Here is a 144,179-nt window from a genome sequence, read left to right as displayed (position 1 = left end):
AATTGTAAAAGCCTATCATACTAAGTGGTAGAAAGAATGAGGAACAACTGAAGTCTCATACATTGTTATGGCAGGATAAATTCTTTAAACACTTTGAAAAATTGATAATATCTACAGAAATCACACATCTGCATAGCCTATGATACCAAACTTTCACTTATAGGTATATACCCAACAGGAATAGATAAATCTGTGCATCAGAAATTATGTATTGGTATGTTTATAGTAGCATTTTTCCTAATACATAAAACTGGAAACGAGTCACATTTCCATCGACATAGATGAATACAGTACTAAAAAGGAATTACATGTAAACTTTAAACATAATTTACTATTACTCTCATTATCACCAATATACTATTGAATAAAAGAAGCCAGACACAAAAGAAAGTATACAGCATGAATTCAATTATAAAGTTCAAGAAAAGTCAAAACTAATATATGTCATTAGAAGTAAAGATAGAGGTTACTTTTGAATGGGAAAGAGGATGAAGACTAAACTACAGGAGGAGGACTTTGAGGGCTAAAAGTGGAAAATGCTACTTCTCATAGCAAGAAAAATACAACATACTTAGAATTAATGCTAACAGAAGTTGTATCAATTCTTGAAGGAAAAAAATAAAAACTCTTGGAGATACGAAAGCACACCTAAGTAATATAAGAGACATACCATGTTATAGGACAAGAAGACTGGATGTTATGAAAATGTAAATTTTCCCCATATTTACTTTTAACTTCAATGAAATTCCAAATCAGGTATCTACAGACTTGCTTATGGAACTGACAATGGGATTCTAAAATTTATATGAAAACACAAGAGATAAAAGAAAAGGAAGGTACTTCTAAATGAGAATAAAATAGGGTGAATTGCCCCAACAAATACTAAGACTTATACACATAGTAATTAAAATTCATTCTCTTATGCAAATGTAATTTACAACTAAGCTGGCCCTTCAGATAAGTGGAGAAAAGACAGACTAACGAATTGTGCTTAAGTAATTGGTTACCCATGCAAAATAATTAATTTATATCTCTCCTGTACAATGTACAAAAATAATTTGAGTGGATCAAAAGTTAAATGTAGAAACCAGCACGATAAAATTTTTGGGAAACAAGAGGCAAGTGTTTTTATGACCACATGATAAAAAAGAATTTCTGAAGCACTATGCAAAAAGTATGAACATTACTAGAAAATATCACAGATTTATGAAGTTCTGTTATCATATAGTGAGTAAATAGCAAGTTTTACATTGGGAAAGAAAATTGCATATCATAAAATAAACAAATTATTAAACTCTTATATTAAATAGACCCTCTCAAAGCAATACAAAGAAAGCTCACCCTTCCCCCAGAAATATGGAGAAAAGGTAGAAGAGAAAGAAGATAAGAATGATCCATAAACCTGTGAAAATATTTGGTACCTCCCTGTCAATGAGAAATACTTAAATAAAAAACACAGTACCTAGTTAAAAAAAAAAAAAATGGGTACTATCGCATAACCATCTGACTGGCAAACGTTAAAATGTCAAACAGATGTTGGAGAAAATGTGAAGCAAAACAAATCCATGCACTTACTACTGTGCAATCACACATCGGCATCACTGCTTTGGAAAACAGTACAACATTCCTGAGTGGGGATGATCACCCAGCCATTTCATTTCTAAGTAGACACACCAGAGAAACCCTTGGCTACTTGCAGCGTGAGACATGTACAGGAACAGTCACATCACCATTTTGCATAAGGGCAAAAACTGGAAAAATCCAAATGTCTATCAATCATAAAATATGAAAACTAAATTCTAGTATATTTTTACAGCAGTAAAAACGTGAACTACACAGTGACTTGTAATCACATGGGTGAATAATTGGAGGATAATAGTGCTGCAAACAGACAAACCAAAGAAGTGTCCCTACCATATTGTTGAAGTATGCATGAATAGCTGAGAGACTCTCTTTAATAAAAGCCTGAGACTGATGAACACAGAATCCAGAATAGCGCTTACCTGGGAAAGGGAGTGGTATGCAACCAATGAGGGCCACTGTGATGAGGTCTTTTAGTCTGCTGATACTCCTTTTAATAAATGAGGTTTTGACAACCTGGGTAATTATCATATTATTTTTGGAACTTTACATATGTGTGTTATAAACTTTCTATATGTGTGATATATTTCATTTTAAAAAGTTTAAATTATTAAAAAAAATAAAACACTAAGTTTTTTGAGCTGTTTTAAGATTTGAATGAAAGAAATTTCCAATCTCCTAGAAGTGAAGGAAAAACATTAAAGAAGAATATGTTTTTGGTGTTGTTTTTTTTTGCCATCTAACTACCTAACAAATATATATATTTATTTGTACCATATATATATATATATATATATGGTACATGAACAGCTTAAAATATCAATAATATTTAAGAAAGACCAGTACTTGAGTTTCTCCCTTTTTGTGTCTCCATAGTTCTCCCCAAATGGGATTTTGAAGGACTCAGGACGAGAAAACTTGCTAGTGACGAGGTTGTGCCTTCATGACAGCCACTGCCTCTCTTTTCACTATTTTCGCTTTTGTCCAGCTGTGTCAGTTGTCAGGTCCCTTCCTGTACCACTGCTAAATCCCTCCAAACCACGCATCTTGCCATCACACACTCCTGGCTATCTTGCTGCCTATTGCCTCTTTCAATTTGATGACATATTTAGCTAGAGGCACACATCCACAGACCCCCGTACCCCCTGTAGCACCTTGTGGGAGGAACATCTGCTTTCTAATGTGTTGCTATCTTGGGCATCTTGCCAGTTTCAGGCAGAAATTTTCTGCTCGGTAACTGTACACTTTTTCTCATTTGGGGATCTTTTAAAGGAGGGTTACAGAGCAGAATGAAACTGTCCTTGGTCTTTCTATCATAACCTTCTCATTTCAAAGATACAAATTCTGGGAGTAGTGGGGCCAACGGATGAGAGTTTTAGGGACAAGAAGAGACCAGACATATCTCTACATTTTATCTGGCTTTTCTGCATCGTTGAGACCTCATGTCACGTTTGCACTATTTGGACGCATTTCCTCCCCCTGCCCAGTGATGTTGTCTCTAGGCCACCTTTGTCCCCTCCTTGCACATTGACTTGTCTTGTCCCCTGCCAACACACACCCTTCTCATTTTTATCAGACATTTTTGCATGTATCTATGACAAAATGATTAAGGCATGAAAAAAATGAAAGACAGCAATAGAATAAAAGATTTGAATAAAAGAACTTTCAAATCTCCCAGAAGTTAAGATATTATTAACAGATAATATACCTCCCAAAATATTAACAGATAATATACCCCCAAACATTAGATTTCATTAGTAATGCTGTAAATTCAAATTATAGCAAATGAGATAATGTTGTGTATGCATTAACATGTGAAGATAAAGATAATGTAATTATCTAATGCAATCACAATTAGAGATATTTGATAAGCTCACTGTGATATTCTTTAAAATTAGTACTTTGGGAAAGCAAAATGGCATAATATAAAGAAACCATAGAGATATTTGTAAAAGGAAACTGTGTAACATATGTAGTCTGTTTACACAGTTTTGGGGCAGTGGCATTTTACTACAACCTATTAAAACAAAATTCAATCCACCACCACTATCAACAACAACAAAAACCAACAAACCAAAATTAAGAAAGCAAACCATGTTCAGTATTGAAATATTTTAATAAATTACGGCATATCAACAAATAAACTATAACTGAGACGTTCCTGTATTTAGGAGCAAACATATATATATAATATAAAATATGACATATCAGAAATTGATGATTATGATATAATTATAAATCTATAAATGCACATTCTACTTGTTGATTCAAATGTGCACATTAAGAAATGGATACTTGATTATGGAGTGTACTTGGATGACCAATTTTAAGCTATTTACTTGAACAATATAAAATTGCCAAATGTCAACTGCTTTTAACCTAATAAAAATGAAATGCCATATGGTTAAGTCTATTAATAATGTTACCATGGGGGGGGGGAGCATACTGTTTTGCTTTAAAGGAATGGCAGTCAACAGTATTTATAAAGGTAGAGAGTGATAGTTTCCAAAAATCTCTTAAGCCTCTTCAGTTTAATTATAAGCCGCTTGATGTTTTAAGATGTATTTTAAAAGTTCTTTGCACCCATATATTTGTTTGTTTGCTACAGGATTCTAAATGTTTTCTGGTCTTTCCCTCACTTAAAACTCCACAGCATATGACAGGGATGAACGCAGAGTGCCTGATGGCACGCAAGCCCACATTTCTCATAAAATTCTAATGTGCCCCCAGCATAGTGCTTCAAGCCCAACCTGCTGTCTTTCAGCCTCTCCTGCCTATGCAAACCCATTTGGCTGAAACACCCCGAGAAAACTAAAATTATTTGCAGAATCATTGCAAAGGAGTTCAAGCATGGAAGAATCATTATTCATAATTTGCTGCCTATGGTAAAAATCAGTACCAGTCTGTTCCTTTTCACTTACTTATTCACTTAATAAATCATCACGTAGACATGATTTTCAACCTCCCCCAAGAAAAACGAAATTCTTTCAGAAAATAATCACTCAATGATTTAAGCTGAAAATATAATGTAGTGCACAGAGTACAGGGAAGTCTCCACCAGCCGTATAAATCTTATACAAGTCCTCCTTCTCTACCATGGCATGACAATGCTGAGAGATGAAAGAATGTTTATAAGCAGAATTTTTCAAAATGCTGAATGTCAAAAGTTTCTCATGGACATTTTCGGAATCAAATAAGCTGATATAAACCCCACTTGAGATGAGTCAATTTGGGAAAATTGACTGGATAAAACCAGATTTCTGGCAGTCTTTTTAAAAAGAGGGAGGTTGAAAAGGTTAAGCAAACAAACACAAGCAGAAAATCACAAATTGAAAGGAGGAATAAAATAGGGAGGAGAAAAGGACACGGGAATATATATATACACGTATATATGTGTATATATATAGGTGTGTGTGTATATATATATGTATACATGTGTATACATATAGGTATGTATATATGTGTGTATATATACACAAATTATGATAAAAGACCCAGACTTGAGTAATGAAAGAGAGGAAATATGTGTGGGAATGACTACTGTTGAATCCGTCGTAGCCATTATATGCTAGGCTATGATGTTTTAACAAAGAACTCCCAATTTCAGTGGCGTATGAAGACGAACGTTTCTTTCTTACCTTCACTGGCTGAGATCCACGCTGAAGTGGCAGCTTACCTGTGTCGTGGACATGTGTTCTCATGGCACAGGGAAAGAAGCAATAGTGGAATCATGGGATGGTTCTTTATATGTCACTTCAGATGTGGCCTAGTTCACGTCTGTTGACATTCCGTTGGCCAAAGCAAGTCAGAAGGTCAAGCTTGACATCAGTGGGAGGTAGTATATATCCCTCCCACAGGGAGGAACCCTGCAATGATGAATGTGATAGACAATAGCAGCAGACAGTTGGGAATAGCAATACAATATACTACAATATTAGCAATCCATACCAGAAGGAAATTCCTAAATAAACTTAACTTCTGTCAAAGGTAAGTTGTCTCAGTGGGAGCTCAGTGTAGAGACTGATTGCATTGGAATTACTTACAACTATAGTAAAGGAATCTGAATTTTTTAATCATGTAATAGGCACCCCTAATTTTCTTATGTTTATACCTGAGATAGGCATTAGAATATGGATTAAAATTGATTGCCACCTTTTTTGATGTCTAACTATTTTTCTCATCTCATAACCTATTGCAGAAGCTGTAAGGGGATGGTTAGCACCACCCCTTTCTTTGCTCCCTTAGACTGGAACCAATTGTACAACATCCAAGACAGAAAAATGTAGATGAAAATATTAGCTGCATATGATAAAAAAAACCACATATGTACAATGTAACTTTATTTCTGCCAATAAAAGAGCTTGCTAACACTCACTGCCCGTTTATTAAACAGACTTACTCATCCTTTCCTAACAAAGCTGGACAAATTCCAGCTTCCAGTATAGGGAAAAGTGCCTCTCCACATGGATTATTACAAACCCAATTTTACTCTCTCTACAAGTAGACAAACCTGAAAGAAGAGAGAGAACAAGTGTGCTTTAGCAGAGCAAGCTCAAGTATTTCCTCCAAAGTCAAAAGCAAACAATTCAGACAAACAAACAAACAAAAACTCACAGACACAGACAACAGTTTAGTGGTTACCAGAGGGTAAGGGAGAGGGGAGTGGTAGGTGAGGGTAAAGGGGGTAAAATATATGGTGACAGGAGGAGAACTGATTCTGGGCGGTGAATACACACCACCAATATATAGACGATATATATTGGATTGTATACTTGAAACCTATATAATTTGACCAGCCAATGTCACCCCAATAAATTTAATAAAAATTGAAAGAAAAAAAAATTTAGTCCTCCTTCAAGGCCGGGAATTTGAGTGTAGATAAAAGGAAAGCATAAAGAGTGTACATTAAACATCCCCTCTAATGTCCAACTTTCGACTGCCCTAGGCTGTTGATCTTAAACATTATGTGTGTGGTTTAACAGAGGTGGAACTATTCCCTACTTCCATCTTCATGAGGAAGCTCCCACAAAACCAAGTGTCCTATTTCTATTTCTTGGCATAACTGGTGAGGAGTTTAGATTTTTCCCAGAATGGTTTGAAATGAGTTAGGACAATACATTAATTGATTCTATGGCCTCTCTGGGCCTAAAGAAAATAACTACTTCCTGTTATATTTCCCACTCCCATTATGTCAGCATTCAAGTGGAACCCAGGATATCTTTCATTGGAAAGATTATTGCTTTTCCATGATCACGTAAGTTGCATTGTTTCAAAAACACCAAGTCCCTTACATGAAAGAACAATTTAAAAAAAAAAAAAAAAAATCAGTTTGTCACAGCACATGTAGTAAACAAGCCAATCCTAACTCTAGAAAATTCATCCAAAGCCAAATTTTGTCCTTAGTATTCAGTACTCAGTAGTGTAAACAGTCCCTTACCTGAATGATAAAAGCAATGTATCATCTATAGCAGGAAGATCCAAAAGAAGAGGAAATAATGGGCTGAGCTGAACACGCTGGATTCATTCTCCCAAATTCATCAGTCAGATAACATAAGCCACCTTTTGTGTGTGTGTGTGCTGGGGCGGGGGGGGGGGGGGGGGCGCGAGGGGGTTGAAAAGAAAAGCTAGAGATATGAGTCTAGCTGAAACTATTTCACGTTGATATGAGAAGTTGGGGAATAAATATTCCTTCCTTAACACACAGACATAATTGCACTGACAAGATCCGCTCTTTACAAAAGCAAAACAGAGATGGTTTTCTATTTCCACATCTTCCTGAGGTCCAAAGAATTCTTAGGTATCTGACCCAAAGATCTTTTATAAGATACTTCCTTTCTAACCATATATCTATAGATCACAGATGATGCAAAGCAGTCTATAATTAAGACCTAGCAATCACGGAGCTATTCTCCCCGGGTTCAGTAAAGGCTACTAAGTTAGCAAGAGAACTCCACAAGCTGGAATCAGAGTAAATTAACTATATAGCATATTTATAAATGCCATCTTATTTAATAGATCATCTTAAATGAATTATATTAGAAATGTAAGGTAGACCATTGGCTTATCTGTCATGGTCTAAAATGACCTTTATTAACTAACAAATTCTTAGAGAGAAAATGTAAAAGGAGCTATGAAAAAATACTGCAAAAGAGGAATTAAATTCCAAATTCTGGTTACTTTATTTAATATGATTAACTCCCTTTATAGGCCATATTTTAAGCATCTGGATTAATTATCACAGAATCTCTCAAAAGATATCATAGAACATCCATTTTAAAGGCTATTTATTCCAGTCCATAAGTGTTTAAATTTTCTTTGTTATATCCCCCATTAAAGAGTTATCCAGACCTTTCTATTCCGTCATGAGTAAAAGAGGGTCCACTGAATCTTACCTAAAATGCTGAGTAAATATTTGTGTATCTAAACCCCACTTATGCTTCAACATCCACTGTATATCTCATCTATTTCAAGAAACTTTCCTAAAGTCTCAAAATTTCATGACTAGATATTTATACAAAGAAATTATATGACAAAATATCATTATAAATGCATATATCTTGTCACATAAACAGGTGTGAGCAATGTATGAACATAATATATAATATGGGTATTTTCAATATGGTTTGAGGTTATTTATAATAAAATAACATTTAAAATAGAATATCTAAAAATAAGTATTCTAGAAAATATTTTGAAAGTCAATAGCCATCAAGCCAAGATCAATTCAATATCCTATTCTGAACTGTAGATGTCTGTGTGCCTTTGACCAATAAGATGACCAGATGGCAAAGTTAACATTCAGCTATGCAAATATGAGTCAGACTTCTTTTCCTGGATAATTATGAGGGCATCCTACCACCACATACTCACACAAAGACATTTCTTTTTTCAAAGTTGTTCTTGTTCAATTATATAACTTGTCCATGTATCTAACTCTTAGTACTTCATCATAGGGTAGGGATGGGCAACAGGGTCTGGAGATTATATATATATATATATATATATACACACACACACACACTTTTTTAAAGCAAGTTAACTGTCTGCCATCTCAGAATCACTTTTGTAGAATACATAAGTTTTGACTGTTTCTTTTTTTTTCCAGAATGAGTCACTGTCAAAAAAATTCCTTAGTAGATATTTGATGGAATTCAATGTTTGCTCAATTTAATGCTGGGGGATGGTAGACAAAAACGAATTTTATAATTTTGACCTAGCTGCTGTTAAAAACATTCTGTCATTCTATTTTTTTCTTTATAGTAATAACTAGCAGAATAATATAAGTTTTGCAATATATGCCTGTTACATTCAATAAACTAATCTATCAACAAGATATTTTTGCTATTTGTACAGCCTCTATGCAAGGACTTGGGCCTACAATAGAATGAACAAGACCCAAAAGTCTAATAAGGGAGAAAAACATGAAAATATCGAATCATAATATAATATGTTAAATGCATAAATAATGGTATGTACACTTATAAATGGTCCATTGAGTTCTTTGTTATGACAGATGACTATGTTTGCAATTCATCTAACAACTGAGTCATATTACATAAGGATATGTTAATATGCTAGGGATTTGAGGCAAAATCTCCACCATATTGCTTTATAACTGTATATACACAATCAGTGTGCTGTTTCTTTTCTGTTTGGTTCTGGGAGTTATATAAACATTCAATCTTTAAAGCCCATGTTATTCACTTTTTCTTAAATCCCACTTCAAATTAGATACTCTTTTAATAATTAAGATGTAAAAATACATATCATATCTAGAAAATATACGATCTATGTTATATACAGCAAATATTATTTATTGGAAGACCTTTGTATAGTATTTGGATATTTACTGTAGTTTCTAATACTTCGTATGTTTTCAGTTCACCTTCAAGTACATACAGGGAACATTGTGACAATCAAAAGCTCATTAAACGATTGAATATGGATTATGTAAGTTACAAGGCAGATTATTAACCAGATGGGTATTTTTTAACAGATACTCATTTTAAAAAAATTGAATCACTTAGAAGCTTCTCCAGGATGTCTATTAACTTTCAGAATGTCCTTCTAGAACAATAAAAAGACTTAGAATTTAAATAATGTACAAAGAGCTACACCATTCTTCTTTGCTTGTTCCAAAGATTTATTCTTCTTAAAATTAACTATTAGGCTAGCCCCATCCAAACCGCAACCAACAGATTATTAAGAAAGTATTTATCGATTAAATTCCCCAAAGTCTTGGATTGTGTAGATGCCTGATCACTGCATTGTATACCTGAAGCTGAAGCTGAATAATATCGAATGTCAACTATAATTATATATATATATATATATATAGTCACTGGATGTGAAGTACAGCATAGGGAATAGAGTCAATGGAATTGTAATAGATATATACGATGTCAGAGGAGGAGTAGATTGGGGTGGGGGGTTATCACTTTGTGAGGGGTGTAAATGTCTAACTATTGCATTGTTTTGTACACCTGAAACTAATAAAAAAAGAACAAAGAAAGCATTTATCAACTAAAACAAGGGCATTATTATCCCCAAGCCATTCCCAGACTTCCTTCTATATCACTATGAAAAGTATGACATCACTGAACAGAAAAGCCCAGACCCACACCCTGGCATTACTATTATGCTTGAGCTTCTGGGTAAGCGTCTGATGTATGCCTGGCCCTATGCTAGCGAAGGAAGTGGGTTACAGATGACATGGTGCTCATTTTGATGGAGACTATATTCTCCATTCCTTTGCCCCGCTCCACCTCTAACATTAAAGCAATCATCACAGTTCATTGAATGGTGGCCTAAAACCTCCTTGCATAAAGGAATTCTATCATTCAAACTTTTGTTTCTCACAGCATTATTCACATGAAATATATTTAATCAAAATTATTGAAAAGTTGTACATGTGAAAAAGTGAATGATTGAATTCAGCCCCAGCCCATTCCCTTCAATATCTCAAGTCAAATTGTAGGTGCCTCCTCGCTTGAAAGCTATAGCCTTCCAGACATATGATTTACTTGAGTACATGAATGATTTTAAAAGAAGAGTAAATGGTTCATTAATTTACCAAGTTAATATTAGCCTATGCAGGTCTTCAGCCAGAAAATATTTACCAGTGGTTGATTATAAAGTAATTTTTCTTATGTCCAAATGACATGTATACTCTATTAAGAGCTTAGAGCTGTTCCGGTGTGCTAGTAAACAATACTAACCATTACCCACAAGATCTGAGATGTGATAAACGATAATGAGCTACAGCTCTGCTCCATCCTCACATTCAATTTGGGGATCTTCTGGATAAAAAGGCAATTATGCCCAGAGATGTCATTGCCATCACAACCATCAATAGAAAAGTCATTTATTTTTAAGGAGCTTTACTTCCCATGTTAACCTTTCCAGGCTCAAATTCTAAATTCTCCAGGATCAATTAGAATCAATCCAAAGCACAATATTAGATGATGCTTCCCTTTTATTTATTTATTTCTGATTTTCCTGCCAGAAACAGACAGGCTTGCCAAGTTCACTGTTGAACAGCCCTCTATAAAGAAAAACATTTTCTGCCTATGATCATTACAGAATGCAAATATTTTCCCTGGGAATCTTATAATCCATCATGCTAAATAAGGAAAGGATATGGCCGTAGTGCAGTCAACTGTAAGTTCCAGGAGGAAATCTTGCCGGTTTCTTGATGAGTTAGGACCAGTCATAAGGGTAGGAATGGCCCCCTCCATTCCCTTCTGATGTGGCTTCTTTCCACTGGGGATTAATTGACTTGAACTGAATTAGCAGATACTCTGTGTAATTGCCTGATGAGTTGATGATGATCTCAGTTCAACCACCGATTAACTTGTTGGAATGCCCAAGTGAAGTGATAATTGTCTTAGAAATCTGAATTTAAAATTTAGAACTAAATTTCTTCTGACAACATGGAAGAAAAAGACCTTCATCAAGAAAAACCTGTGCTTCTTATTTGCTGCAGTTAGCAAGGAAGCTCGAAAGACTGATTCTCCTTTTGATGCATCCACTTTAAATACCAATGGCATTTCTGTCATCAATGTTTTACTCTCAGACAGGGATGGTTAAAAAAAAAAGTATTATGTAAAGAATGCATAGCAGATTTTTGAATCAACAACTGTGAAGAAACAATGTGAATAACCAAATTAAAGATGTGACAGTTCAGAAATTGGAAACAAGTTATTATGGAGCATGTGTACACTCAAGGTTGGTAAAAGGTTCTTAAAATAGAATTAATCCTTACAAGTCACTAATGTTTCTGTATTAGATTAATGTTACTATTCACAGAGGCTGATCATCCCCAAGGAAGTTCACAGTACATCAAACTAACACTGTTCACTAAAGGGCAATTATATTTGGTAGAAATAATCCCCTTGAAAGTAGAAAAGGAAAAGAAAATCAATCACTTAATGATTTAATGGACTACCCAACAGCAATGCTAACCATTACCAAATATTAACTACTCTGGTAACAATTAGACCCTACTTTATTATGGAAAAAAAAAAAATTCACATTTTGGACCACTTTAAATGAAAAAAAAATCATTAAAATTTAATATTGTCTACACAATAAAAATCAGAGATTTTGAAAATCCATCACAAATTCTAGATATCCATTAATGATATGATTATTCAATCACTTAAGAAATATTTATTTGCTTTAATATGCTAGACACTTAGTCTCTTTTATACATTTAAAATTGTTTTTAAATATAGATGCAATTTCTTCTGATCAATATCTGTCTCGATAATGGCAGTTAAATCTTATGTAAACAAACCCAGGATATGTTGAATGGAATGGAGGACTTGTATCACACAGCTTGCTTTAATATATATTAGGACCCTAGACTTATCCTTCACCTTCCTTTTTATGCACCCTATTCCCCCAAGTCTTTACCAAATATATCCTATGCTGAAGCATGGTCCTCACTCATTGCTTTCCACCTTTGTTGATGCTGCCCCTTTGCCTATAAAAGTCATCATTTCCATCTCTACCTGTCAGAGTCTATTCTCCTATCCAAGCCCTAATGTCAAGTTCAAGTAAAATTAGTAGATATTCTCAGTCACAACCTCTCCTTTTTGGGACCTCTTATGTCATTGTATGCATATCTCTATTACAGCCCTTTTTACCGTCTTCATAGATGGGAACTTACAAATCTTTCTTACCCCAGACCTGCAGATTCTTGATAGAAGAGAATATATGAGTATCTTTGTTTTGCCCAGAGAGAGTAACCTATGTAAAAAAAATTGAATTACTATAGAAATTACTACAGAAATTCACAAATCCATCTGGAAAGGACGCCATCATTCCTCACTGATGATTTAAATTCGTTGCATTTTCACAAGTCATATTCTATTTCCATGAAGGTTGTTGCAGTATAATTCGTGCTTACTCAATGTCATTCACAGATGTGCGGCTCAAGATCCAGGGATGCCACTTAACCACACGAGTGACTGTAATGGAGTTCTTTAAACTCCTTAAGACTCAGGTTCTTCATGGGAAAGTGGTGATGAACAAATACCTATTTTATAAGACTTTTGTAAGAATTAAATGAGTGAAGTATATAAAGAGCAAATTATTTAAGTGGTATAGAAAAAAATATACTGTTACTAAACTGGAACTCATGAGTGTCCATGAACAGAATGACTACGGAACTCATGAGCAGCCTGCAGAACATTTGAGAGTAGACATTTTAGTGGGGCTTGAGGCTGTCACCAAAGAAGTCTTTAAGACTCATCTATGTTACCTAAGGCATCTACAAAATTCTACTTGTCCTTCTGTTTTATAGGAGAAGCATCTAAAAACTAAGGCCCAGTCGGAGATCAAGCGTTCCCTGTCAGGTTTTCTCCCTACTATTGACTAACTTCATTTCTATCTCAAGTAAGGATGTTCCAACCTTTTTAGCTATAGTTGCAACCTTTTTAGCTATAGTTGCTAAATCGAAGGCATTGCTCTGTTCACAGTTCTAGACAACACACTTATGGCATCTCACGATAACTGAAACTCACACCCAGGTCCCCAGGCATGGGCAGATTTTGACTGACTCTTCATAACTAGATGTCCCAGCTTCTTTCTACAATAAGGTGAAGTTTTAGTCAAGAAGATGTATATTCACTATTCATAACTATCACTATAAAGAAAGCAATTTTTATTTATTTATTTTTATTTCCAACATAATTCCTAGATCTGTTATCGATGTGCATAAACTGTAAGGACACCTCAGTAACATGGTGAAGAAAGCCCAATTAATTCCAGTATGAGATACAAAATACACTATGCTTCCATGTATAAGTAAATCCCTCTCCTTCAAAATTTAACCTTATTTCAACATTTCCATAGTTACAAAATTCTTGAGTGTTCTCAGAAAGAATGCTATGCACAGAGAGGTTTGTTTAAGTGTTGATTCTTTTAAACTGGGGTCATTTGTCTAGATCTAGCAACACACAACTCCCTTCAGCATTAAGAACCTTGATTTATGCCTGTGCAGAAGTCCCCTCCCTCATTTTCTTAATGAGGAAAGCCTGGTAGGATATAGAACACATTTTGATTAATAGTGCTTTGATAGTTATCACTTCTTTGTATATGAGAAAGCCTGCCTCTAAGTTGCAAATTAGAAAATGATTCTTCAGTCATCCCGTCCTAAGGTCTCTGAGGCAATTCAGTTCTAGTTAATTAGCATTAACAAATGTCTACTCGTTTCTTGGCACAGTATTGAGTCAGGATAAACAGGAAAGATCATGGTGCCTGCCGTCAAAGAGCTTACAGTAAGGTCAGGGAGCCCTGCATATGGACACACAAGCAAAATAGTGTTATTGCAGCATTGTTTCTACACCCCGAACAGACGACAGGAAAAAGATGAGGCACAACAACGGAAATGGGAATGTGTAAAAGGTACAACTTCCATACCCAGCAGCTGGTGGATATAAATGTGGCCTTATTAACATATGTATGGATCACCCTGACCTGCCGATGTAATGGTGCCCCATGAAGTCTCCTCAGGTGTTTCTGGGAGTCCCCAGGTCTGCTGTGTTCCTAATGTGTTTCTCTTGTGTTCCATCTGGTCCTGCTTTCCTGCTGCTCTTCCCCGTTCATAAACTCCTTGAGGGATTTCTTCTGCACAGACATGGAGAGAGGTGCTCTCCCTGGGGCCTTCTGCTTTCCTGCCCAACATGCCACATCTGCAGGACCCTGAAGTGTCATACAGCTGCCACTCTCTTTGGGCCTCATCCTCGGGGACAGACGTTGTGTTTTGTGTCCTTTTCCAATCTCCTTATTGCATTTTCCCAGCTGCTGCTGAAGCACTATTGTTTGTATGTGACTTGCACAATGTCCCCCACGATTTTGTTTCCCTTTATCCTTTACCTGCATCCCGTCCCTCTAGTGATTTCAATTGTAGACACTAGCGGCGGCACACATTGATTTCTAGACATCTTAACACCACTTTTTTCCCTGTGAGTCTTGTCTGCAACCCTCCTACCCCGTGATTGTGAATGCCTGTACCTAGGTGTCACATGGGAAACACTAGCTCACTAGCTCATGAGAAACAGCTTCTTAGGCTTAATTCCGGCTATAACTTCTAGAAGAAATGAAGCCCGAATCTGAACATCATACTAGACAGGAAAGGTGGAAAAATCTTTCCAGGCAGAGGGACCCACATGGACACAGCACAGAATGTGAGTCAGTCCAGTTTAGTTCAGTAAGAGTCTAGTGTGGCTGGAGAGAGAGTAGGACGAGATCAGAGAGAACCTGAGGGCTCTGATTGGAAACAATGACCCACTGAGTTGACATTAGGAAGCCGTTAACCTGTTTGACCTGAAAGAAATAAAACAGTCTTAACTGTACACAGTGAGCACTGTGATTTACAAAAATATGGAGGAAGAAATGGAGACTGAAAATCCTAACGAGAGGGATAGCATTTGGGAGACAGCTGTGATAATTTATGGTAGAATGAATACTAAAAGGCAACACTGGCTCTGGAGTAGATGTAAAATATATTAAAAGAATACAGGCAATTAGGAGAGATTAACACCATTGCTCGAGTTTGTTGTATAACTTAGAAGCAGTTGGTTTCATTAACCAAAACAGGAAATTGAGCTAGAAAAGCAGGTTCAAGGCTAAAATCCGAGAGTGGGGAGAATAATAAGCATCTTGCAGGTATTTTGAGCTTAATAAGCCTGTGGTCCATTGTAAAGAGAGGGCCTGAATTTGGATGTCCTAAGATGGATCCCAGATGCAGTTGAGTTGAAGATTTAGATTCCAGTCATCAACATGTAGATGGTAATTTAAATCAGATTAGTGGGTGATATTGCAAAACTATGCAAAGCTTGAATAAGAAGCAGCAGCAAAGTTAGAACTATAGATAACCAAAAATTTATAACACATATTTGCTAGATTAGTGTATGATGCAAAAAATAATGTGTCCTGAGTTCTCTTATTCCCATTATTCACTATCAGACATAATGGCTCTCATTCTGTGACATTTTTTTTTTTTTAAATATTTTCTATTTTTTGCCATTATTATTATTATTTTTATTTTTCACAAAGAGGCTTGGTATGTATTGTGCTGTTATTTGTTCTGAAGATGAATGGTCTGTTCAGAAATGAAGCAAAAACATTGTCCACAGACTGATTTTCTTGCAAATATCTAGATCATGGTACCCTAATGCCTGGTGCCTTTTTTATATATAATGCCAGTGCTATAGGGGTAAATTTCAGCAGGTCTGGCATTGGCCCAAGTTGTTTGACTGATGTAAGAAATGTACCTTCAGGCCACTCAGCCTAGGTCAAGGCGTGAAATGTACTGATTGATAGAGTCACTTGGCAACAGTGGGTCAGTAGATGTGTGTATCAACTTGATGGCACAGTTTATTACTAACAGCAAGATTTGAGGATTTAAGAAGCCCTTGACAAAAGTCCAACTTGGTTTCCCTAGTTCTAAGGTGTTCCTTGTACGCTATTAGTGGTTCCTGATCCAAGAAAGGAAGTGTATCCAGCATTGCCTGGAGAAGCAAGAGTAACTGGTACTCATGCCTGGTCTCTCCAGACATTTTTCTGTGGGGCAACCTTCAACTGCAATGCAGCCTTATTTCAATGCTGTTTATAAAGTGTATCCTTTTCCTGTAATAAACTATAGATTTGTAAGCACTGTCTCTTTGGGTCCTAAGAGTCTTTAGAAATTGAATACTGCCTGTCTGCTATCATTAGTGCAGAGCCTCTAAACCAAATTAATTAAGTACTTAAATTTGAATAACTTAATAATCACTTATTAACAACTTAGTAGCCATTTAAAATTTGTATACATACATTGAGAGAATAAATAAAATTTTCATTTCATTTATAAACAACTATACTTAGTCACTAATTGTATGTCCTGAGTACACTGTACAATTTCTCAAACCATAGAATCAGATTGGGCACAGTCGCCCTCATTTCATGTTTCACGATGATTACACATCATATTTTCTTTTTACCTTAGCAACCTCCTGAAGCCCAGATATGTAGAGGTATGACATCATCTAAACCAAAGTAGCTCAATCTAATATTGAAACTGTGAACTGCTTTGAGGTAGCCATTTGGGCAATGTCTGACAAATGTTGCATTTCACTCAAACATGTAAACTATCCCACTATGCCCATTTGAACTTGCTGCAGCACTCTGGGGCACTACAGCACACATTTTGGGAGCCACGGATACAAAAGAATGATACTAAACAAATCCCTTGTTCACAGAGAGTCTTGATATACTCAACAATTATGGTTTGGAGGTGGGGAGGTGATAAAGGTGGGAGTGGAAAGACATTGTTTATTTTTTTAAAAGTCCCAATATTTATTTCCTAGAGATAAAGAAAAAAAGGTGGCTGAAATAAAAATTTAGATATTCCTGAAAAAGCACTTTTCTCATCAACCAGCAATCTTGCTACCTAAATAAAACAATGTTATTTCCTTGAACGTTTTGTTCTGGAAAGCCTGTGGATAGTCTCTTCACAATGCCTTCATGGGATAAAGAAGCCAGATTTATCAGGAACATGTGTTTTCAGCAGGAGAGAGGCATAGGTCAACAGACAGGGGTTTCTCTTTGTGAAAATTTACCTTTGAAGATGGAGAAGGTAATTTTAGGTCTATAGATTCCTCATCTTTGAAAAGTCAATAGCGAAACTTTCTGAATGAGATTCTTTATTACATATCACATGCCGAGTTCTTGCACTTTGCAGCTCCTAAGGACCGCTATAAACTTTTTCTATTCATTCATTCATTCATTCATTCATTCATTCATTCAGTCACTCATTCAGCCATCATTCATTAACTATCAACTCTGTGCCAGGTGTCCTATTCTAGACACTATAGAAAACTAAAGAATGGAACATTGAAATGCAATGCCCTAGGAAATTAGAAACTGAGTCATCTTCCACTTTCTAAAATATGACCTTTGATTCTATAAGCCAGAAGGCATTGCAGAGACTAGTTGTCTCCAACAGATGAGAAAATGAATAGATCAGTTCAAGTGTTCTTTGTCCACTGAGGTGTTTATGGACATAAATTTTCATATGCTGGACTTCTAGTGCAGTTATTTTTCTTCCATGGTCTTAAAAAGGAGTTTCAGCCTTCTGTTCTAAGGGTATCCTGGAGGTGTTATAGCAGAAGGAGAGGTAGTAGCCAACTGTGGACTTTCATCCCACTTTATCTATGGCAGCATCATTTTTATCTGCTTTCTATGCTGGACCTAAAATTAGTCTTCAAACAAAGTGATTCTTTTGACAAAGAAAAAAAATTAAAACTAGCTCCCTCTATCTGCTACCTCCCCTTCATCCAAAAAAAAAAGTTTTTAATAGGGAAATTCCAAGTAAATTGCATGTGTCATGGCTTCCACAGTCTTGTCCATGTTTATTAGAAGTTATGGTTAGGTTATTACGTTATTTACCATCTTGCACACCTTAGTCAAAGTACTTTTCTTTCTAGTTCTATAGAAGGAATTAACATGAGCTTAGTAACTGAAGCAAAAGAGGATACAGTGAGATCATTCTCATCTCATAAAGGATATTCAGAAGTGTCAATCAACGAGAGATAGAGGAATACATCGTCTATATATCACATTGCGTGTTCACCACCCAGAGTCAGTTCTCCTTCCATCACCACATATTTGATCCCTTTTACCCTATAGATGGTATATTGCGAATTGTATACCTGAAACCTATGTAACTTTACAACAATTGTCACTCCGATAAATTTTAATTAAATTAAAAAAAATGAGATAGAGGAAAAATTCAGTCACAGTTGTTGGAGTTGAAGGGGCCTATTCATTTGCACCCTTGCCTCTCTATCCCAGTTTTGACTTGCTAGTATTACATCCTTGAATTTAAATTACCCACCCCACATGATTGCAAGCACTAGGAAGCCACAGGTTTCAGCTGCAGCTCAGCACAGCACATGCCCAAGGGTACAGCAAAGCTTAAATTCTCTCTTCATACAGGCATATCCCAAAGAGAAAAAGGGGAGCATCTGTGTTTCAGGTCTTTAGTTCCTTCTTCCAGAGGTATTAATCAGAATGCACTTCTTTTGTCCTGGAAAGGAGTGAGGTAGGGAATTAATGGGGCAAGAAGCTTGGAGTGTATAGAGAAAACCACTCCTGGGGCAAACTGGAGAAGTGGGAATAAGCAAACCACACTGACATGACACAACGTTGCCTGCAAATGAGGAGTCAGCACAAAGCGTTCCCTGTTTGTAGAGGAGTGTGCGCGTGTGTGTGTGTGTGTGTGCGCGTGCGGCGGGGGAAGGGATGTAAATTCACATAGATGGCTAGTACTATAATATTACAACTACAACACTGAATACCCCGGCTTGTACTCTAACACCTACAAGTAACTGGATCAGGCCACTGGATCATTCTTTAGAAGCATGATCATGAGTTCATTTGCAACAGAATTCTTGATACTAGGAAAGCAGAGGTGACTGGTTAGTAACAGGATTAATGCATTCTAATGGTACCCAGCAGTATCTCCTGAATACATTGAATTAAAAAGCATCCTGGGTACATACAGATGATTAAAATAAAAAGAATAAGTGAGGCTGGTGTGAAATGTGAAAGCAAACTCTAGGGAAGGGTGAGGGGGAGGAAGAGATTGGAAGGCAAGAATGATAATAGGAAAAGCCCATTACAGCTTATTCCTTCCCCACATCCTTGATAAAACTCAGGAACTTACTTCCTCATTTCTCATTTACAAAGCACTCTCTTTTGAGAAGTGAGGAGATATATATATATATATATTTAAATCATCATTTTATCATCCTCACCACCCTTTCCCTAAGTATAATCATTCTATTAATCTAAGTAAGGGATGGTCTATAAAGAAATCTGAGCCAAATTTACATTTCCCCTAATACTCACTGGGATTTGTTTCCAGTCTATAGAATAATGGCTTCCAAATTCATATCCAAAGCTTTTTAAAAATCCATAGTCTGCTTTCCAACGTGAGTCCAAAGGCTGTCCAGATTCTGAAGGCAGGTGCAGAGGCACATCTGTATGTCTCTGGAGTCCCTACATGGTGACGCATAGTACCGAGCCCTCCTGTGTATTACAGAATAACATGAACTTGGACTTGGCCCACAGCCCTGATGGTCAGGAAACCCTAAGGAGAAATAAATATATCTTGCTGCTCTTGGTCTTCCATACCCAGTTATTGTTTGGCTTGATGTATTAAATAAGCAATTGCTAAGAAATTTGAAACTGACAAGCCAAGGGTCATGGAGCAAAGAACCCATATGTCAAACACAAGAATTAGTTCAGAGCTCTTCCAGTGATTGAATCCATCTTTAATTTGGTTCTACTTATATTTTTCACTGGGAGCAATTTCTATGAAATCAGAATAAATGCATAGGTTCTCTACTAGCAGTCACTTAAATGATCAAAAGTTTGCCTTTTTTTTTTTTTTTAATTTGTAAAAGGATTCTAATATCCAACACCCCGTTTACCTCATATCATTTCTGTAGGGATCAATATTATAATGAAATGATGTACACAAAAGTATTTTGTAAATAGAACATTTTCAACATAAAGAGGTGTTAGCCTAGCTATCACTCCCTCCATCCATACCCATCATAACACGAGGTAAGTAAACTACAGAATGACAGTTTTTATTTCAAGTAGAGCAAAAGTTACAGAGACAAGGTGATGAAGTAAAATGCCAAAAGGTAAATATTTATGACAGAGTTAAAATAATGCATAAAGCTAACATCCATTTAATTATATAAATAAATGAATAAGAAAATTAGAACATGTCTTTTGGTCCAAAATACATAAGGTAATGTGGTTTCTACAAACACAGTTTACCCTGTGAATCATCTGTTGAACAAGATCTCACAGTGATCCATTCTGCTTCATTCTGGCTTTCAAAGCCTATGAGCAGAGTTCACCATCTATGGCTCCTGCCAATGACCAACAATCCCCAGGGTGTGCTCCCTCACATTTACCTTTCTGAGCAGTCTGGAACATTACGGCCTCATTCATTTAGCTATCAACTATTCAACTTTTTTCTTAAGTTAATTGAGCACAGGATAAGTACCTTAGGCAGAGGTTTAAAAATAGAGGACGTAGCCAAGAACAAGACAGACATGGCTTTTGTCCTCACTAGAGTCAGTATCTTCCATTTTAGATACATACTGAAAAAACTCATCAAGATGTTCCTGATACTATCGTATGTCAAATCCTTCAATTTCATGTTGCTTAAGGAACAAATGCAAATACCCTTCTATGGCATACAAACTCCTCTTTTTATATTTTCAGCTTCATTTCTCATCACTCCTCTACAAACCTACCTTACTATCAGCTCCATCCAATTACGTGCTTTTCCTCAAACCCATAATATATATTTATTGCTCTAGTTCTTTGCGTAAGGTGGTCACTCTATCTGGAATGCCAGTCACTTCTCTTTGAGGCAAATGATGATGTATTATTCAAAATTTCTAAATGAATGGGAAAAGAAGTGAAAGATGGAAAAGAAAAAGGGAAAGTGAAAGAAAAGGAAATTTATGTTCTCTTTTCAGTATTTGATCCTTCTCAGTTCTGGTTGTCATCTAGACTGTGTGTTCTTTCCTATTATTCATTTGCACATTAATTAAATAAATATTTATTAGAAATTAAACAATGAAATTGTCTTCAAAGATGGCCACCAATAAGTCTTTCCATCCTGGAACTAGTTTGTCACTCCTCCCTTCCAGAGGTGGACTCCATTTCACTTCCACTTGTATCTGAACTGGCTTTGTGACTTTCTTTGACTAACAAAATGCAGCAGATATGGCACTCTGCCAGGTCTGGGCACAACTTTTAAGAAGCCTGGCAACTTGCTCTTCGTTCTCTTGGAATCCAGTCATCAAACACTAGGAAAATTGGTCTAGACTAATGGCAGCAGAGAGACCATGTTGCCCAGCCAACAGCCAGCACTTCCTGACAAACATGCTTATGCGGCCATTTTCTTGGACTTCCCAACACCAGCTCAGTTTCCAACTGAATGCAGAAGACTACACATCAACTCACAAAGTAGTCAGAAAAAAAGAATCTGCTGTTATTTTAAGCTACTAAGTTTTGGGGTATTTTGTTATGCAGCAATAGATAATTGAAACATTATGCAACTGATGCTATGCCAGTCACTAAAGATAAAAGTTAAAAGTATACATTCTAGAATAACTCAGTGATGGGTAGAAGAGATGAATATATAAATATTTAATGACATATTACAAAAACATGTATAAGTGTGATGGAAACTGTCTTATCACTAACCTATTTTTTGGTGCAAAACATTAGAATACATCTTCCTTTTCAGTGGTAAAATTTAAAAACAAACAAGTAGTGAGATGGTCCATAGGCCAGTAGAGACATTTCTTGGAAGAAGCCCAGAGATTTTTAGATATATTCTTTCCTTAATTATTAAATAATCATGAAACATGGGTTTGAAAATTCCTTGCTGATTTCCATTTGGCACTGTGAGAAAGCAAAAAGAATTGTGAGAGAATTTCTAATTTCCGTCTCTCCGTTTTTCCAGAGTCCTCCAAATTAGTTTTTCATTAAAAGACTATTAATAATTTCCAATCAACTTGTCTGGTGCCAGAAGGAGGTTTCTTGTTTGAGTCAATACATATGTGAAAATCTAGACTATGCAGAGTAGAAAAACAATCATTTCTTAGCTGGCATTTTCATCCTCAGAGAATGTGCTGTCCTCAAAGCTAGTCCGTTATATTAAGCACCATCTTTATGTTCAGCATTGTGCTGGTTATGAAGATTGAAAAAGAGGCAAGATACATATGCTAGAAATACACATATGCAAACATATTAACAAACTTATCTACCAGAAATGGCTTTACTCTGTCCCTAGAGCAGGCCAAGGATGGTACTAAAAGGCAGGGGATGCGGAGGGGGAGGAGGGGATTTCAAAGCATATTATGCACAACTTGGATCCTCCATGAAATCATTCTCCATTGGAGAAAACAACTCTTGTATAAAACAATAGTTCCACGTGCTGCTGGTAGTACTATCGTTACCACTACTACTAACAATAATTTGGTGATCATATTCCACAATAAGAATAATTCCATATAAACATGCTTTACATTAAAAAAAATAGACATAGCAGTAAATTCTGTAGGACATAATATTTACACCAAGGCATACATTTTTGAAGCTGTCCCCAATTTCAGGGAACAGGTTTCTGAATTAATGAAATGCCATACTGACTCGGTGGTGAACACACAAATGTGGTATATAGATGATGTATTACAGAATTGTACACTTGACACCTGTATAATTTTACTAACCATTGTCACCCTAATAAATTTTAATTTAAAAAAATCAACATACCTAACTACCTATCAATGTGACAGTTCAATCTAGCAGGACACACTTTAAGACTGCCTTGTTTAGTATTTTAGTTGCCACCAGCCACGTGTAGCAACTGACCACTTGAAGTGTGGAAAACAACACTGACAGACTAAAATATTAATTATAATTAATTTCAATTTAAGTAAAAAATGGAAGCAGTGTAAAATGTTTTCCCATTAAATATAATTTTATCATTAAAAAAAAAAAAAAAGAAATGCCACAGATGCTGACATGTTTTCTAAAATGAATCTCAAGGACATTTTTTTCAGTAGCAAACACACAGCAAGTGAGACACGGTATTCAATTCAGCCCTGTTCGATGGGTTTTAATACCCTTTTAAAACACTGTTATCTATGAGCGTCATGCCGTAGCCTCACTGAGGCTGGCCTGCCTAAAAGAGGACCATGCAATTCTTCCGCCCTCCACACACTTCCAGGACCTTCAGGAAGAGACTGATTTGACTTTTCAAGGGCAATGAAGAATTGAGCTGTTTAAGTTGGTGCCAGAAGGGCAGTGTCTTCTGAGAGCTCACTGTTAGAATTTTAACACATGTCTAGTGTCTGTGTTTATAGCATGTTCATTTTGCTGCTCTTTTGACACCACCAGGGACTTATTGTTCCTGCATGTCAATGTTATTTTGTGGATTTATTTTTAATTGTTACCAGGCTTAAATGGCCTGTTATTACTTAAAAAAATAAAATAAAATAAAAAACCCAAACAAGCAGGCTCTCAAAGACATATTTAAATTGGGAAGCATCAGCGTGATGCTTCCCTACATACCCCATGCTTTTATTTTTCTTTTCATAATACTCCATAACAGCAATATGGAGAAACTACTGCATACCTCTATTTGAAAGGTCTCTTTACTATTGAAAATGCATCAAAATTTAAAATTATAACTCAGAAAGAATTAAAATTTGTTTCTACTACACATACACACAAAAAAAATTATGTAGAAAGTTTGAAAGTTTCTCACATCTTGCTAAAGTGTTTAATAGATTTAGTAAAACTAGGATTTTATACATGTTGAACTTCCTTTAAAAATAAAAGACCAAAAAGACAATACGACTTTTTAAACATATATTGATAAAAATAAATAGTGAAAACCTGCCACAGGAAATATTGGTCCTCCATGGTTGTATCAGTGAGTTTTGCTGCATAACAAACTACCCCCCACACTTAGTGGCTTAAAATAGCTATTCTTTAATAGTTGCCAATTATTTGGATCAGCAGCTTGGGCTGGGCTCAGCTGGGTGGCCTTCCTACTATACTTTCCTGAACTTATTTACCCACTTGTAATTAAATGATTGGTCAACTGAGGGCTAGTTGGTTTTGGATTGCCTCACTTACATTTCTGGCATTTGGGAAGCTGTTGATAAGAGTGTAGTGTTTCTATCACATGTCTGATGGTTGGCTTGATGTCATCTGGGGTGATACTTATTATGTCTTTCATCACCCATTAATTCATTCACATGATAGTGAAAAACAACACTTTTCAAACCTCTGCTTGCATTATGTTTGCTAGTTGCCCTCTGGTCAAAGAAATCCATATGGCTATGCTCATATTCAAGGGGTGGGAAAATGAAGAGCTCCTTTTAATGGGAAGAACTTCAACAAATCTGTGGTCATTTTCTATATTTGAACAAAATAATTATAACCTTCCTTAATATTTTCTTGTCTGATTATAAAATACAATTACATAACATCTGTTTTGCATCAAGTAATCTTCTTTTTATGTGCTAAACAATTTTATGTGAATTACCCTTGTCATCTTCACAATGACATGAGGTAGATAATATTATTCATTGCTATTTATAAATGATGAAACTACATAACCAAAAGAAAGCGGTCTCATAAAACAGCTTGTGTGTGGTGGAGTCAGGATTCTGACCTGTGAAGTCCAAATTCAGAGTTCGTGTTCTTAACCAAGACTCTATATTCAGAGGTTGAATTATTTCTTGTTTCCGTGAAAGTTTAAGACTAGTCATTTCACTAGAGAATTGAAGGTAATCATATTTAATTAATGCTAAGATGCATAATTTTCACATTTGAGCATGTCTAAAATTAAATTCATCTTGCATTTGCTGCATATCATCATATAGTTACCCGTCATATTTTTTCTTTCTTAATTGTACATAAAATAATGGTGCATCTCACTATCTAAGGTATCTTACATTTAGTAAACATGATAGTGTTATCGTATGCCACTTAGTTAATTATAGCATCAGTATATTCAGCAAAAAAAGCAGGTTAGACAAGGGAGCTCAGTCCAAGCACAGTGGCGTAGACCCTGCTTAGTTTATACTAACTGATGAATGAAAGTTATCATATGCCCAGGTATTTTCATTTCCTGACATTTTACTCTAAATGACATCATTTTTGAATGGGAATATTAGTTTTTATGCTACGCCTAACCACAAATCCAAGAAAGGCTCTGGGAAAACCATTTTTTTTATCATATCAGAGGTTGTCTCTGTTATATCATCAGTAGATCATCCATTAACCACTACACTTGTTTGAAATATTCTTTGAAAACTCAATATATAAAACTGCTGAACTCAGAACTATACTATTTAATTGGGTCTTAGAGGGTCCCAGAGAGGTGAGTGGAAAACACAGTACCTGTAATTCAGAGAAGGTACGGTTAGGTGTGGAGTTTGTAATCTTACCTTGGATAAGTCACTTTTATTCTTATGCTACAATCTCTTCATATGTAATGTTGGAGGCTCTTAGTACTTGCATATTAGGCAGCATGTCTGGTAAGTAGTCAATAAATAGTATGAAGTATTTACTGACTTTATTATTAATTATTATTATTATTATTGTCATATCTCCTTCCATATGAGAACTCCTGAGGCGGTGGGGTGTCCTATGAAGGCAGAGTTTGTAAGCTATAGAGTGACACCTTTTAACATTAAGGTCTTTGAACCATAAGACCATAACCAAGCAAACAATATAGGGCAGATTTATTAAGCGGATGCTGCATAGTTACTAAGCAGATCATGGCTCTTTTCTATGCTAAGGAAAAACAAGAAGTAGGACATAAACTTTGCCCCTTCAAAAGACTTACAGTAACTTGAATTGTAGGCTTAGTGTCTTGGAAGAAATGGATTGATGTCCATATGGCCAGACTCACAAATCCTAAAGGAGTAGATGGGGGAAATTGCATGGTAGTGACCGTGATAAGGGTGTCAGAATCAGCAGATTTGATGTCATTGTCCTTTTGCTATTAATTCTCTCCAAATTTCTTTGACGTACATACATGCAGTTGTGCCTACTTTACAGATAGAAAAATAGGGCCCCTCCTAGATCACACAATCTCCCTAAATGAAGTGCAAAGAAGTGTGAACCAAGGTCGTCAACTCCCAAATGCAGTTTTGGCTCTTTCCATATATAATGCTTCTTGGTTAGGGCAAAAAAAAAAGAGTCACATCATCGACTTCTTTCTGCTAAACCTTTCAATCTGAGAGTCAAACAGAGGTTCAGAAAGAAAAAATCTGTGACAGTTTTATACAATATAATCATCAAAAAGGTCTTGGCCATCAATTAGCAGGGGAGAAGATCAGGACTTCGGGGTTGATCCCAGGAACGGTCTCTCATAAAATGTTACTTTGTACTTAGTTAAGAACAATTAACTTTGCCAAGCACTTGAATGAAAGAGCAAGCAAGGTCAGTTTGCAGTTGGTGCTTTCTCCTCCATTAAATGACACATGGTGCCTATATTTTTAAATTATGCATAGAAGGTAGCAGACTCCTGAATTCATTCCAAAATATATCACAGGCCAGGTGTTAAAGCACATTGCTATTAAGCTCAAAATATGAGCTGCAATTCATAGTACATAAAAGTTGGAGAATTTTCTACAGATGTGTAATACATAGTGAAATTTTTTTTCTAATATTACACAGACTGAAAGAACCATCTTTCTGAAGCAGTCTGTTAGTGATAGCTGAAAATAGCAAATAAAAGTAAAACAACTTCCCTAGCCATAGGGGGTGCGAAGCCCATAAAGTCAGCATGAAAGACTTGAAGGAAAACCTTTGAGGAGGAAGAAAAAGGCTGAAAAAGCACCTCTTCTTGGTTAATCTATGTCCATTGTGCTTCCATCTATTAGAGTACTGTTTGCAAAGGAGGACTGTGAACTAGGTCACCAGAACCACCTAAAAAGGGTTTTGTGTTTTCAATACAGACTTGTGGACCCTACCTTGGGAGATTCTGTTTCAATACACAGGGGTGGGGTTAGGGGCAAGAAATCTGGGTTTATATCAAATATCTTGCATGAATCTAATTCAGAGATAGGTTTACTATAGTCACATTTTATTATACTTGGCCAATCAATATAGTCACATTTCATTTTATGTGGCCAATAATTTCTCTATATCCATCCCTGGGCTGAGTCCTCAACGTCAGGACCTAAGTGTCCCTTACTTTTGAGACTGTCACAGTACCTAACACAGAATAGGCAGTTATTGGCTATCAGCTGAGTGAACGAAGCTCTATGTAAGTGCAGTCAGTTCTCTTTTCCCTTATTTTCTCCAAAGGATTATTCTCTCCATCCTGGTTCTATGCCCCCTGAAAGTTCTGGGTTAAGAATTAAATATTGGGGGTGAGCCAGACACAGTCAGAGGGAATGGCAGATCAAGTACAATCGGGAGGAAGTAGCCACCAGGTAGAACATGGGAAGGATGTGGCTGAAGATAAACTCTATGAGAACTTATCGCCCATCACCCTCGACTTCACACTTCATCTGGGGTGAGTTTCCCTGGTCCCCCAAAAGGACATGCAGTAGTCGAAATTTGGGGATAGTTTCCTGTCTTGGCAGCTATGCGAGTACACCCTCTGAGTGGCAGGATCGCTGCTTCTGCAGGTGCCCCTTCTTGTACTGATTGCATCATGGTGGCACCATGGAAACATGGGGAATGGGGAATGGAAAGGAAAGGGAACAGTTGAGAAACACAGATAAATGCAGTGGGCATTAAAATCCCCTCACCAAGTGGACTGGCGTTTGTCCAGTACTTGTCTCAGGACTCCATAAAACTTGTAAATTATTTGGCTGCACTGTGTTTTAAAAAGTGTCTCTGGGTCTTTTTAAGGTATAGTTTACTTTCCCTTTAGAACTTGTGTGTGTGTGTGTGTGTGTGTGTGTGTGTGTGTGTGTGTGTGTGTAAGTATGGATACATAGAAAAATCAAATGAAATCCTTAAAATGTAGCTCCTAAATTTTGTACATAATTCCCAATGTTTGTCACTGATGATGTTTCTCATATCGGGAGCCTCAGAGTCACGCTTCTGAGCACTGGGACCACAAGAAGTGGAGGACCCACGCCCCTTTCCTTATTACGTGGCTACAGTTCTGGCGGCACTGCCTGATTTCGATAGTACCTACCAGATTGTCAGCCCCCTATGCTCCACCTCTCAGGTGTTTTAGAAGCCTCTGACAATGAAACATTACCCACATTCCAGTGCTTTTATCCTGATTCTTATATTCTTAATTCATATGTATGGCCTCCTGCCTTAAGATTGCATTCCAAGACAGAACACTATGTCTTCCTCAAGCCACTGACTTCAAAATTTTCTTTGTATCTTTCCCAACCTCCAGAGGGGAACATGCCTTTTAGGAAAGCAAATATGAGAGGAATAATTAGTATTTGAGTTCCTATTTTATCCTTGGCTACATGCTGAATTTATGTAATTTAACATAAAAAAAAAAAAACAAAAAAAACCACTGATTGATAGTGGTACATAACTATTAGCTCTTCATTACCTAATAAACTATGACCTACAGGTGTTCAGGGTATTAGGAATCCATAGCTGGAGATTCTGGTTTTCCGCATGAGCTCATCTTCAGTGCAGGTTAAATATATGCTCAGGGATTAGTGTGTAACCTGGGCAAATAGGAACATGGGTCTGCAGGCTAGGGACTGTGCTGGGTAGAAATGTCTGCACATAGTCACCTTCACTCTTACCTTATTGAAACCCCATGTCATGCAGTGTGGCGTGCGGGGTCTCAGTTTCCACTCCCCACATAAGAATGCAGGACATGGTGAGGCCAAAAAGGAACACCAATGGATCCATAGGGGAGTCGTACCACTATAGACTCACTGGTGGCTGGGTTGGAGACATAGGTAGCAGGAGCCACACTATCTGCAACCTGCTATCCACTTCTCTGCAAGTCACAACTCACACTCCACCGTGCAATCTGCGCTTGCCAGCCACCATCTTCTTGCTAGCCCCTATTTTCTGCTAGCGTACCCACAGCAGTTATATTAGTGGCCAATGGCTCACTGGTTACAGCTGACAGCCAACTAGCCACAGTTGATGGCCATCCAATCACAGTTGATGGCCATTTACTACCCGAGTGAACACCTTTCCGCGTGAGGGTGAGAGCCTGGAAACTGCACTCCTGGCTCTGTCCCCACACCCCATCTCCAGAAAAATAAAGATTTCTAGAAAATACATACTTCTCACATTTATGTTACTGCCCTACCTTGCAATTTCAGAGACAGCTTTTTTAAATATGACCTTTCCCCACTGTAACCCCTCCAAGTTAATTTATCTCAAGTTAAACATATCACCCTTCCACTACTATTTCAGTGCCTGGCACAGAGGCAGTGCTTAATAATTATTAAAGGAATAAGCAAAGAAGAAGTATGAGAAATGAATCATTCAGTCCTCAAATACTTACTAAGTACTTATTATGTCCAAAAAGTTCTCTGACTTAATGGGATGGATGTAGAGCCTTGGGAAAAGGCAGATAAAGTGGTAGACAAATACATAGGCAAGTAAATGAGGTAAATTCCTAGTTATACATTAAAGGAAGAAAATTAATTTTGATGCTGTTATGGAGAGCAAATGGGAAACTACTTTATAAAGGATGGTCAAAGAAGTCCTCTCTTAACCCTGAGATGATCTGAGAAAGAATATTCTAAGCAAAGGATCAGAATTTAGGAAGACTTCCAGGGATAAAAGAGCCTAATGTTGTGTACATAAAAGTGGAAAGACAATGTTTGTACCCTCCTTGAGGTATGGGCCCCTTCTGAGCTTTCCCCCATGTGAATTAACTGCATTTCCTTTTGTACGTGGCTGGAGCAAGCATTTCTTGCTTTGCTACTAGGCTTCCCCAATTTCTGATCCATTCTTACAAAACATTCAGAAAAATCATTTTCACATGAAGAACAGTCTGATTTCCTGGGTCCTTTGCAGTGGGGAAAGAGCTTAGCGAATGACATTTCTGATGGTAGTTCAGGGTGGAGAGCCATTGTGCACGACGTTTCAATGCAGCTTATTTTTTCTTGTTCCTAAGAACAAGTCTGAAAACATCAATCTGGACTTGCTATTACCAAAGTTAAATATAAATGATGGGGTGTTCTTTTGTTCATTGATGTGCTCATTCATTCATTCATTCATTGACACTTTATCAGGTGTGTCTCAATCATAATTCTAGGCACCGGGAATACAGAGCAAAGTAGAATGTAGCCCTCACCTTGCAGAGGTGCATAGACAAGTCCAAGAGCAGACTGGTAGGTCCAGATCACAGTAATGTGATAGATGCTCTGAGAGACTTCCAAGGGCTGATGTGGACATATAGGACGATAAGTCCTTAATTCAGCCTGAGGAGTTTAAGGCAGCTTCCTGAAGATGATGATGCTTGGCTTGACTCTTGAAGGCTGAACATGAGTTTGTCAGATGGACATTCTCTGTAAAGAGAATGATGTTCAGGCATGCAAGCATGGACAAGCATAGCGTGTGAGTTCAGGCAACTAGAAGCCTGTCCACAAGATATGAGAAAACTTAATTAGGAGGAGGACATTGCATGAAATGTCAGTTTTCTGGAGCCATCAGTTTTTCACCAATTTGCTCTAACAGCTTTTTTTTTTTTTCTTTTTTTTTTCAAGACAGTCAGTTCATTTATGCTCCAGTCTTGTGTGTGTGGCACAGAGCGTCTTTTTCTTTGGGTGCTCATCAACAATCTGAGCTCTGCTCTGATCCTCGAGAAGACAGAGAGGTGCCTACAATGTGCCAGAGAACATGGGAGGTGCTTAACAACCACCATCTCGTATTCTGACTGTGTAAGGTGGTTACCATTCTTAGAACAGAGATGAGAAAACTGAGACTCAAGGGTTGAACCACCTTGCCGAAGGTCACACAATTAGGAAATGGCACCGTTGTGATTCAACTCCAAACCTGGTGCTCGTCCTATTATGCTGGAGTAAAGCTGGTTGTAAATCAGGCTGGCAGTCTGTTGAACCTGTGATTTTGGCTGGTGTGAAGATGCGGAAGGGAGGTTTGTATTAAGATGCTCTGCGATTTTTGGCACAAGAGATGTGGAAGCATATGGGCCCCTGGAGAGGTTAGCAATATGAGCAAAAAATAGCAGGATGAGATTCAACTGGAAAAATGCTAACGGATACATCTGGAGACAAACAAGCAGAAACACACATGGTTAATGGGAAGCAGAGCAGCAGGGACCATGAGGGTTTAGAGAAAGTGGACACTTCATCATAAAGACATTGCCAAGAGGAGATGGAAGCAGACATGCAGGAAGCACTTGGGCCGTGGACAAAAATGCCTCATCTAGCCAAGGCGAAAGAAGCAAAAGCCTCTGCGTGTCCGATGTTTGGTATCTGTAATATTATTTTCACTTTTGGGTCTCTGTATTTTAAACAGAGGTCAACCAATGCTCGGGAATTCAGACAGAATCATACACATAATACCAGAGGGGAGGAACAATCAAACAAGAAAATAAGATCTTATGGTTCTACAATGCTGAAAAAGGCAAATGTAAAAATGGCTGAAATGAGAATGTGCAAACATGGAGAGGTGGCGGTTAACATGGCTCATATCAGTACCTCACAGGACACTGGGTACCCTCAATTATTGGATCTTCTGCCAAAGATAACTGGGGAAACTGTCTCCTAAAACATGGAGGTTCCACGCTTGAAATTCAGTACCGACACTGTGGAAGCTCATCTCATGCTTTTGAGACGACAGAGGCTCGGGGCCTCAGAGGCAGCCTACTTTATTTCCTATAACCTGTTAGTCTTATTTAATGATCACTCACAAATGATGCTTATAGATGTCTTGTGGTGTCTTTTCTGGACATAATGCAAAAGACCTCAATTCCTGAGCTAAGCCCATGTGGCAGGGAAATTGTACCACTTCCCAGTTTTCACTCCACTTTCTTTTCCTTCTGTCATAGAACATTGGGTGAATTGGAAACGACCTGGGTGTGCTGTCTTAGTAATTCCTCAAACCAAATGTTGTTTTCCAATAACCATCTATCTTGGAAACTGTCTCTCCCATTATCTTTATCCTAACTGCTTGAGACAGATGGTACTTTATGCCTTAAATTCATGTCCAAGTCATTTCAACCACCACTGCCCTGTGATTTGGGACTCCAGACCAGAGAATGAAAAGTACCTTCGCATTATAAAGTGTGAAAGAAATGCCTTTGAGTTGGTAGGGGAGAAGGTTCTAGTGATTTGGGTGTGCTGTGCTATGTGCCTCTAAGTAAAAAAGGGTCATGCTCTTGGTAAATTACCTGAGTAAACCCTGTAAGTATTGTGCTAAAATGTGAGATTTCCAAATAGAATGCTGGCATACGCTGATGTACCCTGTAGGTGACATGAAAAGCATTAAATCGCCACCCCACTATGAACATTCAGTGTCTTCTCATTCATTTACAGTTCTGAAAGTCAAGATTCTCTTTTAGAACATAAGAAATGCTTTCCAAATGTTTGCTGAATGAATGTATGGGTGGTCTAAATGGTAAATCTCAGCCATTGCTTTGCTCGTTTGGTGCAGTGGGAAGACCCAAGTAGGACACAGTGCATGCAAACCTTGCCCTCACCACCTAAAATCTGTGAGATTTCAGAATAGTAACCTCAACTCTATGCCCTTGATTTCACTGGGCTTATCTCCCCCAAAGGGAGCTTTACCTAACACCTGGGGCTCTGATAGGGATAACATGAGGAAAAAAAAAAAAAAGAATGTCAGATGACAAGCACAACTCCTGGAATATGGAAGTTCAGCAAAAAAATTTATTTTGTTCCTTTTGCTCCTGCTTTGGGATCACACCCATGACATTTTCTCCTGACCAAGGTCTCATTTACTCACTCCCCATCCAAGGCCCTAAGCTTCAAGAGAATGTTCTCTCTTTTTTTTTTTTTTTTTTCCCAATTTTTCTTTATTTGTTTTTATTTTAACTTTTTAAATTATTTTTTAATTATAGTTGACATTTAATATTATTTTATATTAATTTCAGGTGTATAGCATAGTGGTTAGACATTTATATAATTTAAGAAGTGACGAGTCTAGCACCCACCTGGCACTATACTTAGTTATTACCATATCATTGACTATATTCCCTATACTCTGCTTTACAACTTTCTTGACATTGCTTTCCTGGATGCTTCTCTCCGCTCTCTGAGCTCTTTCACAATGGGTGTCTGCACAGCCCATTAGGACACCGTGCATATTGAGCTGCCCACATCATATTACTTATTTAATTGGTATTTCACAGATAGTGTGTGTCAGTTATGTGTGTCCCAAAGTTGAAAACCTGAGAGCTGGGTTGCAACAGGCTTCATCCCAGCACAATGCCAACTGCATGGGAGATACATTTAGATAAGCATTCACTGCACATAGTATGTCACTCTAATCAGGGGTGTCCAAACTTTTTTCAACGTTTTTCACCAAGTGCCATATGCGGTAAAATACACAAACAGCCGGGCCACTCACTCGAGGTGAAGTACATATTGTCTCACCTGGTTTATTTAAGTAAACTAAATATATTTTTGGAATTTGCTGCGGGCCAATTAAAATGGATTGCGGGCCGCAGTTGGCCCGCGGGCCGCAGTTTGGACACCCCTGCTCTAAATCCTTTTGAACTATAAATCCTTCATTTGTAAATAAAGATATAATATGTGTGCTACCTATTTTGTAGGTTGGTTATAAGGATCAATGAGATAATGTATGTGAAAAAATTTATAATTATTAAAGCTTTTATAAATGTATATAATTGTCTTATGATTATTCTACCCTATTTGTTCTTTACAATCTCAAGTACGAAAAGATGGTTTCAGACTTGATTTTGAAGCACCGAGCGCAGAAAGTTTAGTTCGGTAGGCAGCATCAGATCCGCTGCTAATATCTAGTTCCCCCATGTAAGCATCTTCTTCCTACCATCCATGATTATAGCAACCACGTTATTTGAGTAAAAAACCAGGGTATGGGATTTTTTTTAAAGACTGTGTCAGCACGAAGGGGAGATACATATTGCATGTTCCTTCCTTCTCTACAACACCCAACACATATATCTATTAATGGACATATATTTTATTGAAAAGATCCGTGAAGGTCTCTCAGCTGTGGCCCTGATGTAACATTTATGAAAACACACACATAAACATTACCAAGTTGAAACAGTACTAGAAACTTGTAATTTCTGAACGCTCAGCCAAAGCCCTGGGGGCGTATTTCTACTAACTACAGCACAGATAAGGTATTGAGGAAATAAAAATGCCTAGATGAAAGGGGTAGATGTGAAGATCTGGGAAACTGATGAACTTTCTGAACTATAGTTGTTGTTTTTTTGAACTGTAGTTGTTGTTTTTTTGTTTTGTTTTGTTTTGTTTTTTAAATTTCTGATTTTGGCAAGAGACTATCTATAGAATGCATCTACTTATTCAAAATAGACATCTCTCTGTACCATCAGTTGATAATACAGTGGAAGCATGATATCATTTTAAATAAAGCCCAGATATGGAAGTAAAATAGACCTGGGTTTTCTTGCCAAACCTGCTACTTAGTAGTGGTGGGGATTTGATAAAATTTCTTAATATTTCTAAAATTCTTTTTTCTTTTTTTCTGCCCTGTAACATGAGGATAATATTGGTGACTCCTTTATATATTTCCTATGGGAATATATGTAAGTCTCTATCATGGTAATTAGAACAAGGTGAAGTTCAGTACATGTTAATTTTATTGTTTATATTGTTATTGTATGCTAGAGATTGTCAGTTGGTATTCAGCCCCTTCAAAAAAAAAAAAAAAAGTACACACACACACACACACAACACACACATCTAAGTTTCATAAGGTATGAAAAGTGCCTTTCTCAGATTCACAGATTCTCACTTAGGTTATATCAAAGAAAGTCACCTACACAATATCGGGAAGACCGGACAGGGAGAGAAGCCATTATTCTCATGCGCCAGTGGCAGGCAGATGAGAGGGAAGCAGGCAATAGCGGGTTTACACTTTCTGGTCTGCTCCTATGAGTCACCACTCACTGTGGAAATCGCGGCAATGCCTGCATTTCCCAGTTCCCACAAAACCAGCTGCCTGAATTGACTTTGATTCTTGGTGCCCCCAGCTTTTCCCAAAATTTTATAAGTAGCTCTTTTTCTACTATATTAAACCCTTTTTGCTTGAAATACCTAGAGTGATTTCTGTACTCCTGACCACATGTTGCATAATGCATATCATTCTCTCTATAATCACAATCATTTGATTCAGCAGAGTCCACTAGGAAATTAATGGGCAGCTATTGACAGTTTGCCTGTGGGCTGTGCACTTGAACCAGCCTCCATCTCAATCTCGGAGCGAGAAAGCCTCACTCCTAACAGAGGCTCATTTCTCCCCAGACCTAGAACAGCAAGACTGTAAAGATCTCTCCTCATTAAGGGAGGAGTAAAGGGGTAACAAAAACCACCCCAACACTAGCGATAAATGTGGCCTATAAAAGGTACAATAACTTTGTAATCACAATGCCCATGAAAAGAATAATTTTTTGGAGTTTTACAAGATGTTCTCCACCAAACAGCGATTACCTGTGCAAATAAAAGATCACATATTTCAAAATTAAATAACACCTCAGGAAAAATAAGAGTGAGAAATTTAGCTAGTAAGTTTTGTACTTCTCAAAAGCTCTGAGCAACTTGAGGAGAAAACAAAAATCCTGTGTAATTGATATTGGTATCCCAAGTATCTAACATAGATTCTGGCACACACACATTTGTTAAACTGATCGGAAGTGGAAAATCAGGATTAGCTTGGTACCTTCAGGCAGAGAGACCAGTGTGATCCGGTTAGTTCCACACCAGCTCCAGAGTCAGTGTTATTTCCCTCATGCCTTCCCTTGCGTCCCCCTGCCCTCCTTCCCTAGAGTTCACCCCTTACAGATGGAGCCCCGTCTCAGTGTGGAAGCAGCACCAGCCCCAGATTTCCTCTCCAGGCCTGCCCTGTGGAGCTGCCTTTCCTGCCCCAACCCCCCCTCACCTGAGCAAGCAGGTTTTAATAAACAGCTTTTTCCAGATTGGCACACATAGTTCTGATTCAGTACTTTTGACATTCTGGATTAGCTAAAATGAAAAAAATAAATAAATAAATAAAAATGTTCAGAAGCTTCATTATGTGAAAGATATGCTTTCATTTAACTAGAAGGTTACAATAACATTTCTTTCCCATTATAACTGACAAAACAACTAAAAGTTGTGAGGAATGTTACAGTGTTTCTGATGAGATAAATCATTATTCTCAGAGACATAATTAACTTCTTTGAGAAGGCATACTAAGTCTAAATTCAAGGACATTTACTTTAAAACTTCTGAAAGTTTGAGATTCTACCTTGCAAATTCAGGCACTGAATTTTACCTTCTGTTAGAATATTTTAATTCTCTCCCCTCCTATCCATGAATTTTTGGTTTAAATGGTTACCAGATCTATCTTTAAGAAACTACAGATTCTTTGAAACTGACCTTCTTCGGGCTACGTGAGCCCAGGCGACCAACTCCCCATTGGTTCTCTGTGCTTATGTCTCTGGGAAATGGGTGAGGTAATCAGGTTATCAGCAAGGATCTCTGCATCCAGGTGACTCACTGATGCCCTGATCCAGGTCTATTTAGTAAGCTTCCTGTATACCTGGGGGGGAAGCTGGTATCTGTGCATTCATCTGCTTTTCTGAATATTTATTTTTGTGACACAGAAGCCCAGACACCACGCTTTGGCTCTCATTAAAGAGGGCACAGCTCACAGTGGCCGTTGTGGGAAACAAACCTGCAACTTTGGTGTTATTAGCACCACACTCTAACCAACTGAGCTAACTGTCCACCCCTCGACTCTCATTTCTAATGAACAGCTCCACATTTGCAAGGTCCCTTTGCCATAGAGGGTGACAGGGCAGCTACTGCCACAAGATTGGTTTCTACAATTTAAGAAAAAACATGATCTTGTAGCTGAGTATTTACATAAAAGGAGAAGCATGAGGCTAACAGTTTCAAGATGATGAATCATCCAATAATTATGGCAGCCAAAGCTTCTAATGACCCCCAACAAGCCTGTCGATGGACTATTGGTTTTATGTAACTGCACAAAACAGAGTTATCCTAGTAAAACAGAAGGTTAATGTGGCATTCTTCTGTCTCAGTGACAAAAGGATTGACGCCATCAGTCAAGAAAGAAATGTAAGCTATATAATAGATATAGCCCAACCGCAGCTGTAGATGTCAGAGTTGCTGAAACAAGGCTTTTCTTCATGCAGATGTAAGTCCACTGTAAACATACGCATTAACACTATGGATTCAGGTGGAAGCTGGAATTTTGCACATAATAAATCTGGAATTTTACCATAATCCATCACTGCTTGCTGCATGATCCTCCAGACCTCTCATATATGAAGTATACCGATTACAACTAATAATTTTGATATCCACAGCTTCAGAATGCTTTATAATTTCTTAAGATGAGAACCAGTCCAATCTTAAGCAGGCAACTATAAATTAAACTGTATATCTTTTAGAAAGGTATATGTTTTCTTTGTCTCTCAATATACTACTGACTCTCCAAGGCAGGCATAGAGGACAATGATACCCGTGGCTCAAGAAGTTAAAAATCCATGTAACATGTTTTCTGGATTAGAGACCCCTCATCATCTCAGATGAACCCACTTAAATTCAGAGTTCTCGTCAAGAAAATTGGGAAATTCCCTAATCTTTTCTAGTTCCGCCTGTTTTCCTTATAGACATCTCTGCTGGAATCGTCATACATTCTGCATCCACTAATCCCTGAGGAGGCTACAATGATAGCCTAGAACCTGAAAGGATACTAAGCTTGGCCTTTCCATCTTGGTATCCTGAAGCCTGGTCCATGACCTGAGTCCATCAGGGGATTCTGTGAGCTCTGAATTCTTGCCCCATCACTGAAACTAGTCTTGTAAGCCCTGATGCCCATGTGGAAACTGATCCTGTTTGCCCGCGAATTTTAGCAGAGAGGAGATAGGCATAAAAACCTGGCAATTGCTAGGTCAGCTTGAAACAGCTTTGTGCACACCAGAGTGTGTTGCCACTGATTCTGTATTGCAATAAAAATGACAATACATTTTACACTGTAACGTACCCTCTATCAGAAGGCATTTGCTCTTGGTGAGAGCTGCATAGATCATTCAACTTCAAACTGTTTATATTACTTCAAACTGACAATTTCATTTTCTTTAGGCATCAAAAAAAAAAATTCCTCCACTTCCCAATAAAAATGCAATTTTTACTTACAGCACCATTCATACCACCTCTGAAAATATGGTCAAATCTGATACTAGTCATTGGACCTATCACTTCCTATATTTGAAGTTATTGTTGCTGAACTCAGCGGCTCCATCTCCCCTTATTACAGGTATAAGGCATAAACTAACTGCAATGTGCTGTGTTCTGGTTTGGCATTAGGCACCCAACTGGCAGAAATAGTTGTTAAGAAGAAAAAGATTATCATAAAATCTTCCAAATAGCAATCCTTCCATCCTTGGTGTCTGGAAATAACCATAAGGTAGAGGCAGAAAGAAGTGAGGATCTCAAACATTTAAAACCACATTGAATTTCAAGGCCATATGAGCTCCCTGGTGGGGAGGGCTAAGAGACATAAGAGGAGGTGCGTGACTGTGGTCACAGGTGTTTCCTGGAAGGAGTGATGCTGTCTTCGGTGTTACTGGGTGTGACTAGGGTATCGCAGGGCATTGTTCAGGGGAGTGCTCAGGGGAGCAAGGAGGCTGTGTGAGTGCTCACTGGGGATGGGCTGCATGACGGGGAAGGGGAAGACAGCACTTAAAGAGAAAAGAGCGTGACTTCAAAAGTCACCACAAAACACAAACTGGGTGAAGTGTTCAGAGTGCATGTACTTGACAAAGAACTTGATTCCAAAATATATAAAGTACTCTGACAACTCAGTAATAAGGCAATCATTTTTTCATTTAAATTAGGATAAGACTTGAAGAGATACTTTAAAAACAACGACATATATTAATATTAATGGCAATAAACACATGAAGTGTCTCCACAGCGTAAGACACCAGGGAAACGCTAATTAAAACTACAATGACTTACCTGTTCACATCCACCTGAGATGTCTACACTGAAAACGATTTCTAATACTAAGTGTCTGCAAAGATGTGGAATCTGCCACTGGGACCTTCATGCATTGTCTTTAGGAATGTAAAATGGCACAATTATGTTGGAAAACAGCAAGCAGTGTAAATTTTACAATATACATACCCTGTGACTTAACAATTTCACCCTTAGGTATTTTCCCAAGACAACTGAAATCACATATTCACAAAGGCATGTCTATGTGAACGTCGATAGCAGCTTTTCTTATAATAGCCTCAAACTAGAAAACTCAAATGTCCACTGATAGGAAAATGGATAAACAAATTGAGGTATATTTGTACAGTGGGAAACTACTCAGCAATAAAAATGAGAAATGCAACATCGCTTTTGAATCTCATAGACACTGTATTGAGTCAAATAAATCAGATATAAAAATGTATATACTCTACGACGCCAGCTTAAATGAAGTTTAGACTCGGCAAAATCATTTTATGGTGTTAGACATCAGATGACTGATGGCTCGGGATGGGGACTGTGGGGGTTGCCTACAAGGTGGCATGAAGGGATTGTTTTTATAGTGATAGAAATGTTTTCTATTTTGATTAGGTAGGACAGTGTTGGACTGTTTTTATGTATTTGCCAAAATTCACTGAACTGTACCTAAAATAAGTGCATTTTATTATAGATAAGTTATACCTCAAAGTTATTTTTAAACAAACAAACAAAAAAAAAACCAACAAAATTACTACTAGATAATGTATTTCACAGGTCACTGTAAACAAGAAGAGTCACTCTTTAGCGGTAAAGACCCAAGAAAGTGGAAAGAGTGGAACAGATGGAGACAGAAGGTTAAGTTAGGGGTCGGTGTGTGTGGCTGACCTACCTGTGCAGTCCCACTTGTGAGCTAATCCCTATATGCGTGGAGGGCAGGGCCACACTGGGCAACGCCCCCTCCTATGTGCAATTAGTATCTTAGAACTTTCTACTACACTGGACAAGGCTCAAATCCTGATTCTGACTCTTCTTAGGTATGTGATCATAAGACACCTATTGTAATTTCACAGATCCTCAATCTTTTCAATTGTGAAATGAGAGTGATAATAGTCCTTAGGTTACTATGAGGATTCTGTCAAGAGAACATATGTGAATTACTTATGTTCTCAATACTCCTAAGGAATACTTTCATCCTCGTTCTCAGTCTACCGATGGGGCAGATCACAGGCCAGACGGAGATGGTACGGAGCCCTGTGGACACTGAACATACACAAGAAGCTCAGATGGAATGACTGACAGGCAGCCTCAGACTCCTGACCTCACTCTTCTCATTTTCTCTGATCTGTCCTATGATTATAAGACAACCTGACACAAAGACATGATGACAGTGGAACATAGAAAAAAAAAAAAAAATACATCACTGGTGCCCTGCAAAAGAAAAATGCCAACACATCATAAGATAATACGAAACTAAATTTTATTTAACTGAAAATAATAAATTCAGAGGTAAACATAATCAGACAAGGCATTCTGAAAATAACCACATATTCACCTGGCGGGTACCAGTGACTGGTAAATTCTTAAACTTATGGGATAACATTATGAATGCCTTACTTGCTGTCTTTGGGGCTCTGGTTCCCCAGTGTGCTTTATGGTGCACGAGTCCCAGGCCCAGGACAGCAGAGCAGCGGTGTTACCTTCTTTTAAGACCCTCGGAGTCATAACAGAAGTTCTGTTTTCTTTCCTTTAAGCATTAGTTGTAGCTGCTCACCTCATATCAGGTTAGTCATCCTGAAGTAAACAATAAGTCATTTCTCCCTCTTATTTATTCAGCGATGACTAAAACAATAAACCACATGTGTGGTTTCAAAGTACAGGTTCAACTAAAGTCAATTTTTTGAAAACATGGCTGCAAGGAAAGAAAGCATGTAAACCATTACCAATTTGAAAGGTGTGTAAATGTTACTGAGATTCAAAGTGCTGAGATTTTCCACAGTCTCAATGACTGAACCAAACCATGATGATGGTGGCTCATAAAGACAGGGAACAGAGCACTTTTGACTCCGGAACACCGAGAAGCTATTTTTGGGTTGTCCCTGGGACCAAGAAAAGACCATGTGAATGAAGACACATTAAAAGAGATCCTTCCACCAGGCCAGCCTGGTGGCTCAGGTGGTTAGAGCTCCATGCTCCTAACGCCAAAGGCTGCTGGTTTGATTCCCACATGGGCCAGTGGGCTCTCAACCACAAGGTTGCTGGTTCAGTTGCTCGAGTCCCACAAGGGATGGTGGGCAGCGCCCCCTGCAACTATGATTGAACATGGCACCTTGAGCTGAGCTGCCGCTGAGCTCCTGGATGGCTCAGTTGGTTGGAATGCGTCCTCTCAACCACAAGGTTGCTGGTTCGACTCCCGCAAGGGATGGTGGGCTGTGTCCCCTGCAACTAGAAAATGGCAACTGGACCTGGAGCTGAGCTGCGCCCTCCACAACTAAGATTGAAAGGACAACAACTTGACTTGGAAAAAAGGCCTGGAAGTACACTCTGTTCCCCAATAAAGTTCTGTTCCCCTTCCCCAATAAAATCTTTTTTTTAAAAAAAAAAAAAAAAGAGAGATTCTTCCAAAGAAGCACTTGGGTGTCATCCAAGAAGCCAAGACCAGTCCTAGTGCAAATGCTCTCCTGTGGGGCTAGTGAGCAAGCTGCCCTCAGGAATGACTCAATGCCCCTGGGTGGAGATAGGAGGTGGTATCAGAGGTAGGGAAGCTAAGCACATAGTGTATTAAATAGCATTTAGTGGTGTAGTCATCTCATTATAAAAGTAATAGGAATGAATTACAGGAAATTATAATACAGGAAAAAGCAACAAAGAAAATTAAGACCTAGCATAAACAGACCACCCAACATTAAACATGACTATTGTCATCTACTTTTTTCCTACAAATACACATATGTGTTTGCATGTGTAGAGTATTTTCTTAGAGTTGGATTTTATTAGAAATATTTTCTACATTGTTTTCATTCCTTATATACAGTGGAAGCTCTTCCATCTAGCACATTCGGAGTCAGTAACTGACCAATTAATCAAAAAAGTCTTACTTGCTCATGCCACCAAAATGGATCCGGCAATATGTTAGGTGCTGGGGACCCAGGGTGACATAGTCCCTGACCTCAATGAGTCTAAAATCAAGTCACTGCTCCTTATAGAAGGTGTGGAATATATATATATATATATATATATATATATATATATATATATTTTTTTTTTTTTAAGTAGAAGAGGAAAAACTCACCCATTATTCTCCACACAGAAACAACCACTGCAAAAATTTTGGTGAACTTCTTTCTGATCTTTTTACTAAGCATGGATCTGATGTGGACATGTTTATATGATATTTATAATTTGGTTAAAAAAAAGTCTGTAAAGCACAGAGTCGTTAAAAAACTCATTCCCTGCTTAAACATATTTTACTTAAGATTATAAATATGCATTCATTAGCTGTGTTAATGATGGAGAACAAAAGCCCTGTCTTTGTGCTTAGGTCCTCTGATTACAGTTCCATGAAGTTTTCTTTAAATAGCCACATTTATGATACATGACCTAAAATTCCATTTTTAATGTATCTTTTAGTGAGAATGAGAATGTGTCTTTAAGTAAGAGTGAGAAACGTAATCTGAGCCCAGAATTCTAGAATTTTATGAAGTTTCTTCCATCTTTTATAGTTGTTTAACCACACCTAATTCCATACCAATTTTTCAGCACTTCTCCTTCCCAGAAAAATAATCTGAAATATTTTTGTCTTTGCATCTATAGCTCATTGATTTCCAAACTATTTAACTGAGTTATGCCATTATAATGGCAAGTCACATTGACATAAACATATTTACTGTCTACTGATAAGCTCATTGCCAGAGGTAGAGGCCAGATCGGCACAGGAACAGCGGTAAGGAGCCTGCAAGCCAGGAGATAAGAGTGTCTGGACACTGTTCAGTATATTTATATAGACGGAGTACTCAACTAAATGATTCTGATGAGTTGGTTACATGGACATCTTCTGTCATGATCAACTTAACCACATTTCAACAATGAATTTTTTCTCCGGTTCTTGAACTAAACAGATATGTTACATTGGTGTTGGAAGAGATGGGTTATTCTACACTTCAGCATATCATATTTCTAGGTGGTACAATTATGGATTTAGTGATATTGAAACCTAATAGCATCAACCTATAAAAACCATCTTTCAAATGAAGAATAGGGTTAATGTTATAGTTAAAGTTAGCAATGTAATACTATTGTGCCATAAGAAAAAATGAAACAGTGCCATTTGCAACAACATGGATGGAGCTTTAGATTATTATGCTAAGCAAAATAAATCAGACAGGAAAAGTCGTGAACCATATGAGTTCACTGATATGTGGAATACAAAACCGAAAGCAACAAAGGAATAAGACAAACAAATAAACAGAAGACAAACAAAGGAGCAAACAAAATAAAAAATAAAAACTCACAGACACAGATAATAGTTCAATGGTTACCAGAGGGGAAAGAGGGCATGGGTGTGGTCAAAGAGTGTAAAGGGGGTCAAATGTATATGGTGATGGAAGGAGAACTGACTCTGGGTGGTGAACACACAATGTGATATATAGATGATGTATTACAGAATTGTACACTTGAAACCTATGTAATTGTACTAACCATTGTCATCCCAATAAATTTTAATTAAAACAAAAACATGATTAAAAAAAAAGTTAGCAGTGAAGCTTAACTCACTCACATGCATGGATTCATCATTTTGGCAACATGCCTTCTGCTTCTATCATATTTGAATACTCAATAGTCAACTTACATTTTTGGCATTTTCATAAAAATTCAGCAAGGAATGTTGATATCACCTTAGATTACAGGAATCTAATAGGTTTGCTATTTTTCTTAAAGTAACCTGATTTTATTTCCACTTTTTACTGCCAACATATCTTCTCCCAAGAGTCAGCAATATTCTAAGTAACGTGCCTGGACAAAGTGCTAACAAGGAATTAACAATGCATTCATTAGAGAGTTAATGCGCCTAATGATCCTTAATTACATAATGAAATGCTTGCTATGAATGTTTTATTCCACCACCTTCCCACAGATTATTGTTAATTAGTTACTAAGGAGTAGTGAGCATTCTCTTTAGATAAAAAGCAACTGTGCAAGAACACTAGAATATTACATGATTGGCAATCCTTTGGTTTGATATATTGTTTAATTCTGTGTCTAGAACTTTAGCTACATGAATCTTTTTCTCAATACAGGTTATTTTTATCTAAGATATAAATGCCATATGTTTACTTATGGTTCAGCTCTTGCTTTTGTCCATTTTCCATTTAAAACAGAAATGCTTTGGGCACCTTAGCCTGAGGCTATACTTCTGTTAAATATTAAAGAAGTCAAGCTCTGTGATAGGGTCTCTTTAAAAGAATGCAGAAATTCTAATTAGCTGGCATCATTTAAAATGTATCAGTGTGGATATATACATATATACACATATATATGTGTAGATATATATATATATCTACACATATATATGTATACACACATACACAAACACATATATACGTGCATTTTCTATATTAATATATAGTGTACATCCCTATAATAGTACATATGCATTACACATACATATTGTATATTTATACACATATACATGCCCTTAGATAACTTTTAAAATAACCTACTCCTTTACTAGTTATCTTTGTTCATTGATCTACCATCCATAGAAGTAGATACCTCAGAACTCACAGGGCATTCTAGATACTTCCCTGTTTTTATATCTCATATTTAATAAGAATTCAAGTCATTAGAATTTTACCTTACAAATATGTCTTACATCTCTATTCAGTTTTTATTCTGGTGCCATAATTTCTCATGGAGATGTGTCAACAGACTCAGTTCCCTTCCAGAAAACAGTGCTTAGCAGCCTGTCCTCCCCCCTTAACAACTTGTATTAGTATCCTCCCCATTTGATATTTTTTTCTGATTAAGACTGAAAGAATTAGAGAAGGTTGTGAGAGGAGATGATGGTGACAGGAGGGAGACACTTAGTCATAAAGCAGGAGGTCATGTTTCAGGTCGCTTTCTTTGGGAAAAGCTGGTGCTCTCTGGCCAATATAATGTATGAAAGAGAGAGCGAAAACCGCTGTCTAGGGAAGTTCACTATTGACTTTTCAGAAGTCGTAGGAGAAGCAAGTTCTAGAATCAAAGAATCCTGAACTTAGAGAGCTAAAAAAAAAAAAAAAATCACTCAGCTCAAACCTGAAAATAATTACCCTTTATTATAAGCTGAATTTCATCCCCTCAAAATCTATATGTTGGTGCCCTAGCCACCAGTATCTCACAATGCAAATCTATTTGGAGATAGGGCCTTTAACAGGTTGATCAAACACAAACGAAGCAATTAGGCTGGGCCCTAATCCCATATGTGTAGTGTCATGTAAGAAAAGGAAATTTGGACACACAAAGAGATAACAGGGATGAGTTCACACAGAAGAAAGACCACTTGAGACACAGGGAGAAGGTGGCTGTCTCTCTCTGAAAGCTAAGAAAAGAGGCCTAAGGAAAAAAAACAACAAAGCTGCCAACACCTTGAACTCAGACTTCTAGCCTTCAGAACTGCCAGAAAATAAATGTGTGCTGTTTAAGTCACCTAGTCTGTGGTACTTTGTGATGGCAGCCTTAGCAGACTAATATTCTTTAAATCATTTCTAGGAAGGAATGATATTCTTCCTTGTGTCTCAGCACATGCTACTTTTTTAGGCAACACAATATCGGAAAGAATAATTTTCATACTCAAGAGCACTTAGGGCTGTGTAAATCTCACAGAAAAACATGAAAACAAGAGATCTGCAGCAATTAAACTTTTAAAGACCTCTCAATAACTTCCAAATGTAAGGTGCACATTTCCACAAAGCCAACTGCTAACAAACATATCCCCTGAAACAACACCACTAGAAAGACACCTTCTCTATTCCCACATGATTCTAATTGTTTAGTTGATAACCTCTTATCTCAACCAAATTCCCAATGTAGAATCTGAGAATAGTTGGGTTGAAACTGTAATGTACCCTATTGAAGGTATGAATCTAAATATGAAAAAAAAAAAAAAAAAAAAAGAAAAAAAAAGAAATGCAGTGGTTCAAAATGACTGAGATAATCAACACATTTAACACAATTTAAGACAATCTTCAGACACAAAACATTCTTTCAAGAATGCGATCTAAAATCTGAATTATTGCTGTACTGAATAAGTGATTAAGAAATTGATTCTACACTGACCTTGACTCATCACTGTCATTGTCCAAGGCCACCTCTCCTTCGTGGTGACCAGAGGCTCAGTGACAGAAACAGGTCTTCCTACGAAGCCTATTTCTGATCTGTGGCTCAGGATAGTGTATGATTCAAAGTTTCCACCAGGGCCTTAGTGGGCTGACAAGCCTTCAACAGAATACACTGAGCATCAATCTACAAGATTCATTGCAGAATTAAAAAATCAAAGCTAAGCTACTCATCTGTGATCCTCGTAATTCTTCTTTTTTAACTTTGGAATGAATTTTCTAGTCCAACTAATATTCAGATGCTTGTAAACTGAAGGCCTTTAGACTCTTTAATGGCTATAGATTTGCTTTGTTTAGAAGGTACAGTGTCTTATTTTAAAAGAAGAAAGATACCGTGTTTTCCCGAAAATAAGACCTAGCCAGGCAATCAGTTCTAATGTGTCTTTTGGAGAAAAAATTAATACATATAAGAGCCGGTCTTATATGTAATATTTTACTATAGTAAAATAAGACCGGGTCTTTATAATGTAATAATATAATATAATAATATAATACCAGGTATAATATAATATAATATATAATACCAGGTCTTATATTACTTTTTGCTCCAAAAGATGCATTGGAACTGATTGTCCAGCTAGGTGTTATTTCCAGAGAAACATGGTATTTATATATAAACGTAAAAGCTTGTATGTGGATTATGCACACTTTCATTTGCCCATCCTCATGGTCCTCCCTACCCTCTTCAGGAAACACTTGAAGGGTCCCTGAAGGCATTTGAATTTTTGTGGCAATGAAGAGAGATTTTGAGATCACCTGTTTGTAACCTAATCATAGGACCTAAAGGGGAAAGCACTGTCTGTAAATACAAAAATTCCAGCAAGTAAAAGTAGTTCTAACTTGCTGATGCAATCTTGAGGGGCTGGTTAGGGCAAGTTCCTTGAGTACTGCTGTACTACCCAGTCACCAAAAGATGGGCAGTCTTCTAAAATCTGACTTACATTCTCTCAGAAACAAATTGACTCCAGTGTGATTTTCCCCAAAACCCCTTTTAAAAAGCAAATGTTCCTCTGAAAGGGGTAATAAATCAACATATGAGATCAAGGATCTTATTTCCCAGAATAGAAATCTATATATCACCTTTTCCTAAAATAGGGCAGGAAAATCCTGATTCTGAATCGGACAAACCAGGAATAAGAATGTCAGAGGTAGGCTAGCAGTGAACAAGAAGATAGACTTCACAGTTCTTGAGTGCAAGAGAGGGGAACCCGAAACAAATCATCTGCTTCTATACTAGATTTGAAGTTAAGTCTTGTGTGGAAAGTGACCCTTGATTTCTGCAGCTACAGCAACCCTGTAACTTGATTTTTTCTGTGATATAAGTCTAGGCAATTTTATTCCTTTTTTTTTTTTTAAAGAACATCTGTTGCTGAATAAATAAATGTATACATAAATTAAATTTTTATGTCTGAGACTTTCCGTAGAAACAGATCACTATACCAAGAAACAATACTTGGTAAAATTAGATGTTTTTATTCAGAAAATATGCCCAATGTGTTCTCACCTAGAAAAAAGTCAAAAACATCCTGATCTGCTTGGTGTAGTTGAGATAATATAAGGGAATGTCTTTGTATTGGCAGATTGAGGTGTCATTACGATCGCTATCCTAGCTTATGAAAAGTACACTGGGTAACATGCCAAATATTTATTAATAATAGAATGTAGCACTAATCTTAAGGAATCATTGGGTGGGATTATAACCTCTCACATTTCTGTTTCTAACATCTAGATTACTATCTAGTTCATCTTGCTTCCATTCTAGAATTGCCCTGAATTTCTAATTTCCCTCTTTGCTGTATGTGGAGCAATTCATCTCTGTCCAAATTCTGACCTGTGTTCCCTCTTTATCTCATGGCACCTAGTGAAACTAATGCCCTCTAAGAAGCAGTTGCTGCCCTCCTTGGAAAGCAATTCCATGACCATCTTTCATTATTTGTGTCCCCCTTTTTGAATATCACCTCCCTTTTCAAAATACTTATCAAGATAGTTTTCAAAATTCTCACAATGCTCTCCTTAAACTGAACCAAGGTGAATAAACTGTTCTCCCCTAAACATTTTAAAGAATAGACATCTTACATAAGGATGTGTACAACAATTGGGAGCAAGATGCAGAGACCACCCCATACCTGGGTAAAGGGCTCACCTTCATCATTCCTTACAGCACCTCCCCCTACTTCAAATTCATTTCATTTCATGATGTATACATAAAGCAACACATCAAGTTGTATACCTTAAATGTGCACAATTTTATTTGTTACATACCCCTCCATAAAGCTAAAAAAAAATTATACCAGCTCAGAAATCATGGCCCTCCTTGGAATTAGAATGCAGTGAAGATTCTTACGGACTGTAAAAGGAAACAGAGTTAACACAGATATATAGAAATAAGAGACAGGACCCACTCTGAAAGCCACCGGCACTGGGAAGCAAAGCGTTAATGGGCCAGCTCTGCTCCATCCCCCAGCATTCCAGAGACGGAAGACACCTCAGAGCATGAAGTCTTCCCAAGATATTTACTGCCTGAAGCCCAAGCCCACCCCTCACTGGCACTAATGCTAGTGCTCAGCAGGAGAAAAGGTAGAAAAGCCCTGTTACCCTCTTCTCATTTCCAATGCCTCATAACCCAGCATTAAAATATGCCTTTGAACCACACAAACCAATGGCTTCAAAATGGCAACGACATACTCTCCCTGGATACTCATAAAAGCAGAGAGCACTGCGGGAGATGGGGTCTTTCAGCCTCAGGACTGACTCCCAAAGGCTGCCACGAATTTATCCCCACAATCTCTCACATAGTCACAGAACCCTACAGCAAGGGTGTTGTCATGGCAACCAAGACACAGCCAAGAGCAAAATGGATCTTATCACCCCACAAGTGGTGCTTCAAGTCTCCCATCTCATCACTCTTTCCATCTGACAAACTGCGTCATTAAGAGGTCCTGGATAGTAATTAATTGCAGAGTGTGTCTCCAGTCCTCCAAGTTTGGTCATGCCAGAATCACCCTGAGGATGAGGAAAAAGCAAGTTTCAGCTGCACAGTTTAAAAATTCAGATTGGGATGCGAAAGATGACACTGGGGAAAAAGGTCCAACGAGGGAGAATCCTGGAGGTCATTTCACTCAGTGCCCTCATGACAGCCTTCTGCATGAGCATGGGGGTGACAAGTGGTGCCATATAACATCTGATTGCCCTTTTCAAATTTCCAGAACAGAAGAGTATGAATCAGCAGTGTTCCCTGAAACCCAGGAGAAAAGATTCCGAGACAGAGGTAGAATGCTGGCCAAGGTCTCAGGAAATCTGTTTCCTGGTTCAGCCGAGGCAGGATTGGAAGAAAACTGGGGTAGCTAAGTCCTCTGAGAGCAAATTTACTAAGGAACCCATTTTGTATAACTTAACAAAACCTATGTTTTATTGTATGTTTTTTCCTTTCTCTCTTTTCCCCCGTTCTCAAAAAATAAAAATAAAATAAAATAAAAAAGTCTCCTCATCTTTAGAAGACAAATAGAAAAATCTCTCTGTCCATAACTCAACCAGGGAAGCTTCAATGTTCAGGGTGTGACAAGAGGCTTGGTGTGAGGGCATCAGGGATGGAGGCCTTGGTGGAACAGGGGGTTGGGAAAGGGATGCCTGCTGCCCCTCATCCTTCCAGGCACAGGAAATAGCATCCTAGAGAATGGCAAATGGGAATAACCTCACATACACATATGTCTAAGTGGGAGGGACAACAGAACATGTACAATAATGGTGACGAGACAGGAGTCAGCAAGGTGGCAGAGTCTGGTAGTGATCAGTTTGCCTAGCTACCTAAAGAGTTTAGGTTTGGGGAGAAAAAGGAACCCTCATACACTGCTGGTGGGAATGCAGACTGGTGCAGCCGTTATGGAAGGCAGTGTGGAGGTTCCTCAAAAAATTACGAATAGAATTGCCATATGACCCAGCAATCCCTCTCCTGGGTATCTACCCAAAAAATCTGAAAACATTCAGAGATAAAGACACGTGTGCTCCAATGTTCATTGCAGCTTTGTTTACAGTGGCCAAGACATGGAAACAACCAAAATGTCCTTCGATAGATGAATGGATAAAGAAGTTTTGGTATATATACACAATGGAATACTATTCGGCAGTAAGAAAAGATGATATAGGAACATTTGTGACAACATGGATGGATCTTGAGAGTGTAATGCTGAGTGAAATAAGACAGACAGAAAAAGCAGAGAACCGTATGATTTCACTGATATGTGGTATGTAAACCAAAAACAACAAAAGAACAAGACAAACAAATGAGAAACAAAAACTCATAGTCACAGACAATAGTTTAGTGGTTACCAGAGGGTAAGGGGTGTGGGGGGTGGGAGATGAGGGTAAGGAGGTTCAAATATATGGTGATGGAAGGAAAACTGACTCTGGGTGGTGAACAGACAATGGGCTTTATAGATGATGTATTACAGAATTGTACACCAGAAATCTATGTAACTTTACTAACAATTGTCACCCCAATAAATTTAATTAAAAAAAAAAAGAGTTTAGGTTTGGTTGTAAAAGCTGTGGGTAGACACAGATCAGATTAGCCTGAGCTAGACCACACCAGCACAGCAAGGAAGGCAATTGCAGTGGGAGTGGTGTTCATGACGTCCTGAAGGAAGAGAAGAAACAGGAGGTCTTGCAAGAATTTGGACACATACGTTGTTGAGCACAGTTGCTTCTACACTGTTGTCTGTAAAAGTAACATGTTCCCCTTACAGGTGAGAACAGTCATGTCTTAACAATGAAATCTCAAGTTTCAAGTGCACCCCAGGGAAAGGGGTGAACTAGATCCATTAAACATTAAGTCATAAGTCTGAACCGGTAGGTGTAGAGGGGTCACAAATGAGGGAGAAATCTGCTCAATTTCTTTCTTCTTTGCCCCAAAGCAAAACAACAGAATCTGGTCCTGGGCTACAGATGGTAGAAGAGCACAGCATATGTTCCAAGCAAGTATTTCCAAGAACTACCTATATCCTGGCACTTAAATCTTCACAACAGAGAAAATGTACTGATAATTTATATATTCAATATGTGTTCATGAGTGTACATGCCCAACACACACAGACACACACACACAGCCAATACTCAGCAAACTCCGTACCAGTGAAACTTGAGGCCTGCTTCTCTTTCTTATGCTTCCCCTATTCCCAGGTATCTTCACACTCTTTTGTTTCTCCAGTCTTCAGCCCTCTTCTTTGGAAGGGTTCTAAAGTCAATTTCTTGCCCCTCCAGAAGACTCCAAGCTTCCTACGCAGACCAATTGTTAAACCCTGCTATGTGGAAAGAAGATCTGTTTCCTCTTATCAGAAGAATTCAATGCATAAGGGAGCATGGAAAGCGGGTCATTTATTGATCTCATAGTTTATGTAGTCTACTACCTAGCTTCTGTATACCTAAAGCCAGGTATACACACATTTAGGTACACTGGTTTGTGCACACCCCATAAATATCAGGATCTGTTCAATAAACAGCAAAGTGTCTCCTTGTATTCACCTTGTGTGTTAGTCTTGTCTCCAGAGGCTCTGAGAAGTGGGGAAACCACCACCATTTTACCACACCAAAGCAAATAAAGATGGCAATTGCCATCTGGATGGCAACTGCCTACCTTCCAATTTTAGATTTCTGATTCTGATTGCAAGTCTCAGAACTAGTGTTACTCAATGAACTTAAAAATGTATTTGTTCTATAATTATTTTCAGGAGGAGTTCTTACCATGTCTCCATTGTGTGACTCTGAGCAGATTACCTCTTCTCACTATGACCTTTTCTAAAAAACAATCCCTAAGAACCCTGTCTGCTCCATAATTACATTTATTGTGATTAAGTAGACCAGGCAGCAATTACACAAACCTCTGGCTGTGTCAATCCTTTGTTAGCAAATTCTTGCTAGCACAACTGTGCTTGTAACAACCTCCAACTCCTCATCACACACTGACACACCTACCCACTCCACACACAGATACTTGGACCCATGCATCCGCGTCCCCCCAAGACACCCAGAGCTATGCCTGTTCCCACACAGATGCCTCTGCACATATAAGTGCATACCCTGTATGCAAACACAGTCCCCCCGTATATTTATGCATGAACCTGCTAATTCACAAGCCTCTTTGGTTGGAAGTTTACTGGAGTGTGCGGATTAGAACTAAAACAAATGATTACAAAGTCAAGGGTAGCCCTTTGCCAAACACATTCTGTTCTTTTGCTTAGTGTTGTACTTTTGCCTTAATTTATGGTAATCCAAACTCATGCTGCAAGTTAAGGTACTGCTGGTTCGTAAAGCAAAGTGTAATCTACTATTCCATTTTGGCTGAGAAGAAAAAGAAGACGGCCAGGTTTTTGTAATGATGCGTTAAAAACCGAAAATTATAGTTTTGCCACATATTAATAGGAGAGTAGTTGCCATTGCTCAATGTGTGTGTATGTGTATATGCACACATGTGTATGTGTATATATATACATATATAAACATGTATATATACATATATACACAAGTATATATATACATATATAATGTATGCATATGTATATATACATATACATCATACATGTATATGTGTGTGTATATATATACACACATACACATATACACTCATACATACATATGTATATTGGAGTATATGTATATGGTATATGTGAACAAATATAGTATGAACTTGTAATGAAATTCCAGTTTTGTGAGAACTCTAAGAACAGATGCTGAGTTTAATTTCTGTCATAACATATGATAATTTGGTTTAATAAAAAAGAATTTACAGGCTTCAGTAACTTCTTGTCCAAAGACATGAATATTAACCTGTTTTCTATTACCACCTATCACTGCCCCTTCTGGAAGCTTACATAAATGGAATCATGCGATTTTTTTTTTTTTTATTTCCTTCTTTCAGTCAATGTTACATTTGAAAGACAACCATATTGTTCATAAAGTTTTATTTCATTATTGCTCATTATTGTGTAACACACCATTGTATAAATAAACCACAATTTCTTTATTCCTGTTATTATATTCTTTGCACCAACTGTCCTTCACTTCATCCTATCTTTCCCTTTCATTCCATGTTGGGCTACAGACTCCATATTCAGTCCTTCTGTCCTACCATGTTTTTTTCTGTGAGAGGACCTCAATGCCTCTCTCTCTCCCTTTATCTTTCTCATAGGATGTGTGTGTGTGTGTGTGTGTGTGTGTGTGTGTGTGTATGTGTATATATATATATATATATATATATATATATATATATATATATATATATATATATATATGAAAATTCAGTACAAACTCCTTAATTGGGAGCTCCACTTCATGCCAGCCATCTTTTCCTTCAATTTTCAGTCAGCCTTATATATACCTGAATGCAGAAACCAACCATACATATTTCCTTTTCTTTGATACCCTAATTCTTTCCCATTGAGTTCAAATTTAAATCATTTTTTTTAGTCTGAACATACTCCTTGACTACGAACAGGTGATAATTTCTTTTTCCCATGCATAGAATTTCCAATAAATAGAATGTATTGCTATCCACTGAAAGAATTTTCATTATTTCTGAATCCCAAACCAACTTATGAGATAGCATTTTTTTAACTTTTGTATTGAGGTAAAATATACATACAGAATAATGCTCAGATCATAACTGTTCAGTCAGCTGAATTTTTAGAATTCAAATACACCTGTGTAACCAGCCACCCAGCTCAAGAAAAAGAATATCATTAAAATGGCAGAGTCACCCTCATGGCACCTAACATTCACTACCTCCCACTCCAGGAGGTAATAGAATAGTATCCTGTTTTCTATCACCACCTACCCATTGCCCCCTCTGGAACCTTACATAAATGGAATCATGTGATATTTATTCTTTTTTGATTTCCTTCTTTCAGTCAATATTACATTTGAAAGACAATCATATTGTTGCATATAGTTTTATTTCATTATTGCTCATTATTGTGTAACTAAACCACAATTTCTTTATTCCTGTTAATGGATTAGAAGATGAAAAGAAAAAGAGCAGAAAAAGAATCAGAGGTGCAGAGAGGAAAATGAAGTGATAAAGAGTTATATAGGAGAGAATGAGGAGAAAGTAATGAAGTGAGTGGAAAGGCATAGTGAGTAAGTGAAAGAAAAAGGAAGTAAGTAAAAATGAAGACAGTAGAGGTAGAAATGGACTGAGAGAGGAAGGAAAAACAAAGAGAGAGAAAGAAGAAAAAAGAAAATTAAAGACAAAGCTTTGTGATCTGTTAGCACTGTAATTTGATCATATTGTTTCATCTCTTCAACTTTCATCTCTTTAAAATGTAGATAATAATATATATCTCACATGGATGCTGTTGGAATTAAATGAGATAACATAGGTAAATGTATCTGTTTCACCACCTCTCCCATATAACAGGTAAAATTAAAAATTTGTTAAACATAACTATTTAAAAAGGCTTTAGGCATGGCTGAATCATGAAGCAGATAATGGATAGTATGCTTACACCCATAGCCTACCAAATAAAATTCTTAGCTTTACCATTAGCAAAACCTGATTTGATGACTCACAGATATGAATCTGCTACATCTGGAGGGATCTCAATGCAGAGCTTCAGGGATAATAAAAAACTTCAGATTGAAAGCCACAGCTCTGTTACTAGCTGAGTTTCATTAATACTCTTAGCAATGATCAGATTACATGTGAAACAGAAAGAGAATTATTTTTCTTGATGACAAAAATGGAGATGTCATAATCACTGGGTATAAAAAAACAATACTCCATACCAAAATTATATAAAAAGAGGACCAAAATGAAGTAATTTGCTTCTTTAGGCTCTTTGAAGAATGTTTCATCTTAGCAAGGTTTGGCACACACACAATACATTAGTCTAGGAGAAATGCCTTCTTTTACAGATATTTAACATAATTCTAAAACCTAGGAAACTTCCTAAGAAGAAAATACAATGAACTCTCGATTCTTGGTCACAATCTGCCTCCCTACAATTAACACCTTCTCTAAACCTATTTGGTCTTACTATCCTGAGCTCACTATATTTGCCTCTATAGTTAATACTCGTCTCCAGAATAGTATTATTCATTTAATCATTCAAAATTATTAATTGTTTAAAAAATAATTCTGGCACTGGAAATATAAAGATGGGATGGGATGGAAAAATATGATGTATTTCGTTCACAGAGCTGAGAGCCTAGTCCAGATATCCATTGTGGGATGTGATAAAGAGGTAGAAAACTATATTTAGAGACAATGCAAAGCCCCTGTTGAGATTTTGCAGCTCTAAAAAGGATGGGGAATATAAAGTGTTTTTGAAAGTTATCTCAGAAACCTCAGAAATCATGTCTAGGACAGCTCTGGTCCTAAAGCATGAGACACAAATTTTATCAGAGATTACTTTCTTCCATGCTCAAGGTAAGATGACATCAGGTTATTGTGAAGTACAGAACCACAAAGAAATTTCTTTGCATTTGCTCTTTTCTGATGCTTACAAAATCTTTTCCTTCTCTCTAGTTCCTTTCTCAAATGATGGAAAGAGGGACTTTTTTTCCTTTTTTTTTTTTTTTTTTTTTTAACCACACCTCTTTAAAAGGTCAAAGGAAAGCCTGAAAAACTGAAAGTGATTTGTGGGTAGTCTGTTATAATACTTCAAAAAGTGCAATTTAAAAGAAACATATATTTTAAAATGCATGCAGACATTAGGAAAATGTTCAACACCTCAGGAGAGATGTAACATTTAAGCAGGGGAGTTTGAGATGGGAAAGAAAAAGATATACACACTGTGCTCCTGAAATACATTTAGGGAAAAATGAAGTGACTTTAGATAGTGCTGCTCTGGTCTGACTATGTACCCCCGAAATTTGTATGTTGAAATCCTAGTCCCCAAGGTGATGGCATTAGGAGGTGAGGCCTTTGGGAGGTGATTAGGTTGTGATAGCAGAGGCCTTATGATTGGGATTTGTGTTCTTATGAAACAGGCCCCACAGAGCTCTCTAGCTGCTTCCACCATGTTAAGACACAATGAGCAGACACCATCTATGAACCAGAAGGCAGGCCCTCTCCAGACACAGATCGTGGATTTGATCAAGCTGCTAGTACCTAGAACTTTGACTACCTAGCCTCCAGAACTATGAGAAATAAAGTTCTGTTGTTTCTAAGGCACCCAGTCTGTTGTATTTTGTTAGAGCAGCCCTAAAAGTCTAAGACAAGTACAAGATATACTTATCCTACAAGTCAGATGCAGAGGTGTGATGAGAGACCTGAACCTCAATAATCCAGACTACACAAAGCCATGCAGGCTCATTCCTGGAGTTGTAGTCTATTTTATGTTTAGGGTGACACTTTCTGCGGGAGGCTAGGAAGCAATGCATTTCTATGCGGGTCCCACAGATCTGTGGGGAAACTCAAGATGAAGGTGTCTGCCCAGAACGAAGCCAGAGGGAGGATCTGACCTCACTGCTAGGCTCCTGTTAATCTCCTACAGCCCTATCCCACAATGTGCTACCTACTGTGCTCTCTCTCAGTGCAGTCCTGGCTTCCTGGCCACCTCCATGCAGAGAGCACCAGAGCAGAATGCTTGTTCCACTCAGCTCTCTCTAGAAATTCCAGCAACTGACTCTGATTTGTAAAGGCCTGTGTGGTAGAGATTGAAGTTACCTTGGAAACGTCTCAATGATGAATGGAAAGGACGTCAGTGGAAAGTTGGGGACTGAGCACAGCATTTGCTTAGGTATCTCCTGTCTGTTTGCTTTGTGCTGCTGTGAATGCACAGTGCTCTCATTCCCAAAGCTCTAAGGGACCCGTACACACTCACAAGTGCATTCCCCTCATGTGTGTATACACAGTGCACAATTGTCTATGCCAGACAAAAGTGTTATGTTATAAAATTATTTAACATTGCCTTTTACTACAAAATCATGTGGTGAGCAAGTTGTTGCAACTTAACTCCTTGTCACATGCTTACTGACAATTTATTTTGGTTTAACAATACTTTATGTTTTTTAAGCAAACATCATGCCACTTCGTGTAGAAGTATAGTCCCTTCTCCTGGTTCCATAGTGAAGTGCACACCATATTATCTACAATGGGGAACTAACGTCACATTCTTTAAAATACAGGAATGAGAAGGCAAGTATTGAAAATAGAGATTAAATAATCAAGAAATATCATTTTCCAACAGTCAAACAAAAAAAAAAATCTCCTAAGTCAGCGAGTGAAAATCAGAGAGATAACCCCAGAAGTCCCAGAGGGATGCCCTATGCCCTAAACAATCACACACCATGACGACTTTCTTTTTGAGATGTTTACAGTAACAAGAATCCCTTCAGTTAGGTCACTCCTCCATGAAGTTTCTACTTTCTAGAGAAATGATTTCCAGAAAAATCAATGAACATTTCTCATCTGCATCAAAATGGAAGCACTGCCATCTTGTTTATTAACTTTCAGCAAAAATGGGGAATGTAAGAATATTCCTGGAAACTTAGGCTGGGGTGGTAACTGGTACAGTTTAACAAGTAGTGCAAGGTTAAAGAGGTACAGTCAGTGTTTGGAAGCAGATTGGAAATAGCCTCTCTATTGCCTTCCTTGGAATATATTAAACAGTATCAAAGGATTATGCTTATCTGAGCCTCCACTGACCTTCTCTCCATACAGCTGATATCACAGAAGTCGTATGAGGTTAATTTCACCCCTGAAGGTAAGTAAAGATCCCCAGATTAATACGATAGAACTCAGGATCATTATAATACACCTGTTTATTGTCGTTTCCTAATGTTGGGCCCCATACTAGCAACTGGTCCTGTGTTTTGTTTTATTTTGAACACCATTTGGATAACTGGATCCTTGTCTGATAACTTCTACCGGAGTCTTTGTGTGTGGTCCAGACAGAGTCAGGGGCTCCTTTCTCTGGGCCCACTTGCCATTCTGGCCTCCTTTGACCATGGAGTACAAGGCCGCTCATTGGAATTGTCCTTGCACTTGTCCTTCCGTGGTGAAAGTCTGTATGTGAGCTCCTGAGGGAAGAAACGGTGCTTGCTCTTTAGCCCCCACACTGTCCCTCGGTATAATAGTATATTACACATCACATTAAATAATAATTTTTAATTTATTTGACTCCACCTACCCACCAGATTTTGAACTGATTAATAGAAAAAAACGGGTCTTATTCACTTTGATATTACTTTTTATTCAACCTCATGTCAAAAATGAACATACCTCTGTCTCCTCTGGCAAAATGCCTCATGGAAATATACATATTAAAAAGCATTTAGAAAGTATTTGTGACCAGAAATATGTGTGAAAGTTAGATATGTGTTACTTTATTTATTAATTCATTCATTCATTACATAGTTATGGATCCCCTACTACATGCCAGACATTACGAATATCATTTATATTATTTAATCTACTCACTGATGGACCCTTTAGTATTATATTCTACCCATTGAATATAAAATAAATCTTTAAAAGAGACAGAAACATTTAAAATATCGCATTATCAACGGCCCATTCACTATCAAAACCAACGTATGAAAAAAATCCCACTATCATGGAATCTCATTTTCCATTTTTTTCTTCTCAAATCTATTGTGTCATATTCAGGTATTCCTAAAGTGGATGTGGTCAGAATGGTCACAGTTCACAACTAAAACTTTTCTTATTAGCATTTCACTGGAATTGGAATTTGCTCATGTCTGAAGAAAACCACTTGCTGCAGTGTCCATAAGTATAAGAGAAAGCCTTGTCTAATGGCCCACATTCTGGAAGAAGGGATGCAAGACTACACAGAGTTCAAGTGCACAAGACAAGTCTTGATCCTCAACCAAAGTAGGGTCTTGGCAGCAGAGCTTACATACAGACCCGGCCTTCTGTAGGAAGTTCCTCAAGAGGCCACCTTGCAGGTAACCAATCCTTTCAGTTAAAAAAAAAAGGGGGGGGGGGGCAGAATAATCAGTCTATCAATGGCTATCTCATGGCATTCCAGGCTCAGAGAAACAATTTCACAGGACACTAGTCTCTCATTGATTGTGTCAAATTAAAGCAGGCTAACCAGAACTGACAATAATTCATTCAAAACAAAGTATTGGGAAAAATCAAAGCTGGGGCTTTTCTTCCTGCTTCTTTTCCCTCTAAGCAATATAGACTTCCCTATAATTTTAAATATCTTAGAAAAGGATGGGGAAATAACCTTACCAATAATCAGTGAAAGAATGATGAATACATTTCCACACGGTTTAGAAACTTTCGATGTCCCATCCCATCCAAATGATATGATCCAAAATCCTACACCAATTCTTCGTTTTAGAGCTGTCTGCAATCTGCACCTACTCCCCCAAATTCAATATGAAGCATGTAAGTCACTTCCCTGGAATGTGTCTCTCCTCCATTCTTTATCATTTTCTGTTCCACTTAACTTTCAAAGTCCATCTCAAGTCACACCTTCCCACAGTCACTACACTGACCATACCAGTTCCCTGGACTCCCTTCCCTGAGTAGGTGGGCCACACTTAAACCATGCAGGCAGCTATTGCCTTACACTAGGCTTTGAACATAATGCTGTCCCCTTAAAGAAATCACAAGTCTTTCAAGGATAGAAGCTTGTATTAGTTTCCTAGGGATACTGTAACAAATGGTCACAAATCAGGTAGCTTAAAACAATAGAAATTCTCTCAAAGTTCTGCAAGCCGAATATCCAAGATCAAGGTGTCAGCAAAGTCATACTCTCTCTAAAGGGTCAAAGGGAGAATCGGTTCCACGCCTTTCTCTAAGCCTCTGGTATTACCTACAATCCTTGGTGTTCTTTTCTTTGTAGCGGTATCATTCCGATTTCTGCCTCCATCTTTATATGACCTTCTTCCTTCTGTGTCAGTATCTCTGTGTGTCCTCTCCTCTCCTTACAAAGACTCTAGCCACACAGGATTTAGGACCCACTCTAATATAGTATGACCTCTTACATCTGCAATTGATCTTAACCAATTATATCTGCAAAGACCATATTTCCATATAATGTCTCATTCTGAGGTTCTGGTTAGATATGAATTTGGGAAGGACATTATTCAACTCAAGGCAGATATATACCCCATTCTGCTTTTGATGTTTAACATCTTCCTTCCACTAGGGAAATTCAAGGACTCGGCTGTTAATGATGACACTATAATTATGGAGCTTGCTTTGTGTGAGGTGATGTGCTGGGCTCTAAAGGGGACAATTTCTGCATGCACTCAGCTACAGAAAGATAATAAAAGTACTCTTCCCATAAGTCTTAGTTCTTCTAAGAAAAAGCCAATCACTTTGCAGGTAATTGCTTTTGACCTGCTCTTCTGGGAGGCTACTGGTAGGTACAATGGAGTCCACTTGAGCACAGCTTTAGTAAAAGAGATCAGGAATAATTAAGGTAGGGAGGGTGAGGGAAAGGAAGCAATCATGGAAAAGCCTCATCTTAAAGTATGGAAAATGTCAAGTTGGATTCACTCTGTGTAAAGGTCAGCCCTAACATGCCAACCTTTTAAAATTTTATTTGAAGGACTCTGTTTAAAATACCACGCTACAAATTTGCTTAAAAAAAAAAAAAAAAAAAAAAATCCACTCTGGGAAAACTTTTTATGTCTCCACAGAAGACAGAGATACCACATTAGAATACAAAACAAATTCAAAACCAAGTAAGTTCTCTGAATTTCCAGGGAAACAAGTGAAGGCACACACAAAACTTTTTAAGCATCCAAGAGAACATTTTGATAGAAGGGAAGCAAGAAAACAACAAACAAAACCCCATTAGTCTCGGAGTCAGAAAACTTGGTTTCTAGTTCATTTGCTATTTGTTGTGACATTCAGCCAGTTAAGACATTTCGTCTTTCTCTAATATGTAGTAATACTTGGCTTACATACTATAAATGATTGTTTTGTGAAACAAAATAAGATCTTACGAGTGAAATGTTTCATGAAATCATTAATCACTCCACAAATATTCATGCTTATTTTGAGACCCTCAGCAAAGCAGTTATATGTATGTTAATGATGATCAAAGTTACAACCAAATATTGTCTGCCATTTTGAAATAAAACAAATTTGTTCTTTAGCAAGGTCCTAAGGGAGCAGCCCAAACTGGTTGCCTAGGAGAAGAGGCATTTCACTAAAGGTTACATAAAATTGAAAACCACAATCAGACATTTCAAAACAGAATTTTAAACAGTGACCTAGTCAGCAAACTGAAAAGCATGCTGATTGAACACCTACTATGTGTAGGTGTTCTCTAAGATTGAAAGAGAAACAGACCTGAAAAAAATTAATATCCCTGACCCTAAAAAGATTACAATTCAGCCATACATTATTAAAAAAAAATAAGTAGAATGTCAAGGTAGCATGTGAAGAATACAGAAGAATGGCAACAGACGAGCTGGGTGATTTCAGAGTAAGGAGAGATCCCCGGGGATATAATGCTCAGGGAAACCTTACGGAGGAACAGGTGGTGAACTAGACAGTACGAGACGTCTCCGTGGCAATTGTGAGTCTACATAATGGAACAGACACTTAAACATCTTGGAAGGAGTGGAGGTGGGAATGTATGAGAGTGAGGGAGGAGGGGAACAGAGAAAGAAGATACTTTTGCTTGGATCCGGGGCTTTGGCATTTTACGTGCTCCTCTGTCACCAAGGTTATGTGGCATCCATAATGTCAGTCTAGGCCCCAGGTCAGACGGAAACAAGAGAGATTTTTTAGCCAATAAGCCAGACCTGAGAGAAGCCTTCATTAGAAATAATACCCCTGCTCTATTCATTCCAAATGGGATAGATGATGATGAGGAGAAGACTAAACCCACGTACCTTTGGGATACCACAGACACTTGGCCAGCAGACCCACTATTTATGGGCAAATGATTCCATCTGCTTCCTTGAATCTCCTTAATGATAAAATATATGCCAGTACAAAAATTCTTATAACATACACATACACACACAGAAATACATATTCCAATGTATGTATGTGTATGTATGACTACACTAGTATCTCTTGGAGAAGGGGAAATGGAAAAAAAAAAAAAAACTGGATGAGAGTTGAAGTATAAAAAAAAAAATCAGAATGGGATTTAGAGTTGCAGAATGGATGCTTTTTTAGAAGACTGAACGGAAGAAAATGATCAGACTGAAATTAGCAGGATTGGAACAATGCCTCTAAAAAGTGACCTATTCGGAGATGGGAAGATCATACCCCTTCAAGAAGAGACAATCAGCTTTTGTGTGCTGTGTCAGTGTAAAAGCTGCTTCTGGCTAGAAGAGCACCGCCCAGCAGTTGCCTTTGAGTGGAGATGGTAAAATGACAGAACGATGAACTTTAATGGACAATCAGATATTTTAAAGAGCATTTTCCATTTTAAATGTACATTTAAATCCAGTGCTTATAGAACGAGGGCTAAAAGCTTCAGTTTAAACCAGCAAGGCCATCACCAGTATCTGCACCGAAAGCTCTCTGACAAGAATACACTTGATTTTCAACCAGCAAGGGACTAGTTATTGCATTTAGGGAAATGACATCCTGATGACCTAAAATTACCCTTGCGGTTTCTGCAGACTGTAGCTTCACAACGCATCTATTCCTGCTTGCATAGAAAAGCTTTGCTAAGGCTTTTAGAGAACACTCTACCACGGGATCATGCTTGCCCTACCTCTCTTGCTAAAGGTGATATGAATATTTGTCAACATGTGGCCTACCAACTGGTAATTCCTTCATTTAGCAATGGTTAGTGAATGCTTACCATGTGTGATGCTTCGTGCTAGATACTGGAGACACAAAAATTAAATAAAGTCATAACAACTGCCTTAAAGATCTAATCATCCTTCGGGAACCATAGTCAAGTAAACATATATGCACAATACAGTAGAGAGAGACGGCTGGGTAACTGAATTCCTGAGAGGGCTGGTGACTTTTGCAGTCTCCTCCCTCTCCTTTTCCATTTGCCTCCTAACACTGCAATCTGTGGCAGGCCCCTTCCTGACAGTGATCTCCCCGAGATCACCAGGGCTATCCAACCTTCTAATCTGATGGCTGGTTCAAACCTTATCACACCCATTTTCCAACAGTATTTTTCATATTTTGTTACTACCCACTAATTTTTTGAACTATCTCTTCCATTTGTTTTCAGGACTGTGCAATATTTTGATTTTTCGCCTTTGAACCTTGAAAATTTCATCTCAATTTTCTTGAGTAGTGTTTTCCATTGTTTGGTCCTTAAATGTTAGGGCTACATAGAATTGTATTCACTTTTCTCTATACAGTATGTGCTTTCCTTATATAATTTTATCTCTCAGGCTCACAAACAAACCAAAACCACCCAATCTCTCCCATATAGTATATCCATTGTCAGCTCTGTTCATTTCATTCTGGAAATGCTTCCAAGCTTCCATTCAAGATGGTAAACATAGCCTGTATATTTGACTGTACTGTATGAAATTTTCATTTATATTTACAATGTTATATAACAATATGTATATTTTAGAAAACTGCATCAGTGTGACCAAACAGGGAATGATGCCATTCACATATTCAATATTGTAAGAATGTTTTTTCCAAGATATAGTATAGGCTTACATTACCAGAAAGAAAAATTACATATGAGCCTAAGATTCAATATATAGAAGGCAACTCCCCAATTCTCCAAAACATCAGGGCAGGGGTTGGAGGGATGGAAGGATCTGGGAAATCATCAAAGGAGTCCAAATCTTACAATGTGAGTGACTTCAGGATGGACATTAGATAAATCTGTGATGTCACCAGGCTAAGACTCACTCCAGGGAGCTTGGGCCACAGGTGGCCACACAAGAACCACCGAATAAAATAGAGGCATTCCCTTAGCAACACTGATGATGACCCGGCTGCTCCATGCTATTCTCTGCAGTTTTATTTTGCCAGACAAGGATACCACTTGTAAATGAGAAGAAGGAAGGACGCTCTTAACTACAGACATTTGTTCAACAAGAAAGTTTTACTCTTCTGACATGAATTTGTTTCTCTGTGTCTCTGGCTGTTTATCATTTCTGTTTATTGTAGCAGCTCAATCTTAGCAGCGACACAGTCGTTGTTTATTGAGTCGTGCAAATATCTAAGCTGTGAGGGCTGGGGGCAAGGCCTCCTCTTTACCAAGCATCCTTCCACAGCAGGCTCCGCACATCTCTGCCCATCGTACACTCCAACTATTTCCAAAAATTAAAATTTGCCTCCCCTGCCCCCAACCCTTCTCTTTCAACCCCTGCCTGCTCTGATGGGTGCTTGTGCCTGATCCACATACCTTTCCATTACAGCCCCAGGGGCCCTTATGTGGTAACAAACCTTGCTGCTATTTGCAAAATAGTTGTGTGTGTTTTTGTCTTTCAGTTGATTGTGACAACTGAGGGTAGCTAGACTACTGCTGCCTCTCTCGAATGGATGTGACTTTGCTTATTAACAAATCCTCTTCAGTAACACCCCTACTTTAAACATTATGTGCCCCGTGCCCATTATAGGAAGCAAGCACCCATGGTGTACCAGTCAATTACTGCCACAATAATTTTTGTGTGATAAGCAACCTCAAGATTTTAATAGGTTACAGTAGCAAACACTGGTTTTTCTTGCTTTTGTGGATTTAAGCCCTGTCTTTGCTGGGATAGTATATGCTTGGCTGCAGGTCACATTCTGATTATTCCAAAATTCTCTTTCTGGGACAGCACGTGCTTCCCACGGTAGATCACAGGAGCGCAAGAAAGAAAGGCTAACAGAAAACAGTCTTACAGACCAAGCTTGAAACCAGTACCCTGACACCACAGAACCCATTGCTTTGGCCGCAAGCCCTGTGGATAAGCCCACCTAGACTGAGGTGGATGGGCCCCAAACAAATAAGAATTAAGTGGACTGGGAAGAGTGGGTGATTGAGTTGGGTGGGATAAAATCCTAACCTTATGAATGATTGTAGAGGTATAACAGGTGTCTTTACAAGTTACAGTTGGCCATGTGTGATGCATGTTTATTGTTCCGAATGTTTTTCCTTCCTCCCAGTCATAACCTCTTGTAATATGGCTTCACACTTATTGGATCTTGGGTTTATCTACCATTGCATTCAATTTGATACTGTCACCATGACATTTTGTACACATTCTTCCTTTTGTTATCTATGGTGACACTAATTTATCCTAATTTGTGTGTGTGTGTGTGTGTGTGTGTGTGTAATTTTTTTTCATGTGAATTTGAATTTGGAAGGGAAGGGTGTTAAACTGAATGCATGGGCTCAAACTGCCATCTTGAACCAGATGACTTATGCATGTGGCTTCTTTGTTCATATTTGCTTAAGAGTGTTTCTCCCAAAGGGACTCTGTATCATCCTTGTATCCTAAGCACATATTATTGTTCCATGTTATATAATCATATAACATGTGCTCATTAAATGTTCAAATTACTAATTAATCAAATTAATGATTTGAGTATCCGTGCAAACATTTTATGATGATAAAACTTCCATATGTCTTCATCTCCCTCCGTTCTCTGACTCACCAGCTTCATCCTGCCTTGCCCTCCCTGTATGTCTCCCAGGTCTTGGAGACCCTCAGGTGTAAGTGAAGCATTATCTGTCAACAACGCGAAGACTCTCTGTGAGTGTATATCACAGATGGTGCATGGAGAAAGGTAGCGTCAGTAGACAGGGGTTCTGACTCTTCTGCCGTTGTTAGAGCCACTTCACCTCTCTCGTCCTCAAGTTCTCCAATGTAAAGTGTAAAGAATGTTTTAATAGCTGTCTTTCCTTCCCACCTCATCTTGCTAGTCAAATGAAATTATGTTTGTGAATAGGCTTTGAAAAATAAAAAAGCATTACACACAAATATGCTCTGCAATTATTAAAACAAACATGTAAAAATCCAAGGACTATTGTTTAGAAAGTAAATATGATCGTATTCCTCAGGGCAAGGAGAGAACAGAAAGAAAGGTATGGAGAAGCTATTGTTTAGTTGCCTCCCGCCTAGATAGAATAGCTTTAAACACAGCACACGACTGAAGAAAAAGTACAGCTCCTCAAGATACAAAGTGTTCCAACTTCTTATCTCACCTACTACTCATCTCAAGGAATCCAGAATCGAAAAGGCAAAGGGGGTAAGGGATCAGCAGCTACAAAACGACATTTATTGGAGAGTGATATTTCAAAATCTGTCTCAACCTCACTCAGATCCTCAGGGTGCCAACTGATGCATTTTGACAGGAAAGAGAGTTTACCTGGATGAAAAGGATCCCTTTACATAGGGAGGTTTTGGGGAGCAGTGCAGAGAGGGAAAAGCCAATACCCCAGGATTTCCACAGTGTGGGATTTGGGGCTGATGTTCTATTTGACTCCATCTAATATAGGACATGTCTGGCAATGCCGTCCATATTCTAGGACTAGAAAAAAATCAGTTCAAAGGCTAAACTCTATGCTGAAGAGCTAATTTCTCATAACAATAGCTAATAATGAGTTCTTGAAATCTCTTTTCCAATCAAAAGACAGGGCTTGTCAGAACAGATATCACTGTACTAAAGCCAGACTAAATGCACGGTCAGGACTTCTATGCTATGTATAAAACCACTAATGAAAGCAGCTCTAAGCTATTTCTGTGAGAGGCTCAGAAAGAACACTAATTAACCCAGACAGAGAACCTTCCAAAGATGTATTCCCTCCGTTGAAGAATACCCTGTATTGGCATTTTTGTGAATCATTCTTGACATTTTGCCAGTTCTGCTGTCAACCTTCAAGGGATACAGAAATAGTGGATTTTCAAAAGCAAAATCTATATAAAATAAAGTCTAATTGCAAAACTACTGGTTAGCTTAAAAACAAAACACAGAGATGATCACTTCAAAAAGAAATTCTAGGAAAGCTTCTTTGGTGAAATCGCTTCATCTAATGTAATAGGGCTATGTCTGAAGGCGCCAACTTGGATTAAATCGGAGTACTCCTCAGGCTGTAGGACTAAAGGTATTTTGAGTTATTGATTGGTGAGTGTGCATGAGTGAGCACACACTCATGCATCTATATATCCATTCATTTAATAAATGTTTATTCAATACATACTGTGTCAGATATTACTAATAAGCCTTTTAACGGAGCTAGTGTTAGTGTTTATGGAGCATGATTTAAAGAGTATTATTGTCAAACATAATTGTTACCCAGAATTTGCTAATGGCTTTCAGAATTGACGTAACACAGGTAACATTTCACAGTTGTACTTTATTCACATGGGCCCAACCACTAATCTGGAAAACAGTATTCCTGCTTCCCTCACTCTTTATCCCAACATGACTGAAATATAAGATCAAAGCATTTTTTTTTAAAAATCACATCCATAAGCAAATGCAATAGAAACACAAGTCTCTGGATCACCTGAAAGTTAGTAAGACAAACCTTTTGATGAAGAACTCAAGAGGTCAGCAGCATGGAGGACGTGGTATATTATTTTGTTGCTTGGAAAGTGGGGTCCTTGAGAACCTACCACACTACCCAGGGACAGAAGATTTTGGGATTAAAGTAGATTCTTGCTTAGCCAATGGCAGATGGACTGGAAAAGCTAATCCTGGCACCTTAGACTTGACCCTCATCTCTGATTCCACATTTGTTTCTCTAAAACAAACAAAAAACAAAGCAAACAAAAAATATCCCAATACTCACATGCCACATAGTAGAAAACATGGTCCTGGGAGAATTTATGAGCAAAAGCAGGATGCTTATTTTAAATATGTTTGCACAGCGTTTGGAATCGTCAGAGGGCAGGCCCCAGGTGAATACGCTATATGATAATGACATTATTACATATGGGAACATATAATAATGATGTTCCTACAAAGCTCCATGGAAAGGTGGCTGTGGAGTCCAGCATCCCCTGGGCATAACTGCCTCCTATGGACCTTGCATCACAGTCTGATGGGGATGCCCTGCCCCTCCTCTTGCTTCCTGATCATGCCTCCAGGTACAGAAGGAAATCGGGACTTAGGCAAGCACAGGGGATCGTCTATCACTATTGCTTAGGAACTCAGCCCTGTGGTCATCCACCTAAACTGTCACAGATCATTGCTAGAGAAAAATGGTTCCTGGGCAGAGTCTGTCAGCAGGAGGTTTGGCTGAGATAGAGATAAAGGGCGTTCTCTGCCAGCATCATATTCCTTTCTCTGCCTCAGTAATAGCGAGAAGAATACTGAAAATGACTGGCTGAGTAAATTGCTTTTGGAATAAATGTGTCCTCTTGCACTGCTCCCTTCTTTCTGCTTTTGGTCCCCTGGCTCCCTCCCTCCTCCATGTCTCCTCTCTTCTCTCTTTTAGGTAATACATATCTACTGAGAAAGCTCTGGGAAAAAATAATTATTTATATATAAATAAATGCATATATATAAATAACCATCCATCTTCAGGTTTGATAATTTACTGGAACAATTCACACAACCCAGAAGAACACTTTACTTAATATTACTGATTTGTTATAAAAGATACAACTGAGGAACAGCTAAAAGGAAGAGAAAAATAGGGCTAGGTATGGGGGCATGGGTGCGTGGAGATTCCATGGCCTCTCCTGGCACACCACCCTCCCAGCACCCCATTGTGTTCACCAATCCAGAAGCTCTCAGAACCCCATCATTTAGGAGTGTTTATAGAGGTTTTATTATATATAGGCATGAATGATTAAATTATTGGCTATTAGTGATTAAACTCAACCTTCAGCACCTCCTCCCTCCCAGCGGTGGGGAAGGAAGGAGAGAAGGGTTGGGAGTTGTGGGGCTGAAAGTCCCAGTCCTCTAATCACGCCTTGGTCTTTCTGGTGACCATCCCCCATCCTGAAGCTACCACCAGTCATCTTATTAGCCTGCAAAACACACTCTTATCACTCCAGGGATTCCAAGGATCTGTGTGTGCAGAACCAGACGCAGGAACAAAGACCAAATATATATTGTTTATTATTCCACAAGAAATAATACAACTTACAAAGCAGAGTGTCTGCCAAATTAATGAGCATGGAAAACCAGTGATATGAGGGTGGCATTATATGTACCTCCACCCTTTTTCTATCCACATATGTTAAGAGTCTCAAATGCCTGTTAACCCAAGACCTCAGGACCTACCTTATCACAGATCCAATCTTTAAGGACTTCCATCCACCCCTGGTGCCCCATATGATTGAAATAGACTGCACTTGAGTGTCTATCTATTCTGCTCCTGCTGCCTGAGCTCCACTTACACATGTCTGGGTGATTTGTTACTCCAGTTAGGTTACAAGCTAACTGAGGCACAGACTTTGCTCAAAGGTTTCTCCTGCCATCTCCAGTATCTAGGGCAATACTTTTCAGGCATCAATAAATGTTAATTAATTGCTAGATTTATGAAATGACTATAGCTGGCAATAATAATCATGATGATAGAATATCTTATAAGGAACATTTATACTTGCCAGGAATTTTAGTAGACGTTATACATTTAATAGTAATTAAAAATATGTAAATGAACAAAACATAAAAACAAATCCATGAAACCTTTGGACTGGGGCCCATAATATGAAGTCAGCTCAAATTTCCACCATAGCCAAGGTATAAGAGTGCATAGACTTCTCTACACATCTCTTTTTTTTTTTAATTGGAGAAGGGGAACAAGACTTTATTGGGGAACAGTGTGTACTTCCAGGCCTTTTTTCCAAGTCAAGTTGTTGTCCTTTCAGTCTTAGTTGTGGAGGGCGCAGCTCAGCTCCAGGTCGAGTTGCCTTTACTAGTTGCAGGGGGCGCAGCCCACCATCCCTTGTGGGAGTCGAACCGGCAACCTTGTGGTTGAGAGGATGCCCTCCAACCAACTGAGCCATCCAGGAGCTCAGCGGCAGCTCAGCTCAAGGTGCCATGTTCAATTTTAGTTGCAGGGGGCACAGCCCACCATCCCTTGCGGGAGTCGAACCAGCAACCTTGTGGTTGAGAGGATGCTCACCAACCAACTGAGCCATCCGGGAGCTCAGTGGCAGCTCAACTCAAAGTGCCATGTTCAATTTTAGTTGCAGGGGGCGGAGCCCACCATCCCTTGTGGGACTTGAGGGATTGAACCAGCAACCTTGTGGTTGAGAGGCCCACTGGCCCATGTGGGAATCCAACCAGCAGCCTTCGGAGTTAGGAGCATGGAGCTCTAACCACCTGAGCCACCGGGCCGGCCTCTACACATCTCTTTTAACACCTGCTACTTGTTCTCCTTCAAGGCTGTTTTAATAACCATATAATATTGTTCCCTGTGAGTGATTAGAAGGCCAACAGCCCCTTCTCCTGACGATTAAGGGCCCTCAAGCTTCCTTACGTGGCATGGATCTACTGCCCCAAAGCCATAATTCTACCTGTTTACCCAAGGTATCAGTCCCTTAACCAAATTTGTGCCCCTTATGAAACAGGTCATAGTTCTTTATATTGGCAGTATAAATAGTTTTTCATACATATGCTAACATCCTTCCTTTATACAGACATTAGCCACTGTTTCTTTCTGATTGGTGATATTTACAGACCCAGTGCCTACAGATTTTGAATGAATAACTGTAATTTTAGCTGTTCACATTAAAAGTGAAACAAATGAGAAATCAAGACAGAAAAGCTAGATCTAAGGGTGAAAAATGATGCCTGTATTCAAAAGAATGCATTCAAAAGAATGTATTTAGAATGCATGTTTAGAATTTTAAAAAGTAATAATTATAATAAAATGAACATAAACTCATTGTCTGGGTTAAAGAACAGAAAATTAATCGTATCTTAAAAGAATTGTATGTACCCGTCCTTAATCATATTTCTCTCCCACCAAGATAAAATCACATTATTTTATATAGTTTTACCACTTATAAACATATCCCTAAAATATATATTATTTACTTTCATCTATTTTTTGTCTTCATTAAATTTCTCAGGGTGACATTAGTAAGATTATATAGGTTTCAAGTGTACATTTCTATCATACATCACCTATATGTTGCATTGTGTGTTCTCCACCCAGAGTTTTTAATTTTATATAAATATATTTATACTGGTGTACTCTTACGTTATTAGATTTTTTTAATGTACTCAAAATTATGTTTGTTAGATTCATCTGTATGTGTATCTGTAATTTATACACCACAAATTATTTGTCTGTTTTACTACTGATGGACATTTGACTCGTTTCCAATTTTTTGCAGTTTTAGAAATAGCATGCTATAGAAAGTTGTAGCCATATCTCCTGTTATACACAAAATAAATTCCTATGGCATGCATCCTGAGATGGAATTGTCAGGCTAGAGACTACGCACATGTCCAAATTAAAATGAAAATAAAAAGCACCCCAAAAAGTGTGCCAATTTACTCTCTTAATAGTGGATGAGAGTTCCTATTGCATATAGCCTGTTGACATTATTTTAATGTTCTATAAATCTGGTAGATCTGAAAGTGTATCTCAAGGTGATTTTTCAGTTGTAGTTTCCAGATTACTAATAAAATTGAGCATATTTTCACAGGTTTAATGGCCTCTGGGATTTTCTTCCTTGTTAGTTACTTTATAATGGGTCGCTTGTTTTTACTTATCAATTTATAAAAGTCATTTTTTGACACTAGTCCTTCACTCATGGAAAATATTTCCTAGAGTATATGGCTTATATTTTTAATCTACATATGAAACTTATCAATATTTCTCTCTATGGTTTACTTTCTTCTGTCACATCTTAAAAACTAATTTCATCCACAAGATCATAAAGATACTTTCCCCTAAAATTTTTAAAGTGTTTTCTTTCACACTTAGGATTTTGATTCAATTGGCATTAACTTGTGTGTTACGTGATGTGAGAGAGATGCATTTTTATGTATTTTCCCATATGCATAACCATTTTGTGCAGTTCACCACATAGCCCTGCTCACCACAGTGCAGTGGGGAAAGATTTTCAATGCTACCTTTCCCCATGTCAGGAGTCCATGTTTGTGTAGATCTGTTTCTGGGAATCCTGTTTTCTGTTCCATTTGTCTGTCCAGTTGTCTATCGAGTTTAAATATCTTACTTTCTACTTTACAGAGAAAATTAAATCAATCAGAAGTCACTTTTCACAGATTTCTGCCACCAAATCGACTCCCCATACTAGCATCAAGTAAAAGAGATCACAAGGTCCATCTTTGCTCACTATATTAGTATCAAGATTTTAACTGTATGTTCTGTGTTGGCACACACAATCTCAACCAGTTTCTTTTATTTAAGGACATTCCATCAGCAATTCTCCTTCCTGTTTCTCTTAATTCATCAATATTTCTTTCTCCAAAGAGTCATTCTCATCAGCATATGAACATAGTTTACCTCTTCTTCCTTAAAGTTAACAAAGAAGATTACATCCCCTCTTGAACATGTCTGCTCCTGCAGCTACACCCATTTCCCTGCTCCCTTTTACAACAAAACTCTTTGAAAAGGTTCATTAGACTCACTGTTTTAAAACTTCTCCTCCAATTCTCTCTTAAACTCACTCCATTCAGGAATTCAAGTCTACCACTCTGCTGAAATTGCTCTTATAAAGATCACCAATGACCTGTATCTTGGTAAATTTGACTAAAATTAGATTTGGGCAGAGCTGATCACTCTTTCCCTGATCCACCTTCTCAGGTGGCTTTAAGAGTACTGGACTCTGCTGGGTTTTGTCCTACATCAGTGACAGCTCCTGAACCACCTTTTTTCATGGCTCCTTCTCTCATTCCTGCCCTCTTAAAGTTGGACTACATCAAGAACCAGAGTCAGCCTTTACTCTTTTCTTCATGTGTTTCATGCAAACAACCAAGATAAATCATTGGCTCTATCTTCAAATACATCCAGAATCAGATCAATCCTTTCCATCTGCACAGCTGTCACCCTGGTCTAAATCGCCAACCCTTGCCTGGGTTATCGCATTAACCCATCTCTCGCTTCACTATCACGCTACTGTGATCTATTATCAAGAAAATGACCTCAGCTCTTTTTGAAATGTTAGGTCATGCCACATTACTTACCTGTCAAAATCCTCCAATGATGCCCCATTTCACACAGGAAAAGCCAAATTCCTTGCCATGGCCTGCCAAGCCATCTGTGATCTTACCCTCTCTCTCTGTCTTTGACTTCATCTCTGCCATTGTCTCCTCTCCCCACTCCACTCCAGACACACTACCTTGAGAAGTCCAGGCACATCCCAGCCTGAGTATTATTGTTCTGTCTGTTCCCTCTGCTTGGATAAATCACGTAGGAACTTCGACAGGTATTTATTCAGAAGTCACCTTGTTAGAAAGCCTAAAACATTTTTAAAAATTAAAATGTACCCCTCCCTTAGCACCCACAATCCCATTTGTCTTGTTCATTATCCCTCATAACATTTCTCATCTTCCAATATAATATATAACTTACTGAATTATTATATTCATTTTCTGTGTTCCCAGTGGTGTGCTGGAGCTGGCTCACACCAGCTCAAGAGAGCTGATTGTATACATCTCTTGCCAACTCTGTGTCATTTGGTAGCTTGAAATTGGCCATGGTAGAAGTATTACACCACAGAAATGAGCAAATGTTATAAACCAGAGCTTTTGCCCCCTTGGTTGTTAAAAACTGACTAGCATAACACTGGTCTTTCCCTTCGAGAACCTCAAATTCTCTCACTACATTAGAGTTTATTTATTCTGTTCATTGATGTTTCCCTAGCACTTAGAATAATACTAGTTTTCCTTAGGTGGTTTAAACATTAGAAAATGAATGAACACTGAGTTGTATGTGTTTTTTCTCCTTTAATTTATAAATATGCTGAATTATTATATATTGCAAGGTTTTCCAATGTTAAAAAAGTATGCATTTCTAGAATAAATTGAACATTACAATAATGTATTTTCTGATATGCATATAGGCATACCACAGAGATACTGTAGGTTTGGTTCCAGAGCACCGTAATAAAGCAAAAACTGCAATAAAGTGAGTCACATGAATTTTTGATTTCCCATTGCATACATATACAAGTTATGTTTATACTATACTATAGTCTATTAAATGTGCAATAGCATTAGATCTATAAAAAAGTAATATATATATACATATACCTTAATTGAAAAATACTTTATTGCTAAATTACTGAGCCTTCAGTAAGTTGTAATGTTTTTGCTGGTGGAGGGTATGGCCTGACGTTGATAAAAATACAGTATCTGTGAAATGCAGTAAGGTGATGTGCCATGAAACGAGGTATGCCTGCACATTCTATCTTTAATATGTTGCTTACGTATGTTGTATCTGTACTTAACAATAAGGTTATTCTGTGGATTTCTTTCTTATGCTACTTTTGTTAGCTTTTGATGTCAAAGTTATGGTAATGTATTAAGTGAATTGGGAAGAATTATTTCAATTTCTATTTTCTGAAAAAGCTTGTGTGAGATTGGAGTCATGTGCCTCACAAATATTTGGTAGAACTGGCCTATAAAACCATCAGAGTTCCTTTGGGGGAAATAAATATAATTTTCTTTAGTGAGTTTAAGACTATTGATTATTTTTATTTCTTCTTAAATCTATTTGTGTTATTTATATTTTTCTTTGAATTCATTCCCTGCAGATGTGCTTTAAATTTATTAGCATACCATTATTTTAATCTGTGCCTAATACTTTTTATTTAGTTGTTTTTCTCCACTTTTCATAATCTGGAAAGTTGAATTGTCCATTTTATTTGTCTATTCAAAGAACACACTTTGTCTTTTTTTATTCTTTCTCCACCTTTCCTTTGTTTTCCTCTTTCATAATTTACTCTCCTGCCATTATTAAAAATATATATATTATTAAAATGTATATATATAATTATTAAATATTATATATACATATATACATACATATATATATGTATGTATATATGTGTGTGTATATATATATATTATGTGTGTATATATATATATATTATATATATATATATATACATATATATATACATATATATATGTGTGTATATATATATATATATATATATATATATATATATATATTTCCTTCTTAAATTTGTTCTATCTTTATGTGGTAGGCAGAATTCTAAAAATTGCTCCTAGGTTCTATGCCCTAATCCTCTGAACTTGTAAATATGATAACACTACCATAATTGTGTTATGCTATATAGCAAAGTTGAATTTAAGATAGGGAGATTATCTGAATGTATATATTATAATAGTGTTTTTAAAAGCAGAGGGTTTCTATACCTGTGTAATGCAGGGAGGCCCTGCTCGCTGCCTGTGGGGTCTCTGCTCCCACTCCCCATACAAGAACACAGGATATGGTGAGGCCAAAAAGGAACACCCACGGAACCATAGATGGGGGAGTCATACCACTATATTCTCTCTGGCGGCACTATACTCTCACTGGAGGCTGGATCCACACTGTCCGCAAACCGCCATCCACGCTTGCCAGCCCAGCCGCCATCTTCTTGCTAGCCCCCATTCTTCTCTTCTTGCTAGCGTAGCCACAGCAGTTATATTAGTGGCCAATGGCTCACTGGTTACAGCTGACAGCCAACTAGCCACAGCTGATGGCCGTGCAATCACAGTTGATGGCCATTTACTACCTGAGCCAGCGCCTGTCTATGTGAGACTGAGAGCCTGGAAACTACTTTCTGGGGCTCTGCCCCCACACTCCACCCCTACAGGCTCTCACCTCACAATTTATGCGACAAGAGTCTTCCGCGAGGGGCCCTGTGCGAGGAACCTGGAGGTGAATGCAATATCCTGGACACAGCCAGGCTCTCTGGGCACAGCCAGGGTTTCTCAGGGCACCACCAGTACTTCTGGGCACAGCCAGACTTCCTGGACTTCTTAGGGTGCCACCTGGCACCCCGTAAGACAGATGGCACAGCGAGCAGGGTCTCCCCGCATGACAACCTGGTAGCAGAAGAGACAGAGATTGGAAGCATAAGGGGGATTTGATGTGCTATTTCTGGGACTGAAAATTGCAAATAAATGTGTCCATGTAACTGAGTTCTGAGTTCTAGCCTTTAGTTTGAGAGTGAGGGTGTTGTGATAAACTTCCAGGTCACTTTCCTAAAGGCAACATGCTTTCCCTGGCATCTCTCATTATTCCATATACTTATTAGTAAGTAATATAGTGCATACTTAAATAATATTTAAAACACATATTGAAAACAGCAGGGGCTCCATTCCATTTCTAAACCACTTGTTTCCAGAGATTTGTAGGAGGGAGATATAAACTCTATTTTATTTAAGGCATTGCATTTTACAGTGTCTCTTGATTATAGTAGTTTGCTCTGTACCCTAACCATTACAATATAATTAGAAATTGTTCATTTAATCTTCTATGTCTTCTAACTTTTGTTTCAAATTTTATACTCCTCATCTCCCTGTGTCTCACTCTGTTGTCATTCTGTATTATCATACCTATCATCCAGTTTGCTAATTCTCTCTTCAGCTGTGTCTAATTTAATGTCTTTTCTGTCCATTAAATTACTTAATTTCAATAATTGTGCTTTAAATTGTAATCACTTCTTTTGAAAATAAGCTCCTATTGATTTTAATAGCATCTTCCCATTCATCATATATTCAAGAGTTTCTCTTTTTCTTCAAAAATATGAAATCTACTGATAATTATCAAAGTGGAAGTCTTTGATGCCCTGACTATGAAGTTAGTTATTTCTGCTATCACTTGCTCATGGTAGTTAGTGTGATAATTTGTTTAATAAATTTTTATTGTGAACACATGTCCCTTGGAAGTCTATCTGTGAGAGTTTGTTGAAATGAGATCTAGGTTTAGAATATGTTACTCCAGAGAAGACAATTATTTGTTTCTGATTAACATCTGGAGGGCTACTATTTAGAGCTAATTGAAACTACATATTTTGAGGTTGTGAGTGGGAAAGCACAAAAATGTGAATTTTAATCCTCAAAACTCCAAAGAGAAGATCTGTGGTTTGGAATTCTCATTAGATAATTTTTTCCTTTAGAAAAATATCACTTAGACATGGTGTGTCAAAAAGAGTATAAGTTCACACATTTTATTTTGTCCCTGAGAGTGTTGGCCTTCAATGCACCTAGATTCATGTTTCAACTTTACATGTGTTAGGTCATCAAGAATGAACAGAATAATACCAGTTTTTGCTTCTCTTCCTGATTTGGGCTTTCGTATATTTCATTTACTTTTCTGCCAGCTCAACAATTCATTAAAAATATACTTAGGTGTAACTTATTAGAAGATGCTTTCTTGTACATCTAAACTTACATACTTCCAGATAAGCTTTAATTTCTCCATAATAAATCATTATGTTAAATTATGTGGCATTTTTTAATTTTGTGTTTTTTGTCATTTTCTGTCTCCCTCTCTTTGGGATGTAACTTCCTGAGACAGGAGACTTGTTGGTCCTATTCACTGCTATATCTTGAATGCTATAAGTATGCCTGGCACATGGAATATGGTCAGCAAAAATTCCCCAAATACAAAAATTATAAATATAAAAACAAATATATTTATGAACATATATATATATATATATATGTATGTATAATTATTCATATACATATATATAACCTGAACACAAATATATATGTATCTTACCCTCATACCTATACAATTTGAATTTGAATCAGTTTTTTTAACCATCTAAGTAGTTATGGAACATTGTAATTTTAACATACAGTAAAAATAATACTAAGATTAAAGATACATCACAAAAAAATTAAGAAATTTGTTGCATTGAGTGTTTGGTAAATGGGAGTCCTTTGGACAAAATTTGGTTATTAACATGACAGACACGGCAGATAAATATATACTTTTAAAGTCCTGAATTATTGTAATATATATAGTCACTGAATGTTAACCTTAATTTCAGGTTGTCATTCAGATTTACATCCTTAACGCATCATTTCTCTGGTGGGTTTGAAAGGTGCTGTATTAGAGATTGTCACTCAGAGGTTTAAGGCACCTAGAGTTACTGTACTATGACTGACATGGTACTGAACAGTTATTCATAGCCTCTGCCAGCATGCCTTTATCCTGAGTAAAGGGAGTAGATTAGATAATTGGATGGTTCAGCAAGAACTCATGTATGTGTATTTGATGGAAGCAAAAACATTTGTTCAAGAATGCAAATTTGAGGATGAACTGTGTTTGCTGTGGAAAGAACACTGGAATTAGGGTTTGGAGACTCAAGTTTTAAATCTAGCTTATCTTCTTACTAGGTATTTCATTTAACATTTCTGGACCTCAGTCAATTTATCTGTAAGATAGAAAAGATGTTATAGTAAATGTCCCTCCCAATTCTACAATTCTATTATCAAATATTTCTCAAACTTATAGATCTCTCTGAAGATCAAATAAAGTCTTAGAATAAGTTATTGGTCCGCTGTGGAATTTAGTATAAGGTCGTCCTTTGCTAGATTTTTCAATATTTGAACTATAAGTACCGGATGTCTGTCCCCAAGTGATCCCCAAAGGAGTTGGTAGTATAACCAAAGATAGAGTTCTACACAGGGGGAAAAAAAAAAAAAAGGCTTAGTCTATCAGCTTGAATAAGCAAAGCTAGGGATCCCTTAGAGGCATTTAGGGTTACTCAGTACTATCTCTAACCTAGCCTGATGCATGTGTTCTTTGGCTATGGATGACACTTCCTAGTTAGAGCTTTGGTGCCATCCATCTCTGTTTCCTGTGTCTCACACTCCCTTGTTTTTCACCATCACTTACCTCTGGATGGATTCCATTTCTTCTCTTTCTTTACCTTACCAATTATGTTCAGTCTGTACTATCTATTGATTGATAGAGAATAGAGGTATGATGTCCCTAACATACGGCAAATTCCAGCATTATTTAGCCAATGTTTGACCTAATCATGCTCTTCTCATGAGATTGGACAATGCTCTCTGTAACGTTAGTTGTTGATCAAAGTCCTGTCACAGCAGAATGATGGGCCAGACCCAGGATGCCATCTGTAACCTCATTCCAACACCCCTGCCTCCCCCACCATCTTACTTCTCTAAATAAATCCTACCACCACATAGCCAGAGTTCCTAAGCAATGGGTTCCTAACCACTTGGATCAACTTTTTTTCTACCCTCTTGTCTTCCTTCACCAGTTTCCTTTCTCTTGGTCCATCATGACAATCTCTAGGTATTGCCTATGTAATGACATAATGGCTGTTTTTCTATTTGATGGCACAGTAGAAAGCAAAAAGTAATTTAACAACTCAGCCAATTGGAGGTATGTCATAACAGTCAACAAGGACACATATGAGTCAGATCTGGCTTAGGTATCTGACTCTGTCATGGTATAATAACCTTGAGCCATCATACCTTCTTTTTATTTCCTCAAGTCTAACTTGAGAATACAAATATCAACTTCACAGTGATGCTGAAAAGAATAAGATAACACATACAAGGAATGTAGCACAGAGCCTGCCATAGAGTAAACACTCAATAAATATGAAATGAAAATAAAATCTGAGCTAACATTGACTTTACAGATAACTCTATCTGTCTACTAGAAGCATTTTAATTGGATCAATGCCGCCCTCCCTTGATGTTTTCCATACTTTCCTATATAGAATTGAAAAGGCTCTCAGGGATCAGGTCTCACCTTTTTCATGAAAAAGGGATAATACTTTGCCTGGTAAGCCATTTTGTATTGAATTCAGAGTCAGGACTAGCGCTCAGGTCAATACTCCCAGGGTAAAAAATATTGGGGGAAGGAAGAAAAGGGGAGTTTGGAAGTGTTGAGAACTAGAGTACTCCTCTCCTCTGTGTGGAAATTTAAAAGAAGAAGGTAGGTCCTTCAAGTCCTGTTCTATGCTGGATCTGCTATAAGAGAAGAGAAGAAAGTAGCAGAGAGTCAAAGAAAGAGTCAAGTACCTTGGTTACGAGTGCTAAGTCACAAATTGAAGAAAACAGCAGAAAATACAGTACCCAATGTAATATCCATTAAGTAGAGCTCTGAAACATATTAGCCAATTATACTTTTCTGAGGCATCCTGGGCAGCTTCACCAAATATTCTTGCCAACACAATCAGGTACTCTCAGAAAACCAGCTGAGCTAGAGCCAACTCACCTCTGAGTGTGAAGTGCTAAAAAGTTTAGGATTTAGTCCCAAACTAACTTTAACCAGGAAACTAATTTTAATTTTAAAATGGAAATAATATACAAAGAAATGAGAACTTTCTAGTTGGAATGGTTGAAAATTAAATAGGATGTTGAAGTCTAGAGGAATCTGTCAGGGTAGAATTGGCTTTCATTTTACAGGAACCAACTGCCCAAGCTGAAAAATGAGTCTTGTGGCAAAATGCCATGGTGCCCATAGCCTCTCTGTCTCTGATTGTGTCTGGGACCCATCCTGCAATGGACTTCATTGGGGCTAAAGTGGACATTTGCCTTCTAGCCTCTGAGTCTTAGCATTTCACTGGAAAATGTGTCAACAAAGAAGTAAGTCACAACTTAAGAGAGGTAATACTGAAAAACAATAGAGGTGGCATACCCAAAATGGCCCATGTTTCTACTTCCAACTCCTCTGATCCTTTCATTTACTGTTTATATCCAGCATGTTCTGAACCCATTTATTTCACAAGATTGTTAGAAAGCTTCCTACAGCATCACTGTGCACCCCAGCCCTGTCCATGGTACTATATGAGAGAACTGCCTCGTAAGAAACATGAGGAAATGACATCTTTTACCCCCACACATAGCTTCCTTCCCCTTCATTCAATATCTGAGAGCTGCATGATGGTCCCAAACCCAAATGCCACACCATTGCTTTATATTTTTGGAATGTTCATCTCACCTCACAGGTAATAAAATGCCTCCCCTTCTGCCTCCCACTTGATAACGAGGACAAAAATCACCCCCATCTTCCATCTGATGTCTGCCTTCTGCAAGAATCTGTTCTCATCTACTGCGCGCACACACACACACACACACAACATGACTTATAAATGAGTCATGAATCGCTCTCTAAACGTTAGGCCAAAGGAGCTTTGAGAGCCTGGGTTATTGAAGAATATGCACAGAAAGGACTCTCCAGGTATATGGCAGCAGATAAAGGGTACAGATGCAAAAGGCTGGGAAGGGACCTGAATCTCTCAATGCTGCTATGTCTACCTAAGGGACACTGAGTGGCAAAAGTGCACGGTGCTATAACCATATAATCATGTAAGAAGATGGCAGAAAGTGAAAAATGTAATCCAAAAAAAAAAAAAAAAAAGACAGGACACCAAAGACTGCTCTTATCCTTATAGCTGTTATCAGCACTCGTGCTTCCTGTTTCCTCTGGGAGAACTAGATCCTTAAAGATAACCCATTGTTTGAAATTTTGATGACCCTGTTGTCAGAATAGATCAGAGGATCCTTTGTGCTTCTATCATTTCTTGTACAAACCCAATTCCAATTCCTTTTGGTATAACCATCCGCTTATGTTCCAGTGCCCCTTATGGTATTGTGAATTCTGTGGGGACAGAGAGGGCTCTGTGTCTCAATAGCCTATGAAAATGAGTAGCTGTGACAATGTCTGGTACCAGATAGATGCTCAGCAAATGACCACTGAATATCTGAATGGAACGATCAGCAATGTGGTGTTTATTGGACTCCTTCTGCATGAATGGCAGTTTATACTTGGTCCATCATTATTTACTAGTTATGGAAGTCCTCTGTTTTCCAAAGATGTGTCAGCAGTGAAGGTAGTCTCATAATTACTGAGACTACTGACACTCTAGGTTTCCTCAAAGAAGATTTTACCGGCCATAGTTACATGTTCCTACTATGTGGGGGAATTTAAGAGTTTACCTGGTTCCAATAGGGAGATTTACCTGCTAACTAAAAGGAACATGGCCACACTAGTTACTCTGTCATCATTACCAGTTGGGAACTGAGAATGAGACAACATTTTAGTTTCTCGAATACCTACTCTCTTTTAGACATTTGTTAAGCACTTTATAAATAAATAAAAATTAATTTAATTTTCCTTCAAACCCTGTTTTGTAGGTGATGAAATTGAGGTACAGACAGTGTTAGTAACCTGCTCACCATCACACAAGTAGTGAATGATAGAGCCATTTTTTTCTTTAAATGGCTCGTGTATACTAGGCTCTTTTCTCAGGGATCAGAATAAAAGTTTTGAATGATTATGAGTGTAAACACATTTCCTGCTAATGATCTCTTCTCATATTATTTTAAAAGGAAAATATTTTCTTTTGACCCCAGGAATTAGATACAAAGTATTTGATGTGATCAAAGACTTGGGACATACAATAAAAATATTCCCGGATACCAGTCACAACTGAGCATGAGATAATTAATGGGTTACAGAGTTGGGAAGGTAGATAATTATGACGCCATCTGGCATGTGATGTGTGTCAGGACAGGATCTTCACTGATTTGGGAACAGCAAGGTAGGCATGACAACCACAATGTTAACACTAACAGATGTGTTACAAGTCCTATTTGGTTTTTGTTTTTTGTTTTGTTTTTAGTTGTTGTTTTTTCTTTCATTTAATAAATATTTCTGAAGCAACTATCTTTAATATGTCAGGCATTGTGTGAGTTGCTATGTATATAGAAATTAATATTTTATTCATTTAACCCCCTCAGTGTTTTTTAAATCATTTATTTGCTTCTTATATCCACTATTGTTGACATGGTCTGGGTCCTTACCTACTCCTTCCTAGACAAAACTCTTCTGATCTGCCTCTCAGGCCCAGAACTAGTCTCTCCACCTCCAGGCTCTGTTTTTTCCTAATTGAGTTTCTGTACCACTGTCAAGAATTACTGGTGGATACTGCAAAGACTTGACCTTGAGCAAAATTGAAAATGGCTTTTTTAGTGCTCTGTCAGACCAGACTCCGACTGTGGGTCAGCTTCGTCCAGTGTTAGCAAGAATCCTGCTAGGTCAGTTTAGAGAGAATCCCTATATCTGGTCAAATTCCTCATTCCCCACCCTGGATATCTTATGACCCTGGCCCACCTTTAGCAAGAATCTTGTTGGGTCCATCTAACAGGAATCCCCTTAGCTTGGATGTCTCCTCTTAGTAATTTTCCATCCACTGACCCCCACCCTGCTGCTTAGTATAAATCTGTACTTGTTCTTGCTGTATTGAGTTGAGTCTAATCTTTCTCCCCTACTGCAAAATCCCCAATGCAGTAGTCTTCCATGAATAAAGTTTTCCTTACTGTTTTTAACAAATGTAACAATTTTTTTCTTTAACACCACCCATTACTCTTTGAATGATATTCTTTATTTTTTTAATTTATTGGGGTGACAATTGTTAGTAAAATTACATAGATTTCAGGTGTACAATTCTGTATTACATCATCTATAAATCCCATTGTGTGTTCACCACCCAGAGTCAGTTCTCCTTCCATCACCATATATTTGATCCCCATTACGCTCATCTCCCATCCCCCACCCCCTTTATCCTCTGGTAACCACTAAACTACTGTCTGTGTCTATGAGTTTCTGTTTCTCATCTGTTTGTCTTGTTCTTTTGTTGTTTTTGGTTTATATACCACATATCAGTGAAATCACATGGTTCTCTGCTTTTTCTGTCTGGCTTATTTTGCTCAGCATTACACTCTCAAGATCCATTCATGTTGTCACAAATGTTCCTATATCATCTTTTCTTACCGCCGAATAGTATTCCATTGTGTACATATACTACAACTTCTTTATCCATTCATCTATCGAAGGACATTTTGGTTGTTTCCATGTCTTGGCCACCATAAACAAAGCTGGACTGCTATTTGTCACCATGTACCAAAATTAATTCAAAATGGATCAAAGACTTAAGCATAAGACCTGACACAATAAACTGCATAGAAGAAAACATAGGTACTAAACTTATGGACCTGGGGTTCAAAGAGCATTTTATGAATTTGACTCCAAAGGCAATGGAAGTAAAAGCTAAAATAAACGAATGGGACTATATGAAACTTAAAAGCTTCTGCACAGCAAAAGAAACCATCGACAAAATAAAGAGGCCACCAACTGAACAGGAGAAGTTTTTTGCAAACGGTGCCTCCAATAAGGGGCTAATATCCAAAATATACAAGGAACTCATGCAACTCAACAACAGAAAAACAAACAACCCAACTGAAAAATGGGCAGAGGATCTGGAGAGACATTTCTCCAAAGAGGACATACAAATGGCAAATAGACATATGAAAAAATGCTCAACATCACTAATCATCAGAGAAATGCAAATCAAAACCACAATGAGATATCACCTCACCCCAGTCAGAATGGCTATCATCAACAAGACAAATAGTAACAAGTGTTGGAGAGGCTGTGGAGAAAAAGGAACCCTCATACACTGTTGGTGGGAATGCAGACTGGTGCAGCCGTTATGGAAGGCAGTGTGGAGGTTCTTCAAAAAATTACGAATAGAATTACCGTATGACCCAGCAATCCCTCTCCTGCATATCTACCCCAAAAATCTGAAAACATTTATACATAAAGACACGTGTGCTCCAATGTTCATTGCAGCTTTGAATGATATTCTTAACCTGTACCATAGCATACGGGGCTCCTTCTAAGCAGACATCCTCATCTCCAAGAAAACCTACATGAAACCCCTCTCAGCAAGTATAGTCAACTCTCTTTCTACTCATATAATCATCTTCTTTCATAGTATGTCAGGCTGGACTGCTTTTGCGATCCAGGTTTCCCAACTAACCTCTGAATTTTCAAGGTAAGGGATTTTAACATATCCATCTTTGTTTCCATAGCATCTCTCTGAAAACTGGGAGAAGTGAATGTTTATCAAATGTCCCATGACTAAATAAAAATATGATCTTCACCTTTATGATTTGTTAATTTGAGGTGATTTTATAAGCTCTACAAACAGAGAGGTATTTGGTGGAACCACAGCTGATGGCTATATGAATGTTCACAGGGTGTTATTTTGAATGAGGGATTATTTCAATGGTTTTATTTCAACTGGTCACACTCTACATTCATCAAGATATTCTAGCCCTCTGCACAAATGTTTAGACATGCAAACATGCACTATTCTTTGCAATTAACTTCTACCCTCATTCCTTAGTTGGCTCTCTTTCCTGACTTCTTTGCTACCTCCCCATATCCCTCCTTCCCTTCTTGAGCTTCTCCTTTTTTTTTCCCCCTGGTTAAGATTACTTGCCTGTCTGATTATCATAATAGTTTTCCAAAGATTCACCCTTAAGAATAATTTAACTGACATTTAATATATTATTAAGGAAGTAGGATATTGTTCGAAGGCCGTAGTTTGGATTTGAAGCTTAAAAGTTTTCATAATGCTTAGTGAAGGTATTATAAATATCATTTCTCTCCAGAACTAGGACTCTCATAGTCAATGACAATTGGATTTATTCAGGACTTAGATTTCTTTAGCTTTATCATGCAGCATTTGTCAACAAAAGGTTGCGATTTCCAGAAAGTTATTTTGTTCAGCACACTTGCTTCTTTAGCTAGCACTGTCAGACACATAATACCTGTAAAAATACTCTCTATCATGCAATATGCTGCCAGGTCCTCATGCCCCTTCTCAGATGGATTGGAGGAATAACAGGCCATTCTTCTTCACTTACTAGATAGCTTCCCATTTCCTCAAAGGCAAATATCCACAGCATAGTTGTGAGTTGGGGTTTAAAGTGGGAGAAGTGGGGTGGGTCAAAAATGACATACTACCCTAAACCTGACTAAACACCAGACTAACCTCTCTCCATCAAAGGATTATGTAGATGAATTCGCAATGACAAATTAGGTCATAAACTAACATTTCTCACTAAATGAGTAGGTTTTCTGGATTTACAACATATTCCAAAAACTACTGTATGTACTATGTTCAAGAGGCATTGATGCGTGGGTGCTTAAGTCAGATGTAGAAAGCCAGAGGGAAGAGAAAAAAGAGGTTGGAAGTACGATAAAGATTTACCTTGATCCTCCTACGAGGGCCCGTTAATTTCCATATCAATATCTGGATAGACAGATCCCTACATGTCCAGGTGACCACAAAGATAAAAATTTAGAGTGTAACATGTTAAATAAAAATGAAAATAACTGCAATATATAAGTGATTTTGCAATCCATCATATTTACGGAAATAAAGCCATCAAGACACCCAAGAAATTAGTCTTGATGAGATTTGTAATGAGACATTAAAAGTAAGCTAAGGAAACTGTTGAAACATTAGGAAAATATATTGACATAACATCTACTCATACTCCATATTTTAGGCAAACAATCAGAGAAGAAATATTTTTAACTAAACAAATTCAAATCTTAAAGAAAACTGCATAGAGCAGATTTAATGTTTTTTATTACTTAGCAGAGTTCCTGCCATTATATCCTGAGTAGGAATTACAATGGCTGGAAAGAAAACATTTTGTTTTGTTTTGTTTTGTTTTGTTTTTGGTACTGAACTCTATTGATTCTGTTTTTTATCACCAGTGAAAATTCAAGACATTTTTAGTATAAATGAAGTTATATTTAGCTTTTCAAAATTCAAAGGCATTGTGGAGTTTAATATACCCCTTTGGTTTCTGGAGAAAACTGCTCATTACAGGAGCTAATAGAAGAAAAAAGAATTATTCCAATGATTAGCTCAGTAGTGCACCCAGAGATATCATTTTGTGTAACTGTCAGAAATGTTGATAAATTTTCTAAATAGATCAAAGAGGATCACTGTTGGGACATATATTCTCATGTCTTTAAAAAAGCTAAAGTTATTTTATTTTTTGATAACTAGATAGAACTGCTTAAGATAGCAAACCTCACTCAGCGATACCAAATGCTTGCAAGGACCGTGTGTTATTTTGGGACAGAGTCTGCCCCCTGCACTGGATGCACTGATACGTGATGAGCAGGACCATTCTTAGATGGAGTGCGAAGGTTCTGCATGTTTCTGTGAGAGAACAAAGAGGCAGAAAGAACTCCTCTCGTGGCCTTCATCTTCATAGCTAGAACTCACGATGCTTTCCAGTGACAAAATTCTGGGTTTGTAAGAGCTTTATAAATGTGAATGTTCATGGGTGTGTTTGAGAATGCCGGAAGCACATAGTTTCTATGCATGCTTTCCTGATTCCACAGTCAGCTTCAAACCCCTGTAATTCACATTCAAGCCCAATGAAAACAAAAAGGAAAGGTTTAAAAGTGTGTTTCCAGCACCCTGAGATTCAAACCTCTCTAATCAACCAATCTGGCCTTATGTCTCACTATAGCAGGCATCCTTGTGAGACTTTACAATGTTTTGCTCCCAACTGAGCTGAAAATACTAAAAGAATATGAGAATTGTTCTCTCTCTCTCTCTCTCTCTCTCTCTCTCTCTCTCTCTCTCTCTCTCTCTCTCTCTCTCCCCCCTCTCCCCCTCCCTCTCCCCCTCCCTCTCCCTCTCCCTCTCCCGCTCTGTATTTTCAAAGGATTTTGCAACTTCTACCACTTCTATTGCAGACAATCATAAAAGGTAAAATATATGGTGCAGTTGAGGGGGAGAAATTGAAGGAGAAACACAGATGAGTTTAGAAATGTGAGAAATTGTCTAAATAGGATACTGACTTTTGCAGGGCTAGGATTCCTTTTAAAGCAGATAAACTGAAATGTGCACGTGGGAAAGAAAAGTGATCTTAGGAAAAGAAAATGAGGGGCCTTGTCCTTAGGTGTTCAGAAAGGGGGCCATGTGTCAAAGGCCTCCAAGACCACCCCCAGACCTCGTGATTTACTAGAAGTACTCACAGAATTTTTTTTTAGTTATACACATAATTAAGATTTATAACAAATAAAGGATACAAAGCAAATACAAAAAAGACACAAATGGTAAAGGCACAAGCTTTTGACATTCTTCTCCCAGTATAGTCACACAGAACTTAACTCCCTTGCAATGATTTGAGGTAATCGTGAGAAGTGCTATACATCAGGGACAGCGCTAGAGTCGCCACATCCAAGGTGTTTATTGGAGACTGATCACATAGGGACCTTCTGCCTAGCACTTACCAAAATTCCAGACTCCCAGAAGCAAACTGAATTGTTTATACAGTTTCAGCACAGTGAGCCACTTTTTCAAATGGAGGGAACATTTTATATTTGTGGGCAAAATCTGAGATCAATACTAGCAAAAATTGATAAGAAGACAGGAGAAATGACATCCTAATATTTCCCAACTGATCTAGGAAACAGTCCTGTTTCCTGTTCACCAAGGAAAACAAAAAAGAATCCCAAATAACCTTGGGAAATGTGACTATATTCCCTTTTTACAGCTATCTCAGGAATTATCATTTTAAAAGCTCCCAGAATATCTGAAGTAAAGGTCAAATCCATTTGACTAGAAATGCACTATGCTTTTTTTTTTTTTTCCCATTCTGTACTTTCTTTTGTTTTTATTAACATAAATTAACATTCTCTAGATCTCGGTTCCATGGAACATGCTGTGGGAAACAGTGTCATCCACGTATTCTTAGAAACACTGTTGTCCTTGGTCTCTGTGAAATGTCAATCTATCAGCTGACTTCTGTCATCTAAAGGTACAACTTTACGAATCTTGCCTGAGACTCCTGTAATTGGACCATACGTGGTTGTTTTATGAATAAAATACTTAGTGACCTGATCTGATTAATACAATGAAAAAGTCATGAAATGTCAAGTTCTATATTTGGACAACCTGAATGAAAGAATGGGGAAAAAACAACCACAGAAGGAAAAGGAAAACAAATAGATTGACTTCTGTTAGAATCTGGTCAAGGGCTAGAAAGACTGACACTGTCAAAAACACTCACAAGTGATTTAAGAGAGAATACCGGATCCACTTTCTCACATGTCTCTGGGTCCCCGGTTGTGCAACTACAATCTGACCCAGGAGTTCTTCCCCAGCTTTGCAATTATTCACTGTGAAATGAAGTGTAAGGTACTCATTTTTACTATCTTTGGGTTTCTGAACTATAAAATGAGGCTAGCTGTGCATACCCATCGCAGGCAGGGAAATGAAATTAATATCAATGATTTCAAAATCTTTGCAAATGTAAAATATTAGTGATCTGTGCTAACAAGACTAACTCTATCTTCATGCTCCATTTATCCTTTCTGCTCTCTCAGGGAGACTTGTGCTTGCCTGAGGGCACTAAAAAACAACAACAGCAAAAAAACACTTTCCTTAGAAGTCATTCTTTGTGTGGGGTCAACCAAATGTGATGCCCAGCTAGAATCCTGGCCTATTCTTATTGGGCATTAAGTAAAAACCAGGTCTCTAAGATAGCCATTCACTTTTCTAGTCTCTTAGACTGTCATTAGCTTTTCATTGATTTCAAATAGGTTTCAAAGCCTTTCTGTCATTAGGACAAGTTCATCATCTCAACACTTTTGTGACACAGGTAGAACCAGCATTAGATTCTGAGAGAATTTTATTTGTTTTGCTGGTAAGTAAAGAAAGGAACTCAAAGAAATTAAGGGGATTAAATCATGAAAACCTCAGCAATACAGGCCTCAGACTTGGCTCCTGCAAAAGAGACCTCATCTCAGGCACCAGTCTCTAAGTGGTCTTACAGTGGCCTCTTTCAGTATCAGGGCTGGACTCTCAGGGCCCATGGGTGAGGAGAAGAAGAATCATTGTTCTCAATTATCCAAAAATATATCAGATTCCCCATTGTTCGTGGCCATGCAGTATGTAGACCCCTAATCCATCAAAGTCAGAACCAGCTGAAATAAAAAGTCATTTGAGAGCTTCAGTAGAATCCTAGAATCCCATATTTGGAAAGGATCTCAAAGGTTATCTGTATAGCTTTCAGGCCAATGCATCTTGTCTGTATCCTCTCACTCATCCAGTCTTTGTCCCTGCTCTGACAACATATGCCTATTTTACCATTAACAGCCAGAGTTGTATCATAACACTGTGCATGCCTAACTCCTCAACAGGCAGTGTGCTCTTTAACAGTACACTTTTATTTGTTGCCTCTGTATTTCTAGGAACCAGTCAATGTCTGGCCCAGAGGATTCACCAATAAATAATCGGACAGCATTTCTTTCCATCCAAACTAATGCAATAAACTTTTAAATTTTTTTTCTCTACTAAAACCTAATGGTTGTCCTTAGTTCAATGATTTAATCCACTGATTAATCCGATTTAATTTTATATATATATATATATATATATATATATATATACACACACACACACACACACACACACACACACACACACACACACACACACGTTCTGGAACAAGTAAGGTTCTATGTCATGAGTACATATCATCTTCATGGGGAAACCCAAATGGTTGAAGTCAGCATGTCAATAGCCATGTGAATGAGTCATCTTAGAAGTAAAAGCTCCAGCCCTAATTAAGTTTTGAATACAGCCCGCCTCATGAGAGATGCTAAGCCAGAACCATCGGACTAAGCCTCTGCTAGATTTCTACTATCATGAAATATGCAAGAAAAGAAATTTTCCTATTTGAAGCTGCTAGTTCGAGGCTAATATTTTATATAGTAATAGACAACTAATATATCATGCCCCCCATTTTACACTCATGCAATTGTTTTTTCATATCTAAATTTGGGTTTTTACACTTATTCTTAATAATTTCACATCTTTACATTTGGTCCTTTCCAGTCTGTTGAGATTTTTTTTTCAGTAAGTATTTAGATCATCACCATATCTGACAATAAACACAGTATTATCCAACAATTTTGAAAGTCTATTAGCTTTCAACTTTCTATTGCCATTCAAGTTTCTGATAAAAATGCTAAAATGGAAAATGTGTTGGACAGCATCCCGCTGGCCTCAGCTAACTCCCCAGATTCACCATTTTCCAAACTATTTTAAACAGACATTCTACCAGCTAATACTTCTCTTTATTTTAGTAGTATCCATGCTATGTACTCTGCTTTACTCACAAAGCTGTTAAAATAGCTTAAGTAATGTCTGTTGCAGTTTCTTGCATCGTTAGTCTTAGAACTACTATATATGTATATAGTTTGGACATGACTACTTCTTAGTGAACCTGTTTTGGCTCATAGAGATATTATTATTTTTTTTGGGGGGGGCTTGGGGTGCACTGTTTTCTAGTTTTATAATAATGCCATAAGTTGGCATGATGCTTGTCTTTGTCAATTTCCTATGCCACTGTCTTCCTTTTATTGAATATGAACATGGCATTTGTCCATTTCCAGTCCTGTGTCTGGACTGCTCCTTAAAGATTAGTGTTTGCAACTCTCAGACCAGTATTCACTGGCAATCTCTTCATGTATTTTGCAATGTTCATCTTGCTTCCCAAGGTAGATCATTCCAACTATGATTATTTATTTGAATGTTGCATTATATCGAGTCAGTCTCTATTTCATTTCAGGGATCTACTTAATGATATATCCATCAACAAACAAATAAGCAAACAAAAAACCCCCACAAAAAGTGGGGAATAGGAGAAAAGAGAACATACAAATCATTTTTTATAACCACTACAAACCCTGAGGAGTCACACTTCTTAAACTGGTGAATAAATGAACATAAGTATGAAGTATCCTCATCCAGAGAACCCAATTCTGTTAATCAACACTAAAAATGCAAACACTTATATTTGAATTTGATTAATATACTGTTTGCTTTAACACACTACAAGGGTGGTCATCACTTATTTATTTTACTTCACTTTCTTCTGAAATGTATTAAAGTTTTCTGCCAAGTTCTAAATCAATAAGCAGAATATTTCTTCAATTGCTTACTGTGCATGAAAAAAACAAGAAGACAGAAATAGAACACAGTCTTGAAAGTTAAAGCCCAGTTTTAAAATATTTTCAGCTATGATTATATTTTCCATTATTAGCTTTAAATAGACACGATCAAAAGAAGTGTTCTGCCTGTCAGCATGAGAATACTGTTATGTGCAGGTAATAAGCCATTCTGAAGATATATAAAATAAGCTATTATGCAATAAACGAGTCACCCCCAATCAGTATAGAATAATAAGAATAATAACTAGAGTGGGGTAATAAAATATTTATTTTTAAAATTATAGATCCTACTCGTAGACTACATCTCAAAACACACTCCAGATTCAATAAAGAGCTAAATTTTAAAAGGGAAGTAATAAATATATGTAGACTCCAGTAAATAAATGAGCAATGGCTGTGAAAGGATAATTCCCCAAAATAGAAATAGAGCATTTTAACAAACACATTGAAAGAAAAAAAGTTCACCCTCATGAGGAACAAAATAGATAAATAAATAGTATTAATTAATTACAACCCATTAGCAATCATTTAAATTTAATATACAGTTAGCAATGCCAGTTAGTGGACAGTATAAGAAGCACATTATAGCAACATAAACATGAATGAAAATTACTTAAAAACCCTATTGAAAATATATCTGTCAATACCTATTTTTAAAAAGCCTAAACGTGTTCATTTCCTTTAACTCACTAATTCCGTTTCTGGAAATGCCGCTAACATGCTCTCCCCTATCTGTGTGGAAATGTCTTGGCAAAGAGCCACGTCTTCTTCCACAGCCCGACCAAGCTTCATTCCCTTTCTGAGGCTTATTGTCTTAGCTTGGAAATGTCTTCCTCAACCTTGTTCATGCTGATCTGACCTTACAGGAGAGAAGGTCTCTGATTATTTAGGAGACAAGGCTTGTGTGTTTGTAGAGGGAACATAGAGGGGAAACAACACAAGACACATTTCTGTCAGGAGTAAATGATACGCTCTTTGAAATAGTGAGAGGCCCCTTGGTCTTCTGGGCAATATAATCCTGAATTACAGGAAAGCAAGGTCAGCGTTTACATAGAATAGAGGAAAAAGGAGATGAAGAAATGTGAAGCTGTCTGGGTTGGTGTCACAGATAAAGGAGGAAGGCCAAGAAGATGAAATCAGGGATGGAAAAGATGCAGGTGAAAAATGTTGCTTGTAACTGTAGAGATGAGGTAAGTTCAGAGCCAGCCTTAGGAAGGCAGGCAAGAGTTTAATCAGAATAAGTTGGTGGGACGGAGATAAATTCCAGGCCATGCTTTTCCAGACAGATTCCAAGCTTCACAGGTTGGAAGAGAAGAAAAAACTTCGAGATACTTCAGAAAAACTTTTCATGGGCATGGAAATGACCCAAAGCAAAATAAAATTTGCATGCTTTTTCACACGCGCGCACACACACACACACACACACACACACACACACAGTTCTTTTATTCATTTGTTTGCTCATCTTTCTGGTCCTCAGATGCACAGAATCGGGTTATTGATATTCATTAGTTAATAGCTCACTATAATTAACAGCCCAAGTAAGACCACTGTTTTTATCGTGTTTTTATTGTTTTTTACCTTTCATGCCCTATCACCAAATCCATTACACTCTGCAACCCCTTAAGACTCACTCTGATATATTGATTATGTCTTTCATGTCTGCCTTCCATGTTTATATAGATATACACATTTCCTTGAAAAATCTGAAACTAATATAATTGAACTTTAGAACCAATCTGAGGGAATTATAAAATATTAATTTTTATGTTGGTGATTCATAGTTAAATTGATATCCCCATGCTGTTCTCTATAATTTTCTGTATCTTTGCATTATTTTAAAATAAAATATTATATAACATACTAAAGAGATAGATAGTATGGCTTTCTCATATACATAAATGGTATTGATCTAAATTCTCATGCCACAGTTTTACCGTTTTTAAAATTCACTTCTGCGTTCTTGGGAGCAATGCATGTTGGTTTTTGTAAACATGTTCCTTGGGACTGACTGATACATTATATTCTGGAATCATTGATGAAATGAACTTATGTATTTATTTTTACTTTCCGAAACAAGGGTCACTCAGAAAGTCTGAGACTGGCAGCTGAGCTCAGGGGGAGCCTAAGGAAGGGAAAGTTCAAATTGTCTAATAAGGAATTAAAAGTTAACTCGTAAGAAAAATAATCACTTTTTCAAAGCAGATCTAAACCAAGGATGGATCAGAAAAGAACAGTGTTTCTTTAGATTTATTAAAGATTTACTAAAGTATAGCAAAGTAAGACACATTCTAACAAGCAAGGAAATTCTATCATATAGACTACCGATTTTTTTAAAGAGTAAAGTTAGTAATACCATTAGGAAAACGTGATCCTCAAATTATACTTCCATTTAGGGAATATCTCTTGGTATAACTTTAAAATGCAGCCTCATGCACAGCAAAAGATAAGCCAAAGGCCAAGAAAGGACAATTTCACACTACAGCAAGTACTCAAGCATTCTCTCCAGGCATGTGGCCTGTGTCGACTGCATGTGGCCTTTTTAAGGGAGAGATACTCACGTGGCATGGCTCCCTGCATCAAGCCAGTGGGCCTGGAAAGACTCCTCCTAACGTGATCAACTCAGTGGTGGATGGAATACAGTTTTCATGTGAATCCACATGATTTTACCTTTGAATCTCAAAGTCTGGACTCCATAGCTACAGCCTTATTGTTTGAATAAGTTTCTCAGTGATGGCTAAATAACTGCTTATTGCCAACACTTCTCAATAAGAGTGGTCAGAAGCCAAAAGATTATTGACCTTGAAATATATCTTCTTCAAATAAGTGTGTGTGTGTGTGTGTGTGTGTGTGTGTGTGTGTGTGTGTGTGTTATACTTAACTAAGTTTGAATTTCCTCCAGTGGGTTGAGAACAAAATTGCACAGGTCTCTGTGAGGCACCCAACACTGTGTAGGTGCTGAATTTACACTGATATACATAAAGCAAACCATTTGTCAGCAGTAAAAGCAGACATTTTAAACAGTGGCATTAATTACAAATACATTCTTAGATAACCCCAAGTGAACAAAGTACTGAGAAAGAGAAACATGGGACAGTCCGGGGCCCATTTTGTGAACTCTAATCTAATTATTGTTGGAGGTGTAAAAAGACAGAAATGTGTTCCTAGTCCCTTAAACAGACAACTGACAGGAGAGTCAGAGGTAGGCATGTGAAGAGAACAAGGAAGAGTGTTCCAGGCACCCAGCAACATCACTTGTGAAGACCCAGAGGTCAAAGAAAATGAAGTAGTTGCCATGGGGATTCACAAATGCTATGCTGCCTGTTCCAAAAGAGACATCTGATTCTTTCATCATTTTTACTCAAGATTATTCCATCATATGCACATTTTAATTGACTTGATCGTGCCTCAAGGACTCAAGTTCTAACACCCAAAACTTTATGCTCAGATCAAACTCATTATTTTAAACTCCAAAATAGCCTTTCTTATTATTCCTGCTTAAATTTATTTTATAATTTCCCTAACAGAGCCCAATTCTTCTATCTTAGTATAACTTCACATCAACCACCTAGGATTATCCAATGGAATTATCTGTAGGAAGTAATTACTTTTTTCTTTTGCAACCATTTCGTATTCTAAGATAAGTCTGCAGACTTTATGGCACGTACTTAATGTTCAGTTTGCAAATTTTCTTGGAAATTAAAAGTGAAGAGTCAGCAATTTACTTCACTGACTAAAAAAAGAAACTGAAAAAAAAACACACACCATTTTCCTATGCAACGTTAGACACCTACAGAAACTTGATTAATTCCTTAAGATGTCAAAAATGGCAGTTAAGTTTATGCCGTTTGTTGAAGATTAGGACCTTTGTCCAGGGTATTTGAATAATAGTTGTATGATAATGTACAATGTGGTGAGAACAAGTCACATTGAATCATTTATTCCAAAATGAAAACTAGGGAAGTGTCCTGCCTGCTAAAACAAGAGGAAAGTGACTTGCAAAGTGATATTGAATGTAAATAAAGCGTTGTATTTAAAAGGCCTCAGATAACGGAAATGAAAAATTGAAACATGATAGCCTAGAATATATTTTCTTTTTCATCAGGAGTGTATAAGTGTTTACTACATTGACATTTGAAGTTGTATATGCAGGTGTGTCTTGTTTCACACAACAGATGTCTTCCTAAAAAGATATGTAGAACTCACTGAAAAGGAACTCACACTTTCTATGTGCTGGGAAACTTCCTGTTAATGGTAATTGGATAGACTGACTCTTCTTTGCAAACATAAGGACAGTTCTGATATGCAAATGACTCATATTAATGGACATGTTTCATGAATTAACATGTTTATATATAGGGCTCTGCTTAAGGTGTGCCACAAAAAAGTATAGAAAAGAAATATGATACAAATGTTGGAATTTGCATAGACTTTAAGAAAAATACACTTTCGCTAAAGAACAGGGAGAAATAGTGACAGAAGGATGAAGACAGGAAAAAAGAAGGCACGATTTGTAATATTTTATTTATGAGCTGAGGTTTAAAGGAGCCATGGATGCCACTCTCAGATCTGAGAATACCTTTGTCTAGAATCTATTGGCACTCATTTTTTTTTTTTTTTCCACATGGCATCTTTATGTAAGGGTATGTTTGTTATTGAAAGGCTGTCACACACTTTCAATGCCTCAGGCCATCTGAACTAGGCCAAGAGGTGACTTATACAGGGTAGGAAAAGAAACACTTATGAAATTTGAACTAACTTGAAATTACCTAAAATCTACATTAAGAAGAAAGAAAGAAAGAGAGAGAGAGAGAGAGAGAGAGAGAGAGAGAGAGAGAGAGAGAGAGAGAGAGAGAGAAAGAGAGAGAGAAAGAAAGAAAGAAAGAAAGAAAGAAAGAAAGAAAGAAAGAAAGAAAGAAAGAAAGAAAGAGAGAGAAAGGAAAAGAAAGAAGGAACATGATGAAAAGCCCCATTCTAAGATTCTTAAATCTGCCTATATGCATGGGCACACAGAGGTCTATATAGAGGTTTCCCTGTCTCTCCTTTTGCCATTTCCTTGAAAGAAGCCAATTCCTTTGTGATAATGTGCTGATCTTCTATAATCATCACTCTTGATAATGAGCCCTGATAATCTCCAACACTATCATTCAATTCGTGTTTTAAAATAATAATTCTGTTGTCCCAAGCAGATTACCAAGTCTTTGATGGTAAGATTCAAACATACCTACAATTTTCAGTCCCCAGATTATGCAACAGATCTTTACTGTGTTTTAAACAAAGCAATAGTTCATTTAATGCTCACAAACACTAAAAACAGATATATACTACACACACACCACACACACACACACACACACACACACACACACGTGCACAAGTATATTTTAACATTTTTGGAGTAATCAACTAGGTCTCTGAGAGTTTAAATAACTTGTCCACACTTTCATGGCTAAATGGCAAAGCATGATTTTTCAAATGTGTGTTCCAAAATCCTTGCTGTTTCCAAGCTAAAAGCATGATAGAAAAATAAGAGTCAACACTTGAAGGAATGAATGCATGAGTGAAAAACTGAAACAACAACAACAACAACAAAAATCAAACACAAACTAGTCAGCAATTATCAAAAGAAGGAATCAAAAACAGAATTATAAAATTCCCATGTGTCATTTTACAGGAACAAAAGAGATGATACTGGTTTCCTGGAAGATAGTAGCCACCCTTACCGATTTCATTCCACAAGTCCCTACAACTCATGTGGTCAACAGGAAAGAGGCAGGATGGACGAGCTTATTATCCACACAGGTTAAACCTCTCTCTCATTCCTGGCTTCCTTCCCTAACCAACAGACCATCCAAATTCCTGCCCTTCAGTATGTAATGTAGCTCTTAGTTATGTTCCTTCAAAACTGAACACTCATTGAAAAGAGACCATGTTTCATTTATATTTGTGTCTGCTCTCTATATTAGGTGCCAGTAGAGTACTTCCAACTCAGAGGAGTCTCAATAAGTATGTGCCAAATAAATTAATAGGGAAATAGTTAACACATTGTTGAGTCTTCCTGTGCTGTCTGTTTTTTAGAGTGTTGTGTACCCACACAGACTGCAAGCCTCACAGGGCGGAGGGTGTGTGCCTCATGCATTGTTTTTCATGTCCCTCTCTGTACCTAGCTCAGAACTGGGTACAGGGGACACCTCGTTCTATAGACAAGGTAAGTGAGTGTTGGCTGATAGGTAGGTCCCATATTCCAAGACCTGAAAGAACAAACCAGGATCATAAGCGTGGCTGTCAGTTACCAGGATTGCCTTTCCTCTCTCTTTGTTGTTGTCCATTGTGGTAGCCTCATTAGTGCAATGAGTTGGTGAGTTTTCTTGAGCAAGTTTCTCCCTATGATCTGCATGGAAGGAAGAGCCTTCCTCCTTCCTCTCCCTAATAGAAGTATTTCAGGATATAGTCTAGAAATAAGGGAACACTCTATGAGTTTAAATGACCCTTTGTGATAGTCCTGAAACAGAATAAATGGCTTACTCTCAATGCACACGGTTATCTACAGAAAGGAATTCCAACTGGTGGGCCCTAATGTTCATTGCTTCCTAAGCAAGAAATTATCTCTGATCTGTAATCCCATGCACCATTTACATTGTGCATGTCATGGGCCACCAGCTATAGTCACCCATAATTCTTCTTGAGTGACTTAACTAAAAGAAACAAAAGTTGTCCCCAGAATTGGTCTGAATTAACCAAGAACTTGTGGCTACTCACTGGCAAGTGTTGCCTTTGTTTTCCTTTGTATCTCTCACCCAAGCCAGGACTCACCCTCAATGTTTGACAACAAGAGTGTACAAGTTTTCAGTACTCAAGAGTAAAATCAAAACAAAAGGCCAGCAAATACTTATTTATAAGGGGCTTTGCAAGTTTTAACTAACTACTGCAGGAGTTCTTTGTGATGTCCAGAGCACATACCTTCTCAAAGGTCAAAGCTTGTGAAAATGGAAAAGAATAACGACTTATTATACACACCTCAACTGGACCTGAAAGACATTTGTAATACTTTAAATCTATTGTTTTATTATTAAAATCTTGGAATTGACTGATCACCCTTAGAACATTCAATTAAAAAATACTGTGTTGGTGTTTTTTGTTTGTTTGTTTTGAAGGTACTGGCAGATAGGTCTATAGGGCAAGGAGGGGTGGTGAGAGATTCCTTTATTCCTCTCTCATGTTTCATGCTGTCTCCATATATTGGGCCCCAGAGTCTCAAGGTAACATCTGAACCTTGATTTCAGGGGTCTTCCCTACTGCGTAAGTGAACTTGCACCGTTTCCAGAAGAACCTATGTTATTTCAGTATTTTGAATGTTTTCATTGGTATCACTGAGTTTCCTGATTAGGTTGAAGGAGCACTCTGAACTCATTTAAATGTTATTTAATTGAGATATTTTTCCGTATTCATTGATTTTAGTCAAGAAAATAATTATTTTCAAGACAATAAATAAATATACGTGCCAAACTCTGGGAAAAGAATGGTAGGAAAAACTCGCTCTTCCTTAGAAGCCTCCCAGTCCCCTACGAGACTGAGGCCGGAATACAGGGAAGCATGGCATGTGATAAGGAACAGAAAGAGTCATATCAAGGCTAATTAAAAGCACAGCTCAACCAAGTTTTGGTGAGAAAGGGACATGCTACTCAGAATAATGGACATTTTACCTGAAAACTGAAGGGAAAACGAAGTTGAACTGGTAAGGGAGGGTTGAAATCATTTTAGTCAGAATGAAGTTATGCAAAAGCTTTAAAATGAGAGAGAGCTCAGAGCAATTCAGGAAGTCCAGGAAAGCTGCTATACTGGCCTACCTGGAGCCTCTGGCAAAAAAAAAAAAAAAAAAAAAAAAAAGCTGGAGAAACAAATAGGAACCATTCACAAGGATACTTTATCTTGAGGCTCCTTGGAGCCATTTAAATATTTTAAACTTAACAAGTAACCATTTAAAATGAAATTGGATTTTAGAAGACCAATGAAGGCCTTGAAGGGAGTGATTGTGAATGGAAAGGCCCGGGAGGCATAGAGACCAGTAGGGAGGTGGGAAATGTCTTCTTGAGAAAATATGACTATGGCCTGAGAAAGAATAAGACAGAGGGCACTGGAGAGAGGATAGTTTTGAAAGATGTTTAGAATATAGAATGAACAGGATTTTCTGCTAGACTAGAAAAAAGGCAGATGAATAGGGCAAAGATCGATCTAAGTTTCTGGCTTATTGTTTCTTCTAGGTGGTGGTGGTTGTGGTAGGAATCTCTGGGACTGAGTATATAGGAAGTGGAGAAATCACTGGGGTCTTTGATGGTGATGGTGGTGTTGTTCAGGGAAGTGAAGAGAGAAGAATAGATTTGTTTGTTTGTTTGTTGTTTGTTTGTTTTTAATAGAGCTAAAATGTGAATTTCACCCAATTCACTTTTCTAGCCAATTAGCTTCTGGATCCCAAAGCCCTAACTCATCACAAAATCTTCAGTCAGACAGTTATTTAGTCAGTGGAAATCCTCAGTTACACTTTGTAATATTCATTTATCTTAAAATACAATTAATGTACAGTCCTTAACAGAGAACTAAGCTTTAGATTTTTATTAATTGAAAACTACATATTAATCTGAGTTTAAATTCACAATAGCTCTGTGAGGAAGACAGAGCGGTTCTATTATTTCATTATAATGGCAGAAGCCTAGCATCTGAAAGGTCAGTGAGGTGGCCGGCGTGACCCACAAGCAACGCCCTTGCCTCTGGAGCTCAGACTTTCTACGCCTAGACTGGGCTCATTGCTCTTGCTCATTGCCTGCAAAGGGCACGCCCAGATGTTGAGTTTAGCAAAGATGGATAGCTCATCGGCCATTAGAACTTAGCACTATTACTCTCGTCATTATTATTTTGACTTGGAAAGTTCACTGTTCTGACCAATCTTCTGACAAGTGGAATTGTCCTTATGTTTTCAAGCATGATGCATTAAAAAAAAAAAAAATGCATGGAAAGAAATACTCAATGGTTTTTGTGAGGGTACTATCCCCTCAAATGCACTTTTGTGCCTGGTTCACTGATGAACTGTCCACATTAGGAACACATTCTAATAAAAAAACACATGCATTATAGAGGTGAGAACACTAGACACAGCACTGGCATCTGCTACAAGACTTAAAATGTAATGGATTTCTAACTAATTAGCATGATTTCCCAGACTGAATTATGCCACATGTAGGAGTAGCTGGATATAAAAATAAATTTGATTATAATGTGCATAAATTGCTCATTTCTTACAGAATTATGGCTTTTTCTTAAGTGAATGCCCAACTTCCCCAAATTATCAATGAAAATGTGTTTCCAAATGGCTGCTCTTTTGGGGGCTGTGCTGCTTTCCGGGAGTTGGGCTACTCGTGGCAGCTGCTTTGTTGGAACATGACACACACAGCACATCAGGCAATGAGCGTGACCTACATTCGGGATGTTTATGAGTTCTGCAGAAATTGGGTAATTTCACTCCTAGTTTTGTTCTTCTGTAAGGGTCTTTGAGCACCATGTTGGGTGATAAGTCTCTGGGTGCTAAGAAGACAGTACAGGGCTCGTAGAAGAACAAGATAAAAAGGTGCACATCCTCCATGGCATATTTTTCCCAGTTCTGTGCCAGGTTTTATTAGAATGGGATGAAATCAATGACAACTGTGTTCCTCTGTTCCATGGATCTGCCATGATCATGACTCGTACACAAACAATTAAAGAACAAAAGAAGACAGAATATAACCAAATGTTAAATGCATGGTACCAGTATGTAATTCAGAGGAGGGTAATTCCTTCCTCTGAATGCAAACATATGGCAAGTAATCTGGGAAGAAAAACAGGTAAGATTTGTGTGGTTGAAGAGTTGAAGACATTCTGCATGTGTAACCTTGAATGAAGGTGAGAAAAGTATGTTTCTTTCATGCATAGACTCAACCCATTCATTATTAAGCTTCTGTTACATGTGAACTCTAATGACTCTATACCTGTGACATGTTATAATGTTTAACATCCCACGTGCAGTTTGTTAATAGATGTTGTTCACACAACAAAATAAGTGCCCCTTTGTCAGTATGTTAGAGAAGCATTGGATAAACAAAGTTAAACATGGTTACTTCAAGACTTCTCAGTATTCAGTGCTTTCCAACTTTTGTAATGAGAGAAGGATTTGTTTTAAATTTAAGTATATATTCAAGGAACTTTTAAAAACCATACATAGATTCCATTTAACAGAGGAAAACTATACAGAGAGTAGCAAAAATTGTATGATACTAAGAGAAGTTTGATGCCCCCTCATCAATCCCAAATCACAGTAGCAAAACATAAACTGTCATTTATTGACTGCCTGCTCTGTGACAGGTGTTATACTAGGTATTTGATCTGTATTTTGTATAGCTGTTACAAGAAATATATATATATATATATATATATATATATATATATATATATATATATATATATACATACACACCGTGTATTCCCCAAAATAAGATCAAGCCGGATCATCAGCTCTAATGTGTCTTTTGGAACAAAAATTAATATAAAAGACCCGGTCTTATTTTACTATAAGACTGGAGACCAGGTCTATAATATAATATAATATAATATAATATAATATAATATAATATAATATAATATAATATAATACCTGGTCTTATATTACCTTTTGCTTCAAAAGACTCATTAGAGCTGATTGTCTGGCTAGGTCTTATTTTCAGGGAAATATAGTATATATATTTATCTGTATTACCTACAACTATTTCTATATACATATGAGAAAACTAAGGCTCACAGAGGATCTTACAGAATCTTACAGAAGGTCACATAGTTTGTAATTGGCAGAATCCATGCTGTCCACCTTTACATGTGGCATTTGTGTCATTCTTTGTTTAGGAAGGCTTTAGATCCAGGAATAAATGGACTTAGTAAGGTCAAACAGTGTAGAAAATCCTGTATTTACATTACTAAAATTCTAGCTCCAACTTTTGAATTGTAGCCCCAAATTTAGAGTTAATAGAAAGTAGATTCTGCTCTTATGGGGAGGATCGATCCACTGTTCCAACCCTTTCTTCTCCAAACTATAAACATTTATTATTTTGTTGATAGATGTAAAATGAGATTATCTTTTTATTCATCTCATAGCAGTTCTCATAAATCCCAACTGACTATTAGGAGGTCAAGGTGAAGCTTGATGTTAAAGAGCACAAAGTAGGTTACACAAGAATCCAGGGACTCATTCGCACATAGTAGGACTAAGGTAAGTAATCCATGTAACAGAATTGAACAAAGTTAATCAAACACTCCTTGTTATCACAATGTTAAGTATCTGTTACTCTAAACTGGTGCTGGCAAGCACAAATAAATAGTTGGTCTTTTGGGTAGGCCTCAACAACAATCAAAAAATAAAGTGTGCCTTCTGCCTGGAGTGGGCAGTCACAGCTCCTATGTAATTAGTGGTGAACAGCGGGAAATTCAATTGTGTTTCTACATGGTCTGAAGAAGCTGATTTGCCCTTATTCAACTAATCCAATGGGAGTGTTGGACACAGAAAACGAACTGATTTCCAAATCCCATTTTAATTATTTGTTGTAGGCCCCAGTGGCCAATTTCATCAGAGAGTTTGTTCCATTTGGGCAAGAATGCTTATTCAGAATACCATGGAGACTTATTTCCAGAGACGGCGAAAAAATGTGTGCTTCTGAAATAAGGCACTCCATTATTCACAGAAAATATAAAGGTACTGCCTATATTAACTTTCCAGCTATCACTTAAACCAAAATATTAGATTTTGCCTATTCACAATACTGTAATCACAACATAGTTATTGCTTTGAATTGCTGGTATTTCTACCTATTTCATTTGAGTACTTAATTTGTTTCTTTCTTTTTTTTTTAACACGTTATACCTCAGTATTTTAATTATACTCAGCTGAATGTATCTGAATGCACTCAGCATGCTTCATTATTTATATTAGTAGAAAAGCACATAAAATCAAATTGCATGCTGACATTCCATAATTTGTACTTGCATAGCTCTAAAATAGATTTCTATAGATACAGCAACTATTCAACAGTGGCCCAAGGTATGCTATGATTTTAAATTTTAACTGAATTTTAATGTATTCCCAAAATAAAATTTATGAGTTTTCACTAGAAAATGTCTTATCTGATTATTCATATTCTACAATTATTAACTGCTCCAATTCTGTATTTGATTGATTTGTAAAAAGGTGAATTCCTTCCCTTCTTACCCTGGGCATTAAGCTATAACCTGCACATTTTGAGTTTTCCATATATAAAGTGGAAATTATGTCATATCTACTGAAATATCAAGTATAAATAAAATATAAACCTGTTTTATTAGAAATGGACATTACTGTTTAATTGAGTAAAGAAGTATATGATCATGCTGTCTTTCTCATCATAAATTATTTTCTGGGTTAAACAGATATTCTCTATCAAAAACTTTGTTTAAATGCTCTCCTTTTTCATTTGGAATTACGAGTCAGGAGTCCCAGAATTATGAGAACCTAGGATTTTATTTTTAGTACCTCTCCTGGGGACTCAGCTGTGTTCTTGAGTCTGGCAAAACCCCTCTCCATCAGCTTTGTCCGCCACTACGATTTCCCAAATAGATGGTCTGGTTTGGTCTATAGGCTTATTCTAAACCCATAAAGGCAGATAAATAGCAGAGAAAGCTGCCAAAATGTGTGCTTCCTCTTTGAATTATCAGGGGCACAGAGGATATTAGTATAAATTTTCTCTGATTAGAATCTCCTCTAATGTACCACATACCATTGTGAGAAAAAGAGGAAGTTTAGTCTATTTAGTTGTGCATTTCAGAGAGAAAATAGTAAGTCCTTAAAGAATGAGTGAACTAGTAAGAGGCAAAATTAGAAATGTAATGATATTTCAGGTGAAGAGACTACGTAAACTATTTCCTAGAGGAAGATGAAAGCGTACTGTGAATTTTAAAAACAATACAAATGCAAGTAAAGTATTAAAATGGGGGTTAGGGTTGGTTAAAACACAAAGCAAGTATGCATAAGCAATGCGATATAAAGATTATCACCTCAAGAAGATGTGGTATATATACACAATGGAATGCTATTCTGCCACAAGAGAAGATGAAATAGTGCCATTTATGACAACATGGATGGATCTTGAGATTATTATGCTAAGCGAAACAAGTCACACAGAAAAAGCCGAGAACCATATGATTTCACTGATATGTGGGGTGTAAAACTGAAAACAACAAAGGAACAAGACAAACAAATAAAGAAACAAAAACTGATAGACACAGACAGTAGTTCAGTGGTTACCAGAGGGGAAGGGGGGAGGAGAGTGGTAGATGAGGGTAAACAGGATCAAATATATGGTGATGGAAGGAGAAGTGATTCTGGGTGGTGAACAAACAAGGTGATATATAGATGATGTATTACCTGAATTGTACATCTGAAACGTAGGTAACTTTACTAACCATTGCAGGTGAAGAGCATAGCCATGCCTATTTAATATGAGAGGCAGTATTTGTGTGTTGATGACAGAGAGATGAGGACAGTGTTGCAGGGATGTGAATCTGGCAGTATGTGTTGGGGATATTATGGGAGAGAAAGCAAACAATTGTGAGGCCATTAGAGCAGTCCAGGAAATGGTTGATTCAATTTAAGTACAATTCAGCCATTTTGTAAACAGCTAAATTGAGAGGTGTACAGTTATGTACACTGTGCGGGCATACATGATAGACCAACTGTGTTGTTTTCTGAAGTCGCAGACCTATTATAGCCTTAGTAAGTGTTGTGAGAAAAAAATGAAGGAGACAGAGCAAAAGGGAGAGAGGGAACCAGAAATCATGGAGTGAGAAGGAAACAGAAGGGAAGAACAAAACCAGGCAGGAAAAAAGGAAAGATGGGACCGAGGAAGGTAAGAAAAGGATTTAACCACAGACCCCCTAAAAAATGAACATAAAAAATACCTGCAACTATCAGCTTATATATCTAAACACTTTAAAGATTTATAATATGTCCTAGAAAAATAGAGATAATTAAAATTAGTTCATTTGACAGAGAATATCAGTGCTTATGAATATCTATATTCTTCTCTTTTGTGACCACACGGAGAGACATGAACGGAAAAGGTGTGAACCATTTAGGGCAGGAACTATCATCATCTCCCACATGCAGTTCTGTTTCCTCAAGAGCTGGCTAAACGTAGTCGATTCCAAGGACCTATAGGACAGCATCAGCACAGGATGGAAGGAACGCGGGACTGTATGACTGAGTGGGGCAGAGTCTCCCAAGCCCAACATGCTACATTAGATAGTTACTTGAATGATGACTAAATGTATATTGTGTTAAATCATTGGAGTACATCAGCCTACTCTGACTGACATAGGAAAAATATGTACAAGAGCCACCAAGAAATAGACACTAATTTGATTGATATTATAAGCACATTCTACGAAGCTTTCAAGAAACAGATAATTCTAAATAATCTTAAAATACCTAGGTTTGGGGAAAATATCTCAATTGATTGTAGAAGTTACCAAAGCCTGATAATGTGTGTGTATATGTGTTTATGGAACCATATAATTTATTAACAGACATGTACATAAATGTAATATAGATATAATTTTGTAAATAAAATTTTACAGAATATAGTCCACAACTATGTAAAATGTATTCCAAGAAAAAAAGAATGCTATAAAATTATTAAAGAACTTGATATATTGTATTACCCTGGTTGATTAAGAACTATAACTATGCTGAAGAAAACTGAAAGACATTTAATAAAAATTAAAATTCATTGCTGAATTTAAAAAATTATCATAGTAAAATAAGGCCATAAATATGATAAAGATCATATAACTGATACCAACAACAATATCACAACAGAGACACTCACATACATTAAAGTCCACAAGACAAGAGTGTTTCCTATCCCTATTATTTTATAACTTTATAAATTTTACAGGTGATAAAAAGAGGAATAGCACACATAAAAAAATGAAGACCAAATTGTAGTATTTATAAGTATGATAGGTGACCTATCCAATGTAAGATAAATGAAAAGTGGTTGAAATCACTATACATTATTTTGGGGCATGAGTTTCTTAACAGTGAATCCTCCATCAGCTTACAGAGGAACATACACACACAAGTAACACACATAGAAATATTTTCCAAATGGAGAGCCATACAGTGTCCTTGTATAAAGATTTAACCCTGAAATGGTTTTACCTCCTCCCAAATTAATTTTTCATTTTAATCAAATTCACTAAAAACTCTGTTTAATTCAGTATTGGGACATAATGAATTGATTTAAAAATTCATTAGGAAGGATGAGAATGAAACAATATAAAAATAATTTTTAAAAGAAAAGTCAGGAGAGGACACTGAAATTTATTGCAGCATAAATTAAAATACATAGTATTTATTGTTTTAGTAACTGAAGTAATGTGGTAAAATAATTTCAAATAAGAAAAGGATTTTTCTATTATTATTGACATAAATATCTAATGCTAGAAAAAGTAATAAAATAACATCCCTACCTCACACCTTATTCACATGTAAATTTCTAAATGCAGTAATATATAAATGTGATAATGAATGAACCCATAAATAAAAATGCATTTACCAGTGTAGAGTGAGTATTTCTATCATATTCATGATGGAGTGAAAAACATAAAATAATAAATAATATAACAATACTTTAAAACTTCTTCAAATGAAAAAAAACAAAAAAAACAGATAGGTGAAGTGAAATGGAAAAATATTATTTCCATATAAAAAACTTACAATATATATTCAATCTAAGGAGTTATTGTGTTAATAAATTATTGCATTATTATAAAGATCTATTGTTAAGTGTTAAGAAAACATAAACAACCCAAAAGGAGAAAAAGGTTATAAAATAAAAACAGGATTTTCACAAAATATCTATAAATATATAAAAACTGCACAAGTGCAATCATAATAAAATGAATGTAAATTAAAACCATAATACACTATTTTTCTCCACCAATCTGTCAAACACCTAGAAAAGATAACTGCCAATGTTGTCAAGGGTTGGAGGAAAACAGAAATGTTCCATAGCACTGCAGGTATATAAATTGGCAGAACTTTCTTGAGTGGCTATGGCAACACATTTGCCATGATATGCAACACATTTTTATAAGGACTAAGACTGTGCAGCCTTAGAAATTTTTCCCTTCAGGTGACTAGTGATACAGATATAAGTAATAATTTACAAATACCATTGCAAGCGTTTTACTAGCAACATTGCTTTCACATGTAATTTATTTTCATTGTTTTAATTTCACTAATTTCCCCTTCCTTCAACTGCAAGCTCCTATATCCTGATTCTCAGATGATGGGAAAATCATGCTTCCTCTTTTGTTATCACAGTGTAAGATCTGGTTAAGTAAAAGGGTTCAAAACAAAATTTGTGAGTCCTATCTTCAGTGTTTTAGTCAGAAATGAGGAGTAAAATGACAGAGAGGATCAAAGAATCTATGTGTCTGTGAATGGCTAGCGCAGGACTGGTGTGGTACGTGAAAAGAAAAGGGAGTAAGTGCTAGAGCCGGAAGAACTCTGAACAATATAAGTCACATGACCATCTATTTTATTCTATAAACAGGGACCTTTGAAAATGAAGGGGGACTTACTAATAATTATGCTGAAACAGAAGGTAAAACGGGAGTGTCTTATGAAAAGCAGGGCTTGTGGTCATCCCAAATACAAGTCCTAGAATTTGGAAAAAGACTATAATTCACCCTTAATAAAAAAATAAGAAGAAAATGGGAGACTACTTTTGAGTGACAAAATCTATCAGTGAGAGATATTTAAGAGAGGTTTGCTGGCAACTCAGAATATGTCACTCTTGCTGCGAATTGGAGATCTGGTAATGTCCCAGTGACCTGAATTCTTATTCCATGGTCATACAGAGGCCTGCCTACTTGAGCACAATTCACACTCCTGGTAAATTCTTAAGAACCCAAGAATGTTCTCGTTTACCATACCATTATACTTCGTTAGGTCACTAAATATATCTTTACCCTTAACAGCAGCTGTAGGGTATCCCACACGTGACCCTGGTGACCAACTCTTCTGGTTTGAAGACTTTCCCAGGATATAAGAGTTTCAGGTCTCAGACCAGTCACACAGGGTTGGTAGGTCACCTTACCAACAGATCAGGACCTCCCTCCGGTAAGGTAATCAATTTATTTCCCCTCTACTCATTTCTGTATTTTGATATATTTATTCTCTAAACTGTCTAAAATTTGTGCATTGAATATCGTTATGGGCTGAATTGTTTCCCTCAAAAATTCATATGTTGAAGTCCTAACCCTCGATATCTCAGAATGTGGAGAGAGGGTCTTTAAAGAAGCAATTAAGGTGAAATGAGACCAGATTGGTGTGGCTTTAACACAATATGACTGGTGTCCTCAGAAAAAGAGGAAGAGACACTAAAGATGCACAGAGAGAAGGACAGGAGAGGGTACCAGAAGAAGACAGTCATTTACACGTCAAAAAGAAAGGTCTCAGAAGAAACTAATCCTGTTGACACCTTAGTGTTAGACTTCTAGTCTCCACAACCATGAGGAAATAAATTTTTTGTTGTTTAAGTCCCCCAGTCTGTGGTACTTTGTTATGGCAGGCCTAGCAAACAAATACAAATATACCACAAATGTAATTTTCCCCTTAACCTCATTGCTTAGGAAACTTATAAATTCTCTAGAGGAATGGTTTTCCTGGTTGTTGGAAATATGGCAATCCATCTTGTTTCAACATTTTTTTTTTTTTCCAGTAATTTGTACACTAGGACTAGCTATCTAAATTTTTCATAAGGCTTTAAACTGTATTTTATTTCTCTTTCATTAAGAAACCCATCATGATTTGCATTGTGTCCATCTGTCCACATTCATTTCATCTCTCTAAGGAGTTGACCTGTCTCTTTCTGTTTAGTACATTTAATTCATTTTGATGTCCATGTTAGATCAACTTTAATTATCAGGTGGTCAATAGTCCCCAGTGGCTTACTTATTTCAGGTTTACTCATTTAGGATATGTTGTTATTTAACAACACATTGGGACTCAAATTATCCTAGCTAGAGTTTGTCATTTAAGCATTTACAAATCATACCCACAGTACATTACTGTTTTGTTCACTAATTACTAAGTAATTACTATAAAAAAGCAAATTAACATTTTGAAAATAAGCTGCATTATACTCACAAAAGGGGGCGGGGAATCTTTTTCTTTTTTTTCTTCCTGAGTGGAAAGACTTTAATTCTTTTAGCTTTTGTTTAATATTTAAAACTTGGTAAAATAGAAACAAAGGTTCTTGTTCTGAGACTTGCTTACTGCACTGAGGCCCACCATTAGCCGCAGACCAAGGTAACTAGTGACCAGCACTGGTGTCAATCAGTCCCTGCTTCCACATCTGGTCACGGAGGTCTGCTCAATGGGCAAGGTGACCTCCAGCATTCACTCACGAGAGTGATACCTATTGTTCTTTCTCCTAGTTCACCATTTGCTGTCATCAGAGAGATTTATCTTTCTTCCGTTTTCATGAGAATATTCCCAGAAAACATCACAAACTCTGACAAATATTGTCTCATCTATACACTAGAGCAACAGAGGATGACATTGTTTGAATGTAATTTCCGAACACATTAGAAAGTGCTTAAGCGTTGGATTGACTGGTTTTTAAGAAAGATTGAATCCCCTCTGGATTGCTTACATTGCACAGACCTGGTAGGCCCCAACCAGCACCTACTACAGCACCTAGCACACAGTAGGCCCTTGGTAAACACTTTCTGAATCAAATTCACTAATATTTTAAGAACAATCGTTCTAAGAAAGTAATTTGGCAAAGAAAACCATCAAGGTTAGATGTCACATATTTTTCTGAGCTATGGACAGCAGAGACAGATGACCGTGAGGGAGGTGTATACTCACTGGCCTAGTAAAGACAACACTGCATGAGATGAGGGCAGGGTAACAGACTGCATGCAGGAGGAGTCCTGCGGCAGTTACAAGTACACAGGCAGGTTGTTTTTGAGACCTTGAGAATGCAAGTAGTCAAACTCAGGAGATCAGAGAATCAGTTCCTTTTGGATATCACCATGGAAGGCTTAGCTTTGATATAAGTTGCCCTCCAAACATGGCACTGGCGTAGTGAGCCCTGAGTGCCTCAGCTTGTTCCAAGGACCCAGTATCTGAGGCCTGCCTTGTAAATAGTTGGGACACTGGGATCATTTTTTTTTTTTTTTTTTTTTCTAGTGCAGGCTCAGGTATTAATAGTTTTTGATTTAGAGACAATGAGAATGGAAAATATAAACATGATCCAACTATGAATTCCCTTGGTCTCTCCGAGACAACATGCTTATTCTGTGCAGAAGAGCATTCAGAGCCACATGTCGCCATTCTTCAAAATTGGATATTAAATTATTTTTAACATTAAAAAAAAATCACTCCATATTGCTTTAGAATCCATCTAATAGGATTTTCCGTACTTCCATTTTTATTTTTGAAATTGGATTTTTTCTTTATTCTTTGCATATTTAGTGATGAGATCATTTTTATAATACATAATTCATACTACACTAAAAGATGGAATAAATGGTCTTAAATGGAAATGAAACCCCCCCCATATTTCAAAATTGTTATTATCAGCACTCTATTTTATGAATTATAACTTATTTATAGCAATCCTGGTCTTAAAAATCACTTATCCAGTTAAAACACTTATTTTATTGGCATATGTGATTTCTCTTTTGATGTCTTCTGAAGCCAGAAAACTTGCGAATGTTTAATCATCTTTATTTCAGGATAGGAATCATTAGGATTACGTTTAGTTACAAGAAAGAAAAAAAAAGCCCCAGAAAACAGTGGCTTTATGGCTGAAATAAAACAGCAATTAATATGCTCTTTAGTAAAAGAAGCTCAGTGATAGCCAGGGTCAGCGTAGCTGTCTACATGGACTCAAGCTACTGCTAGGGTTGCATTAGGCTGTGGCATTTGTCCTCATGTTCCAAGATGAAAGCTGGAACTCAGGACCACCTCCGCAGCAGGATAGATGAAGAGAGAAAGGAAAGCATGCCACCTCTCTCTACCTTCTTTAAGGGTCCCACAAGTTCCATGTAACATTTCTACTTAAAATTTAGTCACAAAAGTTGGCCTCAGGGTCACACCTACATTCAAGGGAGGTTTGGGAATCCAGTTTTTGGTAAACACATAGGCAGCTAGGAAAAATCAACATTACACTTCATGGAAAATCAGGAGAAGCAGTACTGGGACTCAGTTAACGGTTTCTGAAAGAGGAGAGCTAAAGAGACGTCTGTTGTCATTCGGACACTGTGCTGTGTCACTAGGCCAACAGCGGCAGATGGGACCCAAGTCAGAATAAGATAAGTCGGCAGTTACATGCATAAGAAATACTTTCTGAATGAAGGTATGAATGATGAAGTAACGTCTTCCCATGTGACTTAAAAAGACAACAGTATTTGACTTCACGCAGTTCTCTTTTCAAGAACTCCATGGCCATCCCCACCCTGTGATTGTTAAATGCCATAAGATCTGGCCGAAATTTCACTGAAATGGGAATCAATAGCTTTCCGTCTAGTCACAGTTGTGCTACTACTTGGTAGATGACCTTGAGTTATTCACTTGTATTGAAACTGGGTTTTCTCACTTATAAATTAGGTATAAAATACTTTGTTATTGATCTATTCATTCATTCAACAATTATTTATTGATTGGGTATTAGGTACTAGCCCTGTGCTGGATACTAGGGAGGTAAACAAAATACAGCACATGTTCTCATGGAGCTCTTCAGAGAAGAGAAATATTTAAAATAATCCCCAAGCAAATTATTATAAAGGAAATGCAGGGTGTTATAAAATATAATGGAAGTCCTTAACTTGAAACACACGGTATTTGTGAGGGCGATACGCAATGTGTGACTGTTATGGTGGTGCCTGATAGCTAAAGAGTGTTCAATGGATGTGAGTTCTGTTACCTAATCTCCTTAAGTTGGAGAAGTAAAAATACATACAACTGAATAAAGCACAGCATTATCACTACAGAAGTAACTACTGACAATATTGTACTGCATTCAGTGCATTCAATGTACTCAAAGGATTGAGCCTACTGGAAGAAAAAGGGAAGTTAAGGAGGATTTGAAGTAGCATGCCATGTTTAAACCAGATCTTTAAGAATAAAGAGGAGCAAAGGAAGAAGGGATGGAGAGAACTTTTCAAGAGAAGGTATAGCTTGATGTACTACGGTCCTAATGGATCCCTGCCCTCCACACCAATGGGAAGCTCGTGATATTTGTCCTCTTATCTCCTTTAATCCCAGGGTCCCTTGTTTCCTTTACTTTTTAATATGCTTCTCTATCATCCCATAAGGACTGAATGTTCACAAATTTCTCCTTCTCTGTCCGTTTTCAGGAAAAAACAAAAAATCCAATTGAATCCATTCACATTGTGAAGTACATATATGCCAACTTCAAAAATCTTTAATAAGCAGTCTAATAAGAGTTATGAAATTCAAACAGAGGGCCTAACAAAGTCAAAGTTATTTTGAAATTAAGTGCTGAAAACTTCAAATAACTATAAGCTAAAAATCATTGTTTTATTTGTTTATTCTCTCCTAAAAGCATTGTAAGTCTCAAGTTTCATTTCAAGTGAAACATAAAAAACACATATCAACTGAATAAAAATCAGACAGTGCAATTACAGTTATAGAACCCAATAAAATGTTGAAAACATTACCTACAATGATTAAACCTAATCTCTCAGCACTAAGTAGTTTTGGTGAATGGTCATGTGGCTACATACATATTTTTTCAACCTTAAGAAGTGTTAAATAATTTATCAGAATCAAAGCTTATATCTAGTCAGCCAATTTTGTAAGGAAAAATACGGGGGAAAAGCACATGTAAAAGTAAGGAGTTCATCTTCTCAGGTATGGTAGAGTAGCCTAAACAAATAGGTATGAGACACAGTATAAACTGACAGTTCCCAAAGGAAAGGAGTCAAGTTAAAACATGGAATGTGTTCTGAGTTGGATGCCAGGGGAATTGTGTAGGTAGCCAAAGGCTGGTCTGTGAAAGAAAAAAAAAAAACAAAAAAAAACTCCAGGTCATGTTCAGTCACGATTAAAGAGTTGCTGAAGCTCTGAAATTTAAAACTTGAGGAAGTAGAAGAGGTGTTTGGAAGGCATTGGGTCTTTGTGCCCCAGAAATCATGTTTACATTGATCGTCTTCCCCATGAGACTCTGAGTAAGACCACATTGTTGTCATTACCTGTGCCCTTGCTTACCTTCCCCATTAGACTCTAAGAAGGTGTTCACAAACATTAGTTGAATTCGTGCATAATACAGAAAATACGAGACACCAGGGACCTAGGTCACGTATCTGTTACACCAAAACTCCATTTACTTGTAGCCCACTGTATCAGTGCTAGAGCTCGTTCAGCAGTATTTCAAATCATGTTCAGGAATTTGAATTGGAGCTACTTGGAGAAACCAATTTATTAAGTGATTTGAGTAAAGTTTCAATAACTGAGTATGCCTTGGACATAGATAGTAACATTTACCACTAAAACCATGTCCTACAAATTCCACAAAACCTTTTTATCCCATACAGTGCATGCTCCAGAGTGTACTGCTGCTCAACCAAAGGGAATTTTTTCTTCTATATTGCTTGCTTGGCATAAACTTGATTGTTGAGGTTATTAGTGAGTAAAACATGTTGTGGCAAAATGTTGCCACAGGTCAAGGACAACAGGGCATAATCACACTTCTAGAGAATCTTCCTCTTATCTCAGATACTTCTTGATGATCCTCATAGAGATCAGAATATGTGACTATTTTTAAAAATAAAAACTCCTATAGTGAACCAAAAAGGGTAGTGGTGGTAGTGCTATGAGTGTTTAGGGACTGATGGTACGAAAAGAAAGGGATAAAAAGTTTTCCTCCCGCACTAGAATTACAGCTCCCTGAGAGCATGGGCCTTTCCTTTCTTGTTCACTGCACTTTCATCATTGCCCAGAATTTTATGTGGCATATGATAGGTGTGCAACAAATACAGTTGTATGATCGAATTACTGTTATTCTACCAGGCTGTAAATCTAATGGAGATGGGATCTGTTCATCTTATTCACTGATGCATCCTCAGAACCTGGCATCTAGGAAACACTCAAAATTGGAAAAACAATTTTGTAGATGAGAAAATTTTGAGAGATTAAGTAAATTTCCCCAGGTCACTTAGGCAGTAATAGCAGAACCAGGCTCAAAGCCAGGCTTTCCTGACTCTAAACTATTAGTTCCAAAACTTGTAAAGTGTTTGGCCCATCATAGTTGCTCAAAGAGCAAGCCATTCTTTCCCTCTTCTCTTAATTCTACTCTAGTCTTCGTTAATAATAAATCATTTTAAAGTTCTATTCAATGGACATGTACTACTTGGGATCCATAGTTTTCATGCAACATTCTTTCACTATTTTTATGTCAGCATAGTTCATGTACTCATTTTCTAAGCCATTATGAAGACACACATTTGTTTCAACCATTTTAACCTCTCATCTTTTGTAATTTACTTTGAAGCCTGGAACCAAGCACTCAAACACTTGGTGTTTCATGGAGTCTAGAACAAAACTCAGAGAACAACAAAACGTAAATTAGCACGGTCATTCTAAAGTATCTAGTGAATTCAGTGAGCATGTATGGTGCAGACATCATTTTGGACAGCCTGTGCACTGCAATAGGTAATGCAATGGAACAGAAGGTGGAGAAAATGCGTACTCTACTGTAACCGCAGCTCCAGTCACAATAGAGGAAACTAGATTGTCATGCTTTGGTTTTCTGTGGATTCTGTGAATGTAATGATTCAACCTCTCCAACTTTTTTCTTATCTTTAAGATTTGTTTAACTATCTGGAGGGCTTCTGGAATTGTATGCCCCACATACTTGCTGTCAGGTAAACTGGAAATTGTTACTAATGAAAACATTGTCCCAAGAAAGGATGCAGGGTGCTTTGTTGGTTGTCTCTGGGTTGAAGGCTTAAGACAATTGATTTAACTTATTAGGCTAGGCCAGAATGCCAGGCTTCATTTGCTTGGTCTTTGTGATATAACTCTTTTAGAAAAAGCTATTTAAATTAAAACAAAATTGTAAAACAAGTTGAAGGTAAACTAATCTAATTGTGATATATCCTACAATTGTACCTGAAAGATGGGGAGTTTAGAGCTCTTTGATATCTATTAATTTATGTATGAATTCATTTTACTTAGTAATATAGCTAGTGAATGACTTTTATAAAAGTGGATTTATTTTATTCCTTTTTATCTGTTTCCTTCTATTTCTGAGGGAACCATCTGGGCTGAGTACAATCAATCATTAGGGTAAAAATAATAATGATTTTGATATAATTAAATATAATGTCATAATTATACTTGTAAATACTACCCGCTAATTATTGGTTATTTTCTTTAAAAATATTAACCAGAAATTATTGTTGCAGAATGCTTTGATGATGCACAAGAAGCATCACCATCTCTTATCTCGCCTTTAAAATCTTTTGGGTTTAGGTGTCTTATTTTGGTCACATTCAGGAAGATATTGTTTTTTTAATTGGCAGGCTAGTATTCTCCTGGCACCATTCCTGCATTTAAAGCCGTATTTGTTTTTCATATCTGAGATTTCTATATTTATATTCATCAGATCTGATAACTGGTTTTGTGTTTTGCTATTATTTATACTTTCTGCTTGGTTTTGTTAGGCACCTCTAAAACTTATGTTTTTAATCTTATTTTTTCTATCTCTGTTTTTTGTCCTCTTTATGTGACTTCACTTTTTTAACAAAATGATTGTCATTGAATTTTCTCTGCTAGTATTATCATTCAAATATTCTTGAATTTTAACTTGCATAAATTTTTAAAGTATAGCTGGTAAATGAATAATTTATGGCCTACATTTTAGCTGGGAGCTTCATTTTGCACAGACTGTCCAGCCATCTTTTTATGAACCAAGTAGTGAATTTATCATTTATAGGTATTATGGCTCTAGCCTGAGTGATATTCTCAGCAATGGGCTTGAATTCTCTGCCAACGGGCTGCTACCTTGGTCAGAAGAAAGCTTAAGACAATCTGGAAAAGATTAATAAAGGATTTACTATATTAACAGACTACTGTGATTGAACTACACTAGCATCATCATCACCTGATACAAACAAATGAAAACATTAACACGTTGCATACAGATCACGAGAATCTTCGTTTTTTTCTGAGCCATGCGTTAAGGACGGATAACGAGAATTCTCGTTTTTACTGTTGACTCTTTTTACTTTGCACATTTTATTGAATTATTTGTGTTTTGTTAATAACAAAGGAAGCTGCTTTCTGCAGTATCACACAAGGAGGGATTACTAACATCATAGGTGAGTAAATCCTAAAAAATTCCATAGAAAAATAATAAATGACATAGAAGCATTTACGCTTTAAAGAGAAGAGTGCATTTTAAAGTAGTTTCTTTTAAAAACCTGCCAGAACAGAGGGGTATGAGGGATTTAAACCCCGCCATACGCAACATCTTAACAAATACCAGAGTATACAGTGGGCACTTGTGCAAATTAAAACGCAAAGCAAATATCAATTTGGGAACAAGTAAACATTTTGTAGCACAAAAGAATAACTATTCAAGAATGAATCAGAGCTAAATTTCACTGGAAAAGATTTTCCACACTATACAAAAAGACTTTAGAGATCTTTTGAACTCTATTTTGAAGAAACAAAGAGGGCATTGGAGCTATTCAACAAGAGAAGGCAATGCGTTTTTACAAATAAAGAAATGCAGGGAGATGCAGTCAAAATGGTGGAGTAGGTAAACGCTGTGCTTGCATCCTCTCATAACCACATCAAAATTACAACTAAACTGCAGAACAATCGTCATTGAGAATCACCTGATGGACCACAGCCATGCAACAAAGGACATACAGAAGAAGGCTGTATCAGCTGAGGAGGTCTCCCTGTGGAGGAGGGAGGAGTCCCAGGCCCATACCAAACTCCCCAGCCCAGAGTTCCAGTGGCGAGGATAGATGTCCCCATAATTTCTGGCTGTGAAGACCAGAGGAAATTGTGGCTGAGTGAGACTAGGGTGGCTGCAGTCACAGAGGCTCCTCTTAAAGAACCCATGGATGGACTTACTCTGAGCTCTAGCAGTGGGGCACCAGCTTGTGCCAGGGACATATGAAGAAGAACTCAGTTGTCTGACTTCAGGGCAAGAACTGGAGGGGCAGATTTCTCCTGGCTGAAGGAGTTGGTAATTCCAGTGGCTTTTACCTACAAATGGCTTGACGTGGCTCATGCTATGGATTTTCCTAAAATCTCTCAAAGGTTTGCAAAACCCAAACAAGCATCCTCTGGCTTCAATGTGTCCCATACCTCTGGCTGAGCAGTCCTAAACCTGGCACTAGTGACATACAGCCTCAGATCATGGCTTGGCCGTTTGAGGCACCTCCAAGCCCAGTGAGAGCAGTGGCTATCTGTGCATTGCTTTGTGACTCATGCCAGGAGGCCCTGGGGCTGGCTCAACTGGTGGCCAGCTTCAGACCCAAACAGAGGATCACCTGCCATCTGCAGGTAGAGGCAAACAAATGGCATGCTGGGAAGGCACCAGAACCCTACTAAAGCAAAATTTTCTCCATAGGTAAGCCCCTGCACAGTTTCTCTGCTATAATCACAGCCAGTTCTCATGAGAAATCAGCCTGAGGAGCACTCCCTCAACTTGACATGCAAACATTAACCAAGGCTCAACTGTAACAGCAGGGCACAAATTACACACATGGAGTACCTAGCTCTGGTAACCAAGAAAACTGTGTCACTAAGCCCCACAGGACATATACTACATAAGGCCACTCTACTAAGACCATGAGACACAGCAGCCCTACCTAATATATAAAAACAAAAATAGGAAGGCAACCAAAGTGGAGAGATAAAGAAACATGTCCCAAATAAAGGAACAGAGCAAAGATCCTGAAAAAGAACAAAACAAAATGGAGACAAGAAATCTACCAGATGCAGAATTCCAAACGCTGGTTATAAGGATGCTCAGTGATCCCAGGGAGAACTTCAACAAAGAGATAGGAAATATAAAAATGGAGCTAAAAAACATAAGAAGAATCAGTCAGAAATAAAGAATACAATAACAGAAATGAAGAGTACATTAGAGGGCATCAATAGTAGATTAGATGAAGCAGATTATCAAATCAGCAATTTAGAAGATAAGGTAGCAGAAAACACCCAATCAGAACAACAGAAAAAAGAATCCAAAAAAAGGAGAGTTTAAGGGGCCTCTGGGACAACATCAAGTGCACCAACTTTCACAGCATAGGGATACCATAAGCAGAAGAGAGACAGCAAGGAATTGAAAACCCATTTGAAGAAATAATGACTGAAAACTTTCCTAACCTGGCAACGAAAATGGATATTCAAGCCCAGGAACTGCAGAGTCCCAAACTAGATGAACCAAAGAGGCCCACACCAAGACACATCATAATTAAAACGCCAAAGACAAAGAGAGAATCCTAAAAGCAGCAAGAGAAATGTAGTTACCTACAAGGGAACTCCCATAAGACTGTCAGCTGATTTTTCAACAGAAACTTTGCAGTCCAGAAGGGATTGGCTGGAAATAATCAAAGTGAAGAAAAGCCAAAACCTACAACCAAGATTACTCTACCGGGCAAAGCTATCATTTGGAATTAAAGGACAGATAAAGAGCTTCACAGACAAGAAAAAGCTAAAGGAGTTCATCACCACCAAACCAGTACTATAAGAAATTGTAGAGGGACTTCTTTATGATGAAATTTAATATAATATAATAATATATATAAATAATAAAATGGCACTAACTACATATCTATCAAAAATAACTTTCAATGTAAATGGATTAAATGTTCCAATCAAAAGATAGGGTGGCTGAAGGGTAAGAAAACAAGACCCTTACATATGCCTTCAAGAGACTCAGTTCAGATCTAAAGACACTCACAGACTGAAAATAAAGGGATGGAAAAATGATATTTCATGAAAATGGAAAAAAAAAAAAAGAAGAAAAACCTGGGTAGCAATGCTCATACCAGACAAAATAGACTTTAAAACAAAGGTTGTAACAAGAGACAAAGAGGGACCCAGTAATCCCACTTCTTGATATTTATCTGAAGAAACCTAAAACTCTACTTTGAGGGGAAATGTGCATTCATATGTTCATTGCAGCATCATTTACAATGGCCAAAGCTGGGTGTCTGTTGATGGAAAAATGGATAAAGAGGAGGTGGTACATATATACAATGGAATATTGCTCAGTCATGGAAGGGAATGGGTTCTTGCCATCTGTGGTCGCATGGATGGGTATTGTGCTAAGCGGAGTATGTCAGACAGAGAAAAGCAGATGCTCTCAAACTGCTCTCATAATAATATTTTGCTTATATGTGGAATCTAAAGAACAAAATAAACAAACAAAACAGAAACAAACTCAGATACAGAGAGCATTTTGATGGTTGCCAGATGGAAAAGTTTTGGTAAAGTGGGTGAAAAAGGGGAAGGGATTAAGTACAAATTGGTTGTTACAAAGTAGTCATGGGGATCTAGGGTACAGCATAAGGAATATAGGCAATAATATTGTCATATCTATGTATGATGTCAGATGGGTACTAGATTTATTGGGGTGATAGATGGGAGAGGGTAGTGGATTGCATGAAAAATGTAAAAGCATTAAGAAATACAAATTGGTAATTACAAAATAATTATGGACATGTGAAGTAAGGCAAGGGAATAGTCAGTAATATGGGAATAAGTATGTATAGTGCCAGGTGGGTACTAAACTAGTCAGGGAGATCACTTCATAAATTATATAAATGTCTAACCACTGTGCTGTACATCTGAAAATAATATGAAATAATATTGAATTTAACTGCATTTGAAATTTTAAAAATGGAGGGAAAAGATGAAGGGGAATAAGAGGTCCAAATTTCCAGGTATAAAACAAATAAGTCACGGGGATGTAATGTACAGCATGGGGAATATAGCCAATAATATTGTGATAGCATACTACAGTGTCAGATGATTGCTGGACTTATCATGGTGATCACTTCTTTAGGGATAAACAAACAAAACCATGGTGTACACCTGAAACTAACATAATATTGTATGTTAGCTATATTTTAATAAAAATCTTTTAAAATTCTTAAAAATACAATAGAACAATTAGAATAATCATTGGCAGCAAAAGAAGTACAATAAGAAATGCAGAAAAACAATCAAAAGAATAAAAAAAGAAAAATGCCAAGTATTGTCATGGAGAAAAACGTGAATATATAACTTGTGAATAATAAAATTATTTTTAAAAGAGAACACAAAATACAGAAGTAATAATCATAATTACATTACTTAAGTGTTCTCTGCTTCATTTTCACAAAGGATTTCAGGCAAAATACCTCATTTTTACATTAAATAAAATGACTGTTCCAGTTATTTAGATCTTGGGTAACTTGAAGTGCCATTTTACACTTGCATTTAGAGTTCTCATATATCTCTTATTAATACTGCTCTCATATATTATACCTTTTTGTTGCTATTGTGACTAAAATACCAATTTCCTTTTTTGTAGCAGATTATTGCTTTGTAATATGCGAAACTTCCTGATATGCTAAAATCCTTGTAAAACTCAATACATTTTAGCTTATTTTTTACATTAATTTGATATATTGTGCTATTTAAATCTTATTTTTAATACTTTCCTCATGTTCTTTCCATGTCTCATTCAAATAAAAAACTTTAAATAATTTAATAAAGATGATAAGGCTAGAAATGATTTTATGCATCTATTTTTTAAAAAATGCCTAGGATTTTATCCTATAAATTGAAAAAAAAAGATTCATGATTTAATGTACATCAACTTTATCACTATATATAAGTGATACGTATTTTCAAGATGAATTTTTGTTGTCAATGGTGGTTATATTTTACCAAATGATTTTGAATTGAATGCGTTTTTATTTTTAAGCTTATTAATTATTACTATATTAGATTAGAAATATCTCTAATTTACTATACTATATTTGAAGTATTTGAGAAATTTATGATGATCCCATTAAAATCCTGTAGTATTTTTTTACTTGCTTGTTTTTATTTTGTTTTTCATAAGTAAGTAAAGCAAATTTTATTTTGTTTGGAAAAGATAACCAGATGAGAATGTGAAAATAAAGGCAGATAAATTCACTTTTAAGTACATGTTGTAAAGGTATAATAAATACATAATAGAATGCATTATAAAAATAAATGAAATTGCTTAAAAGAACAAAATAGTCTGAAAGTGAAATTAGAATAAAAATAATGTAAGATAAATAACTAAAATAGAGAGAAATATATCAATAAAATACCTTATTGTAAAACTGCCACCAACCCAAAAACTCTCCAGGATCTGAGTTACCTATTTCTTTCTGACAACTCTGCAATCTTCTTACTAGTTAAAGGAGTTATTATTATTTTTTTTTAATTCTGTATAAAGAATAAAGAAAAATAAAGAATAAAGAAAAAGTGTATTCTGTAATCTCATTATTGAATGTAACATGTGTGCTGTGTTTTCCTTGTGATGAGGTAAGTGTGTGTGTGCGTGTGTGAGAGAGAGAGAGAGTATGTGTGTGTATGTCTGTGTGTGTGAGACAGAGAGAGAGAGAGAGAGAGAGAGAGAGAGAGAGAGAGAGAGAGAGAGAGAGAGAGAATGTGCATCCATACGTCTGGCATTCTGGTGGACTAACACAACTTCCTACTCTTATCAGATTTTATATTTCTGAAGGTTTTGCAGAAATTGAGGTCATAATTTATACTGAAAGCTTTACTTGTTGTTCTTTAAATGTCCTCAGTCTAACTGATCTCCATCTCCAATTTTATCTTCCCAAGTGAATGTTCTCTTATACTAACTTGACATACTCTGAACTGTGCATATTAGCAGTTTGTTCCAAAAGGAAATAAGCACTTATAAATTTGGAGTACACCAGACACATCTAGTTTTCTGGATTATTTACATTGCTTTTTGCTGTCTGAGGGTGATAACTAAGAGTTGAAAATAGTGCCACTCACTAAACGTAACTCTAATAGTGAAAATGGGCGGGGCGGGAGGGGGGGCGGCACCGACAAAAGCCCCATAAGTAAACATAGGTCCGATAAAGTGTAGTGAAACTTGAAGGCAGGTGTGTGACTGCTGAGAGGGCAAGGCATGGCTCTGATAAGTGTGGAATTAAGCCACACTAGATGGTAACAGGTAAACGAAGTTTTGCAAAAGTACAGACAGAAATAAAAAAGAAAAAACACTAAGAGGTACCCTATTCTATACTTTGTCTTCCCTGATGGAGAGTTTCCTTTCAAATTTAATCACTTAATACTTTTAAAAGATATTATGGAGGAGATAGGGTGAAAAAATTGGAACATTGGAGAAAAGCTAGACAATGACGGGGGAATAAAGAAAACCACAACTTAGTCCCTAAAGAAGGGAGAAAGAGTTGGCCAAGAGCTAAATTAACCTACTGAAACGAAGGGCAAAATCTCCTCTTCTTGTTTTTCTCCAGCTGTGGAGTAAAGTGGCTGCAGGCAGGGGTTTGTCCTGCGGACCCTTTCAGACCCAGCACATGGTGTAACGCACGTACACACTCATCCTTTCAGCAAGTGCATAATGAAAACCTGCGGTGTGCCAGGTACTATCCCAGAAGTCCTAGGCACGCATCAGGAAATGAAATAGATAAAAACACTTGACCTTGTAAATTTCACCTTCTGGAGCTGAGAGATAGACAACAAACACAAGCAAAATATAAAGTATGTTAAAAGGTCGTCAGTACAATGAAAAAAATTAGATCAGGTGAAGGAACGATGAGAATGTCAAGAATGAGGGACACAACTAAAATAGAATGCTCAAGGAAGATTCCATTGAGGAGGTGATATCTATACATTATGAAGGTAAAGACATGAAGGTATTGAGGGGGTAAGGCGTGCAACTATCTGAGGAAAATTTAATTAAGTGTCCTTTTGGAAATCTTTGGATGTAGGTTTCCAAAGTCAATTTCGTCAACTGTTGAAATGAAATTACTGTTATACTTAAAAAATAGAATGTGGTGTGTTTTGCAAGACAACACTTTGTAAAAGTCATAGTAGAGCCAGCCCAGTGGCTCAGGTGGTTGGAGCGCCGTGCTCCTAACGCCGAGGTTGTCGGTTTGATTCCCACATGGGCCAGTGAGCTGCACCCTAAATAATTTATATTTCTGCACCCTCTACAGCTAAGATTGTGAATAACAGCTTTCCCTGGAGCTAAGCTGCTGTGAGCTGCCATGGGCTGCCACACGCTACCGTGTGCTACCATGAACGGCCGGTGGCCAGCGTGAGTGGCCAGCGGCTAAGAGCTGCTGTGAGCGGTTGACCTACAATGGTGACTGACTGCCTCCGCCGGGAGGAGCACAAGGTTCATACCAGCATGGGCCAGGGAGCTGTGTCCTACACAACTAGACTGAGAAACCGTGGCTTGATCCCAAGTGGGGGGCGGGGGAGGTGGAAGAAGAGGGGGGAAGTAAAGACACATCAAATCCTATCTTAAACTCCAGTCTTTTTCCTTGGGCAAAGTAATGCATTTTCTCATCTGTATAATGGACTTTTAAATAAGTATCTACCATTCAGGTGTATGATGCATGCAAACATTCTCCTCACAAGGCTTAACACACAATGCATATTAAATAAAAAAGTTATTCATTCACAGAACATATACTTATCGGATGATGATGATGATGATAATGGATCAAAACCATTCTATTGTTTTATAGCAACTGGTGTTCTTCCTTTTCAGTAGAAAAATTTAAAATTTTTCCAGAGCTCCGAAGATGACCATTAATTACATAACTTATGATCCATTATCTTGTCATGTTTTAAATGTATGATTCAGCAACTATTAATTATTTCAATTTACTTTTATTGTGATTTTTTTTCCAATTCAGATACAGTGTAATCCACTACAAAGTGACCCATTCATTAGTTTATTCAATCAGCTTTCATTCATTCTAACAATATCAGTTGAGTGACCTGTACCTCAACTGGTCCCTTAGCGGCACTTAGTAATCATCCTGTGGTTTCTAATCTAGTCAATCTCCCGTTCTTCTGGAAATTAGTGTCCCCGTTCTACTACATGGAAAATTACATCTCCAAGTGTGAATGCTCCAGTGGACGAAGATGTTTATGGCCTGGGCTTGGAATTCTGTAGCATCACTTCTGCCAAATTCTATTAGTCAAACAGTCACAAGCTTGCCCAGATTCAAGAGAAGGGCGATCATACCCCTTTCTTGACAGTAGGAGTATCAGAGAATTTGCAGGGTGTATTTTAAAACTGCCAGTCTGACCTCTGGCCATAAATCATTTATATTTCTCTCACATACAAGTCCTCTCACCCCCTGACAACTGTAGAACTCTTGGCATGGCTTAAGCCTCTGCACTAAGAGAGGACCAAACTATCTTCTAGCAGCATAAGGCTGGGTCCCTAGGATGACCTCAGCTCTCCATTAAAATGCCTGACTGAGAAAGCTGCAGGCTACCAAGAGAATTTACGATTTGTCCCAGAGAACACCTGAAGACAGGCCCCTAACCTCTCTTTCTTAGAGCATTTATTATAAAGGGCTTGCAATTGTGAATCCTTCCTCTCTTCCTCTGAGATGTATATGTGTTTCTTGTAATTCAGCAGTGTCCTTCTCAAGGACCTGAAAGCTACTCCTTTGAAATGGAACCATCAGAAAGGATAGGGCCTCTGTTTCCCAGTCTCTATGGGAGGATAGAGTCCTAACTTCAAAATTTGTCAGTTTAGCAGACACAGCTGGCCTAATCACATTTACAATGACCAATCCTTTGTAAGTTTTCACTTGAGACCCCCTCTCTCACTTCCTACTCCATCCATCATCACTTTAAAACACCCAGTAATCTCTGCACACATGGTATGGAGCTCAGCCCTTTCCCTTAATGTCAGTAGTAACCGAACAAAAATCTGTTTTAATCACTTGAACTAACGCATGGCTTGTTTATCTTTGACATCCCTCTTCCAAGACCCCAAAGTCTCATCCTATTACAAATTCAAGAATCTTATCATGGCAATCAAGTCTAGATACAATGAGGCATTTTGGAAATTGTACTTTTAGTACTGCATCTCTCAATTTGAAGAACTATAAATTAAACAAAAAAAAAAACAAAAGAAAGAAAGAAAAAAAAAGATCCTATGCACTCATACCCATCGTGAATGGCAGGCCATCCAAGATAATTTAGACACTGTATGGTCTGCACACAGCAGCGACTTCTTCAATGCAATTCTGAAATTCAGTGGAACACATGCCCAGTTCCTGGATTACGGTGCAGTCCTACTCCCAGGAAGTTATTTCCTCTGGCTCTTAGTTCTACATCTTAGATTCTTGGTTTCCTCCTCTGAGGACACTTGGTTTCATCCTCTGGGTCAATTTCTATTTTTCTTAAGAAATAGCCTACGTTTACGACTGAGTAGACTTCTCTACCTGTTCCCTGCCTGTAAAAAGTTGAGAGAGGTGGTGTCAAAAGACTTCCTTTTCATCTTGTACTGTCTTTGTCTCTTTGGGTCCAAACTGAATAAAAAAAAAAAAAAAAAAAAAAAAAAAAAAACCTTTAAAAATTTTCTGGATTTTCTGTGTATCAATTGATTATCCAATCTAAAAAAAAAAATCATGTCTACAATTCTCTTAAAGACAAGTCCTTCTCTTCCCTTGAGCTTCCTGTGAGGTTGTTGTAGTGTAATGCCTCTACGGCATTTCAAACGTTTATTATTAAGAGAGACTAAGCAAGGAGAGGTCCTAAAGATCCTTAGAAGGCCACTTATTTAATTGGAAGTGTTTATGAAGCATCTTCCTAAATCCTTCTGAAGTTTTAACAAAGGGCTTCACAGTTACACCTTTGCTTCATCTTTATCCTAAGACATCTTTCTGATAAAACCTGGGTTTTATTCTCCCCTGAGCATCTCCCTTAGTGTGAAAATAAATAAATACATACATACATACATACATAACTAAACAAATTTGGAACCCAGGGACATCCTGTTTCCGGTCTGGCATGTAAGAAGCTTGGAATTCTCCACTCCATCCTACTAATAAGTACAAAGCTTAACAAATTGAAAAACTACTGTGTTTGATACTATAATGATAGATACAAATCATTATGTATTTTCCAAATCCGTAAAATGTACAACACCCAGAGTGAACCCTGATGTAAACTATGAACTCTTGGTGATATTGGTGAATCAATGGCGGTTCATCAGCTGTAACACCTGTAGCACTCTGGTGGGGGATGCCCATAATGGGGAGGCTATGCATATGAGGTGGACAAGGCATATGGGAATTATTAGCACCTTTTACTCAGTATCACTGTGGTCATAAAACTGCTTAAAAAAATAGAAAAATTTTGTGAGAGACACCAGGGGTGAAAAGAGTTTTGTTTCTGAACCCAGCAAGTCCTGGCTCCTTCAGATTTCCTCTAAACTTTGCTTCAAAATATAGCTTCCTTTTCTGTTCACCTCTCTCTCTCCTCCTTGGATCCTGTGATACAGAGCTACAAGAAATCAATAGGTACTTTCAAAAACTGCCTGAAAATGTCCTTAGCCAAATCCATCAATTTAAATAGGTAAATATTTTATTTTTCATATCAACACAGATGACAGTTTTGCTAAAATTTCTGCCACGACATAACAAGGGTCCTTTTATTTTCCACCCTCCAACCACAAGTGTTTTCCATGTCATCACAGCTTTGACTTCCAAAAACCTTTCTGAAGCCCTTCTAGATTTTATGAAAACCCTCAAGTTGCTTCTTGACTTAACTAATATAGTAATTTGCATAACTAACATTAAAGGACCTTTCAGTTTATACCAGGTGCCCAGTGCCAAAGCCAATATCATATGTTTTAAGTTTTTACAATAGAATCACACGTGGTATTAAATGCATACTATAAGTTTATACTAATTAACTTATCAACTTAAGATATTTATTTTCTTATGGTCACAGATTTTAAAGATAGGAATGAGGACAGGAATCAGTGAGAATGATTGATCTCTGCTCCATTGTGTCTATGGCCTGATGGGAAGACACAATAGCTGAGCACTAGAATTGGAAGGAATGTTTACTTATATGGCTGGCACCTTGGCTGGGATGACTTGCTTGAATAATTTGAATATTAACAAGAGTGTCTACATATGGCCTCTCCACGTGGCTTGCCTTCTTCACAGCCTCGCAACCTCATTGCTGATGGACTTCTTTCATGGCACGTTGAAACTCCAAGTGCAAATATTCTAGGTGACAAGGCATTAGCTGCATCATCTCTTGTGATGAAAAGTTACAAGTCCCATAACATTACTTCTACTGTACTCTTTTGATTGAAACTGTCACAAATATACCCAGAGTCAAGAGAGGAGAATTAGATCAATTCTTAATAAAGGTTGCAGGTAGAATAGGAGATACCATTGTGCTCATATTTGGAAAACATAATTAATCACACACCAATAAATGAGCCAAGAATACGGTTTAGTCATCAATTAGCCCCCTCATATGATATACATACTCGTATTTGCATTGGCCATGCATTTGGCATAATGTGGGTGGTCCCAAGATATGAATGTGATTTATGTTCAAATCACTCTGAATAAGTTTACAGTTTAGTTTATATTTTCTTATGTCAAACAATCAAGAAATATTTCAAGTAAAATATAATTACAACGTATAATAATAAATAATTTCAAGGCAGCAATCCCAGTAGCTAAGAGTATGAGCTTTGTGATTCTAAGCCTGTTATGAAACTATGAAATTTTAATCAACTTATTCAGACTCTCAAAGCTTTAGGGTTTCTTTTAAACAACTTTATTGACATCTGATTTATATAACATAGACTGTACCCATTACAAGTTTAATCTCTGATGAAATTTGACTAATATATATACACCCAATGAAACCAATGCCACAACCAAAATACAGAACATCATCATCTCCCCCCCAAAATTTCCTTATGCTTCCTTTCAATCCATTCTTTCCTCCACTCTTGGCTCTAAAAAACCACTAATCTACTTTCAATAAATATAGATTAGTTTCTATTTTCTAGAATTTTTAGTAAATAGTATTTTATAGTATATGTCTTTTTTCTGTTTTTTTTTGTGTGTTTTTTTTTTTTTTTCTTGTGTGTGTGTGTGTGTTTATTTTGTATCTGGCACATTTCAGTTAGCACATTGATTTTTGAGATTCATCAATGTCATTGTGCATCAGTATTTATTTCCTTTTTATTGTTGAGTAGCATTCTGTCGTGCAAATACAACACATTTTTTTGATCCATTAATCTATTGTAAGACATTTAGGGTGTTTCCAGTTTGGTATTATTATGAACAAAGGTTCTGTAAACGTTTATATACAAATTTTTGTGTAGATATATATATTTTTGTATCTTCAGGATAAGTACCTAGATGTAGAATGGTTGGATCATATGGTAGACATATGCTTAACGTTTTAAGAAAACTGCCAAACTGTTTTCTAAAATGCGTGTACCGTTTTTATAATCCCGTCAGCTGTGGATGAGCATTCCAGATTCTCAGAGTCCCATTTTTTACATCTATAAAATGGGAAATATATTGTGTCACAGGATTTTTTGAGAAAACTATATAAAATAATCAACTTGCTGGAACAAGGCTGAGTGCTGACTTGGAGGTATCTATGATATAATCAGGAAGGAGAGATCAAAAAGATAGCTAAATACAGAATATATGTTGGAAGCTCAAACTTGCAATCTGAGATGAAGAGGTAAATTTGAAATTTATAAGCATAAATGGTAAATATGAAGGCCGCATAATTAAGTTTGCACAGTGCACTTAATGGCGGACAGTTCGCAAACTTAATTGTCCAATCTTGTACATTCATGACAATGATTTAAATTATAGAAGAGAGAATATAGAGAATGAAGATAAGAGGGTCCAGGACTGAAATCTAAGACACCCAGCACTTAGAGACAGAGAAGGAGCCAGCAGAAGAGACTCAAAAGGAGTATTTAGTGAGGTAGTAGAAAAAAACAGAAGAGACTTTTTCAAGAGAGATAAGATGGGTGAATATTTCAAGAGAGGATCAAATAATGAGAAATTGAAGAAGGTGGAGATAGAGAAGGATTCTTCTAATGTGTAAGTCACTGGTGACCACCAAGAACCGTTTCAGTGAAGGTGTGGTAGAAGCCAGATTAAAGTGAGTTGATCGTGTTGGGAATGAAGAAAAGGACCCAAAGTGTGCAGTAAAAGCCAACATGACCATGAAAGGGAAAACAGAGAAATTGTGCAGTAGCTGGACATGGGGTAAGTCTAGCAGAAGTGTTTCATTTGTCTGCTTATTTGGGGAGATATTAGTGCACGTTTGTATACTGATGGAAAAGATCCAGGAAAGAGACTTGATGTAGGAGAGAAGAGAGACAAACACAGGAGGCAACGTCTTAGTGGGTGGGTGGGCTACGGAACCAGAGCCCTTTTTATTACGAAGAATTCCCTGTTGCTTCATTCTGCAGTAAGCCTACATTGGGATTTTCAAGAGAAATAACAATAATACTGACCAGCAGTCAAATAGAAAAAAAAAAATCTGCATGGGTATGTATTTATTATTCAGAACTTTCACAGAGACTTCATGAAACAATTTCCGATGGATTTCAAGGCTGCAAACACAATGAAAATATTTAAATAAAGGCATAAAAGTAAGAGCTAAGTAATGAAAAATACGGGTTGGGTTTTGGAGATCATTGTTTTAAAAACTGTGGTTTAAAAGCTACTGAAGATTTGAGCTAAACTTTCTGGCCATAAAAACAAAAGGCAAATTGAATATATTAAATAATAAAATAACATGTTTTTTAAAAGAGACTTTTCTACAAATTAAGGGGTATGCTTCTTATGACAGGTTTTAAAAAAATATGATGCTAATGAGGAGCACAATGGGTGTCTGCTATACAAGTTGTTCAAAATATCCAGAGATAGTATTCAGAGGGCCATTTGTCAAAGTGATTCTCAAAAAAAAAAAAAACGAAAGAAAGAAAGAAATTATAGACAGTTGTAAACTCAAGTTGGAGAATACAATTCTGTAAGGAGCTAACACTCTCTCATTCAGGCATTTATCAGAAAGGCAATCTGGTGGCTTAGAATTAAAAAGAGGCAAACTCCTAAGGAAGGAAGGAATGATTGTATCAGCTCGATAATCTTCCCGTGTTCCTTCCTCTTTTATCTCCCTAATGTATCTGTTGCTTCATGTAGACAAAGGTAGGAAGGGAACATCCTGTCTGTGTATTTCGTATGGTGAATATAGGGGGGCAGAGATAAGAGATCAAAAATGACAGGAGGGCCAGGGAGGGCCAGTCTTATCTGAGCAAAGGGAGCATGTCCACCTCTGCCTGATATGAGGTCTACTGAACTATGTGACTCTGAATGCAGCTTCCAACAAGCACTGGGAACTAGGGAAGGAGGTTAGAATTGTGCTCACCAGGCAATAAGAGCTATGACATTTTCTTGAGCAAGGTGGTAATGAGGTGAAAATGCTTTCAGTGAGTTCATTTGGTTTGATTTACTCTTCACCTTGAGCTGGGAGGAGGAGGAGGAAATAGAGGCAGTGTGGTCACTTTGGAGACAAGTGGAATAATCAGGAATGTCACAAGAACCAGATGGTGGTGGCTTCAGGAGTCATAAGGGAGTAAAGCTCAAGAGGTAGTGACGTGTACAGGCCAAAAAAACTGTTGATAGAGGAAGTTTGGTAGGTAAAAATGTAATTCTTTAGACAGGTGAGTGTCCTGGTAGAAGCTCTCATCATCAAAAGGAAGGCTGGTTGAAGAAAAGCAGATTATATATTTAGGTGGGAAGCTAATAAGACTGTTTTGTTAGTTTCTTTCAACCTTTGAAGACTTTCTAATCATCTGCTACATAAAAAAAAGCTGACTTTGTGATTAAAAAAATTAAATAGCCCTTCCCTCATTCACATATGCCTTTGGTGTTACTCCCTTGAATAGCTCAAAGACAATTTAATCTGCTTTGGTTGATTAATTCAGGTTCAAAACTCTAGGTATAGTTGCTGCTCCCAATTAATAAATCAGACCATGAGTCATACGTTCTGTTCTATGTCCAGGTATCAGAATGTGCAGTAATGGATATTTACAGGCACCCATGTGAAGCACCTCATCACCAAGATAGGTCCCGTTGATATAAAAAACAATTCAAAGTTAACCTATATTTGGTCCAAATTTAATTAATTTGGGGTCCTGGTTTCTCGAAGAAGAAATCAAACACATACTACATATGACTACAAAACTCATACTAGAATAAAGGCATTCTTTTCTTTTTCTTTTTTCTTCTGAAATGTTAGTGAAATTAAGAAAAGGTACTATATAGATGTGAACCCGAACACATCTCCAGCTATTCTGACGTGATGATGACAACGATGAGGAGGAGGATGAAGATGATGACAACACAACTGTTGAAATGATGGCAGGGGTGGGGCAAAGAGGGATTTCAGTGTGACAGGAAGTAAGATTGAGGAATCCAGCAATATTTAAATTGTACTGTCAGCAGTGACTCACACTAATGGAGTCATTATCAGAAAATTGCATATAATTCCTGTTATTGCAAGTCCTCAGGATAATATGGCTGTTCAGCTAGGAGATTAGAAACTGCATGCCCTATGTAATTTTGGAAATTGCTCTGATGCAGCTCTTGTGGATACAGAGCTCAGAGCAGGCCTGTCCCACATGCTTGAGCTCCTCAGGACAGCGCTGTTTGAGGAAGTCACCTGCCTGGTTGGCAGTGCAGGCTGGCTCTTGTCCTCTAACAACAAATTCTTTCTTTTATTTAGTACACACAACTCTCTTATCTGCATGTAACCGTGCTAAGGGAGTCACATGCTCATCTTACTCTAAATATGCTTCAGAACATGGTCCCTTGTCAAAATTATGAGGTGTGATCAAAAAATACAGTTAATGTTTGCATTTTAGAAAATCATTACAGTAAAAGACACATTGCTCAAAACACTCCCCCTCAAAATACTCCCCCTCGCATCAGACACACATATCCCATCATTCTTGCCACCTGCTGAAGCAGTTCTGGAAGTCTTCTTTCGTGAGTGTCTTTATTTAACCTTCCATCATGACAATGCTGCATATCACACATCAATTCTGATACTGCCTTTTCTGTCAAATACAAACATTACGGTGTGTCCTCATCCACCTTATTCAATGGATCTGGCACCATGTGACTGCTGGCTCTCCCCCAAAGTCAAAATGACCATAAAAAGAAAACCTTTGAATCAATTCAGGACATGGAGGCAGCCACCACAGTGCAACTAAAGACATTCATGAAAGAGGACTTCCAGCACCGCTTCAGAAAGTGGCAAGAACAATGGAATAAGTGTGTTCGAAGCGAGGGGGAGTGTTTCGAGGGGGATAAATGGCAATGTGTCTTTTACTGTAATACTTTTTTATTTGAACATTCACCGTATTTTGTGATCACACCTCATATAATGTCAAAAGTTACCTGCCGCCAGACGTTTCAAAGGAAAACAGTCAACCCTCACTTTTTTCAAATGTCAGCACCAGGCTCTCTGGCTCTGTTCATCAGACACTGGGCTCTGGCAGTCTTTAAAAATCTTTTTTTTTTTTTTTTCTCTTTCTGAGATAATATCTCCCTTTAGATAAATTCTGGTTGCAATATTTTACTATTTTTAATCTTCCAGGAGGAAGCAGTAATGCCCTTCTCCCTGTCCTTCACACCGATTTGTCTTTGCTTCTCATTATACAGAGTCTGCTTAAGTCCTGGTGCCCGCTGCCAGTTCTATTAAACTGCAGAAGCAACCGCCAGGTCACAATTTATTCTGCAATATCATAAAATTAACTTTCATGTAGAAATCCTTTTTCCCCCCTCTCTTATTCACTTTTATGCTTAAGAAATCCTGATGATTTCTGTTAGAAGGATTAGTTGTCTCTGTCTGTGGAATTGACAAAGTATGTAAAATGTTGGTTTTAAGAGCAAAAGAAAATAGAATAAAAGCTTAATTCAAATTTTCTTCCTAATGATTACAAAATTCTTCCTGCCTTGTTGCACTAGACTTAAAGTGGTTACGTGTGCTATGGAGCCAGGTGAGGGGGAGAATACTATGGAAAATGAATGGAATATGGAATATGGTCTTTTACCCAATCTTACGTCAAAGACCTCCATTCCTAGGGCAAGCTGTGCCTATTCCGAGCTACTCCTTCGGGAGCTGGTGGGAACTACTTCTCCATTAACTGGGATGTCGGATCTGTGCCCCTACTTCCTATTAAACCCAGGGGAACCTGTGTTGAATAGTGTGTTCCTAACTACCTTCCAGTCCCTCCTTCTAGCAGCCAGCAGGCTCAAGGCTGGAAATGTAACTAAGGAAATCTAGGCCTGAAACTTGAAATGAATCTCGTAACGTCACCATGATACCTTTGACAGAGTTTGAGAAGTGAAAAATGGCAGATTCAGGATTTCACTTTTCCTACATGAAGCTTTTATCTTGTCCCTCAACAAATTACACTGACCATTCCTCCATTTTCCTTTCCTCTTAATAAAATAAAATGTTCCCTGCCCAGATACAGGGTGTGAAAGTAAGTATGTTGTTGTCATTAAAGGGCTTTCAAGGAAGAAAATCCTCTGATATTACAAATATCAGTAAAAACAAAATGGTACTTGTTCTTATAATCAATCATAATATTTCAAAGTTAGAGTTGCTCTTCAGCTGTGAGCAAAATATGTACCATTTAACTTGACAAATTTTTGTATAGATACTTTCTGATATTACAGGATATAGTGGAGTAGGGAAACCTAATCTAAGATGTCATCTTTATAGTTAGCATTTATTTCTTTCTAATGTGAGAAGAATGTTTTATGGTGAATGATGACTATTGTAATACAGATATTGTATTTTCATATTGTATCATTCTATTTTTTTCCTCAATGGTGTGAGAAGAATATTTACACATAAGAATATTGAATGGAATATTGTCATAGTTGTGTTTCACATTGAAGGCTGTTTGGGAAGCAAACCTTTCATTATCTGTAGTCTAAAAATGTAGCTGAATGTGACCCAATTACTAACCTGCTTAGAAAGGAACATTTTGCAATGTCGTGAGAAGGGCTCATAAAACATTTATCCCATAACAATGACGGACCACTGGACACTAATCATATGATCTTTCTCATTAGCATAATATCACATTTAGCCAATCTCTGCTGAGCTTCCATTCACAGTGTATATAAAAAACAAAAACGTGCCAAGTAAACTGTGAAGGGAGTGAATGTGAGAAGATGTCAATGAGCGCACAAATCCTGGCACCTATTAGCTAATTATACTCATATGACCCCCAACTTAAAATAAATATAGCAAGTGTACATTATGTAGAGTTCTCAAAAGGAATTGCTTGAGTCAGTTGTGTGCTATTCTTGCCAATTAGATAAATGTGTCCCTCAGGTGGGTTTTGATGTAACAGGGTCTCCAGAATAACGATTTCCACTGGGTCACACGACTAAAGCTATTGAAAAATAGACGTAGGTAATATCTCATTAATTTAACTAAGTGTTTCTGAATAGGTTTCAAAACTGCTGTGAATTATAAAGCCTCTGCTGCAGCTTAAAGCAAGAAAATAAATATGTTTTCTGCCAAATGCACTTAAATAGTTAGTGAATTGCCAATCATTTTAAATTATAGGTCCATGCTAAATTTTTCTATTCCTTTAATATACTGAAGATGACATGGCTACCTGTAGCAGAAGCAACATGAGCCTTTCTTAAATTTACCACCACTGTGTTGTAGCCAGAGGCTATAATTGTACCATTTTAGGACAAGGGAGGAGACATGCCGAGCTCATTCTCAATTCTAGACAACAGCTGCTCATTACATAAAGAATTTGTCTTTATCTGAGACCTCCTTATGTATTTCTTGGCAGTTGAAATCGATTATAAACTTAAATCGTGTGTGTGTGTGTGTGTGTGTGTGTGTGTGTGTCTCAAACAGTATCATTGTCTTAGGTAGTTATCTGTACTTCACCCATACATGCCTTTCTTTTGTTCGCACATAGGCACATAGATCTTTCTCCACATTGTTCTTCAGGCTTGGAATGGCTATCTTTTTCTTTTCTCCAATTAAAAGAAAAATCTCAAAGCTAATGCCTTAAGCTTTACACAAATACTATTTGCAGCGTCTCAGGTATCCGTGGCCCATTAAATTGTCCTTAATTAGAAATTCCTACAGCCTACTGCATGTACCTCTCCTGGAGAACAGAGTTCATTCTGTTTTGTATCAAACTTGCTTTTTCCCCCACATCTCTTCCCATAAATATGGCAGTCCACAGACCGCAAGGTCCATAACGTACTCATCTTTGTATTTTAACCAGCACCAAGCATAATAACATGAATATCTGAAATGCAAGTTATACGCTTACCAGAATTAAACTGTATTAAATTCTGGTTATTTTCTTTATGAAGAAAGAATATTAATAAATCTGTTAAAGGTTTTTGCAATCTCAGGACGTGCAACATCAGGAATTACTACTTATGCAAGATCTATCTAAATCATAGTCATTGATGACAAAAGTGTGTTTCTTCAGCCCGATTGACCAAAGTGAAATGTATGACTTGTGAACATGGGAACAATGGTCATGTATTGAGGACACTTATTTTAAAACTCTTATTTTAAGCATTAACTCAGAGACTAGAAAAGCCAACAGAAAGAAAGTCTGAGTTTGCTCACTGATAGCTTTGGTAGGTGCCCTGGCTTAGAGTATGTCACAATTTATTGGATGGCCTCAGGCACTTCATGTCTTATCTTGGGACTTCAATTTCTTTGAATTATTTTTTTTTTTCTCATGTTATTACAATGCATTGTTTCATCTCTTCGAAATAGTAGAAAAAGATTAGAGCAGGTGTGGAATTATGTGTTTGGTCTCATTTCACCATGAGGAGATTATGTGATTTGGGGCAAGTCTCTTGACTTCTTTAGGATGCTTTGCAATCTGAGGTTACTCAACAAAGTAAGATACTCTAGGTACCAAGATCCCCATTGTTTTTCATAGAATGAGCTCCTTATGATACAGTTTCTGATGGTCAAATGATTCAAATGAAAGGCCTAACTCCCTGGACAGCAAGGCTTTTCTATGTTTACTTTCTTGAGAATATGTATTTTGTTCCCTAACCTTTTTTATTTATTTACTTATTTTTACATTTTTGAAAAGTGGGATTCTTTCAGGGTCTTCACCCATTGAAGACAATGACTGGCCTCCCCAGCATGTTACCCAGGACACACTGTGTGATGGTCCATTTTATATGTCAACTTGCTTGGGCCAACAACTGCCCAGATCAGGCATTCTTTCTGGGGGTGACTGGAAGGGTGTTTCAGAAGGAAATTAGCATTTGAATTGGTGGACTCCTTAAAATAGATTGCCCTACCTAATGTGGATGGACATAATCCAATCCCTTGAAGATCTAAAATAAAACAAACGTGGAGGTAAAAGGAATTCGTCTTTGTGTTTCTTTGAGCTGGGACATCTGTCTTTTCCTGTCCTTGGACTGAAACATATTCCTTTGGTTCACTTGGTTCTCAGGCCTCAGACAAAGACTAGAATTGCACTACCATCTTTCCTGTGTCTCCAGCTTTCAGATAGCAGATGGTGCGACTTCTCAACTTCTATAATAGTGGGAGCCAATTCAAATTTGCATATATATCCCTATTAGTACTGTTTGTCTGGAGAACCCTGATTGATACATACCTAAACATCAGAGAAAAGCTGAATTTCCAAATTGGGCTCAACTGGGCCTGTTGCAGCATAACAGAATCACAGACACAGACATAGGCTACTAATCTCTCTATATCACCCACTCTTTCAATACCTCCTCCTCATTCATGCATACACTCACATGAACGAATGCCTGCTCTTGGAATCTACCATCACTAGTCACTTATTCACCAAAAGAATGATCCCTCTTCATCCCTTGGTACTTCTACCTGAAAACGTGTAACTCCTCCACACCTTTCTGTATGAAAACAACTGGTTTCTAGAGTAGAAAATTCCTCCTGCCTCCTGAAAAAATCAGAGGGCTGATTTCAAACACTATAACAATGACTTCATTAATTAATTCATCAATGGAATAAAACTTGTCATTTTAACTTGTTTCTGAGATTCCAATCAAAGACTAATTAGCATAAACATTTCAACATGTGTCCTATATTAGCAGCAGGCATCAGGAAATGAAGACTTCCAGCATGGAGGGGTAAGGAGGCAGAAAAGGTCATCCTTGTAGCCAAATGGATATATTTTTGTTAAAAATGAGCATCCAAGGAAATGTTACAGTTTGACAAATACTAGCAGCAACCCTTTGCATGGGCCCGATGAATCAGTAGATTTGCAAACTTTTCACTCTACCAACAGGGAAACTTTTGTAATAGGCAGGCCTGTTCAAAGATGCTGGGAGCTACTTTAGGGAGAGTGAGATTCCTGCAATGGAACTAGACTAAAAAGCTGGGGCAAGCCTGATAACCCCAATTGCAGACATAGTGGATATAGGTGACAGGTGGAGAAGAGTAAGTTCTGTCTTTGAGGAGCTTCCTCAAATTGGCCAGTAACAAGGCTCAAGTAGATGTCAGAGGGTCTATGTAGGTCAAATACGTGGATTGGCCACTATTGTACGCAACAGAGATTTGAAACTTTGCTGACTTGAAGTCGCTTCGATAATGAACAGCTTGCCTCATAGCCAATACAAACTTACAGGAGTGTTAAACAGACTGGATGCCTGGTAGGAGAAGAGGACGGGATAACAATACTCACCCAAGTGTCACCAGAGAGTTGGACCTGTATGCTCACTTCCCAGTTTTTATCAAGACCTTGCCTACACCTGCAGATACCATATCACAAAAGGCCAAACACTTTGACCATTAGCAAAGGAAGATGAGAAGTACAGTTCTCCAGTGTCAGCAGACAACCCAGCTCTGCATCTTCAAGGTAAAACTAAAGGAATGGTGATACCTGACTCCTGACTCTGCCCTGCATTTGTAACAGTGCTGTCATGACTCCCTTCCTTTCCTCAACTCCTTGGTTTCTCTTGTGGCTTTAGATAAGTCTGAAAGAAAAATTCTTCCCTCGTTCACCATCTTGCCAAGCCTGGGTTATGGCTACCAATCTCACAGTTTTCCCTCAGAGCAATGACAGGTTATCTCAGTTCCATTTCTGAGTTTGATGCCCTCAATTGCTGCCCATTTCATATCTATGTCAATGCAGAATTGTCTATTTTTATTTGAAGTTTTTAGAAACACGGAGGAGAAGCCTCAGCCCTTTCCTTCAAATAACTGCTCCGACAGCTTTATGGATGGCTAGTTAGTTTCTCCCTGACCTCCCTGAGAGGTCTCATCAGCTCTAACCCAGTTTCCTCTAAATTCTATATCCCCAGTTCTGGGATCGCAGCCGACAGTTGTCTCTTGTTCCATGATCCATAATTCTCAGCTTCAAAGTTCAGTGCCAAATAAGATCACACTTTGTTGGATAACCTTTTGTACCAGCCCTTCAGCAGTAATTAAATCCTGCCCATTCCATGATGCCTAGAGAAAACCTCGGCCCTCTGCTGTTTTCAAGTACAAAAACTAAGCAAAACAAAACACAATACCAAAACAAAGAAGAGAGACACACAGATCTGAGGCTTTCTCTTCATTCACTGTTCTCAGCAAAGTCAGGGAACAGAGAGAGGCCTTAGAGCGAGAGGTAAGGAGGTGGATGAGCTGCGGCGGATGCATCAGAGCCCTTCGGTGAGCTTCTGCTGGAGCAGAACTGAGAGCAGAATCTTAGTCTGTAAGTGGCACACTCATAAATCCTTTAAAACCCTTAAGTAAGCATGGCTAGTCTGATAACGTGAACCAGGGAGGCTGTGTAAAACCCTGAGGTGACAAATGATCAGTGTATGGAGCCTTGCTCCCATTACAAAACAGCCAGGACCTACTGAGCTACCAGTGTGTACCTAGGAAGTCATTATCAAACCTACCATACATTGAATGCTAACTATAGGATTTGCTACATATTTAATCTTTATGGCATGCCTGGACCTATTTCTGTTTTACAAATAAAGAAACAGGAGAATTTAAGAGACTTACCCAAAATTTATGAATAGTGGAGCTGGGATTTGAACCTCATTCTTTTTATATGAATTCTATGCTCTTTCTGATATGCCACATTCCTGCACCCTACCCAAGACTCTATCCTTTCTGTCAGCATCTGTGTTGAATACCTACCCTCACAAGAAAACTCTACTCACTGATTTCTAAAACACTGACTAACACCAACCTCTCTGAAGTTCACAAAAGCTCGGTGACCCAGACATTGTTGTCATCCCCGGCTGCCATCATGGCTCACCTCTGGAACCATCACAGAAGGGGATTCTGGGAAATGGAAGACCAGATCTTGCCCTCAGGTGCTTGGAACCAAGTTGGGATGACATTCAAAGATTCAGGAAGAGCATACTGGATGAGTGACTACAAATTCTTGGTTAAGTGCCCAGGAGAAGGAGAACAGTTTGAGTTAGAGGTTAGAGTATTCAGGGAATGAAGCACGGATGAGGGAATCTGTGAACAAGTCTGTGAAAGTTGGCTATTGTTAGGACAGGACAGACAGAGAGGCAGGGGTAGGACCTTTAAAATATGAAGAGCCATAAAGGTAAAATTGCAGAAGGGGGAAAAACATCATGGTATTTGCAAGAGACAATAAAGAAATTCCTTTGGCTGAAAAAGATTGCTAATGTTTCAGGACTAGTGAAGGAGGAAGTCAAAAAGTAATGATCCACCGAAATCACAAGTCTCATTATCTTCTTAATCATACAGTCCATCGGTAAAAAGCTTTAGCAAGTTCCTCAAGGATATGCACATTTGTTCATTTCTAAATTATATACATGCATTACTGTCCAAATGGACTATTATATAAATATATGTTAGAATGTCTTAAATGGTAAGCTAAATATAAATACAGCTTCCAATATTTCTTTTTTGGCTTGAATGAGTTTTGAGGATTACCCATGCTCTATTTTAGAACCAAATTCCAGTCCACATCCCTTCTTCCCCCATCCCAGCTTTACTGAGATACGCTTAACGAAAAGATGGTACATATTTAAGTTGTACAATGTGATGTGTTGATGTATATATGCATTGTGAAATGATTGTACTAACCAAGCTAATTAACAGATTCTCCTTCATGTCCCATAGTTACCTTTGTGTGGGTGTATGTGTTTAGAACACTTAAGATCTACTCTCTTAGCAAATTCAAGTATACAACACAGTATAATTAACTATAGTCACCATGCTGTATATTAGATCCCTGGAACTTATTCATTCTGCATAACTGAAATTTTGTACACTTTGACCAAAATTTCCCCATTTTCCCTACCTCTCAGCCCCTGGTAACCACCATTCTGCACTCTGTTGTTATGAGTTCGACTTTTTAAAATCTACATATAGGTGAGATCATGCAGTATTTGTCTTTCTGCATCTGGATTATTTCAATTAGCATAATGCCTTCCAGTTTCACCAATGTGGTCACAAACGGCAGAATATTTCCTTGTATATATGTATCACCGTTTATTTATCCAATCATCCATCGACAAACACTTAGGTTGTTTCCATATCTTGGCTATTTGAATAATGCTACAGCGAACATGAAAATGCAGATATGTTTGAGATTCTGATTTCATTTTTCCTTGACTATGTACCCAAAGTGGGATTGCTTGATTATACGGTAGTTCTATTTTTAATTTTTGAGGAAACTCTGTACTGTTTTGCATAACAGCTATACCAATTTACATTAAACAGTGTACCAACAGTGTACAAGGGGTCCCTTTTCTCCACGTTCTCCCCAACTCTGGCTATCTTTTGTCCTTTTGATGATAGTTATTCTACAGGCTTGAGGTGACTTCTCATTGCGGTTTTGAATTGCATTTCCCTGATATTTAGTGATGTGAACATATTTTGGCCATTTGAATATCTTCTTTTGAGAAATATTTATTCAAGTCCTTTGCTCATTTTTAAATTAAGTTGTTCATTTATTTATTTTGCCATTGAGTTGTCTGAGTTCCTTACACATTTTATATATTGACCCTTTATCATCTGTATGGTTTATAACTATGTTCTCCCATTCCATAGGTTCTCTCTCCACTCTACTGATTGTACCCTCTGCTGTGCAGAAGGCTTTTTCATTTTACTCAGTCCAATGTACCTATTTTTGCTTTTGCTTCCTGTATTTGGGGGATCATGTAAAAAAAAAAGAAAAATAATTGACCCGGCCAATTTCAAGAAGCTTTTTCTCTATGTTTTCTCCTAGTAGTTTTAGAGTTCCAGGTCCTCTGTTTTAAGTATTTAATCCATTTTGAGTTTTTGTTGTTGTTGTTGTTGTTTTTGTGTTTTGTTGTTGTTGTTGTTTTGCTTATGGTGTAGGTAAAATGTGGAGTTAAAAATTTCAGAGGAAAGCAGTGAATTATTTCATCTGAGGACACACAGTCAAAGCTGAGGAAGAACTGGCAATAGAAGCTATGCCCCTGGTGATGTGAGAGCGGAGAGCCTCCCCAAACGAAGTGGAGTACATCACCATCACACCAAGCTACGACCACAAAAATGCTACAAAGCCCAGGGCCTGTGGGGTTTTTACACAGACGCATACATTCCACAAGGCAACAAGAAAGAAGTCAGATTGACTCTGGAGAGAGCGTCCTACAGTGAAAGGCGGGAGATTTTGCTACAGATCAGAAGATATAATCATCTTAGGTGATAGCCCTGAACCTCCAATAAATCAGATAAAGCACCCTGGGAGGTCAGATAGGTGATCTTGGCCTCGGTACATCTTAGAATAATCCAGTAATTAATCAATGAACAAGGTGGTGTGCACAACCAATATACTTACAGGTAATAAAGGTCTGAGTAGGAGAAACAAAAAAATATGAAAATCTTATATAATGAAAAATACTTGGCATAACTCAAAAATTCAAATTAATTTGAATGATAATATACAGTTCTTTTGCAGACATTTCTTAACCTCACAATAATTAAAATAGTTGAGAATTCTTGTTTTTATATATTAAATTTTGATTTTCATGTGGCTTTTGTGAAAGATTAATTCAGAACATGTTCTCAATTTTTGTTTTTGCATGCATTACAACTTGTCACTGTTAGACCAAAG

Source organism: Rhinolophus sinicus, chromosome 2 (assembly GCF_057876585.1).
Source record: "Rhinolophus sinicus isolate RSI-liver-muscle chromosome 2, RSI-T2T, whole genome shotgun sequence".
In the NCBI taxonomy this organism is placed as follows: domain Eukaryota; kingdom Metazoa; phylum Chordata; class Mammalia; order Chiroptera; family Rhinolophidae; genus Rhinolophus; species Rhinolophus sinicus.
The sequence above is the reverse complement of the archived record's forward strand: the minus strand, read 5'-3'. Positions refer to the sequence as shown.